General features: G+C 41.7%; 9 protein-coding genes across 19 annotated transcripts; 5 read left to right on the forward strand and 4 right to left on the reverse strand.

Moving 5' to 3' along the window:
* Positions 1-1,285: 1,285 nt before the first annotated feature.
* On the reverse strand, positions 1,286-3,033 carry LOC125283943 (ATPase inhibitor B, mitochondrial-like). 2 transcript variants are annotated; one of them, XM_048227530.1, is made up of 3 exons: positions 2,923-3,033; positions 1,875-1,984; positions 1,286-1,639 (listed from the first exon to the last, which is right to left on the reverse strand). In XM_048227530.1, exons 1-3 carry the CDS (start codon positions 2,968-2,970, stop codon positions 1,504-1,506), a joined length of 294 nt encoding a protein of 97 aa, XP_048083487.1. In that variant the 5' UTR covers positions 2,971-3,033; the 3' UTR covers positions 1,286-1,503. The 2 variants fall into 2 exon arrangements, with proteins under 2 accessions (XP_048083487.1, XP_048083486.1); XM_048227529.1 differs by lacking the exon at positions 2,923-3,033 and adding an exon at positions 2,457-2,807.
* A 908-nt stretch (positions 3,034-3,941) lies between these two features.
* On the reverse strand, positions 3,942-10,203 carry zmpste24 (zinc metallopeptidase, STE24 homolog). 2 transcript variants are annotated; one of them, XM_048227523.1, is made up of 10 exons: positions 10,109-10,203; positions 8,074-8,220; positions 7,816-7,902; positions 7,398-7,514; positions 7,034-7,186; positions 6,523-6,664; positions 6,143-6,318; positions 5,887-5,991; positions 5,654-5,797; positions 3,942-5,458 (listed from the first exon to the last, which is right to left on the reverse strand). In XM_048227523.1, exons 2-10 carry the CDS (start codon positions 8,212-8,214, stop codon positions 5,234-5,236), a joined length of 1,290 nt encoding a protein of 429 aa, XP_048083480.1. In that variant the 5' UTR covers positions 8,215-8,220; positions 10,109-10,203; the 3' UTR covers positions 3,942-5,233. The 2 variants fall into 2 exon arrangements, with proteins under 2 accessions (XP_048083480.1, XP_048083479.1); XM_048227522.1 differs by lacking the exon at positions 10,109-10,203 and adding an exon at positions 8,566-8,942.
* On the forward strand, positions 10,000-11,773 carry LOC125283944 (dynein light chain Tctex-type 1-like). The gene is made up of 5 exons (XM_048227531.1): positions 10,000-10,062; positions 10,170-10,211; positions 10,970-11,093; positions 11,313-11,390; positions 11,563-11,773. The coding sequence occupies exons 1-5, from the start codon at positions 10,036-10,038 to the stop codon at positions 11,631-11,633; spliced, it is 342 nt and encodes a 113-aa protein (XP_048083488.1). The 5' UTR covers positions 10,000-10,035; the 3' UTR covers positions 11,634-11,773.
* Positions 11,774-12,045: 272 nt separating this feature from the next.
* rlf (RLF zinc finger) lies at positions 12,046-30,699 on the reverse strand. The gene is made up of 8 exons (XM_048227521.1): positions 30,475-30,699; positions 19,435-19,589; positions 19,252-19,333; positions 18,625-18,760; positions 18,331-18,533; positions 18,072-18,208; positions 17,816-17,957; positions 12,046-17,726 (listed from the first exon to the last, which is right to left on the reverse strand). Exons 1-8 carry the CDS (start codon positions 30,652-30,654, stop codon positions 12,816-12,818), a joined length of 5,946 nt encoding a protein of 1,981 aa, XP_048083478.1. The 5' UTR covers positions 30,655-30,699; the 3' UTR covers positions 12,046-12,815.
* A 40-nt stretch (positions 30,700-30,739) lies between these two features.
* Positions 30,740-35,424, forward strand: znf593 (zinc finger protein 593). Of its 4 annotated transcripts, none has more exons than XM_048227528.1 (4): positions 30,740-30,760; positions 34,087-34,304; positions 34,917-34,979; positions 35,078-35,424. In XM_048227528.1, the coding sequence occupies exons 2-4, from the start codon at positions 34,105-34,107 to the stop codon at positions 35,202-35,204; spliced, it is 390 nt and encodes a 129-aa protein (XP_048083485.1). In that variant the 5' UTR covers positions 30,740-30,760; positions 34,087-34,104; the 3' UTR covers positions 35,205-35,424. The 4 variants fall into 4 exon arrangements, with proteins under 4 accessions (XP_048083485.1, XP_048083482.1, XP_048083483.1 ...); XM_048227525.1 differs by lacking the exon at positions 30,740-30,760 and adding an exon at positions 31,312-31,418; XM_048227526.1 differs by lacking the exon at positions 30,740-30,760 and adding an exon at positions 31,500-31,572.
* Positions 35,425-36,705: 1,281 nt separating this feature from the next.
* On the forward strand, positions 36,706-42,527 carry selenon (selenoprotein N). Its single transcript, XM_048227316.1, has 12 exons — positions 36,706-37,108; positions 37,734-37,851; positions 37,951-38,084; positions 38,174-38,386; positions 38,484-38,608; positions 38,978-39,115; positions 39,196-39,277; positions 39,701-39,889; positions 40,292-40,397; positions 40,632-40,744; positions 40,945-41,046; positions 41,234-42,527. The coding sequence occupies exons 1-12, from the start codon at positions 36,890-36,892 to the stop codon at positions 41,399-41,401; spliced, it is 1,707 nt and encodes a 568-aa protein (XP_048083273.1). The 5' UTR covers positions 36,706-36,889; the 3' UTR covers positions 41,402-42,527.
* Positions 42,528-42,600: 73 nt separating this feature from the next.
* Positions 42,601-60,281, reverse strand: si:ch211-15d5.11 (oxidation resistance protein 1). Of its 3 annotated transcripts, XM_048227312.1 has the most exons (16): positions 60,089-60,277; positions 59,260-59,456; positions 58,391-58,593; positions 56,848-56,918; positions 54,864-54,974; positions 53,912-54,088; positions 53,424-53,555; positions 52,445-52,629; positions 45,774-46,162; positions 45,416-45,563; positions 44,970-45,162; positions 44,616-44,732; positions 44,194-44,346; positions 43,833-43,928; positions 43,572-43,645; positions 42,601-43,450 (listed from the first exon to the last, which is right to left on the reverse strand). In XM_048227312.1, the coding sequence occupies exons 2-16, from the start codon at positions 59,322-59,324 to the stop codon at positions 43,315-43,317; spliced, it is 2,250 nt and encodes a 749-aa protein (XP_048083269.1). In that variant the 5' UTR covers positions 59,325-59,456; positions 60,089-60,277; the 3' UTR covers positions 42,601-43,314. The 3 variants fall into 3 exon arrangements, with proteins under 3 accessions (XP_048083269.1, XP_048083270.1, XP_048083272.1); XM_048227313.1 differs by lacking the exon at positions 56,848-56,918 and having other exon boundaries at positions 60,089-60,281; XM_048227315.1 differs by lacking the exons at positions 56,848-56,918; positions 58,391-58,593; positions 59,260-59,456; positions 60,089-60,277 and adding an exon at positions 56,558-56,788.
* Positions 60,282-60,905: 624 nt separating this feature from the next.
* mtfr1l (mitochondrial fission regulator 1-like) lies at positions 60,906-65,245 on the forward strand. Of its 3 annotated transcripts, none has more exons than XM_048227317.1 (8): positions 60,906-61,040; positions 61,784-61,922; positions 62,036-62,143; positions 62,235-62,344; positions 62,579-62,790; positions 63,090-63,453; positions 63,570-63,716; positions 64,040-65,245. In XM_048227317.1, exons 2-7 carry the CDS (start codon positions 61,908-61,910, stop codon positions 63,682-63,684), a joined length of 924 nt encoding a protein of 307 aa, XP_048083274.1. In that variant the 5' UTR covers positions 60,906-61,040; positions 61,784-61,907; the 3' UTR covers positions 63,685-63,716; positions 64,040-65,245. The 3 variants fall into 3 exon arrangements, with proteins under 3 accessions (XP_048083274.1, XP_048083276.1, XP_048083275.1); XM_048227319.1 differs by having other exon boundaries at positions 63,573-63,716; XM_048227318.1 differs by lacking the exon at positions 60,906-61,040 and adding an exon at positions 61,073-61,591.
* Positions 65,246-76,325: 11,080 nt separating this feature from the next.
* Positions 76,326-104,070, forward strand: stac (SH3 and cysteine rich domain). 2 transcript variants are annotated; one of them, XM_048228874.1, is made up of 12 exons: positions 76,664-76,768; positions 76,857-76,955; positions 80,322-80,646; positions 89,427-89,527; positions 92,387-92,468; positions 92,631-92,737; positions 94,452-94,536; positions 94,950-95,017; positions 99,634-99,728; positions 101,457-101,508; positions 101,769-101,906; positions 102,171-104,070. In XM_048228874.1, exons 2-12 carry the CDS (start codon positions 76,929-76,931, stop codon positions 102,267-102,269), a joined length of 1,179 nt encoding a protein of 392 aa, XP_048084831.1. In that variant the 5' UTR covers positions 76,664-76,768; positions 76,857-76,928; the 3' UTR covers positions 102,270-104,070. The 2 variants fall into 2 exon arrangements, with proteins under 2 accessions (XP_048084830.1, XP_048084831.1); XM_048228873.1 differs by lacking the exon at positions 76,857-76,955 and having other exon boundaries at positions 76,326-76,768.
* The last annotated feature ends 38,734 nt before the right edge of the window (positions 104,071-142,804 follow it).

A 142,804-nucleotide genomic window follows, 5' to 3' on the forward strand; every position in this document is an offset into this window, starting at 1 on the left:
TGAAGAGGAAATGCCTTTGAAATGGGTGTTTCAACAAGACAATGACCCAAAACACACCAGTAAGCGAGCAAAGTCTTGGTTCCAGACTAACAAGATTGACGTTATGGAGTGGCCAGCCTGATCCCCAGACCTCAATAGAAAACTTGTGGGGTGACATCAAAAATGCTGTTTCTGACGCAAAACCCAGAAATGCAGAGGAATTGTGGAATGTAGTTCAATCGTCCTGGGCTGGAATACCTGTTCGCAGGTGCCAGTAGTTGGTCGACTCCATGCAACACAGATGTGAAGCAATTCTCAGAAATAACGGTAATGCAACTAGATATTAGTGCAGTAATTCAAAGTAAAGCAAAATCTTGAGACATTTCAGTTTATACAGTGCATATGAGTTTGTAAAGAAAAATGCAAACACTGCTATTTTTTTGAACTGCCTAACATAACTTTTTCTTCACTTTAAAGGTATAACACAAATTTGATCAATTTTGATTTGAAATTGAATGTGCAGTGTTCCCAAATTTCTTCACATTCTACTGCTACTTACAGGGTGTTCCTATTTTAACTACATTAATTGTACTGAGTTGTTGTATCTATCACTTTACCATCTTGTGAAATCTCATTTTTACTTAATTCTAAATCTCTGGTGTTTTACTGCTTTTTATTGTTACAACTTTTTTTTCTTATTATTGTGTTAAATGCTCCAAGTAAAGCACTTTGAGTTGCATTCTGTGAAACATACAAATAAAGCTTAGTTAGATTTGTGTAATTTTAAAAATAATATACCAAGCTTTGAAATTGTGTATAAGCAATTGTAAATAACTGCAAACTTGTTTATTTGGAGTATAGATTTTTGCAGTTTTCTGTGTAGCCTTGGTTGAATGCAATGAAAAATAACAAGTAGGCCTAGAATCCAACAAAAGTCTGCATAGGCTACTTACCAGATGTTGTCCAAAAATGTCACTGTATGATACACGCCAAGCTTCAAATTGCATGAGGCCAAACTACTCCAAGCTTTATAAGCACACTTTTAAGCATTCTGTAAATTCATCATTACTGTTGTCAAGCTCTGAAACACATAGGCCTAAAGGCCCATCTCCACCTTTTTTTTTTGTGTTTAGGTCAATTTTGATTCTATTTCACCGCTTTGCTATGTTGCCCACCCAATATTTCTACCAGCCCACCAAGTAGCCTAGGCTAGAACTGGCCCCGCTGTGTTCTAAAGTGCATGTTTCAACTAGACTTGGCTGTTTCTGTGTCAGTGTTAGGGCAAGGATGAGTTTACAAAATTATGTATATGGGTAGCTTACCATTCTTTTTCATTTTTATTAAATTACAGAAAAGTAGTCCCTACATACAGACATTGACATTTAGGTAAACAGGTTTTGATAATCTCATAGCCTACTGAAGTAACAATCAGATAAGTAGAACTTAGGGCAAAGATCATGCAACACAAACGATCACCAAGTCTGAAACAGGCGCAAAGCTTTATGCACTTCTGTAAAGCCACATTCAGTCTTTAAGTTCTTTGATTTTCCCTTCGTGGCGTTTGATCTCTTGCTGCAGCCGCTCAATTTCCTTATTGTGGTGGTCTATCTCTTCCTGGTGGTGCTGCTTCAGAGCTCCCAACTGCTCCTTCTCTTTACGTCTGGTTGTATTATTAGATGTTTCCATAGAAAAGTCAGTTAGAAAAGATAGAAAATACCAATGAATGACCCAGTGAGGTCAAATGGTAGCATGACTTTTAAAAGTAGTCTAGGCTAATATTGTCTTTCAACAAGGCACAAAACTGCTACAAAACACCCAAATAACACTTCCCAAAACAGTTCCTATGGTGAACGATGGTTTTAACATGTCAAACAGCCGAAGTGCATAACACTCACTTGAAGTACATCTCCTCCTGCGTTGCTCTCTTCTTCCCAAAAGCACCTGCCTCTCGAGTAGACCCTCCGCCCGCACCACCTTTACCTACACCTTTTCCATGTTCACCCGACTATGACAGATTTAAACAGATACGCAGACACATCTCAAAGTTGGTTTGGTTATATTGCAGAGGAACACGTGTTATACCTTCGCTGTGGACATTATTAGGCTGTCTGAAAGAATGCCACAATCCTGTTGTTTAACATAAACAACTAGGCGAATTGTGCAGCATGCTTTTAAACATATAAAACCCCTTTTTGATGACCGTGTGATTAGATTAGATTAAACTTTGTCATTGTGCAGAGTACAAGTAGGCCTACAAAGACAACGAAATGCAGATATTGTGAATCGCTTAAGATCTGCATTGTGTTGTCCTTACCTAACACATCAATGTGTTATTTCCAACACATCATTTTTGATAGTACAGGCTGGGCTAGACTGACTAAAATAATCTTTCGGACTTTGTCAAATGACACCGATCGGGAAAAGAAAATAATTTACACTAGGCCTACATGATATAGCCGATTTGGAGCCCTGCATACCTTATCGGATGACAACCTTAACTGCGTAGCCAACACATTTCTAAAGTTTGCTTGTAAGAATCTCGCCATCGTACGGTTCCACTGACTGAATAACATGCACGCGTGTCCTTGCTAAAATAGACGTAGGCTACATGGCCCCCACCACAAACTCCATGGGGAGACCGAACTTATCTGAAATGCTTCGTGAAAATATAGACTAGCCTATTTTTTCACTCGTAGTTAATTATGCAGTCTAAGCTTTTCTATAGGCCCACGTTTACATTGCCAAACGATCCAGCAATTAATTAGGCTACCGAATACTTCAATAGCCTAATGGTACAGCCGGAAAATAGCCCGCTTACGTAGGGAGCAGTTCACGCAACTTGACATCGCGCTCTAGTAGTGACAACACTTGCTCCATGTTCTTCTGGCTTATATAAATGATAAATCTAGAAAATGGTAAGCCAATTAAAATGAAGGGTTCTACCTTTATTCTGGTAGAATTGTGTAGAGCGTGGTAGATCCCAAAACTCATTCATTTCAGTGGCTTGCGCTCGCAAGAACTGGTCTGTCTCTGCGCCAAGCCAACCATGTTGAACACGGCATGCTGTAAATCATATTTTGCGCCATGGCGGCAAGCACAACACAAATATTTGGGGTCATTAGCTCCAAGCGCAACCGGCGAGCGCAGCGCATGCCGCCTTCTATGTGTATGCGGTTTAAGAGATATAGCTACACATCTGATCTTGCACCACTCTAGGTATATTGACCAAGTCATATAGGTACAATCCACGATTTCGGGTTATTGATAAAGGTTATTGATATTTTGAGCCAGGGTTGGTTGGTACCATCTGGGAGGAGTAAGTCTCATAATGATTTTTGGCAATACCACGATGGTTAGAAAAAAGTAATCGCATTGCATTGGTAGTAGCTTTTTGTGTTATCACCCAGTTTATGGATATATTACAGAATAGGCTAAAGAACTGATGATCTCTACAAAACTTCCACAGCTGATTATTTACATCATGTAAAAAATAATTATATTGGAATCTTTCTGAAATATTATGTATAAATGTGTAAATGAGCCATTATCTATTGAAATAACCTATTCCCTATCCCTCCAGACATAGGCATAAAATGGACATAAAGAGGCTGATAAAAACAAAAAAACTATCCAAATGCAATGCGATCACATATTTTCTAATTCTAGGGTGGTATACCTTGTCAAAAATCACTATGAGACTTATTCCCCTTGAACGGACCAAAATTATGGGGTCTGGCTCAAAGACTATGTATGGCTGAAAGTCTCTAAAAATAATACGTTGAACTGTTGTGAGTTTAAGCTGCTTTATGCCTGACCTTCAACCTGGAGAAACCACTTTAAGTGGAACTGAAGTCAAATACATCAATTTAGACTTGAGTAAGACGTGCAATTTGACCAATTTCAAAAGTTCTTATGTACTGGGAAGTGCCTGAAATCTACACATAAATCACGGTGGAAACAGATTTCACATGGGTAGTTTATTCCCAATACAAGAAAACCATGTCAATATCACACTTAGCACAGCAAGCTACGGTGGGCAAGAGCCCATCTACCAAACCAATCCTGAAAGAGTGGTGCTTGCTTCTTTCTGTGGTGCTTGCTTCTTTCCGATACGGTGTCAGAAGAGAACATCTTCTGCATCAAACCGGATTTCTGATCAAGCATCTGTAATCTATAACCTTATCCTCGCTACTGTACATCTTACAGACCCAGGCACTCTTAATAACAAAGAAACTAAACAATCACAGTTTAAACAGAACTTTCAAATAGTTAAATAGTTCAGATTCTGCAGTCAGTCCTTCAAAGTAATGTTTCTAAATCACAAATGAAATATTTACAGCCACTTTTTGATCTCGTCAAATACATCTTCTTAAAAAATAATGCTTGAAATGACTGAAAACAAACCTTTTCTTTCGCCTTATCACTGGCTGTTGCCAAACTTAAAAGCTCATTGTGATCCCTTCACTGCTTGAGCCGTGTTAAACCATTAGGTGCACAAGAACAGGAAGTCTTAACTGTCTGCAAAGGGTTACAGTTCTGGTCTTGGGAGAGATGACCAGAGATGACCATGCCTCTCATTGACTTAGTAGACATAACCTATGAACGTCATCATACATACTGTCATGTCCTACAGATGATGCTTTTTGGTCTCATTTTGTCCCTTTAATTCTTGTAACTAGTTTCCAAATCACCACAGCTCAATTTCACATCTTCATCCACTCTTTTATAAGCTGATCAAGATGTGAACTTCAGGTTATTATACCATGAACAGAACTTGCAGCAAAGAAGAAAGAGGAATGTCTGGATGAACTGGAAATATTTTATATGAAAACATCATGAGTAAAATGAAAAAAAAAAAGTATGTAAAATAATTATACATGTCATCAAGAATACTTGCAAAGGGCAACCTGAGGTCTGTGAAGAACATCAGAAGCACCGTGACGCCAGCCTAAGCAGAGCGTATAGATGAGATCAGCTCTTTAATCAGCTCTCCAACCCCCTGTAGGCTGGTTAGTGCACTGGTCTGTGATGCAAATGCAGGGGGGCAAATGATAAAATGAACACAAAAACCACATGGGGGTAGAGGAATTGTGAAACTGAGGGATAACGAGTAAGGAAAGAGAGGGGGAGATAGAGAGAGAGAGAAAGAGAGAGCGAGAGAGAACAGGTGACAAAAACGTAGTCAGAGTGCCAACAGGGGCCGACGGAGGCCCTTGGGGGACTCTGACAGACGCCTCCCTCCCTTCAGGTGCCGTCAATCCTGCTTGGGGCCCCCTAAGGCTCGGAGGCGCTCCAGCAGGGGAGGATGAGAGTAGTGCCACATGGAGAAGAGCCAGTCAGCCACGGGGAAGCCCAGGTTGTCCTTGTTGAGCTTGATGAGAGCTGAGTAGAGCTCAGAGGCACGGTTCATCCCCTTGGCGAAGGCGTCCGCCTGGAACTCGAACCGGCGGCTCAACACCGTCAAGCAGAACGACAAGAGCTAACCGGATGACACGCACAAGGGAGGAATCACAAACACAACAGAAATAAGCTCCTAATCCCACAATAGCATCTTAGCTAGCAGTATTTGCATGTTAGTACACCCTCAATTTATATACCACAGTGAGCACATAACAATCTTGTGTCTTATTCTTTCAATTGTTGAAAGACCACATTTCACTGCATCACAGTTTACCTCATTATACGGGGAGAATATGAACTGGAAAATGATCATGAGACCAATTAGGGTGGGCTGGCTGTCATGGAAACCAAAGGCAAGGAAGAGCTCTTTCTGACCAATCAGAAGTGCAAACAGAGAAAAGCATAGGAAGGAATTCATCTGTAAAAAAAAAGATGAAGATAATAAACATCTTAAATTGTATAATTATTATGAACATGGTAACTATTGAACACATCATCAAAACCCACCTGGCTAATGAGTATATTCTTCACAGTGTGACCCAGCTTCCAGTGTCCAAGCTCATGTCCAAGAACTGCAAGAACTTCAGAGTTGCTACAACCTTGCTTCTTGTTCTGGATTAAGACAGACAGAAAAGACAGTTATCAACTGGTGTTCAACAATACCCACTGATATGACCAAAAGTTAATGTCCTTAATGAATCTTGAAAAAATAAAATCCATAGTAAGCCAGATTTGATAGAGGAGATAAGAATTGACCTCTAACCTTTGGTTTGGCATTGGTCTCTTCTGGCACAGAATTATCCTTTCCTTGATCAGTGTCTCCTTCACCACCTTGATTGAGGGGAGAGTAATCCTCTAGAAGTGTATCGAACAGCACAATGCGCTTATTTTTGAAGAAACCATAGAAATAAGCGTTGCTGTGGGAGGAACGCTTGGAGCCTGAAAGGGCAAAGAAAAAGTAGAGTTTAAATATAAAACCAGGAAATTTGTATTTGTCATAGATTTTTGTCATAGAAATTTGTAAGTCATAGATATATGTCTTTAAAGACTAAGAGAGGCCAAAGAAATACATGTTTTAATTAACATACACTTAGATATGCTGATATTCATCATAAAGGCTTTCACTGAAGTTTATAACTGTACCTTCTACAACATAAACTTTAGTCAGAGGGAAGCTGATGGACTTGGCCATGCTTTCAATCTCCTCTTTCAGTTCTCCCTCTGGGAGAGGAGTAAACTTATCAAACAGGGGGGCAATGTAGTCAGCATAGATGGTGACCAGCACCTGAATGCAGGATAGGTGGGGGAAACAATAAAGGAAGCATGAGGACAACAGTAAAAACAAAAGAAACAAAGATGAACAAAAAGAGGTAATTATATGAGATTCACTTATTTTAAATAGCAAACAGCTGAGCTAAACACATATGTAGCTCACAACTTTACTGAGATTCCAAAGAATGCAATTAGCTTCAATGCTAACATAACAATGCTGTAGCTCAGTATTGACTACTCATTCAAGTAAAAATGAACTATAAGTGAAAGTCATGATTCCAAAAAACAGAAGATAGATAATTTGACCAATCCAACTGAGGCAAGGCCTTCATTCTAACATTTTCTATACACCAAAATGTAAGACTTTTTAAAAAAAACTGACCAGAGACACAACCAAGGTGAAAAGCCAGGCATAGATGAAAAAGTAATCCCCTCCCATCTTAATGATGTGAAGTAATAGCGAGGTGACTGGAAGTAAGATACACTGGGTCACCAGAAACTTCTTTAGGGCATCCTTCAAGAAGAAACCAACGGTCTAGGGAAATGAGATGTGAATATTTTTAAGGACATAAATGTTGTCAAAATTAGTAAAATAGTTTATTATATTATAAGATTCAGGTATTGAAAAGAAACAGAAAAATAATTCACAGTGGGTTCACTTGAAACGTAATGGGACATTTAGAAACAGATATACTGTTAACATTATATCCTTTTAATGTAATAAATAGAATACAACACTTCCTAACCTGCTGGTTAAAGCCATGCTTCTCCTCAATAACAAAAGTATTGTAGAGACTCCAGGGAAGGCCTGTGAAGGCACTGAAAAGGGTTGCTAGCATTAAGAAGACCAAGGACTGGGAAATCTGAAGAGAATGTGACATAAGGTAATCAGACAAATAGTCTATAATATAATAAAAAAATCAACTGCAAAGTAATACATGGGTTTATAGAACAAACCAAACCACCACTCATTTACAGTATATTAAATATGACTACAGTCATTATTACCTACATGAGAGGCAATGATAACAGAAGAGAATTTGAAGGTTTTACACATTATTCCTGAAAATCATTTTGAGATATTATTGAGGCAGAAATTACTACCGGTATATGGCTTTCTGATTAAGGCAAGCATCAATGCTGAGAAGACAGGCAAAGGCTTACCTCATATTCTGCACCCAGGCCAAAGTGTGCAATCACAGATCCAGAAATATTCCAGAGGAAGGGAATTCCACCAAGCACAAGAATCATCTACACACACACACACACACACAAAGGTGTACTAGTGAGAAACAAACTGTGATGTTAATCATTCTTAATAATAATTTAAAAAAGTGATCCACAAACAGTCATCCTGACAACTTTTCCTGATGCATTCAAACTACCAGAAACACCAGGGAGTCCAGCTTTTGGTATACTCACCGTACCCTCAGCCTCTGAATAGAGCCCTGACCAGAAACCGAAATTGCTTTTATCCAGTTGATACAGACGGGACTTCTCAAAGGTTTCTGCATCCATGATCTTCCCCAACTCATGGGGTACGTGCGTTGTTGTCCGGTACATCCTCCGCTACAGCGAGCAGAGACAGGCACGATTAAAACGGATATAAGACCATACCTTATGCACTTTAATCGTCGTAACGTTAATCAATCACAATGTTAGGTGACATCTCCTGCAGGGTAGCAAACTATGCAGGAGGAAAGACAAAACACATGGACTGATCAGATGCCATGCCCTTCAGTTAGACAGACATGACACAAACGTGTGTGAGGGAAAAAAAATATGAAGGTTAAGTTACCCAAGAAGTTAACTTTAGCCATCAAAAGTGACGTTAGGTTGCAGAGTAACTTAGAGTAACAAAAACCTATCGGCTAACGTGCAGCTATTTTGACATCTCTCAGCAATTACACTTACTTGTCTGAAGGCAAGATAAGCCTCCCATAGATAGACTGCCCATGAGAACAACAATACGGCATAAAATATTTTACTCTCTACTGATAGCTCCATTATTGTTTGCAGCATTGTTGAGATCATAGCTAGCTAGCTGGGTGCTAGCTTGCTGTCTGATCAAGGTAATAGGTTTCGCTGAGCGTCCCGCTGCAAAAGTGACTCCTGCTCTTTATCAAACCGACAATATGTTTAGATTCATTAAGATAAAGTTTACGGTTGTGTTTTTAAGTTCACCAATATGCTCACGAGTTACGATATAAGGTAACAGACCCACAATGACAACTCATGCTCAGAAAGGGAACTTCCTGCTACCATAGACAGCTATCCACATTTGTGCAGCTGCAAAATGTCACCCCCTACAAAACACGTACGAGCTACCATCGTCTATCGACAGTTCCTAGTCCTTTTTGTAAACAAAATTATTCTGCAAAAATAAGTTAACATAAACTACGATTTAGTAGGCTATTTAGTACATTTAGTTCGTTTCTCTATCAAATGCAATTACTGTCCTACTGTAACAAGTCTGACAGCACTAGCATTTAAAGCAAAAACAGAGCAACATAAATTATTATTTTTATAATGTCATAAAAACATAACTGTAAAAGAAACGATGGAAATTACAGCAGACAAAAATTACAAAACAACAACAACAACAAAACAAAAAAACAGTGCAAGTGCAGGTTTATGTCTCATTTCTGCAGTATGTCCAAAAAGTCTACTGCATTCCTGCATATAACAGCAAGATTCTCCCAAAGCTTCAGTTTTTTTTTTTTTTTTTTTTGTAAGTGATTGAGCCATAACTTCACAGCATTTGACCATAAAGCCTGCCAACAAATAAAATTAAATAGGCCCACGTAAAATCACATTCCCCCTTACAAAAATAACAGTACTAGGCCTACAGCAAGTGTCAAAACTGCAGTTTTGGAGGAATTATTTGCAGTTCTTATAATGCGATATTTGGACATTGCACAGTAGGCTTACTGTCTTTGAATGCAATATTTTGGACATTAAATATTATTGTAGGCTCTAGGCTACTGCACTGTAGGCCTACTTAAAAAAAAACTGAAATATAACTGCAATGTAGGCCTGCTATAAAAAAAGAAGAAGTAGCCTAGGCTATAACTGCAATTCTATTTTGTAATGGACAGCCTATGTTTGTGCAATTGTGGTTTGTAGCCTAATATCATTAAGATGTATTAGGCTAATTCATGAAGGGTTCAGTCTAGGCTACATCATCATCATCATTTTTCTTATTATTATACTGTAGGCTATGCAACCATGGACCATGTTTGAGTCGCAAAACGTGAAGTTTCTCTCCTTACACGGTCAACTGCTACATGCTATCTCGACTCTCGACTGATGCTGACTGTTTTTGCGGTTATAATCACACTTGTGTGTGTGTCGTTTCTATAGTTACATACAACATTACAAACCATGGATGACGCTACAACCACCGAAGAGGTAGGCTATTTGCAGTCTTTGTTTTCTATTTTCTCCCATATCTTACCACTGCAGATCAATGTGGTATTGTGCTCATCAAACATGGTATTCTACATTTGTGTCCTCAGACCGGCTTTGTGGTGGATGACATCACTACAGTAGTTAAAGAAGTAGGTATCACCAGAGAGGGTTGACTGTTTGATGCTCAAGGTTCCATTTGTTGGGAAGGTCGGCCTTTTGTAGTGCCCCTACTTCCTGGAATAATCTTCAATGTAACAGGCTACTCTACTTTCCTATAATCAATTCAGATCTGTGTAATCACAAACCTTCCTATGTCAAATTGTAGTAAATGTTATTTTATTATTAATATTTGATGTATTTTTATTTCCCCCTTCCTCCTCTATAATGTTATGTATGTTATCTTATTAGTTATTTTATTTAGTTTTATTTACCATAACTATTATAGGGCCTAGCCTACTAATATCTCTTGTTATTTCATTGTTAGGCTACGCTATAATCTCGGTTTCACTGAAAATGACTAGGAATGAACCTCCGAGAATAAAGGTTGAATGAAAAAAAAAAAAAAAACAGAATCAAGGATCTTTGGTATCACATTTGTAGAATGTCAAAAAGATTCTATTCAGAATATGAAAATTGTATGGGCTGGATTAAATTCAGCCTGGCTTCCCATCTATAAAAACTACAGACCAAAAATTGATAGGCCTACTAGCTAATGGACAACATACAAGGATAAACATTTCTAAACCATTGGGCTAAATCCCAGCTGACTTTTGAGTGATTCTGTTGGATGCATCTTGCTACAGACTACAGTAACCAGATGTTTGTGCTAAGCATGCACCATTCCTTACAGGACCAAAATCACTGTGTGCACTGATGTCTTTGCTTATTTGACTTTTTTATTTGACAGGTTGTGGAGACTACCATGGGGAACAGTACCTACCAGCAAAGTCGCGTTAATCAGTGGACCTCCAGTGTGGTGGAGTCAAGTCTGAGTCAACTCACCAAACTAGGGAAATCTTTCAAATACATAGGTTTGTTACCATTTTGCTTTTAGCGGTCAGGAGACAAAGTGATCCATAAGATACACAACAAATTGCCTCTTTACTTAAAATAAATAAATGTTTGTTCTGAGTTAGTTCTGGCAAAAATGGTAGGCCTACACGCATGCATACTTGGAAATTGTTTTAGTTCTTATAGATTGTGTTAACAGATATATCCTACAAAACAACTCTATTGTCCCCTTTGCATAGTGACATGCATCATACTGCAGAAAAACGGGGCTGGTCTTCATACAGCAAGTTCTTGTTTCTGGGACAATTCCACTGATGGTGAGTAGGCCTGCTGCTGAAGTACCTAAAATGTTGTCCTTAGTCATGAATTAGTACAAAGCTTGCAACAATCACAGTGAAGGTTTAAATCTGTATTTTGTTAATAAGCAATGTAACAATGTGTTCATTTAGTAAACAACAACATAATTCTCTTTTCACGCGTGTTCCCTAGGAAGCTGTACTGTGAGATGGGAGAACAAAACCATGTACTGCATTGTTAGTGTCTATGGGCTGGCTGTTTAGATGGAAACAATCTGGGCTGTGAACATCCACAGTGATGACGTTACTGTTAAGTTAACACCTAATCCTTACTGACAAAATATATTGACCCAAGTCTATTTTAAAAATAAAACACTTTTGTAATCGAAACTTTGTACGTCTTGATAGATATAGAGAAGGCGACTGTTTTCTGGGAAAAGGTAAACAATGGCTGGCTGTCACTGACCTTTTGGAGCCCCAAAACATGGAAATTCTATCTGTATGAGACCATTTTCTAAAATGCACATCAAGATCATCTTATGTGTGTGTTCAGGAGAATTATCTCTTGCCCACAAATCACAATGTAACCATGGCTCAAGTTTGGTGCTCAATAACATGCAAATAATTTAACAACTCTAACACAGTTTGAGGGTAAATAAGCATAGGATGAGGACAATTTCACAGAATTGTTTATTTTGAATACTGAAATATACAAAAATCAACCACTTCCCCAGACATAATTTACAGAGATATGAGAAAGTCCTCATCTACACTTTGGACTACTAACATATATATGTATATTTTTATTTATATAAAAAAATCAGTAATGCATTACCTCCATGCATACTGTATTCTGAAATGAATACCTATCATCCACTCCAAGTGTGATAAAACCTCAAATATCCATTCAAGGGTGGATCAATATGCAGTAAACATCCAACATTATTTGACAAACAGCCATGTGTGAAAAACAGAGCGCAAGAACACCATATTGTACTACACACCAGCACTGTGTAGAGCTTTTTGGAGCCTTGGCTGTTGCTTGCATTTTGAAGCATAATGTAAGGATTGAAAACATTCATTGAAAACACAAGAGATGTTGAAACCATCTTTTAAAATTATTGTTTAAGAACTCGGTTGTGGTTATACCACTCAAGCTGGCATATACTGTAGGGTTTTTAAAATGCCAAGTTCGGTTATCCGGCAGTATAAGTCCAAGTCTAAATGCTGTATACATCACTCAGATTAGATATATGCTTTCCTTTTGGGCAGTCTTTATTATAATTCTTTTTTCCATACACACATCTCAAAGTAATTAAGGTACATCCAAGTGATAGTTTGGCAACTAACTTGAACCAAAATATTACATTTGCAAAGCAGAGTTTCAAAATGTTTTAAACTAACCAGAAAATTAATTTATTTATTATTAGATGACAAGAGGTCGACCTAGGACAATTTTGATCTTTCTAGAACCACAACAGGTCTGAGGTACTGCAGCTGCTTGATTGCCTGATCGTCACCACAACCTGTCAGAGCACGGTCCAAGATGTAGTGCAGGTTTTCCACAGAGTGAAATTCACTGGCTGAGAGTAAGGGCTTCAGTGGTGACGCCCTCCCCAGTCTGCTGCGGGTGATCCTAAATCCCATCTGACTGTTCTCTTTAACAGAGTAGTTCCGGCGACAACACTCACGCCGTTTAAATGGCTCAGGCAGGACTGGCTCAATGTCCTCTTTTTCCCTGCTTTCCTGAATGAACTTCAGGAAAGAGGATTCAAACCCCATTGGCTTGTATGTCGCCAAATCAAAAGTGTTCTGGGCAGGGCTTAGAGTTGAGAAATCTTTTGAGTTGAGGGAGGGAGACAGAGGTTGTGGAGACTCAGTGAGCTCATTTTTTCTTTTGAGAGGCTGTCGTGGTGGAGTTATAGGCACAGTTACAGTAGGTGCAGGTGTAGCAGGGAATCTCGTTGATTTGCCACTGTCATTGCCTGATGAGTCAAACCCTTCATCAACACTGATTCTGAGAGAAGGTGGTGGAGAAAGGTCTACCAGAGTGGCCTGGACTGGAGGAGGGTTCGGAGATTGTGGTTGGCTGATCTCTTGACTATGGCTGCTTTGAACCTCGGGCAGCGCCTCAGTGTGTCCCGGAGTTTCTCCATACAGCAAGTTATCTGCATCAAGTATACTACTGTCAGATGGTGGCTTTTCTGACAATACAACTATGTCCCGCTCCTCCATTTGAGCCGTTTTGATGGAGTGAAGGCTCATGGGAAGAGGTGGACCTCCTGGATTGTCAGGCTCCGCTTGATATTCCATTTTAAGAACTCCACTGGGTGACCTTACTATGTCAGGACAAACCAATGCCGATTTCTTTTGTATGATCTCCTCTAGTTGTTCAGAATTTAGGACGAGTTTATCCTTCTTCAGGTTGATCCGAAAATCTGACATTTTGTGGACTCTTCTGTAATGACGGCGCATGCTACCTAAAAGTGTGACAACTGTATTACAGTCCTGCACCATGCAGGGAAAGGCTACAGGCAAGCAGCGATCTTGGCACATTTGCAAAGCTTCCTCGTGACTGCGGAAGACTAGCGGTCGTCTACTTGGAGAGGATTGTGTTGGACTCTTCTCCTTTTTCACGTTTTCATTTATTGATTCTTCCACACTCTCCTCTGTACTTTCTTCAGACTGAATGACTTCTTGGGGCTTTGGGCAGAATCTCAAGGAATGCCGCAGAGGTAGCTTAGGGGAATGTGTTATCAATTTCTTTTGGCATCCACTGGTTGGCTTGTCTTTTTTGTTAGCATTCTGAAGTACTACAACAGACTCATAATATTCATAGTGCCTGTAGAACACATGTCTCCTGTAGTTTGAGTTTTGGGAGAAAACTCGAGTGCACCCCTCAAAATTACAACGCACTAATGGGGTTGGTGATTTCTGGGCAGTCTGGCTCAGAGAATTTTGGTCGCAATGTTCATTATTTGTGTGACGCAACAAGCTGCTATTTAGGTGATAACTAGCATTGCAGTTGGCATATGTGCACTTAAACCGTGGGATGGGCTCCTCTGACACAGGTTCTCTTCTTTGTAATGTGCTGAGAGGCCTTGACGTGTGCAAAACCCTTGAGGGTACCTTTCTGTGCACCCGTCGATTATGCCTATACAGACTTGCTGCGTGATGGAAATGCTTCCCACAGCCATTGTACTTGCAAAAGAAGAGATTTGGTCCAGCTGGCTCCTTTTTCACACAAGCATTTTGATTCACATTTTGTTCCCCTTCCAGACTCAGCTGTGACCGCTTATAATGGTGTACAATCTGCAGGTGCCGCACCAGGCCAGTCTGGTTGGTGAATGCAGAGTTGCAGTCTTTATGCACACAGTGAAAGGGCTTATGGTAGTTTGTCAGGATGTAGCAGAGGTTGTTTTTCGCTACTAGACGCCGGCTGCCTCTTCCCTCTTTTGTGACCCCATCCTCACAATGATTGTGTTGCAAAGCTGGCAGATCTTTACACTTACGGCTCTTCTGCTCTGGTGCCTGATCATTTTCACACTCAAGCTTTGTTAACGCTAACCCTTTTCGTCTTTGTGATCGAGATCGCCACACAGGCACATCAGTTGTCTTGTCTTCTTCTACCGAGTCTTTTTTAGAGTTCAGCTTGAGACTAACTTTGGATTTTGGCGAGTCTTGGACTTTGCTTTCATCTCTTTTCTTTACAGAGCAGCTCATTTGATCAACCACTGCCTCACTTATATTGTGCATCTGCATATAATGACTCCTTAACTCTTTCTTCTCTCTATAGCCCTTGGGGCAGAGGTGGCACTTGAATGGCTTGAACTTGAACTCGGCTTTAAATTTCTCCAACCCTTTCACCTCTTCGTCTGAGATGTTGTGCTTGGTCTGGTAATGACGCTTTAAAGCCTGGCTAGTAACACTTTGATAACTACAGCCTTTAATATCACATGTATAAGGCTTTGTTGTGGGTTGGATGAGGAAGCTGCTCATCTTGCATGTCTCAGGTTGAGTCTCGGCAGGAATGCCATCATTTGATTTGTTTTTCAGTTGCTGCTTCTTTGTTTCAACAGGCGGGCCTGGTTTTGATTCTGACTTTTCAGAGGTTAATTTGGAAGAGGAGTTGGCAGGTGGAGATGATGAGGGTGTGACCAGTGTATCTGATTCTGGATGAACTGGATCGCATAAACCTTTTCTGGAAAAAGGGCAATGTAGGCTAAGCTTGCTAAGGCTTAGCAAGATATCGGTCAAAGAGTCTTTTGGGGCAGAATTTGTTGAAGATGTAGTGATGGGATCAGTATGCATTTGAGTGCTTGGGATACCTGTTTCATGGCTAGGCAGTGGGCTTACTGATAATCTCACATCCTGACCACCTGTATCTGTCTTGATGTCGGTCTTTAAGCCCTTGTCCTTGTTCACTTTCTTGCATCCCTTTTTTTCTATCTTCACCTGTTCTGGGTGTGCACATTTAAGGTGCCTCTGAATGTCCTTAGTTTTAGAGAAAGTTTTGCGGCACTTCTCAAAACCGCAGGTGAATTTTTCCCCATCGAAACAAACAGCCACATTTGTCAGAGAGCCCTTAAAATCCTTGCAGTCCACATTCTGACATGGGGACGAGGAACAAGCTGTTGTTGTTGTTGTTGTGGTTGTTGTTGTGTCTTTCTGTAAAGCATTGATGACTTCTGCTGCATTTGAGTTGCAAGGCATTTTGGGGGTGGTGTCTTCCTCTAAAATAGCATCCACAAGTTTACGCTGTCGCTCTCTTTGAGCCTCAAAATCATCCTCAGTGAATGTGATACCATGTGTAACTAAGTGCTTCAAAAACTCTTTGCGTGAGTAGAAGAACTTCTTACATCCCGGACTGGTGCAGTGGTAAGCAGCATTACGGAAGTGCTGGGCTTCATGGTGGTAAAGCTGTCCAAGATCAGAAAAGGAGATGCTGCATCCTTTAAGCTCACACTGGTACCCAAGCCGGACAGCATGGCTGTGCTTGTGCTCAACAAGTTTATTGATGGCGTTGAATCGAGCTCCACATCCGGTGACTATACACATGTAAGGCTGATCACCAAAATGGACTCGTCTATGCTTACGGTGGTGGTAGGCAGTCATGAAGTGCTTGCGGCAGAAACTGCACTTTTCCCGTTTGTCTTTCATTTCTAAATAGTGTTTTATATTAGGGTCACGGTCGCCATCTTTGTGGTCTTTCAAGTGCATACTCAGGTACTTTACAAGCTTGAAGTTCTTTGAGCAGTTAGTTGCAGGGCAGGTATATACCTCACGGTCCTGGAATGCAAAGTGAGTGCTGATGTAGTCAAAAGTGATGTAATCCTGATCTGCCTGTTTTCTGGGCACAGCTGCAGCTTGCTCCAAAATGTGATCCAGCACATCAGGATCATGTGTAGACTCATAGTACATTCTTATAGATGGGTCTAATGCAATCTCACCAGGTTCTAAGTCATCAACTTCATCCTCATCCATTTCCTTTTCCAAGTCCACCTTCTTTTTCACTTTCTTCTTCTTCTGAGGATTACGCCCACGGGCTGGCATTTGTGAGTGTGTGCTGATATGGGGAGAAAACTCTTGCTTTCCTTGGAACTTTTGAAGACACACAGGGCAGGTGAAGACCCCATTCTCTTCATGTTTTTTGGAATGATGGAGGAATCTGGCCTCAATTACCTCTTTTTTGCATATCAAACAACAGAATTTATATTTCTGCCACCGCAGGCTCCTCTCGGACATGACTATCTTCTTTGAAGGTGATCTCAGACCCTCTTTTGATTTGAAGTCATCTTCATTTTGGTCATCATCTTCATGGCCAGTGCTGCTGATCCTTGACTCACAGTTCTTCACATTTTCTCTTTTCAATTTCTCTATTTCACTTTTATCTCCTTGATCTCTCTCCTCCTCCTTCTCTTTAAAGTCCTTTGCTGCAAGAAGAGGATCCACCTCTTGTGTTGTTTCCTCCTCCTCCTCTTTCTCCGGTTGAAGACCCAGTAGCCTGTTGCAGTGGTGTTTAAGAGTTTTCCAGTCCCAGAACTCCGGATCAAAAGGCCAAATTGCTTTGAGAGCAAGAAGCAGCTCACAGCGCAGTGAGTTTGGAATTATGCCATTCTCCTCGTCATACTTCTGATCAGGCTGTTGGTAGAGCTCCTCAAGTGTTGTAAAGGAGTCAAGAGTGGGCTTTAGTAAAAACTCTGTCAGCTGGCAAGCCCTGAGTACTTCCAGATCTTCTGACAGGAGACATGCCACAGTCTTGCACACAGCAGTCCTTGTGTCGTTGTCTTCCTGACTTGGGAGTTGAAGCGCTTTGACACAAAGTTCAACTGAAACTCGCAATCCAAGCTGTAAAGCCTGCAAAAAGAACACAAAAGACAACCATAAAGTTTTAGCAATACTTGAAATGTGAAAGTCTGTATAGGAAATGGGGTCCTTAAACACACCTCAGTCTGGACGACCTGAATAAGGAAGAGCAGATGGTAGGCTGTTTTGGCAATGGCACCAAATTGCAGGGAACGCTCCAGAAATGATTCCAATGAAGGATCTGTTCTTCTTTGTAGTTTACTCCACAAAAGCGTAAGTTCCCTGCATTTGAAAGATACAAGAACATTGATAGATGCCAAAAATGGAAACGTTTAAAAACTGCCTACTTCATAATGCCATGCAATCACAATATTTTTTTTCACTTTTGAGACTCACCAAGAACAGTAAAGGCTCTCTTCCTGCAGTTGCCACGTAAGGTAGGTGGTGCACAGAATGTGGGCAGAATTTTCATCACCCTCTGTCTCCATATTACAAATAATATCGAGTACATCTTTGCCATCAAGTCTAGAAATCTGTTGTGTTAAAATTCAAAGGGACTTTGATTAGAACAAAGAGAATTGCATGACTATTACATTACACACACACACACACACACACTTCACAATTTCAGGTGAAAACAAGAAACATACTGTACCTCTAAAACTGCCTCATCATTGGGAAGCATTTTGCAAAGCTGGGACACGAAGGTTTGCCGGAAACCGGTGTAATTAGGAAGAAGTATGCAATTTGCACAGGCTTTCATCAGGATCATGGCCTTATCCAATTCTCCAAGTTTCTCTAGATGTTTGATTCTCATTTCCATGAAGCCATCTCCTTCTAAGGCAATGAAGGCACAGACTGTAACAAAAAAAAGGAAAAGTAAATGACAAAATAATGGTCATGTATGTTTCATGTCTGCATAACTGACCTGTGTCAAATTAATACTTACGCTCTTCAGGATCTGTTGGTTGACCAGTAAGCAAGTCAATTAGGATTGGCAGGTTCCATGGGCCACCTGCTTGTGTGATCTGGAGAAGAGCCTGCAAGTCTGTGCTACCATATTGCAGCAAGGAATCATGAGCCACCTAAGTACACAAACAAAATCTGAACTTAAACAGAAGCTGGTTGTGATACCACTACTAGGACAATATATATATATTATATATTCTGCTGCCTTGGACAAGTTGGCATGTACATTAGTCATGGTTCCTATGTGCAAGGAAAAGACCCTATTCCTGAAAAGAAGCTCAATAGTTATAGGAACTGCGGTCAGAGGAACTCAATAATCCCCAGTTCCATCCTGTCCGAATGTGCAAAAAAAGTAGTTCTAGGAACTGCAAAAAGTCCGTACAGTGCAAAAGGTTCTTTTTTTGAGAAGCTGGGGGAAATATGTTCACACCACTGATGACAATTTTTAACATGGATTCGCATAATGTACTTTAGTCTGTTTGACTATCCTATGTGGAGATATGAATCTCTCCCCATTCATTTAGAGAGGCCCCTGATCTCAGAAGCTTTGCCAAGATGGTTGCAGAGTAGAGAATTTTGCCAATATGGACTTTAGTTTAGTACACACCTGAACAGAGTGGTGGAATTGCATCCATGTATGATAAGGGACATCACTTACAGGAACAGACAACAGCAGCTCAAAGCAACTCCTGTGAGCATAACATCAAACAAAAGGAAAATTTGATCATAAAGATGCTACCATTGCAGCTGCACAAGCTTTATGAGAAAAGAAGGTACTGAGTTAACTCACAATGCAAGTCGCTTCAACACAAGGGCCACACTGTCTGACTCGGAGGTCAGATGTGGTCTTGCAGCAGCAAAACAATTGATGGACAGACAGTAAACCTCCAACAGTGGCAATCCGTGCTCTACTGAGTTCCTGCTCCCAGCGTAATGCATCAGCACCTGAACACAAACAGAAAGTAAAAGGTTTAAAGATGCCCTCCATTGATGAAACCATTTAGTTCCTGAAAGATACATATTCACATAAGGGGTGTAAAGGTACACGTATTGGTACCGAACCGTTTAGGTTCATGACGTTAGGTTCAATACAGTGTACCGAATGTACCAAATCCAGTCTTTAACAGTAATTAGCAGTAGGATTTTTTGCCTGCGGACTATGTTTCAAATTTTAGTTCGCACACATACAGTATAAGTGGCGGACTATATGTCAGTTTAGTCAATTAACTAACACCTTTTCAAAATACTATTACCGTTATGCATCATTATGCATTAGTGAATTTTAGGTTAGCAGTGCCTACAGGCTTGCTGTAACGAAAATTGACTGAACTGAACCAACACTGAGGTATACACTGAACCAGGGTAGGAATTTCACGGCGGCCACGACGGCCATGGCCGTCGTTGCCCCTTGCGTTGGCCGTGATGCCCCTTTGAAAATCAGAGGTTTACAGGCCACTGTGGCCTTGGTGCCCCCTTCTTTCAATATTCTGGTTTGCGTCCGACTAAAAGCGTATTTTATTAGCATATGGCCTGTCAAAATAATCTTAGCATTCACAGCGCAAATTAATTTAGTCTTTTACGCAGTGGAGAAAGTGACAGCGCACGGCAATAAAGAAAGTGCGTCCAAATTCACCCATTCTTCTCAGTTGAACTACTCATGAAGTAGCCAACTCATCATAGACATCACAAGTATCACATCACATGAAAGAGCTTTTTCTCAGCTTTTGAAGAATGTTAGCCGTTTGGTAAACAGTTCGCGACACAAATAAATACTATGATTAAATTGAATCATCATATTCTAAATCAAATCAAATCAAATGTTTATTTGTCACATACATCATTATACAGGTAGCCTTTAAATGCAGTGAAATGCTTGTTCCACTGACTCCAAGGCTGTGCAAAGGATATATATATATATGTGTTGGACTGTGTTGGCGTAACGCTTCCCAGACCGTGAGGATAGAGAAGAGGCAGTTGTTGGGGTGACTGGGATCCCTGATAATATTTCTTGTTCTCAACTGACATTTCCTTATGTAAATTTCCTGTAGGTTGGGTAGGGCACTTCTGGTGGTACGTTCAGCTGATCTCACTAGTCATTCTATTCTAGGTTCTGCGCCAATCTCCCTACCCATTCATCTTGGTGGAATACTTCACAAACCCTTTGTTCAACACATGGCAAACCATATATCAAAATAAACAGCAGACCTTACCGAACACGGAGGTTTAAAGCAGTCCCCTGTACAGTTAGCCGTTCCAGAGTAATCCAGTTTTGAATTTGCAGCAAATTTCGACATGCATGTCTCCAAATTTGGGCTTTAAGTTTTACAATGTGTTTAATTTTTTCTATGTGATTTCATAACAGGCCAAATCTATCTATAAAGCAAGAAGCGTCTGTGTGTGTGTCTGTGTGTCCAGATGTCTGTGTGTCTGTGGCACGCATATCTCGCTGACCGTTTGTCAGACTGATTTCAAACTTGGCAGGTGTCTTGCTATGGGCATGAGTATGTGCAGTGCCAAAGACGTTGTTTGAATAAGAAATGCAAAAGATATCGTTAAATATATCGGTAAAAGAAGCACTTTTGCCGCTAGCCACTCCTCCTCTCACACACCACTGTACTTTAAGCTACCAGTGAGAATAGAAGCAGGGCTTTGGCAGAACTGGATCAGTGTAGGTTACACGGGTAAAAACTTAACATGTCTGACCTCAACAATAAAGAACTCTGCGGATTTTGCAACAACTCGCCAACACACACAGGTATGCAGTGGCTCTTCAAAATAACGTAAAAAATGCCCTGGCTACTTTGGACTGTCTTTAGACTTTGAATAAGCAAACGACAATTCCAACTGCAAGGTCTTCAATTGAAACGGTTTATAATGGTCCCGAATTAAAGAACGCCTCAGAATGCCACAAATGCAAAGCATAACCAGCGACAAGCAATTTGTAAAAATGTCACATTCACTTCACATTTATTACATTATTATATTATCTGTAGGCCTATTCATTATTGAATGCTTACCTGGAATTATGTTTTTCCCTATCCTATTTTTAAAGCAGGCCTACCTGCAGGCATGTAATTGGGCTGCAGGAATAGCATGTTTAAACGGGCACTGCACTAGTACAAAATAAATGTTAAATATAGCCTAGATATCTGTAAATATTAGATGATCAGATGATTTACAGTTCTATGTAATGTCATGTTTCATGTTTTTGTAATGTTTCATACAGTGATGCAGGTCTACTGCTGTGAATAGGCTAAATGCAACATTGATCATTTTTATAGCCTACTACTGTTAACTTTGGTCTTGGTGCCCCCCACCAAATATGCCCAACGGAAATGGTGAAATTCCAAGCCTAATTAATTTTTCCCATGAAAATAATCCCTGACGGCTTGTACACACCTGTACTCAGTCTGCCTTATCTCCGATGTGGGGAGCTAATCGCCCCTGCCAGAGGCGCCGCTAGGGTTGTATTCCATAGTACGCACCATACGACACGTCAGTGTCAGCATCACTGTTAAGAACAGTACGCCTACATCTTTTAACGTTACAGTTAAACGCCTGAAAAATATTAAGCTGCTGCTGTTGTTTTCTTTTCATGACTGAATGATTTAGGCTATTATCCTATGAATGAATGGAAAGTTGTGTTTTTATGCGCCAGAATGGACCTATCCAAAGCCACGCCCGAAAACCGCCACAGGTCAATCGTTATCATGTCATGACAATGCTACGTTTTCATATATATAGTCTATGGTTTCCATGCACACCATATTCCGGTTTTATTTGGAATAATGCCAATATTCAGATTGCACATGAGTCAATAAATATAGGCTAGTTGTCACACACGTTTTTTTTTTTATTGTTGTAGGCTAATATTGAATGATTTCACAAATAAAGCCGTGAAAAAATTGTACACAGTGCGTACAGGATTACGCCTGCCGGCGCCACTGGCCCCTGCCCATCTAAACTAGTGCACTGCCCACCTAAACCAGAAATACTTAGCCATGGTGTTTACTGCTTAATTCACTCGTAACACAAATACACCTTTTGGACATTAAAGGTTTTAAAAGGTTTAAAAGTGTATTTTTGTTGCACACACGGCGCTTCCAGTCATGTTTTTATTTTTGTTGTTCCACAGCACAAGCAGCATTTATGCAGCAGCAGAACTTACATATTTATCATATCAGTGTAACTAGAAGGGCACTCAAGAGATAAGCTGGCTGGGCAGAACAGATAGGGAGCAAAGGGAGAAACAGAAAGGATTTGCTATTGTAACTTTAAACCTGGAAGGAATAAAAACGGTATCTGTCAAAGGCTCCTCTTTGGGCCTACTGTAGACTACATACAGCATCCAACAAGGTAAATCCGAGAATCCAGAACGTCTGAAAAATCTGAGTATACGTATCGACAGAGTACAAAAACAAGCTAGACATGTCATCGACAGCAGACTTTTGGTAGCAGCTTGGGCATTTGTATAGGTCACGTTCACCATATGCTTTGTCAGATCTAGCAATGACTCACTTTAGTTACTTTACTTTAAGCATTTCTGGCTGTAACTTTGTTAACTGTATGGCTTACAGTTCAGTTAGACTCAGTTTAAATACATTTTCAATTAATATTTGTTCACTGTGGCTAGACCAAGGCCAGTCAATAACTCGAATCAGACAACAGCATAAATTGTCCTTAAATCCTACTAAAGTCTCCTACCTAGTACAAGTCAGTTTCAGTGTAAAGCTACTAACGATTAGGGGTGTGCCTTTTACACACCTGGAAAAGATGTTAGGGAAGACGCTCACATGAAGCTGAGTCTCCCCACAATTGTTCCAGCTTCTCCCCTCTGGAAGACACTGCCCCCACCATTTCTTTTCTCCTTTAATATTATTGAGCTCCCTTTTTATACCTTTTTTTAACAATTACAACCAACATTTTTGTGTGCCAATTTAAGTATGCACAGCTATTTATCTATCTAAATAAGACCAAAATTGTCAGGGCTTAAAATTCATTTTTCAAAATAGGGGGGAATTCCCCCCTTAGGTTATTCATGTAGGGGGGATTTACACAATTTGGGGGAGAAGGGGGGTTCGATTCTGATACCAAGTCAAGAATTGCAATTTCGATACTTCAATACACCTTTTTTAAAAATGTGTTTGATTTTGGGGCCCCCACCACCCTGACGTCATCAGTAATATATACTGTAGTGGGATCATTCACAACAGTGGACATCCTAGATTCTGCTTGACTCTCTCCACACAATGTTAAATTCATATAGAGTGTATTTAGTTAATAATGTATTTTAATGTATAGCATTTTACTAGTAATTACTAGTAGCTAAACATATTTAGTAATTTGAATGCTTCATATCGACGTTTAAACTATAACACTTAGGCATATCTTTAATGTAGTGTGTAGGTCTAATTGAGTGCACATTGGTGATGAGCATAGATATATATACTGTCACTATATATCTATGGGTGATGAGTAGGTGTAATTGAGTGCCTGTCACTTTAAGAAATATGTGAGAGTAATTAGCCTCCCTTCAGCCTGACGTTTTTTAGGCTAGTCGCTAGTGAATAAAAGTTGTGCATAGTGCATAAGGATATGTGGATGCAATTTGTTATGTTTTCTATGTCATTAGATAAAATAAATGTTCAAAAAACTAACAAGTCGAAGACAATCTTCCTGGGATCAAGTGTTGACGTGACCTAAGCTAGCAGGATAGTTACCAAGGAGCTCTTTCCAGATGTAAAAGTTTGCCATGGTTGCGTAGCCTATTTGCGTAAGCGCAAAGTGGTTCTCTCTCTCTCCGTGTGTGTGTGTGTGTGTGTGTGTGTGTGTGTGTCTGCGTCTGGTCAATAGCACCGCATTCACGCTACTTCATGATTATATTAACGTCATCAGACAGGCTGTAAAAGTGTATGCGGGAATTTCTCGCATTATGATGGCTAGAGTTGCGGGATTTGAACAAATTATGCGCAATACCCGCAATGAAATTTAAGCCCTGATTGTCTTTACAACAAATGCTTTGTCTCTTTGATGAATTCCATTACAAGTGTTCCTCAGAGTAATGTAAAGTTCCTTTGAGTAAATAACTATCCCAACATCATCAGAATGCCCTACAATAACAGTGATGAACAAGGACAACTTCACAATTGGATCATTAATTATTTGATGCTTCTGGCCCCAATAATATGACAATTCATTATACTCAACAAAATAAATAACTGCTCTACCATTCGCTCTCATCACACTTTCACTTGTGCTCCAATAGAAGTGAATTTGACATTTCAAAACAGAATATGGGTCAAGAAGGTTCTGTCAAATAAGCCCTTTAACTTGATTGTTTTTGGGAAAGCCCACTCCTATGTCAGCTTTCTCAGGGAATACCTCCTCCACAGCCTTACCTATGAGCCTCTCCATCTGTCTGTGTGCCCCTGATTGGACTCCTGAGACTCCTCACAAAGCACTCCCCAAGCTTCGCAGCACACCCAGTTGCTCTCCATTTGACTACCGCTGGCAAAATACATCCACATTTACAAACACCATGTCAGGTGTGATACCCTAGTGTGCGATCATTACAGGAAGGAAACAGAGGAGGAAAAGGGGAACTCTAAATTTATCCTGCTACAACCTGTCATGCCTAAATTATGATATAGCCTAGTGGGACAGGTATTAGCCCTTGGGATCATCCCTCACATTATTATTAATGTTCAATAATGCCCAGTGAAAGGCAAAATATGTCACTTTAGAGACTCAAACACAGCCTTTTAGTTGCTTCTGCAATGTTGAAATTGAGCAACTGATATTCTGTTTCACACCAATAGAAGCAGAGGAATAATTTTATTACATTTTATTCTGTAGAAAAGGAGATGCTAAAAGAGTTGCTAAAAAGTGATCTCTGTTTCAAACCCTGACTCCTTCCAGATGCATCTTTTCAATGTATGCAATGAGAATGCAGAGCACAATAAAGAAGAACGTTCCTTCTATTTATTGAAGAAACCGGCAACTCTCTGGAAGAATGAATGATATGAAGAATAGAATATGTTGCACGATTTATGAAAGTACGATGTATTGCGACATCAGATGCAAGTCAAATTTGTCGTTTTTTATGTCTCATTCCATCAAACTACAGACCCGCTACCCGATCTGGCAAACTTACATAGTGCGGTTATAGCCGATAGAGGGCCGCAAAGCGAATGCAGAAGTGCTGTTCACCCTGTTACAAGTTGATGAACCACTGCAATGATTTTGGAAACATTATCTTAAGGTACAAAAAACTCTTTGGTGTTGCTTTAATACAATTTTCACTTAATAAATTCTCAATCACAATTCTCTGCATTTTCTAGTTTTGAGTTGATGGCCAAAGCTTCTATAACAGCAACGTAACCCAAGTTGAGTGCTTGCTTGCCTTATCCAGATAATTACTGACAGTATGCTGTGGCCCTCAAACTCATTCATTTTCTAGGGACCAAAGAAACAATCAGATCAATGTTCACATGGTCAAAATATGGGAGTCCAATCCTTTCACCCCAGGTGGAGAGAGCACACAGAAAAATACTAGTCGTTTTTACACCGAGATAGCGCAAAATTCATGGGAAGAGGAGACGTCTTTATGCCGCATTGTGTGTCTAAAAACAAGGCGAAATATTGCCAGCCTGGTACTTCGTACCGCGAGTGTTTACATACTAAATAGCGAAATGAAGCGTGACATGCAACATTGGGCGGGACATACTGCATATGGGAACTAACTATGCATGATTTTCTGAACTGGGGATTTTACCATCACTAATTTTACCTTATAACTTTTGACAACTGAAAATAAAATGTGATACAATGAACAGAAAGCCTCTTCAATGTGCTTAATCGCCATGTAGGCTAGACTGTAAATCAAATTAATGTATGAAAATAAAGTTGTGCGTCATGTTATTGAAGGAGAATAACATTGCTATTCCCTGAAGATGAGTCAGATGTAGGCTACAGTTAAGTTATGTTGGCCATTCATCTACAAATGCTTTTCTTATGGACACCAGAAACTGCATATTACACTATGACTGTTTGTAAGGGTAAAGACTGTCGCAAGTTTTGGGCAAGGTCCATAAGCAATAGCCTCAGCTACAAGAAAGTGTTTCTGGAGAGAACGTTGAATTTAGTCAGACCTATGTGATAGTAGAATATGGCCAAGCGCTCTCTATCTATAACTAGCTCATATTGAGAAGAATGCATGATGGAAATAACAGTGGACTAACTATGGACAACTGTGGATAACTTGTAGACCATAAAGGTAGGAGTTCATTGTCCTTACATTTAGCTGTGTTTGCTTGTTTGGCTGCATAGCATGCTAGTTTGTTTGTTAAACAGTGAAATTAAATTAAGCTTGTTGTGTGGCTTACAGTAGTTATAATGTGATAATGAAAAAGCTTTCTAGGACAGATGCTCAATGAGTTCATGCTTTGTTTTATCGCTGGATTTTAGGATAGCCAATATGGCAACCCATTGCATTCCGACCTGCAGTCAACTCTAGCAGGCGTTAAATGACTGGAAGCTTTGTAGATTGAAAGATTGTTGTAATGTGCTGTCTCTGCTATTGCTGCTTTTGATCAGTCAGATTTTAAATCTCCTGTGGTGGGTTGGACATATGTGGTGTCATCAAAACGCCCGCCCAGATTCCCCCATTCCGCCTTAACGCATTTACACTGGTGCCGGAATGAATCGTTTCGTCAAAATGTCTACCCTGCCTGGTGGTAAAATTGGCGAGACACTTCGTCCCACCTCGGTGTGTGTAAAAAGGAAAGCGTTCACGGATACATTCACAGGAAATTTGTCAATGTAAACGGGGCTACTGACACATAGGCTGCTGAATTGCAATATGCCATGCACTTCCTGGAAGGCTTTTTAGCAAGCACAATCATTTTTGATTGACCATCACCTGCATTGTTTTAGCGTACCTGTTTACACAGACCGGGTTGGGTGATACACCTAGTGAATGAGCATGTTAAAATGCTGAAGGATTTATGTGTGCGTCTAAGTTGAACTTAGAGTTGCACTGTTGGGCATTAACAAGATGTTTAGTGTCGGAGTGAACACGAAAGGAGCAGAATATAACAGAAGGTTGCTGACACTCCACTGAAAATAAATGTGCTGGCTGAAACAGCCTTCCATGGTATATAGTCCATAGGCCTACCAGTGCACACAAGCAAATGATGAACCTTTGAAGCTCAGTCTGAACTCAGTTCATTTCTGTACAGCAGACAAAACAGACAGTAGAGTACACATCATTGTACCATACAAGTAATTAATTCATTACAACAGGTTGGTAATGTTTTGTAGGAACAAATCTCAGTGCAGTACTTTGGTCAAAGGATAAGTAGAAACATCTCTGCAGGCACAACTTATCAGGAAAGTGAAAGCGAAAGCACAGTCTTATCTTTCTCTTTCAGACAAAAAAATGTAACTTCAAGTTGCAATCTACTCCTTTACACCACCAACTCAACATTTCTGAACAGCAAATCTCTGACTACTATACCTCTTGCAAATCTATGAAGCCAGACAGGCCTACTCCATTTGGTCATTTAACTTATTTTGCATACATTTTGCTTCATGTTTCACTCGCATGGTGAAGGCATTTGAATCAAGGCTTCTCCCAACATCTCAAGTTGCCTTTGGTTGTATTCTGAGAGGTTCAAATAGTAATCCAAGGCAGAGGCGGACAGAGTACACAGCTTCATTACTTAAGTAAAAGTACAGATACCCTTTGCTAAATTTTACTCAAGTACAAGTAAAAGTACAACAGTCAGATGTCTACTTAAGTAAAAGTACTGAAGTACTTGTTTTTAAAAGTACTTGAGTATCAAGAGTACAAGAGTAGCCTACATTTTCGAAATATTGCATTACTACTGCCACAGTGCTTACATTTATGTACAGAAACGTCCTACGAGTTATGAAAAATGTTATGTTAATACCTTGGAGAATGTAAAATGAATTGGAACTAAAATCAAGTCATTTTCATCTTTTAACCATGTTGCCAGGGATGGGCAGTATTTCTAATACATGTATTTAAAATACGTATTTCAAATACAACATACTATTTTGTAATTGAAACACTTGAAGCGAAAACTATCATTAACTTGTTCAGAAATATGAAATAGTCTGGCGAGGTGGGGACACAGGTTGGCACATTCCTGGGATGGACCTGCTGCGTCTTCATCCATTGTTTCGTCTCTTATCTAAATCTGACCATGAAATTGACTTTGGCGGAAAGCTGAAGGGGATTGCTGATAGGCTGTCCCAATCAGTGGCGCCTGCACAATCCAATCATGTTTGAGAGGGAAACAACAAAATGAGGGTTTCGGAGATTTTTCTTTTCCCCTTTTTTTTCGAAGTAGTAACGGGTACTCACAGTTATGGATAGAAATGTAGTGGAGTAAAGAGTACAGTATTTGCCTCTCAAATGTACTCATGAGTCATGAGTACGCCCCAAAAATGATACTCGAGTAAAGTACAGATCCCTCAAAATTGTACTCAAGTACTGTACTCAAGTAAATGTACTCCGTTACTGTCCGGCTCTGGTCCAAGGTGATGAATTTAGATTCTCGGAGATTGTTTTAAGTGGGAGTTTACAGTTGGCGTCACTTCTAAGTCGTCTGATCTCTGCTTTTAAGTATTCAGGGTAGCATTGGCCTATTACATTTGAACAAACTTTAGCCTATGATAAGCATGACTCCAGTACTGACAAAATAGGCCTACATCTTCTCAGTACAGTAAGGCAGGTGCCTGTTGTGAAACCACCATAACCACAACCATAATTACAGCCTGCTCCATGTGATATAGTTTGCTGGCAGTGACAATAAAACCCTAATCCAAGCAAGTCCCCTTTATTTTCCAAATACTACGGATTTATGTCTCTAAAATACTCAAAATGTCACCACTCACTAAGTTACAATAAAGGAAGTGTGATTCTTCGTTACACGTACTGAAACACTTTCACCAGCGGTGAAGGGACAAAATGCATATGCAATCCTATCCATACCAAGATTTAATACAATAAAAGCTTAATTTCAGTACTTTTAATAGTTGAACTAAATTTCATGACTATGGCTAACTTGGACATCACAAGTCTAATGTAGGGACAGAATCCACATTTAAGTTCAGGGACTCATGCTTAAGTGTCTTTATAGCGCTGTTATTATTTTGTCTATGTCGCTAGGCATGGAATTAGTTACATTCTCACGTTTGCATTTAAGCAAGATCACAGCTTGTGCATCGCCCCACCCCGAACCAAGCAGTTAGCCAGCCACTGAGTTAAGTTCTTAGCTAGATGTTACTTTGCTCTATCCATCCATGGCAAATAGGCTATGATCAACTGTCTGGTAAGCTTAACAATAACAACCATGTCAGGGGGGATATGAAATTGAAACTGCTGCAACACTAACTTCACTAGCTAAATGGCTAACAGTAGACTGATCGGGCAAAACTGGAGTCCCTTCTTCCATGGCCAACAACACTAGCAAACTAGCTTGTAAGCTAGCAGAGTAAAAAAAAAAAAACAGAAGTCTATTTCTCTAACTGCCCGCACCGTGAAACTCTTCGAACATTTTGACACAATACATAACCCATAAATGGAATATCCACTTGTCATTGGAGTAGTACTGCCAAAAGCAGTCAAATCTTGGTATGTTAGGCTGTGTTAGGTAACATTCCCCCACTTCATGCTATTACGGCCCAAATGGGGGTACCCACCCCCAGAGCTAGCACCAGCCTCAACGTTACCCCAACTAGCTAGCATCTCCGCGAAAACATAGCTGGGGTCACATTCTGCTACAGTTTACAAAGCAGGTACCTGACAGAAGTTATTGCAGTACTCGGTGGACGAGTTTTCCGAAATATCTTTCTGACGAAGATCAAATTCGAGTCGCTGTAGAGTAGCTTGCAAACTATCCATAACTAGAAATGAGTCTTCGACCGTATGCAATAGCTGGTCGGCCCAGTCGGGCTCAGCTTCAACTGCACCGTCCGCCATCTTCACAGAAAGCTACAGCGCGTAGGCATTTACGGCGTCATGTGGCTGCAAAGAGTACTCCAGGTATGGAACTGAGGACACGACTACCACCAATCCTCTCAATGTGGTAATGACAGATTTGATATTTTCATTTTTGACTGGATGATGGGGAGAACATGTGGCTTGGCACTAGGAGGGTTCTAGGCGTGTGCACATTAGAAGCACAAAGCCGTGCATTATGTTAAAGCGAATTGAACAGGTTGATGAGCCGTCTCTGGTTTAAAGCAGAAAACAACAAAGAAAGATGAGTGCGGAAACAGAAAATAAAATGCCCCGCAAATAATGACAAATAATTAAGTAACCTGTGCCTACTAATTATTTTATGTGTTGTGGAAAACACATGCGGATGTGTTTTGAGGTGTTAATAAAAGACTCGAAGGTCATTATTTGGCACTTCTCTAATTTCGTGTTGTTTATTAACATTTTACAGATACATTATAGGCTTAACAGACCTGAGGAAAACAAGATCCAAATAAGCTAGTGTAAATTAATAGGCTATCGGTACATTTGTATTGCTAAATTTCATTGCCATTACAAGTTTCGCAGAGAAGTATAATTTTTGACGACAACAAACCAATTTGCACAAAAGCGCGTGCGTTTCACTCATAGACACTGGCGCTCCGCTTTGGCACTCTCTACTGGATATTTTTGTGATTTGCAATTTGACCCGGAACTGATTATATGGAGTAGTAAACACGTGTGATCAGAAAAGGCAGTTAGGGTTGGTGAGTACTTAGACTTTAGACCTTTTAAAATGATATAGAAAAATAAGACATTGTAAACAATCAATTTACATGTATGTTTGCTGTGGATCTTTTAGTTGTCTGTGCTGCAGGCCATGTTACGGGGAATGTCACAAAAATGTACGCTAAATACAAGGTGCGAACGCTATGCTAAATGTTGCACATGAAAACGGATAACAACGTTGGGGTGGTAGCTTTGGAAATGGTTTTGTCATCTAACTTTAACCTGTGAACGCCAAAGTGATGATGGTCCGTGTAACGTTACCTTCTGTTCAATTGATTTTCAAATTCGAAACGAAAATTGAAAATCGAAAAACGACTTTATATCTGTATTTTTAAAAAACAAAATAGGAAATCCCCTCGTGTTTTTGTTTTGGATATTAAACGTTGTATCCCCACGACCGAAATTCAAAATCCACACAACAATAATGTGAAATCGCCACTTTCCTCAATTTTTCATTTGGCCTATCCCCGCTAGGCTGTCCTACATTGAAACCTATGACGTTTTAATTAGAGACATGTTTGTAAACAAGCTAACTTACGCAGAAATGTCAACTAGGCCTACGTTGTATCAACTAGGAGCAAGGGGAGTGGAAGCCGTAGAAAGCAGAGCTGGAAAAAATCTGACAACAATTCACTGGCCTAGCATGAGGCACGAAAATATGCTCCTCTGTTGTTCTGTATGCGCGACTAGCCTATCGTTGCCTGTATTATGTTGGTAAAGGAGAATAGTAACGGAGAAAGAATCGAGAATGAGCCGAGAATGAGCTGTCCTTGCATTGGGGGGTGCGCACGTGATAAGGCCTAAGGAAGCATAGTAGCCAGCTGACCAAGGACGTAGGCTATTTATATATTTATATTCATATTGTAACAACTGAGGCAACAAGGTTCAAATCAGTGCATTTATTGGGTCAGGAGCGGTGTACTACGAATCTCGATTAGTGGGTTAGCGAGGTATGTTGTGCTCAAAGCCAGGCTATGCTGTGACACGAAAGTGGATCTGTTTTAGTGTCGCTATATCACCATGGTATCTTATGCTGTCAACCAAACCTGGTCGGGAGGAGGTTATGTGTTAAGTTATAGCTCAAATCGTGTAATCTACTGCACACTGACCAATCAATTGTCTTAAAAACGTCTCACGTGTAGGATTCTGTCATATGTCTTACAGGTGGAGCTCCGCCTCTACTAACATTTTGGATCTCGAATGCGCTTTAATAGTAGCCTAGAAATCTAGACGCACCCTAGCGGCAGCAAATTAATTTGCTCAGCCTGTACATTTCAATGATATAGGATGGCCCGCCAGGCTACTTTAATAGTGCTGTGCGTGCAAATATCCCACTATGGACGTGAATACCATACAACAACTAATGACAATTGATTTATTTGATGTTACAGGTTAGACACAAAAAATCCGCAGTGTAGATTAAGCTATCGCTCATGAATGCGGAAGTAATTGTTTTAAATAGAGGCGGTCTTGGCGCCTCCACGCTACACACGATTGGCCAAAGTCATCCCAACACCAGAACGCTGACAGATCTGAGCTGAAAGCCTAGTTTGACAAATATATCACATAACTGCAATCGTAGTATCACTTAACGTATACCCCTGAGTCAAGGCTTTGTCAAGCCTCAATATATCTACATAGCCTAGATATGTCTAACGTGCTTCGTAGTATACTCCACGGGGAACACAGACAGGTCAAAACATCATTATAGAACACACAAGGTGACTTAACACATGCACAACGGGTAGTCACACACAACACACATGAATAAACACGAGGTACAACCATAGACTGTATATATATACAGTCTATGGGTACAACCAAGGGAAGACTACACATGCTAACACACCACAAGGTAAATGCAAATACAATAGGCCTACTAAAACCGATATATCACATTCCAACATGCACATATGGCATTATGGGAGTCCGATACAACGAGTCAAACGCACCGACGTTAGTTTTTTTTTTTTTTTTTGCAGTTTAAACTGTTAAGCTAAGCCTATACCTACAAAACATATGCAAATAAATGCATGATGTCGATTGTCTTTTCAGTGACATTTCCCCTCTTTCTTCCAAGGGTGCACGCAACCTTAATCCCACTCCCTAGCACACCTGGACATAAATTAGGCCTACATATCGATCAAAATGAGAAGCTTGGAATGTTCTGGCTATTTTTTTTCTATGTGCAGATCACTGTCCTTCAACATCACCATCTTGCTCCCTTTGATGAACATATAGGGTGGGAATTATCCATTCGGGCAGTGGCAAAAAAATGCCACATGCAGTAGCTTGTTGAGTGTTTGGTGGCCTCGTGTGCCTGGGTTTTCATTTTTAACTTGAATAATGACTAATTGAAATTCAAACCCTCATTGTATATTTGTAGTACCGTTTTAGGTAAAGGTCTTCAAATCCGTTTTTTGATCACTGTTTCAACCTTGAAAATCAAATGAACAGAAGGTACACGGACCGATGATCATTTTCAATAAACCATTCAACCGTTTAACCATTCACTAATTGTTCTCAAGAAAACGTCGGCTGTTCTGTGTTGCCATTTGTCCTGTAAAGTTATTTTAAAACGATAGTGCCACATAGCCCGAACACAGCAAAACCAATTTGTTTGTTTCTGTTTCCCTCTCTTAACAGCCCTAACGCTGGCTGACCATGGGCAAGTCCAAACAATGTGGAAACCATAAGGGTGATAAGAAGAAAAACATCTCCAAAACATGGAAGACCAAACGCAGAACAAAAGACCTTGATCAGATTCACACTGATATGAGACCTGACCAAGCAGCTAAGCTGCTGAAACAAGATGTAGATTATGATGTCACAGGCAGTGCACAACATTACTGTCTACATTGTGCGTAAGTGCAGAATCCTCTTCCCTGATTAAACCTTCAAGGAAACGTGCTGCACAAGTGCACATAATCTACTCTGACCTGGTACAAGATCTGTACCAGTGGAATGTTATAGTGGTTGGTTTCTCTCTGTCTGCAGTGGTCAGTTTTATCTTGGGAGTAATTGACTGTGACTTTAAAACTAGAATTACTCACACAAATTCATTATTCATGTCAGTGTACTGGATTTAATGTTAATTTCAATGGGAATGAAAACTAATAAGTAAGTATGGAAGTTCCAGCCCCATTCATATGGCCCATTATTGGCATCAACTTGGATGCTAACCTTCCAAATCCAAAATATAGAGATTATTAAAAATAATGTTATATTATAATGAGTAGACTTAGCAGTACATGAACAATGGAGGTATAAGTCCAAAAATACCAGGAATATTTTTCACACTTTGAAATGACACACAAATAACATGTCGGATGAGCATTGTTGTTACTCCAAGGTTTACCATATACCTACAAGAAGTTACTTGAGTTCAATGTCTTCCCCAAAGCAGACATGTATTTTTTATATAGTAATTTACCTGGTCAGCAGTACTTGATATTGACCTTGTCTTTTGTCCACAGGCGATACTTCGTTGATTTAAAAGCAATGAAGGAACACTTTAAAACCAAAATCCACAAGAAAAGGTAAGTTCTCACAGGGCCTCACTCAGTCCATCCATAGTTAACCGATCTTAACAAATATTTGTGAGGTAACAGATGTGTCTCCTTTTGCCTTTTTACAGGCTGAAACAATTGAGAGAAGAACCGTACACACAGGAGGAGGCTGAGAGGGCTGCTGGAATGGGCTCATACATACCACACAAAAAGGTGGAGGTACACACCCAGGCAGTAGAAGAGGACATGGACTAAGGAAAGTTTAAAGGAACCCATATCACCTACCAGTGTCTAGTGCTGCATGGACATAATGATCCTGGTTTACAGAGTCTGTACAAAATGTCCTTTAGCCTTTGACATGTTCAGTGGACTGTTTCTAATGGTGTGGATGATATGCACATGTAAATATGGAGATGCTTCAAACGTGTATGGAGATGTGTTGGTAATAGCTAATAAAGTAAGCTATTTGGTTGTATTTGCCTGTTTTGTTTTTTGGTTATATTAGTAAGAATGTGTAATTAGAGGTGAAGTAGTGCTCCTTCAATACAATACCAAGTGTTGGAATATTAAATACAAATGTTTTTAAACATTCCTAAATGAATAAAAGAAGATTTCTGCCTGCATTACCATGACATGACCAGAAACTGACCAGGGCTCTGAGACTAAAGTCTGTATCTTGCTACATGTAGGCTACTGTATCTTGGAATTGTATTAGATTATCTTTCTTTTAAGCCTCAGATTCTAAAAGTAGGAATTGGAGTTAGGGTTTTATTTTAGAAACAAATCGTGCTTTTCTTCTGAGGCTAATAGGGGACTATTAACTACCTTAATGCCTGTGCTTGAGGAGATGATGTTATTGATATGCCCACGTCCTAACAGTGTCTCATGTTGTTCCATTGTCTACCACTGAGATTCATTACATATCTTAGTCATAATAACTCACCATTGATTACTTTGTTAGGTTTGGATGGCCTGCCCTGTCCACCCATAGACTTAACTACTGGCATACTCTTATAAATCTATACTTCGACTACTCCCTTACCTTCAGGCTAACATCCTACAAACTGTCTCCCATCTTAAATAGGATACATGCATATAGTTACTGGAAGTAAGAAATGCAGTAAAATTATATCTGGTGTGGGGGGGGGGGGGGGTAAAAAGTGCAGTAGAAGTGGGGTTTAGTAGATTAAGTGGCAAGGGCTGCATAAGAAAGGTGGGGGAGGATTGTGATTGGGGGGGCACCAACAAGGAGCACCCAAGAGCAACAGGGCCAAGGAAAAACTCCCTTACCAAGGAAGAAACCTTGGGCTGATCCACGGCTCAAGGGGCTAACCCAACTACCAGGGTTCTTGGTGTAAAATGTAATGTTTGTCTGCAACTGTGTTGCATTGCTACCTGTTTTGGCCAGGTCACTCTTGTAAAAGAGATTTTATGTCTCATTGAGTTTTATTCTTTGTTAAATAAAGGTTATGAACATAATAATAAGCTAATGATAAAGGCAAATCAATCATTGTAGGGGTTAACATTCCTCCTACAAGTAAGGCAACCACAGTAAAACTGGCTAAACGATTTCCCCTCCATTTAATTCTGGGAACATGGTCCAAAACAACCCCTCACTTGCTTTCAATAAAAATAGAAGCAAACCCTGCTTACATGTCTAGAGTAACCAACGATAGGAGAATGTGCTGGCCCTTTAAGAGTTGTAGCCTACCATTGACCACAGGCGCTCCTCTACTTCCAATGGGAAAGGAGAAAATTGGGAGGCTGCGTAAATGCAGTTCCAGTTGCGAGAAACAGCAACATCAGCCACACGTTTGGTCTTATAACACAGTTAGGCTACACATTTGATACTATGTACTTATGTGAGTTGTGAGCAGCTCTTTCGAGTAGAAGTGGAGAGAGACCCAGAGTGCAATGGAGAGATAGTCAGAAGAACAAGGATGTCCGCGGAAGTGGATGAAAGAATACCCGAGAAGAATGCCATGGCCCCGGAGGATGTGGTTGAAGACCAGCCGTCTTCAGGCGTGGAATGTGGGATTAACAGACCCACCCCACAACGATTTCGTGGAGCTCTTTCCACTCTTCTTGTTATAATCGCCGTACCTCTTCTTGCTGTTGGTTATAAATATTATCAGGATCAGCAGCTCCGGCAGCGTCATGTAAGTTGTACATCACCAGCCTGCGTTTAGCCTACATGTAAGCCCTCGTGGTAGTTACTTGTGTACAGTTACATTTGTAACATTAATTACAGTAGGAATTTTAAAGCAAACCAGTAATGTTGGTAGTACATCGCCCTGTCTCAGTGGGGAAATGTTACATTGTTCCTTTTATAGGTGACATTCGTGTAGTAGGCTATGCCAGCAGCCCACCACTACTTCAAAGAGAGTAACATTAAACATGCCACGTACTTGCTACAAATTGTACCCAGCCCCCGCAATTGTTCTCAGTTCCCAAGTGGTTTATTGGGTGGCGGTGGATTTGCAACCACTGACACAGGCTTGCAGGAGAAGGCAAATGCACTGGGGTCTGTGGATGAGTGGTTTGCCAGAAGCCCTCCATTGTGTAGGGTCGCCTCTGCACGCAGTTCTTTAGCTACTTAGCCTAACCAATTTCACCGCCCTTTTGGAGTAGGCTAATACTAATTCGATAAATTGGAAAACATGGTGTGCTTTGACATTTGTGTCCCACTTTTGAAAAGGGCGCGTGTCCTATTGAAAGTTGCTGGACCGTGATAAACGTGCAGCAAATGGACACAGTGCTTCTGTTTTTACAATATTCCTTCAGGAACTGGGGTTGAAAGTACTAGGAGCCGACGGCCTCTTTATCTTCAATTCTTTGGACACCGACCATGATTTGTATCTCAGTCCAGAGGAGTTCAAGCCCATAGCCGAAAAGCTCACAGGTAGTGTAGTGGATCACTCAACTCTTTTTAACACATATCCTTTTTCCCCTCTGTAACCCCATATGATTCAGAAGTCATTCATATTTTGGTTAATTGCAGGAATTGCTCCGCCTTCTGATTATGAGGAAGATGATGTGCCCAGTGATCCTGATGCAGAGACCATTACACTGGAAGCTAAAATGCAGCCCTTGGTGATGGACTCTATGACCAAGAGCAAAGATGGTTTCTTAGGGGTAGGTTAATGAGTTCAATAGTCATTTAAATCTGGCCTATAATACATTGCTATAAATTGTGTTTCCTAAAACAAGTTGTTGTGTGTCAGGTGACTCACAGATCACTGAGCGGGCTCCGCTCATGGCTGGTCCCTGCAGTCCCTTCCAGCACATTCTCAGCCAACCAGTTCAGAGTTTTCTTGCCACCCAAAAACAAGGAGGCTGTGGGTGACACTTGGTGGATCATTCCAAGTGACCTGAACATCTTCACTGGATATCTGCCAAACAACCGTTACATGCCTCCTCCACCTCGTGGCAAAGAGGTAGGCCTACTTTGTGAGAACATGTGGTCAACTAATCTTCTTTCTTGGCTTTTTTTAGGTTCAGCATTAATGCTTTTGTTGATCATTTCTTTTGCAGGTGTTCATTCACTCTCTTTTGAGTATGTTCCATCCGCGGCCTTTTGTGAAATCCCGCTTTGCTCCACAGGGTGTTGTGGCCTGCGTTAGGGCCGTAAGCGACTTCTACTATGACATTACATTCAGGTGAGGAGGAAAAATGAGGCTTTGTAAGAGCTTTAATATAATAACAATACATTTTATTTATAATGCACTTTTCATCAAAGATCTCAAAGTGCTACAGGTTAGAAACAAAAACAACAAAAAATACTCATAGAACTCACTGAAATACAATGGTTCATTTATACATTGGCCCCAATCCTGCATTCATTGGGTCTGAAATCTGTTGAGTCTGGATCATGTCTTCACTGGCCGACCCTTTTTACCACTGAATAAGAAAAAGTATCACCAAAGACGGCAGTGGTGGCCATGATTATATATTTTTTCTGAAAAGTAATTTTGTTCATCTAACCACCCCTCTAAACCCAAACCACGCTTTTTTTGTTTATACCACAGAATTCATGCAGAGTTCCAGCTGAATGAAGTCCCAGACTTCCCTTTCTGGTTCACACCAGGACAGTTCACTGGCAACATTATTCTTGCCCGAGATTCTTCCCATGTCCGTGAATTCCATCTTCATGTTCCGAATGACCGGTAAGTCACAGACTTAACCAGTAGAAGCGCATAGATTTTGTACATTATGTGTGAGTTCTGACAGGTGTGCTAATTCACAGGTCCCTTAATGTTGACATGGAGTGGTTATATGGAGCCAGTGAGAGCAGTAACATGGAAGTGGATATCGGATACCTACCACAGGTTAGGGGCCTGGCAAACATGACCTGTGTTTTTATTTATCTTTAAGATGTGAAATGTATCAACATGCTGTTGATTTAAAGTATAGATGTATAAGTCTGTAAATTTGTGTGTAACTAAATTGCATTAATTTCAGAAATGCGACTAGTCTGGCACACACTCAAGCACACACATACAGAACAAACTTTGAGATATACAAAACTAAGTGGGGTTGTAACATCCATCTGCTGGGATTGTAAACAGTGAAGCTTTAAAAACTCAGTAAGCCTGAAGGAATTTCAACATATCACTGTAATAACATATAAATGTCAGTAAACTATTGATATATAAATAATTTAACCATCAACACTTTTAGATGGAGCACTTTAATACTCCAGTAATTGTTCAGAGAGGTATTGCAAAAGAGACTTTAAACTGTGTCCTCAGATGGAACTCCAAGCAACAGGGCCATCAATTCCCACTGTCATTCAAGATGAGAATGGCAATGTGATTGACAGTCGCCAAGAGGGAAGTGAGCCTATTCAGTTTGTCTTTGAGGAGATTCACTGGACATCAGAAATCAGACAGGATGAGGCTGCACAAAACATCGAGGTCACCTTCTACCCTTTCAAGAAGGTATGTTGAAGTTAAATCTACTGCATATTAGAAATGTACTGAAAATAAAAATATATTATTTTCTTTGGTTACACTTTACTTGACAGTATCGACATAAGAGTGACATGACACTGTCATGAACGTGTCATAAACAAGTCATAAACGTGTATGACACAAAGCTTCTGTTATTAAGTGCAATTTGGTTTTTGTCATAACAAGTTACGGTTAGGTTTAGGGTTAGGGATAGAGTTATAGGTTAGGATTCATGTGTCATGACAGTGTCATGTCACTCTTATGTCAATACTGTCAAGTAAAGTGTTACCTTTTCTTTAATCAACATTTAATTTACATTTTAAGACTGGTTTGGCTTTGCATTGCAGTATTGTGCGCTTCATCAGATGTTATGCTTTTATCCTGCGTCAGATTTCATACTTGCCTTTCACTGAGGCCTTCAGCAGAGCCCAGGCAGAGAAGAAACTGGTCCACTCTATTCTTCTCTGGGGGGCTTTGGATGATCAATCCTGCTGAGGTATATAATGGGGCCTTTCTACATATACATCCTTAAGATATTTACATCACTTTCCAAGTCAGCCATTGGTTACACTACAGATGTACAATGATACTGATTGTTATACACATGTACTGAGTTGATATTACTGTTTTGGAATTACCCATTGTAGATTTACATCAGATTCTGTGCACCAAACATTTAAACCTATTGAACCCATATACTGTATCTTCCTCTTTCTTGTTCTTATCACAGGTTCGGGGCGAACTCTCCGGGAGACAGTCCTGGAAAGTTCGCCCGTTTTGGCCCTGCTCAACCAGAGCTTTGTCAGCAGCTGGTCGCTAGTCAAGGAGCTGGAGGACCTGCAAGTATGTACAATCTTATGACAGGCCCTTGAAGATATGCAACTGTAGCTGAAGACAATTTAGCTGCATAATTTATTGCTGGTATTGTTTTTTACTACCAGTGGAATATAAAATAGTTTAAATCAATTAGTACTAACTTGCCGTGCCAACAGATTTGTCTGGTGTTCATTAATTTTGCTCTGTAATTTGTCTTCCCCTCTCAGGCTGATGAGAATAATCCGGTTTTAAGTCAGCAGGCCCAATTACACTTGGAAAAGTATAACTTCCCAGTGGAGATGATGGTGGCATTGCCTAATGGTACAGTGGTGAGTAATTAAACTGCCCATTTACTCACAGTGGTGTTTTTTGCATGTTCAAGTTTTGTAATATATATCCATAAGTAAAATGTAAAATTTCCAAAATGTGTAATACATCACCAAATGCAGTATTAGATTCTGTGGTATACGATTGAGCTTTGGCAGATAGAAACACCTCTTTCGTGTCATGTTCTAGGTCCATCATATAAATGCCAATACCTTTCTGGATCAGACATCTATGAAGCCAGAAGAAGATGAAGCTCCATTCAGCTTCTCTGCTGGTTTTGAAGATCCTTCAACCTCTACGTACATTCGCTTCCTTCAAGAAGGACTGGAGAAAGCAAAGCAGTATCTGGAATCTTAAAACCGTGTCATACATACCATGTCTATGGGGGTGGGGAAGGAGAGGAACATGAAATCACAAGTGACTTAATTACAGGAAGACTGGCCTCCATCTGAAGGCACGGAAGTACTAAATCAAAGATAAGGCTCAAAGAATGCTCCAAACCTTCAGAGTTAAGGCATGTCACACTTCTGCCTGAGAAAACCTTTTGCCTGTGAACAGTTCAGAGGCACTCCCAATGGGTTAGAGAGGGGCTATTTTTATATCCAGCCATTAAATAGACGGCCAAGTTAACCTTTAGGAATCTCACATTTTATAGACCAGTCAAACGACTATGCAGTACTTCAATCTAATCCCTGGACATGGACAATTATCTCTTGCTCAAAATAATTTAAGCTTTCTGCTATTTATGATTTTTTTTTACCTCTAAAAGGCAACTAATGCAAGCAACCAGTACTATTATTTGTAGGCTTAATAGTTGTGCAGTATTTGAAGGTACATTTTGTGGCATGTGTACATGGTAGTGAGTCTCGACAAAACTGGTGCAGGGGAGAGTGACTGCTTTCTGAGCTTGAACTGTTTGTGACGGCTTGGCCCGAAAGCCCCAAATGGGTGGGGCCCAGCCTGATGTCTTTGTTGAAGCTGAGGAAGGCGGCAATCTCCCTTGGTCCCGAGAGAGTCATCCGTCAGTACAGGAGAGCAATGCAAATTCTTGTTGTCCCAACACACTCCATAGGGGGCAGCTTAATGATTAACCATGCCAATCCATATGACATTTTCTACAATAAAAGGACAAGCTTAAGGCTATACTTAAACCAAAGATGAATAATACAGTGTAGAGTGAAATACTTAAAAAAGGTTGTAACAACTGTTTTTTAAAGTTATACATGTGTACATCTTATGCCAAGTCTTCTTTTGGAAAGGAATGTACATTTATGTTACCTTTTTATGACATCTGGTTTCACAATTGCCAGAAAAATCTTTGGACAAACATTTGCTGCCAAGTGTTTCTTGGATGTGTTTTCTGTCTGAATTATGTTGTGTGGACACGAGAACAAAACTGTGGTGTTTCTCCCACACAAAGAGAGGCCCACGAACAGACATGAGAAAATGTGCCCTGAATAAATGTTGATGTTTTCAAGCGTAACCTTAAGAGTGTGCTTCAGACTGCTGTAAGCCAGAGAGGGTGAGGGGCTTAACAGAGTAGAGTGATTTTAGAGTGAATTTATAACCACTGTCCAGTTTATTTAGTCTGTACCAAGTGAGCAGGAATCAGAGGGTGACTAATGCAAGCCAACTGTCGTACATTAAGAATGGGAGATTATAAGGCTCTTGTTAGTGGCGGAGGTCCCAAAGAATGAAATAATTTTTTTCCCATGGTTTCCTTAGGATTTAACATGTACGCTAGTGTATGTGCAAAATGGAAAATGAGGCTAGTTGTTGTATCACTGAAGTTCAAGTGTGGCACAAATAGAGCAGGAGCATGCAATCGTCTGTTAATGTTCACACAGAAACCAACATCTTCCTTATTATATACAATATTATCCAGTGCTGATATTGTCTTGAGTCAAAGTTGTTTACTAAGGCTGTGTTGTCAGTTCAGAATCAAAAACCAGACCTGCTTCTTAGTCAAGAGAAGCAACCTCACCTATACCAGACCATCTCCAGGGCAATCTGGCCATTCACACCTTTGCAATGTTCCTTTTGAGTAGGAGGCATAATATAGTTAATTCTCATAAATATTGGAATCTATTCACCTTGACAACAGCAAGCAAAAGTGTGAATTTTGCATGAGATGACTATGGAGCAGAGGAGGAAAGCATCCATGAAGGATGCCCTCAGCCTTCATGTCAAGTGTCTTTTTCTTGTGAGAGCATCAGTCAAAGGACGTTGTGTCCTCATCCAGGCGATCAAAAGGATGAAGTAGAATGCCCTCAGCAGAAGGTCCACACTTCTAGCTCTATGACGTGGAAGTCCCCGGTCTCCGACAGGCAGCAGTTATTAAACGTATAACAGGGGCTACTTCTGCCCAGGTAGAGGGTCTCGTCCAGCCAAAGACCAAAATGTCCGCTGGGGGATTGAAAAATATCACATATTGATGCAAAAACAAAAAAAAACAACCCAACTAAACTTTAAAACGTTTTACATTTTAACCCAATTAAAATTTAAAACGTTCAAAAAAGTTATATACCTCCCTCCACCAATGGCAAAGGAATCCAGGTCACCTTTGATGAAGAATGAGTTTTCCCCAGTCCACTTGAAACACTACATGGGATTGAAAGCACAGCAGGAGATACATAACATTACCAAATTGTGAACTTGCATTTCAAGTGAGATAATCATAATCATACATTAACACTGAGGATATTAAGTTAGCTAAGTTTTTGGCTTTTACTTCAGAATGAGGGAATTACATAATCACAGTCAATGTCTATATAATGAGTAAACGCACTTTAAACCTAGGGTGTAACAAGAAAAGAAACGTCTCGCCGGTGCCATAAAATTTGTCACTCGGTCTCAGGGGATGAGAGAGGAAACTGCCAAACATCTGCAACACAAAAACAAAACATGACGTGAGCCAACAAAACGATTTTAAACTGAAAACCCCTCAGGGGAAACTCCTAACTGAACACAAACAGAAACACAAATCAAGCACAGCTGATTTTCACAACCCTTTATTTATAAACTAATACAAAAACACACACACAACTGAACCTGAGGTCCTGAAACCAGGTCATTATTTTCTGTTCCTCATACATGACAGCTGGTCCAAACATCACAAGGTCCACTATGGAGACAGAGAGAAGGATCACCTGATCATTGGAGTCCTTGATGACGATGAGGACTGGTGAGTCTGTGCCACTTAGTTTCCTGTAGAGGGACTTGAGACTGGCACCATGGCGCGATGTGCTGTAGGCTAGGTGCCACGTGTGCCCCACGGTCCGAGGGGGCAGTTCACTGGCAAGCTGCAAGAGGAAAAGATACATTCATCCTCCAGAGGGTTAACGACAGCCCTGGACTACAAGTACATATGTTCTGGGTTACATCAAGAGGTCTGATAGTTAACCAGGAGTGAAGTGTGTTAAGGACAAGCTCTGTGAATAGGGTTTACAGATTAAGGCGTACATAAATCATTGCCACTAGGTTTAAACTGAAAGTTTGTTTTTCCAGTCTTCCAATCTTACTGCGCAAAGGCGAACCACTCGTTGTCTTTCTCTTGCCACCGTGCACCAACCTCTCTGACATGTGAAGCCTGCAGAATGCGGCTCTGTTCCACAATCTCACGCAGTCCCTCAGGCTCCTTGTCCAGAACTACTGGACCTCGAACTCCTCCATCCTCTACAGAGACCATCTGTGAAAAGAACAGAGCATATCAAATCCAACCCCACCACACACACACACACACACCCAAACACTCACGCACACATGAAAACCAGCCACATGGCCAGAATTCCATTCTGTTTGCACAACACTGCACCACGCCAGACCTCACCACCCCACTATGTCACTTGTTTTTCTCCATGACCACTAATTACATTAAAACACTGCATTTCTGCCATCATCTGACACCCAAAACGGAGTGACTCACCTCCCAGTCTTCCCCAGTGCGGCTGTCTGTGCGTAAGCCCTCCTCCTCATCTTCCTCCTCCTCTCTCTCTGCGTCAGCTCTGTCGTCCACCAGGACAAAGTCCTCTTCGTCCCGCTCCTCCTCGTCTTCCCCACCCTCCAGTAAACACAGGTCCGGCCTGCACTGGCTCAGGTATGCATAGAGCTCATCAGAGCTACAGTGAAAAGCACAGAGGGAAAGGCTCAGTCTTCTCACAGTTGCTCATACATCAGACACCAGACACTGATACTTGTTTGAAGAAATCAAACTTGAAATTGAAAAACATGGCTGAAGATATGGAAAATGGCAATACTTTCAAATGTAGCGAGAAACACACAGTAGTGTTGTGTGTGCATATGTCGTGAAATGTGGCCATGTGCATATTTTGCGCAAAAGAGGTAATGGATGATAGCAGTTGGGTTAGTCACCTCTCCTGGGAGAGAGTAAACCATGAATCCCTCTGCGGTGGAGTTTGGGACTTTCTGATCTCCAGGTCTTTCTTCCTCCGCAAGGGCTGTTGGTGTCTGAACCGCACAAACATCAGCTTTCCCATGTTATGTGATAAGGGTCTAGAGCCTTAGCAAAGATAGAACAGGAATGATAGTGAGTACCTTTATTCTTAAAGCCACACCATCGACAACCCAAAAATGTAACCAGTCAAAAAAAGAGTATTACTTGGCTTGTTAGGAGTAATATCTTTATAGCATAGGTTTAAGAACAGTTTCCTAACTAAGATTAAATTAGGAGTCCTTGAAAGTTACTAGCAGAGATCTTGTACAAAATCACCTGCTCTTTGGTTCTTCAGACACTGCTGTTCTGGCTTGTCTCTGAGGGAAACCTCTTTGCTGGCCGTCTCCTTCCCACCGCAGCAGAAGGTGGCGGCAGCACCACTCAGCACGGCCGCTCCCAGTGGCTCGGTCGCCTGCAGGGTTAGCTCCTCCAGTGGACTCCCCTCCAGCTGCCGCTCTGCCTCGGCCATGTCCAGGCTCTCGCTGGTCCCCTCCTCCTTGCTCTCCCGACCAATCCCCAGGGCCAGCCTAAAGTCAGCAGTCAGCGAAGACACCAGGGTAGGGATGGCCTCTCCCTTTGGCTGAGGGGCAGTGCTCTGCACCTCCCCATGATGAGTCTTGACAGCAATCTTATCACATTTACTCTTCTTTCTCTTCCCTTTCCATCTATGATAGTAAATTAAAATATGGTATAAAATAATAATAATAATAATAATAATAATAATAATATTTTTTTAAAGGTGACATAGAATGGATGTATTTACCTTATTCCCTGATGTTTACATAAAAGATATGCAATTTTGGCCTGTCAAAAACCTCCTTTTGCTATTTCCTCATGCTATTTTACAACCCTGCAATTAGAATGGGATAAAAAATGGCCCATTTTTGTGTCATGAGCTCTCTCTCTGCCTGGTAACACGCGCTGATTGAAGCCTAACTAGCTCCACCTGTCCCTGCTCTGCTCTGCTCTAATTACTCTGCCAGCTGCGCTGCATTACCCACTAACCTCTCCCAGTATTTAAAGCCCTGTCTTTCAGCTCTCCTTTGTCAGATCGTCTGCAAACCCGCACCAGTTACCTGCCTGTCTTGGAAAACGACTCTGACTCTTTGCCTGTGAACCCAGACCCATTTCGACTACTTCTTTGATCTCCAGCCCGGTAATCTTGACCTGCCTTCCGTCTCTCTTCTACTGAATACAGCCTAGCCCTTGACTGTACTGCTGCTTCGTTTCAATTGCTGTTGTGTGTGTGTTTCCCCAGGACTTCCCGGATCATCCAGCTCCTGCCATTGCTGCTTTCGGCTATTGGGGAACACACACACGCAGACTCTTGGAACTCCGGAACCCTGAAACCCTGTAACCCCCAACCCTTAAATAAACTTTTCTAGCGTGGCGGCTTTTGTGGTCCTCGTCCTGTTTGGTGTCTGACAGTACGATCTGACCAAACATGGACCCAGCGCCACGGTCGAACCAGCATGGAAACCGGCGAACCAGAACCACCCACCGCCATGCAACGCCTGGAAGAGACTGAGAGAGAGGCAAACCGCCCAACACTGCTGACACTGCCTCCTTACTTCAAGCTGCCTACCAACAGCTTCAGCAGTTCCAGCAGCAACAGCAACAACTTGCAATGATCATTCAACTTCTCACCAACCTTTCTCCTCTGCCTGCTCCCACCGCCCAGCCCCCAGCCAGCCTGCTCACCGCCCAGCACCCGAGTCTCCTGCCCAGTCCACTGCTGCCGTGGCTGCGGAGCCCCAGAACCCAGGATCGGCAACCCAGAGCGGTTCAGCGGCGACCCAACCCAGATGCAGGCGTTCCTGGACGAGCTGCCGTGTCCAGTTTACCCTGCAACCCAGGACTTTTGCCACTGAAGGGGGCGAGGGTCGGTTACGTGATCACTCACCTGGGCGGGCGGGCTTTCGACTCTGGGGAACGGCGGAGTTCGGCGCCAGACCCCAGCATGTGCAACCTTCAACCTATTAGCAGAGGAGATGCTCAAGGTATTGATTTGGAATCCACCACAGCCGAGGCATCTCGGATCCTGATGAGTATTCGCCAAGGCAGAAGGACTGTTGCGGATTACTCCATTGACTTCGAACTGTGGCAAGTCGTAGCTCCTGGAACATGGAAGCATTGGTGGATGCCTTCCTCCACAGCCTGGCGGACTACATAAAGGCGAGCTGGTTTCCCATGATCAACCCCCACTCTTGATGAAGCCATTGCTCTGGCTGTCGCATCGACCGCGGGATCCAGGTCCGTTGCCGAGAGAGAGGGGGCCAGAGTCCATCCACCAGCACACGGAGTGTCCCAACTGCCCTTCTGTCGCACCTGCCACACCGTCTAGCCAGCGGACCAGTCTGAACCGATGGAGATCGGCCCGCGCCTCCCCTAACCCCTGCAGGCGCCAGCGACGCATCACCTCCAACTTATGCCTGTACTGTGGTGGTGATGGTCATCGAAGTCGCTACCTGTCCAGCAAAGGCGGAGCTCACCAGATGTAGGAGGAATCGGATGAGCTCAATGAACATTCCGCCCTCCATCAGCCGTAAACCCCTCATCCAAGTCTGTCTTCACCTGTCTGATTCCACCCACACCCTGGCAGCCCTGGTGGACTCTGGCGCAGAAGCAAACATTATTGACACAGGACTTGCTTTCGTCAGCTGGGCTTGGAAAGCCATCGCTTGTCCACTCCTGTTCCAGCCCGGCCCTGGACGGTCCGCGCAGTGGCACAGTTACCAACATCACAGCCCCCATCTCAATGATGGTGTCAGGAAACCACCGAGAGACCATCCGCTTCCACCTGCTCAGCTCCCCAGGCCAACCCCTAATCCTGGGCTACCCTTGGCTCCGTCTCCTCCCAATCCTCACCTCAATTGGGCCTCCGGAACTGTGAAAGAGTGGGGAAATGCCTGCCACCTGACCTTTTGCGTGCTGCCTCGCTGCCCTCCGGCTCAGTACCCCCCAGCACTGCCCCCGACATTTCTAATGTCCCTGAATGTTACCATGGCCTCCGAGAGGTGTTCAACAAGACCAAAGCCACATCTCTGCCCCCACACCGTCCGTACGACTGTGCCATTGATCTCCTCCCTGGGACTGCTCCACCCAAAGGTCACCTCTACTCACTATCCCTCCTGAAAGAAAAAACTATGGAGGATTACATCAGGGACTCCCTGGCAGCTGGACTCATCCGCCCGTCTTCCTCGCCAGCTGGTGCCGGGTTCTTCTTTGTGGGAAAGAAAGATGGTTCTCTTCGCCCCTGCATTGATTATCGAGGTCTGAATGATGTCACAGTGAAGAACCGGGTACCCTCTGCCTTTACTCACCTCTGCTTTTGAGTTGCTCCAGGGATCCACTATTTTCACCAAACTGGACCTTAGAAATGCTTACCACCTAGTCCGAGTAAGGGAGGGTGACTAGTGGAAGACTGCATTCAACACCCACACCGGCCATTATGAGTACCTGGTAATGCCATTTGGCCTCACCAACGCCCCCAGCGGTATTCCAGGCGCTGGTGAATGATGTGCTGCGGGGACATGCTGAATAAATTAGTCTTCGTGTACCTGGGCGACATCTTAATTTTCTCCAGAACTCTGTCGAACACACTTCGTCATGTCCAGCTGGTTCTTCAGCGGCTCCTGGAGAACTCCCTCTATGTCAAAGCGAGAAATCAGTTCCACGCTCAGACTGTGTCGTTCCTGGGATACATAGTCGCTGAAGGCAATATCCAGATGGACCCCCAAAGGTCTCGGCAGTTACCTCCTGGCCAGTTCGGGAATAGGAAGAAGTTGCAGCAATTCCTCGGGTTTGCCAATTTCTACCGGAGATTCATCCGGAACTACAGCTCCGTCGCCGCTCCCCTCACAGCTCTGACCAGCATCAAACACCCCTTTTCCTGGACCCCAGAGGCCAACACAGCCTTTCATACCCTCAAGGCCGGTTCACCACTGCCCCATCCTCCAGATGCGGTTCAGACCGGCAGTTCGTTGTCGAGGTGGATGCCTCAGACATGGGAGTCGGGGCCATACTCTCTCAACGGGCAGAGGAGGACAACAAGTTGCACCCCTGTGCATTTTTCTCTCGCCGGCTTTCACCTGCAGAGCGCAATTATGATGTTGGAGACCGAGCTGTTGGCAGTCAAGCTTGCCCTGGAGGAGTGGCGTCACTGGCTGGAGGGGTCCACAGTTCCGTTCCTGGTCTGGACCGATCACAAAAAACCTCGAATACATCCATAGCGCCAAGCGTCTTAACCCCAGACAGTCCCGCTGGGCCTTGTTTTCACCAGATTCAACTTCACCCTGTCATACCGCCCAGGTTCTCGGAACACCAAGCCGGACGCTCTCTCCCGTCAGTTTCATAAGGATGGCGCCCCTTCCCAGGAACCTGCATCAATTCTGCCCGATCCCTGCGTCAGTAGCTGCCCTGACCTGGGATATCGAGGGGAGGAAATTCAGGAGGCCCTCCGTGACCATCCCAGTCCCAGTGCATGCCCAGGCGGTCGTCTCTTTGTCCCAGAGAATTTGAGGTCCCGGGTCATACAGTGGGGACACAACTCCCGCCTTGCCTGCCACCGGGCTCCGCAAGCACCTGCCATCTCCTTGCCCAGCTTCTGGTGGTCTGCTTTGAGAAGGGATGTCCGAGGGCCGTCCGTGCCTGCCCCACCTGCAATCAGAACAAGTCCTCCACTGCGGCCCCGCTGGTTTACTCCAGCCCTTGCCTGTGCCCACCCCGACCCTGGTCCCACGTCTCCTTGGACTTTGTAACTGGCCTCCCACCATCAGGTGGGATGGCGGTCATTCTCACTGTGGTTGACCGGTTCAGCAAGATGGCACACTTCATTCCCCTCCCTAAACTGCCATCTGCCAGAGAGACTGCCCAGGCTGTTCTTGATCATGTCTTCCGTCTACACGGGCTCCCCAGGGATGTTGTCTCTGACCGAGGTCCGCAATTCACCTCCACATTCTGGAAGGAGTTCTGCTGTCTTCTAGGGGCCACAGTGAGTCTCACCTCTGGGTTCCACCCCAGTCCAATGGTCAATCGGCCCGGGCAAACCAGGAGCTGGAGAAGGCGCTGCGGTGCATGGTTTCGCAAAACCCCAGGCTTGGGCACAACAACTGGCGTGGATAGAGTATGCTCACAACTCCCTCACCTGCTCTGCCACTGGTATGTCACCTTTCCAGTGTGTGTATGGCTACCAGCCCCCCCTGTTCCCCAGCCAGGAGGGAGATGTGTCCTGCCCGTCTGCCCTCGCCTATGCCCGCCGTTGCCGTCGTACCTGGTCACAAGCTCGTGCCACGCTACTCAAGTCAGCTGTCAGCTATGCCACTGGGGCTAACCGCCGAAGATCGCCGGCACCCGCCTACCGTGTTGGCCAGAAGGTGTGGCTGTCAGCCAAGGATCTCCCACTGCGGGTGGAATCGCGTAAACTGGCACCTCGATTCCTCGGCCCGTTCCCTATCCAGAGGGTCATCAGCCCAACCGCAGTCCGGCTCCAGTTGCCAACCTCCATGAGGGTGCACCCTACTTTCCATGTTTGAGAAAGTCAAGCCGGCGATGAAAGCCCGCTGGTCCCCGTGCCGCTCCTCCTCCTCCTCCTCCTGCGCCTTCGTTGGCCCGGTGGGCTGGTGTACACCGTTCGGCCGCCTGCGGTCCAGGCGGCGAGGTAGGGGCCTCCAGTATCTCGTCGACTGGGAGGGCTATGGGCCTGAGGAGAGAACCTGGGTGCCAGCCAGTCGGATTGTGGACCCGGACACTCATCGCCCGACTTCCACCGTCTGCATCCTGATCAACCTGCAATCCGTAGGGGCCGCCCCAGAGGGGTCCCTAACCGTCCCTGCCCCCGGCTTCCTGTCCTGTGCCTGACCCTGACCCTGTCACCGGTACCTGTCCCGTCTTCTGTCCCACGACCCTCCAGCTCCCTCCGAGGGATGAGGATGTTCACTTTCGGACCGCTCGGAGGAATTCTAGCCCTCCACCGGCTCCCCTCCGCCCTCCCGGCGTGGTGTCACTCTTGGGGACTTCTGGGGCCGTCCCTTAGGGGGGGGGTTCTGTCATGAGCTCTCTCTCTGCCTGGTAACACGCGCTGATTGAAGCCTAACTAGCTCCACCTGTCCCTGCTCTGCTCTGCTCTAATTACTCTGCCAGCTGCGCTGCATTACCCACTAACCTCTCCCAGTATTTAAAGCCCTGTCTTTCAGCTCTCCTTTGTCAGATCGTCTGCAAACCCGCACCAGTTACCTGCCTGTCTTGGAAAACGACTCTGACTCTTTGCCTGTGAACCCAGACCCGCTCGACTACTTCTTTGATCTCCAGCCCCGGTAATCTTGACCTGCCTTCCGTCTCTCTTCTCCGAATACAGCCTAGCCCTTGACTGTACTGCTGCTTCGTTTCAATTGCTGTTGTGTGTGTGTTTCCCCCAGGACTTCCCGGATCATCCAGCTCCTGCCATTGCTGCTCGGCTATTGGGGGAACACACACACGCAGACTCTTGGAACTCCCGGAACCCCTGAAACCCCTGTAACCCCCAACCCTTAAATAAACTTTCTAACGTGACGCTTTTGTGGTCCTCGTCCTGTTTGGTGTCTGACATTTTTGCATATATCTAGTACACCCTTATGGTTATTTGGCACCCATATGAAAAATTAAGTGAGCTTTACGCTGGTTGATGGGCTTGCAGTCAAAGACCGTCCACAATAGGCTCAAACAACTTTTTTCTGAGCCAAGGTAAAAACAGTTTTCCATTCTATGTCATGTTTAAAATATTTATCATGTGATTATTTATCCTTTCATTTCAGTTCAGGTCAGTTTAGATTCCCAACAGCCACAGAAACAGTCACAGAAATTCATATTCACACTATAGTCATTATGGAGGTACATGACGCATACATAAATCTCAAAAAGCTTCCCAAGACTGGCTGTGATTCGGATCTCTGTGGGCTGTCGGTACGAACCTCTGTGTGAAGTCGTTAAAGTGCACGTGTGAGATGTCAGAGTAGAAGGAGACTGAGGCCAGACTGTCCACAGCACAGGAGAGCACATACTCTTCACACCCATGCTCGATCACCAGTGGGTGAGTCTTGCAAGGGTCAAAGAAGATCTTATTGGTTGTCACCAGCAGGATTCCCGACACAACACCCTGTGAGAAGAAAGGATGTCAGAGGCTCAGATTTGTATACAGCACCAAATAATCAAGAGCATCCATTAAGAGGTGCATTTCCAAAAGTAGCTTTGTACTACGAGCACTGCAACTGAGAGCTTTTAGAATTACATTTAAAGGTGCTGTCCAAGCTCTATAAATGGAAAAACAAAGTGGCTCTGAACAAGCCTTAAGTTACTTCAGTCAATCTTCAGGAGCATGGAAGGGAGGGATGCAATTTGATTGACTGTTGAACTCAACCGTCATCAACTTTTCACCAGATTGTAGGACCTAACTGTCAGCAATACACCTAGCACCACAAGCCTTTGGACAGTTCTTCAAATGTTCTTGATTCACGTTATGACATCGTTTCCCTACCTTGGGGTCGGGACCCCATGTGGGGTTGCCTGAAACTCAAATGGGGTCGGTTAAGATATTGGGTATCTTACAATTGACCAGTACATTACATAAAAATATATGATATCCAAGTTAAGTAACTAATTGGATTACAATCTAGCTATGTAAACATAAACTTAGACATCCATGAGATCATCATGGGTAATAAAGCTTGTTCAACGTTCCAAACAAAGTAGCAAAACAAGCAGGCGAGTTAGTGAAACAAATGAATTAGGACATTTAGGGAAATATACCGCTCTCAACTGGATGTAAAAGATGGGATGTGATGTTGTGAATGATTGGGGTCGCCAACGTTGTGTGACATCAAAATAGGGTCACCTGCCAAAAAAGGTTGGGAACCCCTGCTTTATGAAATTGTAAAAGTGTGGCACACTTACTTTGCGATCAGTGATGTAGCGAGTGCACAGCTTAAGGTACTGCATGGAGGTGGGCCCCTCTCCTTGGGAGCACTCTAGGGGGAGAGCCAGCAGACAAAGCTCCCCATCGGGCATTGGCACGGCCTCTACATCCTGGAAAAAAAATCGACCACTCTATTCTCTAATGCGGGGATAAACTGACTAGACACATTTCCATAAAGCTGGGTGGCTATGCATGCATATATTTTGGATAAAATCAGTGCTGCCCATTTGCAGAGTACATTAATCGATCAAGACTCTCCAAAACAAGACTGCTGAGACAGGCTGTGCTGACAGGCTTTTTTCCATTTTGTACTGTGTCTGACACAGGCTTTGTTTAAAGTCCATTTCCTTCCTCTTTTTTCTATGAGTGCGGTGAATGAAAAGCCAGACAGAAGCTAATCTTCTGGGAAATAATCGGAGTCTTTTTTCACCTGAACCACCGCTAGCGGATTTCCGAAAATTCTTACCAGGAGCTTGTCGTACTCCGCGTCCGTGGACGGAGAGACGGGGGTCACGCAGGAGGAGGCAGTGCCCGAGGGTGGAGGGTCCACTGCCAGATCCAGGTCCCGGTGAGAGTGGCGCTCAGGCTGCGCTGCCTGGAAGGCTGAGCCGCGGGCAGACGGCCTGTTCACAGGAAGACAGAGCTGCCGGAGGAGAGTAGAGCGAAGAGACGTCATGACCCGCAACAACTCCTGGACAGGCTGTCTGACATACAGTATTCTACCTCCCACCACTATTCCCAGCCACACCTACATCCTCTTTTCTCTCTCTCTCTCTCTCTCTCTCTCTCTGAAGTCTTTCTCTGGCGTATTTACAAGGTTGACTGATTTACAAGCTAATGCAAATGTGCATGAGGGCTGGTGGTAGCCATTGGTAGAGCAGAGTTTATGGAGTTTCACTTCAACAGTTTTAATCATTACCACTAGCAAAGAAGAAGAAAAAAAGAGAAAAAAATCCATGATAAAAATAAACAAGAAATTGTTCCGCATAAAGTGGTAGTGTGTGAGTGACAATGACATGGATTCATATGACACAAAGGGCTTGCCACCTTTCACCATGTTAACAGAAACTTGACATAGTGACCAAACAAAAGATGGATTAGGTTAAACATTGTTTTACGCCTATTGACAAATGTTGCCAGTCCTTTTGCTACGCTTTATCATTTCCACAAGCTTCAAAATAAACTTAAATAAACACTCAGGCCAGAGGAGGCGGTGTAACCGATTATGAGTCATGATCAAATGCTCAGACCAAACAATCACTCTTTCACAATATAGTTGTATAGCAATATAGTGTACTGGCTACATGTGCTGATAAAACATACTCCTGTACTACTGAAGGTCAGGTTGTCTGATAGAAGAAGTTAGAGTAAATATATGCACGTGGTAATGAAGTTGGAGGGTCCAGATTTGTTCTTACTTGTGAGGGGGTAAAAGTGGAGGTCGGAGGCTCGCTCTCTTCTGTCATCACGCTCAGGATATTAGAACTACACTGAGAGGCAACGCTGAACACGGTATCCTCAAGCTGGACCTGCTCACAAGCATAGGATTGGGGTCAACAGTAGTATCCTCACATAAACATAATGTAAGTGCATCAACGTTTGCTGTTGTTGTTAGAAATAACTTTTGCTAATATGTATAACTATGTAATGAAAGTTCAAACCATGATTCTGATGTTACCCTAGAACAGTGTTTTTCAACCACTAGTGTGCCGTGAGAGATCATCAGGTGTGCCGCAGAAAATTACCCAAATGTCACATACTGGTCCAGAAAAGCAACTGTTGTATCAAAGAATTTATAACCACATGCTCTCATTGATTGTATGATTGCTATTTGTGGTATGCAGGCATTGTACAACGGGGGCCCCATATCCAGTATTCACAGAATCATCACATATCCAGTTCATAACAACAATTAAATTAGATATAGTCACCTACAAATGAAACAGAGGGCGCTTGTTTTATTGAGCAGGTCTTGCATAGAAGCCATAATATGACCATATCTTGAAATTTTAGGCTATGGTATGTTTATTTTTTCTTCACACAGGATGTTAGTGTGCCGTGGGACATTTTAAGTGTCAAAAGTGTGCCGTGGCACAAAAAAGGTTGAAAAACACTGCCCTAGAATATCCTATCTTATGTCTTAATTCAATGTACCACTCATACAATGGACACCTGGCCTCAAATATCTGAATATGATACTGAATAAGAATAATACAGATCATGAAGATGTAACATTTTGAATAATGGCATAATGTAACATACTAATTCTTGAGTAATTACAGTATGCAAGATTCCATCTGGGACTGTTATTGACAGATGGAACAATTGCCCTAAATAATGCCCAAGCCCAAATTAGGTCAATTTGAAGAGGAACAAATTCCTTCATTATCACTCACAAATGGATGATTGTTTGTGACCATATCTAAACTAATAATTTGGCTAGTGTATGTGGCTTTTACCAAAGTAGGTAAGTTATTTTATAGGTAAGTAGGTAAGTATATAGGTAAGTTATTTTCACCAACACATTTACTCCAGTTTGGTGAATATCCCACTTAACTGTTCGCCTGGAAATCCAGAACCAAATCTAGAAAGATTTAGGGTCAGGCTATAAGTAATAAAAATGGCCCGGCTCGATGGGCGGCACCAAGCATGCATTTGCAAATTGTGCTCTTGGGAGAACTCTGGATTTCCAGGGTACTTAACTGTTGAGATAAAAAGGTTTCATATTTTTAACTCACTGCTGAAGTTTTTCAGGGGTTTACCTGTTGGAACTTACTCAAGTCCACTATAACCCCCTGATGCGCACAATGCTACAAATGTTTTGTAAAACAAAACCCATAATTTACAACATATAAATGATAACAGATGGCTTCTCTGTGTTCAACTCTATCCAAACAACACAGTTCCAAATCAGCACACGCTCTATATTACACTGATGGTGGTAGAAGGAAATATTTCTCCACAAAGAACATTACTAAGTTAGATTAACTATGTATTAATCCAACAGCTCACCTGCATTTTAGTACTAATTCATGATGAATCTATCAGTCAGTATACAGTATATACAATACAAAACTGAACATGATATGGTAAAGGATAAGGTCTCTTTTACCAGTGCCTTCTTGTGTAATGCTCTCCTGTCAAAGGCATTGTGAATTTTTAGAAATAGATGGTGTATGTCCATGATTGGAAATCAATGTCTTCCTTTTTAAGTCCTTAAAGAACATACTGCGTGTCTCTGACCCTTGATCAAGTTCCCTGTTAGAACCTTTTGATCCCTGCATGATGTAACAAGTACAACTGCCAGTAATATTTCTGGTGTTTGCTATTTCTTATCTTAAGGGTGGGAAATCCTAGCAAGTGGGAGTGGACAGTACAAGCTCGACAAAGCACACAACTGACCATGTCGGTGTCCTTGCTGTCAGCTCCCTCTGCTGTCTTGGTTCCCACTTTTTCTGGCATCAGGGCAGCCTCTGGGACAGCAAAGTGCAGAAGCATTGTAGTACATGAGCAAGGTCTGTTTATTCCCACTATGCTACTGCTGTGCTACTTTTCTCTACCCAGATCCTCTGTTGTGATCCCTATGGGCTGAATGCTTTTGGCTGAATGACTACATGTCTCACTAGGCTTGCCTTTCTTCTATTTGGCCTGCTCTTGATTTTAACCAGGTAAACTGACATGGACTGCTGCCCAGGCACATGAAAGACATTATGAATGTTTGAATGTTATACTGTAAAGGTATTGAAACTCCCACAGGAGCCAATAACTTTCAACAAGGCCGTACTTGTCTTCAAGAAGCTCTGTGCAACAATTTTAGCAAAAATGACCTTAATTATGTTGAGAGTAGTTCTGATGGTTCTCCAAAACGTTTTGGGTCGTTTGGTGGGTGCTTCGTCTCCCCCTAGTGCTTCTCCGCGCAGAAAAACCGAATATGCAACTTTCTGGTCGCGGTCCGAACAAATCCGGATGTGACTCAGCGGAAGTATCCAATCGCGCCTCGAAAATGTAGTCAGATTGTAGTTTCTAAGAAGACTGCAAAACGGACTCTGACTTGGCTTTGTTGCTGTTGAAATTGTAAGTAGCCTACCCTTGGGTGAACTTTGTTTTTGTAATGTGGTTTGGTAGTCTCTTGAACAATGTGTTTGCTCGACCGTTTTATTGTGAGCCCTGTATGTGTTTAGCTTGGTTTCTTGATGGCTAGCTCGCTAGCTAGTGGGGGGTTAGCGTAGCAGTCACTTGCTACCGAAGCTGCAGGGGGAGTTATGTCGTGAAAAATGCGAGCCCAAATCAGGCGAAAACCCAGAAACAGCGAAGGAATAACCAGACCTGCATAGGGCTTCTTTAAGAGGTACACTGACACAGAATTAAGTCCTTCTTCCTAGAGATGTTTCATCAGTATCAAAACTTTAAAACAAACAGTATTTTCTATCCAGTATATTAATGAACTGTGCTCTTTTTCTTTTACTATCATTCTTTTCCATAATATTCAATTCCGTAATTATTTCTGGGATCCATGTTATTACATATTTATGTCATAATAAGCAAGAGTCACATGTTTCTGCTGATTGTGTAAAAGTGTGTGTGTTTGTGTGTGTGTGTGTGTGTGGGTGTGTCTGTGGATGTGTGTGTGTGCCTGCGTGCCCGCATGCATGCTTGCAGATATTAAAGAGCAGATTTTCCAGTCTGTGTTATCTCCAGCATCAGCCCCACAACAATGCATTCAGTCCTCTCGTGTTTTCATGATTAATAACACAGATTATTACACACAACCTCAACTCATGTTCTCACTCATGGTCTTCTACAAATGCAGTGTACACTAAAAATGCACATCATTAGTAGGGAGATAAGTGCTTTGAGAAAATCAATAGATACTATGCTCACATCTGCAACTTTGCCCACTCTCAAAAGGAGCTCCCCTTTTTCCCAGTCACTCATCCCCACCTACCATTGAGATAGTACTGCCGCAGACAGGGGTTTCGGATGAAGGGAACGTGGTGGGACGGCGCTCCAGTATCTTTGTGTGCAGCTGTGTGCCTGGTCTGTCTGGGTGGCCTTGTCTGGGCCTGTGCTCCACTGGATGCTGATTCCCAGGGTCCTGCGATGAACCCAGGAGGCTGGCTGACACCGGCAGGAAGCTTGGACCCCAACCTGAGACCAAACGGCAACAAATTAAGTCAACACTCTTAAGTTCATCAGCCTATAAACCTCACAGATGCCTCACTGCCTGCGGAGACTCTGCTCCCCCGTGAATGAGCATCAACACCCCTTATGCTGTATAGGTCAATGTCCTCATTTGAATGCTGCCTCGTATAACACAACTTCCTCCATGCAAATGAGCTAAAGCATCAGTGGACTGAAAGAGAAAGTCCAGAGGTCAAAACTGACTCTGGCACTTTTCTTTTGGGCCTAATCCAGAGTTACTGCACAGTTAATGGGAAATCAATCCTGCTAATGCTTCAGGCTCCTGAACACAGAGGTCTGTGTGTCTGGCACTGAGAAGTGAGGCAAACACAGAACCATTTTTAATTCTTCAATAGGGACTACATGTGTGAAAACATTTCATGGTGCATGCATACACACACAGAAAGAGAGAGAGGGTGAGAGAGAGAAGAAAGGACTAGTGTTCTCTCTATGGCCACTAAGAAACTGCACTGAGCAGCTCTGCTCTGACACTCTCAACCTAAAAGGGAACATAAAAATATACAGACCCCCTTGAAACACTACTGCAGTTGCTACCTACACACATTTAGCAAGAATATATTGCTTATTGCTTATTTACTAGTCATACATGCTGTTTAATTAAGCAGTCATCACCTGCTCTTGACATTCCCAAAGTAGCCGGCCCTAGTTTTATCCTTTGGCTGTCGTCGATCCATCATCCATGGAAAAGGTCTAGGCCAGGGCTGGTATGGGCTGCTTATATGTCCAGCACAGGTGAGTTAAAAGCTCTCAGCAGGCATCCCTCTTCTTCTTCATCTCTACCCATCTTTCCTTTGTTATGTGTAGTGTAGCTGAAAACAAGAGACAGGATATATGGGATATCTCACAGAGTAAACTGCTGTCTACTAAACCTATCCTTGACCAATCCAGCTTGCATTTCCACCGTGAAATCATTGAGTGCACTTTACGTAACTGACTCAATCCTAACTCAGTGCTACCGTTACTCTAGCCACTGTTGTTTCAGTCATGACAGAATTATGTGACTAAGTCGTGTTCTGTAACTGTTATTCATCTCCCCAGTGTAATTGACTGTAGTATTTATCATTATAGTAACTATAATATAGTCCAATAATTTGGAAACGTTAACGTTATAAAACGTTACAGCACCACGAAATTCAAAGTTAGCCAGCTATGTCGTCTACTGCGACGACGTAGCTAGCATGTCCAAGCAGAAATTCCCACGGTCAGACCTGGTGCATTAGAGTAGCCTCAAATCACGTAGACATTTCAATCATGGGCCTTTCAATCAATATTGTCATCTCTCTTTACAACGTCATATTTTCTTTAACATGCAAACAGACCTGTTTATTCAATGTCCCAAATGTTGGTATGTACACCGTTCTCCAGAGTCAGAGATTTGCATCACATCGCACTACTGAAATTGACAGTGTTGGGGATAAAACTGAGAATTACGTTCACTGACCTTATGCTTTATTCAAAGTGTTCTTCTGTCAGAGATGCCAGTATACGCCCCATGTTGTGATGTTTTGAGATTTTTAATAGCCTAGCCGTCTGCACTGCAGACTAAGTTCAGTAGACAGACAGACTCCGCCCTAACCCTATGATCATCATCGTCTGTGGTTAAAGACACCGCACAAACATTTTGCAAGCCTGTGCTTCTCCAGCGCTGCACGCTTGAAGTTACTATAACTGTAGAGATTAAAACCCTGGTGTACCACACCTAGGTTCTAACACTAATTAGACCAAATGAAAATCACCAGACATTGTTTGTGTTGATAAAACTATTTACTTAATACCATGGGCATTGTGTGGGGGATTGTTGGTGCCATTGTTTGCTCAGGGGAAGAAACGATAAACCATGTTTACAAAAGCAGTTACAACTAGCTTTATTTCAGTGGTTCATCAAAGACCTCTCGTGTGGGTCTTACAGACCTCGTAGGCCATAATTTCAATATAGTCTATGATTCAGAACGTTTGAGACATGTCAACTCATCTTGCTTCAGCAGAAACTTTGATTACAATTCTCTAAAACGGCAGAGTTAATGTTGTTAAGTTCAGAGAGGTTGACTGAACTGTATAATGTGATACCATGATACGTGGCCGTGCAGGGGACCCACAGTTCCACAGTATGTGGATACTGTATGTTCTGTTAAAAATTACTATCATTGTTTTTACCATAGAACTAGACAGTAAAAGAAAGGGTTTTCCCATAAAAGAGGGCACCGCTTTGTGACGAAACTTCCACAGCCGTAGTACCTCACATTCTATTGGTAGTTCAAATGTTGTGAGGAAGCCGGTAACCAATGAAAATATAGAATGATCGTAGATAACGGCGGTGTACGGGGAGAAATTCGCATTTTTCTTCCAACCGAGAATCCATCCAATTTGGGAGAAATCAAACGTCTTCTGGACACGTATGTAAAAGCTTGCCGAACGCCATCTATGTAGTTTCTGCATGTAAATACAGTTGCAGTCCAACAAGTATCGTAACGTCAACGTTATGCAGTCTGTTTGTGTTGTGACCTGCTAGCAGCTAGTCGTTAGTGATAGCTATCACAGATAGTGGGTTACTAGCTTAGCTAAGGTTACATTTATTTGCAAGGCCGTTTATTCGTTACAACATAGTGTGTCAACTGGTAAAGATGCTGGGTAATATTGTGCTGTTGTAGTGGTTCATTTTGGCCAGTTGATCTAGAATAACTTAGTTATGCATGTATGTTGCATGTGAATGTTTTCACCGTAGGTTTAACGCTAGAAGTGCTAGCTGTCCTACTACTATCTACTTGATTAGCAAGCTAACGTTAGCATTTGTGTAGCAAGGTAACGCTAGCAGAGAAGAGATTGATGAGGCTGAAGGTCTGACGCCTTTGACAGTGTTATAAATCATGGGCATATGATTGCACTGGCCGAGATTCCAGCTTCTACGCATTAGCCTTACCCAGTAAATGATTGCGACTTCGTGAAGGTAACAGTTTCTAGCTCTCATAAGTAGCCTAATACTCGCATGGGCAAAAAAATAGGCAACTATTGACTTGCATATGTTATGTTATGTTATGATAATTATTATTAAAGCTGTATGTCGGATTAATCCTGTGTGCTTTCATTGCACGGTTAACTGTGTTTCACTCGCAAACTATCCTAATACTATTGTCCTCAGATGTTGATTGATCCAGCTGACTGAAGAACGTTCTGTCCTCTCCGACATGACCAGCAGCTGTTAGAGGGGGAAAAACACCAGTTAAGAGACATCTTTAGCTGTATTCTTCATACAGCCGTACGACATGGATTCAGGAGGGGTAAGAGGAGTGATTGATCATGCATTTAATACAGATTACAGGCGTGCGAACGCAGTTGTTACAATTAGCATCAAGAGTCATCGAATAGTAATGTCAGAGCTGTCTTTTTTCAGGAGGTGATTCCCATTTGGCAGAATAAGCCACATGGATCAACTCGAAGTGTGGTGAGAATGATTGGCTCCACTCTACCACTCAAACCATGCCCTCGTGCATGTTTCCAGGTACATTTTAATAGTGTCATGCAGACTGATCATATATTTGAGTCTTCTAAATTACTTGTTGAGTGTTTAGCCTTGTGTTTGCCCCTGATAGGAACTGCCAGGGCTTCCCCCCTTGAGACCCACGGATGGTCCTATGGTGCCCACCCTGGCCGACATTGCATGGCTTGCAGCTGATGAAGAGGAGACCTATGCAAGAGTTCGGTAGGTGACACTCGACAGCATTTGCAAAATCCTCACTGGATGGCTGATTGCTTACTGAATGCTTTGATTGTACTTGGAATTACCCTCTTGTATTGTTTCATTACTGGTTTTGTTATTCATTTATGAATCAAGAGTTTATGTTGTGCATGTCTTGCAGAGAACATATAAAGTCACAGTTCCTTTGCAGATGCCTAATGCATATTGTGTGTCTGTTTTTGTTTTCCTGTCAATCAGGAGCGACACTCGTCCTCTGAGGCATGAGTGGAGGCCCACGCCTCTCCTGGTGCTGCATAGGAACTCTTCGGTGCCCAACTTTCGTCCGACGGGCAAGCGCATGGAGGGTCTCAGGAAGCCTGGAGTGACAGCCCTCAATCGTACCACTGCACTGCAAGATGAGCTCAGCAAGTTGCGGGCACAGATTGCCAAGATTGTGGCTAATGAATCAGGTTGGACACTTGGTCTTCATCTTTTGCTCAGGGAGCTTGCAGACTTGTCTAAGGAACTTTGGTAGAAATTATTCAGATAACATTGATTGGTAGTGTTTGTTTATGTCTAGGTCATATATGCTAGGGTCATACTGAAGTTTCCCTGGAAACAAAATATAGGTCCGTCACGAGCAACTTCACAAAAACATCTTTGAGAGTGTGACCATTATGGAAAGGATTTAGCTAACAGGTTGTTGTACTAATTTCTTAAGATTTTCAGGATTATGAAAAAGAAAGTAGAAAATATGTTTGTCTTTCAGGTTCCAACCCACTGACACCAGATCTCCTGTCCCCTGATGACACGAGTGTGGGCTTTTCCATGGCTCCGTTCGAGACGGCTGCCTTCCAGCCCAACCCCACGGCATCCTTCGTCATCAGCGACGTCACCGAGGAGGAGGAAGATGAAGAGGAGGACCAAGATGAGGAGGAAGAGGTGTCCGAGCTAGTGCCCGACCCCATGCCTCCTGTCTCCATGACCGCTTCAGCCACCTTTGACCTTGACAGGCCTAGCATGGACTTTAGGGAGGCAGAGGAGGACACAGTGTCGCTGTCCAAGTCAACAAGTTTTGCCGACGTCAGGGACATCTTGAAGGACATGAACCGTATGAAGATGAGCAAGGACAGGTCAGTCAGACTACAACAGAATCCTCTTTAATTTGTATCTAGTAATGCTTGTCAGTGTTGACAATTTCCATAAGTTATGTTGCCAATGTGTAGCAACTCTGTTTTCTGGTTCCCAGTAGATACAATCGGGGATGTACCTCTCTGAGAGAGGAAGATTCTGCCTCCCTCATCTCCGAGATCTTGAGGAAGAAATTCATACTGAAGGATGAAGACACCGCTCCGATGAAGTAGTCTGTGTTCTCTGCCCTAGATCACCCCTCTACGTAAGTCGTGCAGTAAGCCTTCCCATGTTTAGTTGGGTCTTCATAATACATCCTCATAGTGGGAGATGAAGGATTTCAGTTAAGTTTAAATTTATCTGAGATTAAATAAAATGTAGGATAGTGTGTGTGTATGTATGTATGTAAGTAAGTAAGAGATCTATTCATTTGTATTAGTGCATGAGGGAGGATGACTCAAAGTAGTGTTTAGAATTTAAGAACAAAGCAAAAGTATGTGTGGTGTGGGTGTTCTGTGGCTATGGAGCACAGTATGTTCTCATCAGTAAAGATCAACCGGTCCATAATTATTTCTTCTTTATTTGTAGGCCCGTGTCTGTTAATTGTGTTCCCATAGAAACCCGATAACTCAACTGACAGTGTCTCCGGCTGGGTTGACCGTGGCCCTCTCCTCCTACCCAAGCTCTAGGATACTGCAGATGAACAGAGCTAGGACTGCGCTCTCCTTCCCTGATCAACACTCCCTGTCTCCCCTTGCATACCCTCGGACTGCCGATTATCCTTTGAGAGGGGAAGTCTCACAGAGCCAGTCTTTCATTGCATTTGCTGCCCAGCCATTTGGACTGGATCCAGTCTTTCCAGCCTCTGATACCCCATCCCCCATCATCCCCTGCAGACATCTGTCCTGCGTAGCAGTTTTAATCGCTGCTTCCCAATGCAGATGCTCTCCTTAGCACTGGCAAGGTGGTCTGGACAGAAGAGACCCATCTGAGGTTGAGGATGACCTACAGAATCAGTGACTGATGCCTGGATGAACCCCCTTCTTTTTGTTTTTCCTTAAGAATGGGAAGACTTCCTTCTTGCCCTATTTTGCCTCTAGTATGTTATTTTATTTGTGAAGTTCCTTTTTTTTTTTACAAACAATTCAAAACGTACACACACCTGTACTTGAAACTGTATATAGAAACAGACTGTATAGAGTGTAGTCACAAATGATGAGTGATGATGCTATACCCTTTGACTTTGTTCAGCCCCGGTGAGTTTGTCTGCAAAGCGATGCATATACATTTTAATACAATCTCCATTTCTCTATCCCTCATTTGGGACATTTTCTACATTATTATTCTTTATATGCAGTCTGTCTGGACCCTCAAGGCTTACAGTTAAACCTTTGACATTTTAAGCATTTGCTGCCTACAAGAACTCAAACCTTGACAGTGAAACATAGTACAGGCCGTCAATGAAATGTGACCCATATCGTTTGCTGTGGCGTTTGCAAAGAAAATATGGTTTTGTTGTATTTTTTTTTAGCTTGAGTTTTGCAGATATATGTATACACATATATGCACACCTACTGTAAAGAGAGAATGAAGTGTCATTTGTTTTTAAAAAGTGCTGCTGTCATGCTGCCTAAGTCAGCCCAAGGGATATATTTGTGGAAACTGGGGGGTGGGGTCTTTTTTTTGTGTGTGTGTGTGTGTGTGTGTGTGTGGTTGATTTTGAAGGCAAAACTGCATGTGTGACATGATTTCAAGAGAATGTTGAGACTGAATATAAAAACCCTGTGTAGTTTGTGTGTGTGTCTGTTCTGTTCTGTTGTTGCCTTACTTCAGGAGCTGTTGCCTATTTTCCATATGACTGCTGTGTGATTTAGTGGTAACCTTTTGAGATATGACATTTATGACTTGAGCCCTCTGCCCTCTTTTCAACTCTCATTAGAGAACACAAGTTCTCACGCTAACAACATGGTTTAGTTTGATTTCTATATGGCAACGAGAAACAACAGCACCCACAGAATAAAGCTAGCTGCTGCAACATGTTGAGGGTGTGCAGCTAGAACAATAGTGTTGTCCCGTACTTGCACATGAAATATGCTCATTACACACCTCCATCCCTCCATCTGCCCATCTTAACTCTTCATCAAACTAGATGGGTGTTATTGAGTTGTTGCTTAACACAAGTTTGATGGATTCCAGTAGAGAGTTGCATAATTCTGAATTAGCTGAATAACATTTATCAAACAGGTTTATCAAGAAAATTAATGGACCCAAAACTGTTCTGTGCAAGTTCTCAGGGGTGCACATGAAAGCAGTGAGTGAAGTGTAAAGTGACTTGAGATTCCCCTGACATGTTCTGAATGAGAGGAATGGAGGACATGGCCTGGGGTCTTCCGTCATTGGTTGTCATAGGAAGAGGTTTTATGCAAACACACGTTACATAAACTTTATGAGAAGTCTTCAGTTATTTCTGGAGGTCTAAGAGAACAAAATCTATCATTTCACTGTAAGAGGCAGGTGTGAGAATGCTGGATTATGCCTGTCCTTTTTTGATTTCATCATGCAAATGTTGGTTTAATAGCATGGTTCATTCAGGATAAAAGGAACTTGAAAACAAATCTATTTTGTTGTCTAATTGTAAGGATGTTTTCAGGGCAGGAAGCAAAGCAATATCAAGGTGTTTCATAGTTTTACCAAGACTGCTCATGAATTGATTTTTTCCTAATGTTTTTTGATTTGTAATCATGATTAAACTGTTCTACATGATTTTGTTACAGGGAATAAAGCAGAGAATTGTTGAAAACATATGTTGCTGTGAATATTGCATTTGTGGGTAAATAAAATAGTTTGTTTTAATTCATCAGACCTGTTATCTTGCCTGTGTGAACCCACTAAATGAAGACTAGCACGTTGTGATGAAGGACAATCAAGAGTGGGTCCATGTATTTTTAGCCTGCAGTGATGTCCTGTCCCCACAAGATGGTGTCATTTTTGTTCTAATAAAGCCTTTCTTCAATCTGAGTAAAATGTACGGGGCACTCTACATAGTTTAACTAATATACATACTTCTCCAGGTAACAGAATATGCAATCCCAATACCCAGATAGAAAGAGTGTTTCCTATGGTGCTGTGTGTATAACTCCAAGTCAACTCAAAACTCCAAGGTTTGAGCAGCCTAACATTGACGGTAGCTGCTGAAGGATGATATTTTTCCTGAGATGAAGATGAGCAGACCCATCGTTGCTATCAGACATGCGAATACCTTTCCCTGTCGGGTTTGGTTCTCTGTGTTTTAGTGACTTCGAAGATTAGCTACCCTCATTTTCTCTCGAAGGCCTGAGTTGATTCAGGCCATGTGCAACTCGGAGTCTATTTTCTGTGCGAGTCCTTGGCCTACTTTGTCACTCCTCACCTCTAGGAAGTGGATCCTGTCTATTTTAGCTGCTTGCGAGATGTCTATGGAGAGTTTGTTTAATGGAGCCACGTGTCACAATGTCAAGTTCATATATAAATAGCGACCTCTGGGACAACTCTGATGTGATTTTCTTAATCTCAGATTATTCTGTGGGTATTTAAGAGATGACTGAGAGGTGGCAGCTATGAATTGTTCAGACCATAAGATCTGATCATGTAGTCTACCACTGTGTGTGTGGTGTTGAGTGGGAAGGTGTCTTCACACATCTGAACATTCACCCAACGGTATTTGAACCAGAAGCTAGAGCCAGCATCAAGATGAAGTGACTGTTAAAAACATTATTTGATTGTGCAGGATGAATAATAATAACACTAAAGGATACTATTGTTCCATCTCTGTCCACCAGCGAGACATTTATGTCTGTTTGACATTACTGCTCCTTGTATCACTTTTCTCTAAGTTCTCAAAATAGACTTACATGAGGCTCACTAAAGACCATAAATTCTTATTCATAAATGTGTTAAGAATTTATGAAACATCTACACGGTTTTCTAGAAATAGGTTGAAAGAGTCACTCAATTAGTGTCTGAACCTGTGACAACCAGCATGAACGTCACAGAAATGATAGCTTAGGCGAAAGTTTTACATCTATTCATTCTAACCATTATTACTAACCAGTAGGTGGCTCATGCTTGTCTACAAAGTATTGTATCTCATTCACTTCTCTGCTGATTCCAATACATGGATTCTAATGCCCATCCATCATCAGGACCAGTGGACTCATCATCCCTGCCTTCTCCCGTCGCCAAGATCTGAGACCTTCTTGACATTTGCCAGATTCTGGATGGGGACCTATGCCAAATACTGCTTACTGTACTCTAGAGACTGCCAACTATATCTCTGATTGTTATCCTCATTGCTGTACATCCATTCCAGGAGCAAATCATTATCTATCTCTGTCTACTCAGTCTTACTGAGTCTTTCCGGTAGAATTCCGGTTGCCATAGATTCTTTCACAGACAACTAACAAAGCCTTATTAATGCATAATTGCTGGGCCAATTTAAAAATACCTGGCATAGAAAAGGTCTGGTCAGTACATTCTTTGTTTCCAGGACTGGAGCTCAGTGAAAGTCACACTACTATTTGTAGACAAAAAAAAATGATAATGATGGATCTATCATTTTGATATAAACATGTACAGATTGGACAAAATGCTGGATCATTTAAATGAATGTAATTTCCTTGGGATTTCTCTTGCCTTCTGACATCATCAAGTCCAAAGAAAATAACATAGCAACTACAACCAAAAGAATACCGCTAAACAAAGATGCTCAGATGTGTTTCAGTGGAGACTGAAACATGTCTGAGCACAATAGCACACACACACAATATGTGACATGTGACTTACTTGAATACAATGAAAACAAAAATCAAGGCTTTCTCCAGAGGAAATCTTATTGTCTGCGTTGCTCTCTACCAAGTGTGCTTTTGTCTCACACTACACCAGTGCAAAGTGTAAATGTGCAAAATAATTCTACACAACATAATCTGCCCTTTCTTAATTTATACTCTTAAAGGAACCGTATGTAGGATTTTGGCCAAAACTGGTACTACAATCACTTTCAAAATACTGTAGAGCGGTGTACACCGCATATGTGGTAACTAGAGCAGAGCTGGCAACCCAGATGCCGAAACACTACTGACTTTGTGATTACTAGATAGGTGGAGGGTGGCGGATCAGGCTAAAACACAAAAATATAAACATCAACATCAGTTGAGGGCTGCAACTTCACTTTTTTAAATGACGATATCCTGGCCGGACTACTGTTGTCAGTCATATAAGTATTTGAAATTAGCATGATTTCCTAATGTCTAGTGACAAATCAGGGCCATTTTATGATTAATTGAATTACATTTCTTACATACGGTTCCTTTAAATATTCAGTATAACACATTGAAATGTACACAGTTCAAATGATCAAACTACTATTGCTCAGATGTGTTTCACTGAGTTAAGAAAGGTACATATCCAAAAGCAGCACTGTAATTAGACAGCCCTAGTTAGTCAATTGTGCGGGGGAATGATTCCAGTCCTTCCTCTCTGATCTCTCCATGTTTGCACCGCTCAGTGAGACTGCTGTTCATTTCAGCCCAGCGGCCCTCGTCCTGGTCTCATCAGGCTCGGCTGATTTGTATGTTCAGATGTCCAGGCAGCCCCCAGGCCAGCTTTGCGTGGTCACTTTCAGGGCTTAGGGCTAGCCGTGGGTGGAAAGCCAGTCATTGATTCATGGTCAATGCGATGAAAGTGTGTGTGTGTGTGTTTGAGTGTCTGTTTGCCCATGTGGCTTTTCATGTTTGACGTGATGAAGGGAGTGCGTGGAATCCTTGACTTTGTGAGTCTGAGTGTGTGGGAGGAGCAGATCTCCTTGTCTCTCTGTGTTCTCCCACGTCAGGCGAGTGAGAAACAGAGAGGGAGAAGATAAGACGCAAATGCTCCTCTATGACTCTGGCTTGACTATCTTTTTGGCACACTTAAAAGAAAACATTACGTTTTACACATTTGCATGCCGCAAGCTGAAATCGTAATCTAGTGTCCATCAGCCCATCAGTCCATCGATCTATCTATCCATCCATCCATCTATTCATCAGTCCATCCGTTGTTCTAATAAAATGTCAGTGGATGGTATGATGCCATTGATCCACTGCTCATTTAGGCTCAGCTGGAACTGAGGCACAAATTCACCATGTCAGAAACAGAGACAGGCGCTGATCTGACAGCAGCAGCATTGCCATAGAGGACGTAGATATGGACAGATTGATGACCAAAGACCTCACCTTTGAACAGCATGTGGTACTCTTATTTATAAGTTTGAACAAGTGTAGTATGGACTACTTTGGGCTGTGTACAAAGACCATGAAAGACTTTTGGAAATGAAACACAATATTGTTTGTGTGTGCACTGGACTCTGGGGGTGGGTGAGGGTCAGACATAACATACACACATCACAACATAAAAACACACACACACACACACACACACACACACACCACTTTTTTTAGTGCCCAACACTGCATTTCATGTTTCATGTATTACATATGTGTCTCCTGTTTAGCTTTCCTGTTAGATTTCTCCCACCCTGATGATTAATTTGAAGCCTCAGTACAAGCTTAAGGTGAACCATTTTGGGTGATGTCTCCCGCTTCTCCCGGTCCTCTTGAATGCTTTAGCATTAGCATCACACCTTTATGGCTGGCAGTGTGATTTGGGCCCACTGCTTTCATTCTGGGGCTGGCTGGGCCCCAGGTCTCTTCCCAGAGCCAGCTGCCTCCACTCTGCCATCAAAGGGGAGAGGAAGGGGAGCAGGCCGGAGGAACTCACAGTGCGTTCCAGGCTTCCACTCCCAGACCCAAGCACTGAGGGGTCACATCATGATCAGTTATCAGCTGAAAGCAGACCTCCCCAGAAAAGACAGATGGTTTTGTTTCATTGTGGCTCTTTCCAAGCACACCTCCTGAAATGGCTCGGTGTGCCATATATTGGGATTAATGCCAGATCTGATTTTTTTCAACGTAGGCTATTTTAAAACATCCAAATGTGGTTGAGCACTGATTGTACTGTTCTTTTCAAAATAACACATAACCTTAACATTAAGCTTAACACCAACATTGCTGAGACCGGCAGGCACACAAACAACAGTGTTAACCCGCTGAGTTGACTCACACATCCTCTTCATGACAGATGCACCCGACGAGCAAATTTAGCCCTAATACAATATGAATGATAGGAAATGGTGAGCAATTTATTACATCAAAACAAATAAGAGATGAGTCATGTCTTTGTGACAGATGAATATTTATAGGATATTGGACCACGTGTTTGTGTCAATTTCCGTGCAAATCAAGTGGAGCAGGGCAAGACATTCTGTCATAACTGGAATCAGAGTGGATGAAGTGGACTTAAATAGGAAATTTTTTTACAGCAACAAGCAGCTATAAAATTAGACTCCTGGAGTCCTTTTTATTTTGGTGAAATCTATCAATATATATTCGCTATGCAAGTAAAATATTCCCTCTCATAAATTTGATTAGACTGTAAGAACACTAACAACTGATCCTGTTTTTAAATTCTGAAAATGTATAGTCCAGAGTTATTTCACAAGAATCCTCTGCATGTAAGCTGTGTATGACCATGCTTCTGCTCATATTATGGGTGATGATCAGCAGTAGTTTAGATAAGGGCTATTAGAGCATGTCTCTGGGTGCACTGGACGCTCAACTCCACAGGGGTTTCACCAACAAGCAGAGAAACAGCTTTTATTACAGCTATATTTACAGATCTATTTCACTAGATCCTCTCCACCTCGGGCTGAGCTTTTCCATCCATGTTGGGAAGGTATGTCTGTGCTACAGCCTAAGTGATCACCCCATTGACAGAACTATGGTCTCAACATGTATTTCCACGTGAGACCCTTAACGAAATACTGTAAAATGGCCACAGATCTTGCTGAAACATTTCCATCAGTGGGTCCTCAAAGCCGCCAGAAGTCCTCGTGTGCGTGTGCACGAGCTCTGGGATGGAAAAGCTCCCAGCTTGGCCTTCGTTTTGGTTGGAAATGCTTTTAGCGAGGTGGGGGAGCTGGAGCCGCTGCGTGCTGTTTTTAGCCCTCGTCTGCAGCCTCATTAACGCTGCCTGGTGCACAGAGAGGGTGACCGCCAGCTGGGGAACCGACCGCGCGGTCATAGGAGAGCCGGCCATGCGTCATGGAGGTAGACACGCGAGCGCGCGTCATGCTCATCGCTGACATTTCACACTGAATGTACCGCGATGGACTGATAGCACTTGTAGCATGTTGTATTTATCCATGTTTCTGATTTCTTTGCTTGCCATTTACCTCTATTGGCCACTTATACCCTACTAAATCATTTGCGTTTCCTCGCTATCAGCGCCTTATAACATGGCACGATGTGTATGAACAATCAACATTTGTTCCAGGTTTGGTAAGTAGCCTAGAACATAAAAGGAGATAGCTACAGGTGCTGTTTCTGCAGTCTGGCAATTTCAAACGTAAACAGCGCTCAACATCTGCCTCTATTTTAGCCTATGCACCTGTGCCTTGTCTAATTTTCATTTTAAAAAAGGTAATAGTTCTGTTGAATTGTTGATTAGGAAATAATACATTGCCATTTTAAATTCCTGGAATAGGCCGTAACATGTACTGTAAGTATTTTGGGTATATTTTTGTGAACTACATGTAGCCTAGTCATGAGTAACCTGACCTGCTGGGACTTGAAGTTTGAGACATCTCATTAGGGCCTGATGTAATTGAGCACAAAGTCGCAGCACAACTCAACCTCGCAGGTTCAGCGAGCACATTTCTCCATCTTCCCGCTGCGTTTCCACGGCAGAAAGTCTGCGTGGGGTGGCACAACATGTCCCATACACCAGGGTTCACATTGGGTCGATGTCGTTTCAGTTGATGCTTGACTTTCATGCTTTCTACAGCTGTTCTGCAATGCACTCTTGAGTCTTTGTCAGTATTGTTGAGACGTTATTACTGTTTGATTATACCATGTTAACACAAGTACAAATACATGTTAATATCAAGTTCATTGTGGACTCTTAAAACACTCATAAAACACACGAAAATGTAAATGATACTGTTACAGTCATAATATTAGAAGCAGTAGATGTGCTATAGACCCTTTCAACAATAAAAACAAAAACAATGCTTGAAGGTTCTATTTGGGCCCCAATCTACTTCCTCTGCATTAAGATAACATATGGAATGTTAAAAAGGAAGCCTTGTGGGGCCAACTATGATGCTGATAATGGAACTCTCTTGAAAGGGTCCATACTATAACCAGAGAGGGTTAAAGCGGAGTAATCAAGGATCTTTGCTATAACCTACCCATCGCAGCTGGATTGATATTAGCTTATGGTATTTTGCAGTGTAGTTTAATATGGGAACTATACACTTAACTACTACTATTGTACTATACGTGAGTGTAGGACATGGAGCTTTGCTTTGTGAGCTTTGCTGCACACTTATTATGCAGGAACCATCACATCTGTCGATGGAAAACACATTTTAAAAATAACTCACTGGCATGCTCAGTCTTTGAAAGGTGGTGATAACCTGCGAGGAGTGAAGTGTGACTTCTAGTAAAGACATGTGCCTGACAGATCCTCCAGTACGCCGGCAAGATCTCTAAACATCCTCAAACATTTCCTTCGTAAGGATGTCACTTTCTTGACCTGCAAATGTGGTGAGGGCTATTTGATCTAGTTCCAATGGCAGATTTTTTTTTAATGAATTTTACGTTGCAGGCAGTAGGCTTTGTTATATTGTCCAGATTATTTGGAAGCCAGTTTCTATACCCAGAATAGTGTATCTGTTACATAATAAGGTATGACAGAACATTAATCTTAAGGGGAGTAATAATTGGCCTTTTATGGGCTTGCAATCACACTTCCTTCACTGTGAAATAATTACCAATTCAGAATTGCTCTGGAAGAGTGCATATACTATTCACACGTCAACTCTGCTTTCCTAGATACAGTGAACAATAATTACTGGATGTCATTCACACAAACTGAACTTAGCAAACCATAAAATAAGTCCCAACCATCCCTTGAGTTAGCTGGGAGTTAATAGTCTCTGCTCCACCTGATGGTAATCAATAATGGCCTTTTATACCCATTTTAAAATGAGACATTCAGTTAGAGCTGTGCAGTATTTGACTAATTACAGTCTCTTATAAGAATTATGGCCATGTTGTCATGTGGCTGTTGGAGAAATAATAGTTCTGCAGGGTAGAACGATTGGGTCAATTCACACAATGTGCCACGTACCCATTGTGGTTAAAACAATCCCTTAAACTCAGAAAAATATGGCATGAACACTGGCAGCCTTATCCAAGGGGAAAAGCCTCTGGTCCTGGGGTTTGGGAGAGATAGAGATTGAGATGGGTTTGCTCTGAGTATAATCCAGCTCAAACACTCCATGGGGATTCTATTGGGCTAGATGTGTTCCGACAGATGGTTTCATGAGATGCGAGGCTTGTGCTGTTTGCAGCTGGAACTTGGCAGATTTGATTTCCAGAGATTTGACACATGATATAAACATAATATATAATAACATATAATAAAGCAAATAATTGCTTTACTGTTTAGAAAGAGAAAGAGAGTGAGAGAGAAAGAGAGTCTATTCCATGGTAAATATGCTATCCACAATATATTGCATTGAGACCTTTTTATTCAATGTGTGTGTGTTTGTGTGTTTGTGGTCCTGTGTCTCTGTGTGTGAGAGAGAAATATCAGAAGGGATACTGATGGTATTAATGACCTTGTTAGTATACATATGTTAGTATACAAACATGCATTATAGCAGCTCCTGATGAAATTAATAACTAAATGTCTCACCTTCAACGTATGTGTACTTGACACTTTCACACGCCTATCTTTTTTTTTGATTTGTTCAAAATCAGGACTGACCTGATCAACTCTTATGGAATTTGGCAAAACGTAATAAACTCTGGTCTATTTAATAATTATAGAAACGACACCTGTGACACACCGATTGCATAGGCTCCAACAGGTGACATCTGTGAGGTCAGACTGGCTTTAAAAGTCACAGATGAGAGTCCATATTCATACTGTATGTCATTCACAAAAGATGGTTGGAACCAGGTGGATAAACAGGCATTATTAACCCTTTGGTCAGTGTACAGATATGTTGTGTGTGTGTGTAGTGCCCCAGTAGGGCACTGATCACAACTTCTTGCTATTAGAGATTTTTATTGATAGGACAGTTTCCAGAAGTGTTTGTGTCTGTGTGTGCTTCACTGTGACACCAATATATGTAATTTGTTCAACTGTTGGGACACTCTCATGAGGCCAATCTCATATTTGTATCACTCTCTCTCCAGTGTCATTACTTAGAGTAGCCTACACAAAGGACAGCCAGATTTAAACTACAGACACAACACCAATTTCATCATGCTATTGATTTAGCCTATTTTTTTTTTTTTTTTAAAGAAAACTAGCACAATCACAAATAACCATTAATATTTCTTTCAGAAATGAGGGAACCCATTCGAGTCATTACATAAACTGAATAAGCGCCGAGTCCATTAACAGCACATCCCTGTGCTGTGCTGCAAACCAGTCATTTCATACAATTAACTCCCCATCTCCTATACTCCCTCAGCCACAAGCAGTAGCAGAGCATGGAAATGAGTCCTTCTCCTTTTTGCACACTTGTTTTTCTCCCTCCCCCTCTGTCCCTAAGAGCTTGTGCTCACTATAGATTGATTTCTCAAGCTACTGGCTGAATAAAACCACTATTTGTTGTCACAGACTTGTACGCTGAGGTAGTGAACCTTGCAAGTTGCAGGTTGTTTTTTCCAGGGAGCCATGGCATCACGAGTTATTGAAAGGTGTAAGTGTGTGTAGGGGTGTGTGTGCCAAACATCTCACACTCACACCCCAGCATGAGAGAAACACGCTGTTAAGAAAAGGAAGCAAGCATTTGGCTTTTCATCAGTCAGCTGAATATATGGGCAACAAGATAGAGCATGAGTAGAGTTGAATGGCCGATTTCCACAAATACTGTACATGCAAAGCAAACATAAAAAAGAATGACAAAAGCTTAATTGTTTTTCATGCACTTGTATCTGTTGTCTTCATTAGTGACCTCTCTGTTCTAAGAGAAAGCTGTATCTGAATTACCCTGTGGCCTTTTATTAAATATCACTTTTTTTGTTTGCACCTTTTTGCATTCCAGTCACAGTGTGCCTGCAGTAAGGTTTTCAAGGACACCCAGAGCAGGGAATCAAGACAGAAAGAAAGACGGACAGACAGAAAGAAAGAAAAAAAGAAAGAAAGAAAGAAAATAGTGCTATTGTTACATAGTGGATACTCAAAGTATTCACCCTTATACCTATGCAAATAAAACTATTTTGAGTCTGGTTGTCTTCAAGGTTATGGACATGGTTTATAATATTGGTTGTGTGTAAATGCAAAACAAAGATGAATTTACCAAAAATAAACACATTATTATGCAGCTCTATGTTATTCCTCGCCATGTCAGTGTCCGATAATTTGCAATTAATTAATTGATAATTAATTAATTACACTGGTCCTATTTTTGCCATGTCATTCCTTTACAGGCTACAGCACATGTTGTCCACTCCTCATATTCTCACATCTGAAAGTAGCCGTTGGAGAGAGCAGAAGAGAACCATACCTTCCTCTAGTGAGTGGAACAGAGAGAAATTGAATTGGCTATCATCATTGCAGGCTATCACAATTTATCATCACCATCTTGAACCTAGAGTGACAGTACTGTCAGTGAGATTGCTGTACAGTAAACTCTGCTAGACTCCTCCCTCAAGAACTCCTATTCGTCTGTTCACAGCGTAACAGTCGCATCCTCAAGCTCGCTGGAACAGTAGCCTACCACCTAGATCGCTGAACATTTTCGCGCAGCACCCTCTTCGACAGCGAACCAACCGGACCCTCATACCACAAGTAATGCAAAGTTATGACAAAGTGTTTCATAACTTGTGTTGCTCATTTTGATAGACAACAGTTATAGGCTACTTCACCTTTGGAGTTTTTTTTTCTCGTTGCCTTGCCACTCGAAGACCGTGGGACTTCGTTCACATCTGACTTCTGCTTCTTTGTAAATCTCTGGGAAAATATGTAAAGACAACTGGCACTTCCACAGGTGGACACACGTGTCCAGAGTTCATCAACTCGCATTGTTTGTTTTGTCAGTTTTATAAGGAAATGATTCCACCGACGAATATGATGCAGGACGACAGTAGTGGCAAGGAAAACAAACGCGAAATGAACGACCTGCCACAATCTCCTACATCCAACAATAATCAAGAGTCAAAGGTAGGCTACCTTTCCTTTGGGTTTTTCTGAATTGACTTTCCTGTAACCAACTTATTTTGGCAGTGAAACCTGAAAAATATTTCCATAGGCTGCTCTCTATGCCTACTTGCCTCACCAGCTGTCAAATCAACACGTGTAGACTATCTGTACAACTGCATATATGGACAAAAACATAAGCATACATCAGGTAAATGTAAAATCCTGTCACTGTCTAAATGAGATGTGAGATTTGTTTATGTCGTTTTATTTTGTTGGCTATGTTTTAAAGCAACACCAAAGAGTTTTTTGTACCTTAAAATAATGTTTCCAAAATCGTTTCAGTGGTTCATCAACTCGTAACAGGGTGAACGGCAATTATGCATTCGCTTCGCGGCCCTCTATCGGCTATAACCGCACTATGTAAGTTTGCCAGGTCGGGTAGCGGATCTGTAGTTCAATGGAATGAGACATAAGAAACTACAAATTTGACTTGCATCTGATGTCGCAATACATCGTACTTTTATAAGTCATGCAAAATATTCGACATCGTTATTTGCAAAGCCGGTGCTGGATAAACAAATAGCGTGCGTGCGACAGAGGGAAGGTTCTTTGGTGTTGCTTTAATGCCTTCTTGCATTGCTGTAGGCCTATATCAAGCCTGTCATTCTATGAAGTTCACCAAGATCATGTTTCACATACATGTATGTAAATTCTGTAGGCTAGTCTCACAAGAGGGGGTGTCGTCATTGCCACTGACATTTTATCTACGTTTCTAGATCTAATCTGGGTCATCTATGGCCCAGAGTAGTACTGCAACAATTAACCTTGAAATATTGTACAGGGCCCTGGTTGTAGATGTTTTTGGTTAGTCAGTTCACCTCCTTTCTAACCATTTACGAAATCAAGAAGGTTTAAGTGATCACCAATCAATTGTTTTCTGTAAAGTATGGTGTGAATTAACTGAAGACAAACTTATTATACTCACCATTTTTTATGTAAGTTAGGATAGCCTACTCTTGTTACTCACTTGAGTGTTCCTCTGGCATCCTAATAGCAAATACTGAATTGTCCTTCAATGTCTGACAGAGTTTAGACTGTGATGAAGCTGGGGTTGAAAACATTTTCCAAACATCTCCTTTTTTCTAGATATGATCCCATTACAGTGTGAGATGACACAGCTCATTTGGATTTGGATTTGTTTAAATATAAACATTTAAAATATGTTATGATATATGGCTTTGGATAAGTGTGTAGGCTTTTCCTCATATGTATCTTACATTTTATGTAGTGTTAATAACAGCATATTTAAACTCCAGCATTCATTTCATAATTCATAATGTTCCCCAAGGAGACTTTGGAAGATTATCTCTTAGGGTGAGAAAGGGGGGTGGAGTAAACAGCCAAGCTCATTAGGTTCCTCCAGAGTTGATTGAATGCTTCTGTTTAAGACACTTCAGGAAGTTATTGCTCTTGTGACAAATCTGATGTCAACAGAGTAGCTTTTTTTTTTTTGTCAGGTGGTACCTCCAGATGCGACGCTGTTTTCCTCCTTCTAGTCAAGGCCTATTTGTTATCATTTCTCGTTTTCTCATTTAGGCCGGCAAATTGGAGCCGAGATGCAATCTGGGGGAAAAAAATGATGTTGCTTTAGAGCTGTGTGTAATGCATCAGGAGGAGAGCTCTGGATTCCTGCGGTTATTCGTGACGTGGTCTTGTGCCGTCATATCAGTTTTTCCCTCCATCAGCCAGCGCTTAAGCCCTGGAAAAATCTGGTTCCAAATGGCTAACCTCTGTCATCGACATGGCTTTTATAATGTCAAGTCCACTAAAGTTGCAAAACAAGCAATCACATAACACTTTCTGTGCTCTTGTGAGTTTAAATTAAGGCTAGATATGTAAGACCAGGAGGGCAAGGTCCTGATTAGTGAGGAGTGCACTGCCTATTCTGGTCAAGTTGGACAGAATGTTTAAGTGGTTTCGCAAACCCTCTGTGTGTTGGTGTGGTGTCCAATTTCTGCCTCAGTCAAACTTTTCTAATTCAATTTTAATACATGTGCTCAGCACATACCATATTCACCTCACCATATGCAATTATAACAAAATGACGCTCTAGTTATTGAAAAATCTTGAGTGGGGAAGAGAGTGACAGAGTAATCATGAGGAATGATGAATTTGGCTCCTCAGCCATCATTTCAGCTGTCATCACTCAGAGATCCAGGAAGACTCTCTGTGGCCTGACAGTGGTGGGGACCGCCAGCCCCTGGACTGGAGTGTTGTCACTGCTCTTTGAATCCCACAAACAGGGCATGGCAGTGGGCGGGCTCATCGATCATGTTCTGATTGGCTGCAGCGATCAATAGGTCATCATTGTACGCTAGCATGTGGTAGTGCCTCAGCAGGGCCTGTTGATGTGCTCTGTCCATTTGCTGGACTTTGCATAGTTGCAATGCTGTTATTGCATAGTCCAAACAGTGAAAGGCATGACTACAAATAGAAGGTGTCCAGCTAGAGAACAGAGAGTTTTCCCCTCATTACTCAGTACAGAAACTTAGATCATTGTGATCACTCATGCACTCATCAATGGCTTTATTTGATCCATTTCTGAATGGCAGTAACCAAGAGGGCTCTTATACAGTGACCTCTGATATGTTTATTGTTGAAGTACCACTTAAATCTTTGAACCCTGATCAAAGGGCTATTTTTGACATGTTATGCTTGTTTAAGTCTGACTGTAGAGTGACCTGAACACCTGGACATGTTTGAAGGTGTGGCTTTGTCTCAGGAGCAAAACAAAACAAAAAGAAACAAAATATATTCATTCAACTCTACAAAGACTGGAAAATAAACTTTAAGCTGAAAGCCTATCAAAAGCAGACCTTAAAGAAGAGGAAGAATAAAAAAACATACTAAATATACTATATATAGGCTTATAGAACATAAGAAAAGTATCTATACACACACAGACAGAGCTAAATATATACACAGATATACACACACATTGCAATTTGGCCACTCTCCCAGTGTAGTAGCAATTACAGTTTATATACTCTCTTCACTGATAATGTGAATTAGATGAACCCCAGTGCCTATTTATGCTCATTCAAGGGACACATTACTGAACTCACTTTTGAGATGGAATACAAGCCCATCTTCCTGCCAGCTTGGGCTCCTGATGTCGGCTAAATGACACTGAAATAAATTGGAACAGTACAGGAAACATCTCTCAGGTCGCTGTGAGGGAATATGAAATCGCACCCTGGTGAGACAGAGATTTCCCAGGCCTTGTCTATCACGGAGAAAATTAAATTAGTCCTCTTGGCAGGATACCAATGAAATTTTGTTCTTGACAGTCACAGTGAGTTGATTTAAGCAACTGACATCAGGTGACCTATTTGTAGATTTATATGAATTAATCTGTTGACTCGTGGTCCATCTCTTGAAAGTCAGTTGTGCCAGTAATGATTTATGTTGCAAAGCCTGTGGTGGTTTGTTACACTGTATTGCTTTTTTATTGCTCTATTGCCATCTCTTCTTTCTCTTCTCTTCTTTTTCTCCGGCTGATTGTTTTCTAAAGCTGCAGAAACTGAAGCGATCACTCTCCTTCAAGACCAAGAGTCTTCGCAGCAAGAGCGCCGACAACTTCTTCCAGCGACCCAGCGGCGACATGACGTTCCAGTCTGACGTCAGCAGCAGCACCTGCCAGCTGAGCGCCTGTGGAGTCGCCCCAGCCACCCCCTGTCCGATCTTGCCCCCCTTCATGCCATGCCCGGCCCCCATGGCCATCTGCCCACCCATTTTCACCGCTCAGCAACCATTGGTGGACCCCTCAGGACATTGCTTCATTGAGTACATCTTCAAGAAGCCCACCTTCTGTGACGTTTGTAATCACATGATTGTAGGTAAGAGTCTTTCTTCACTCAAGTTTGAAATGATTGTTGCAGTGTGCATTTACTGAGTATGTTAATTTGACAAAACCCACCTACAGCATACAAATGCCATATGTTCTCTCCAGGTATTTTAGGTAGGTAAAACTGGTCCACTAGTGACGTATGTATGATAGTGTATGTATTTGTTGCAAGTGCTTATGGTTATATTTTCAGCCCACTTGTTGACAAATCGTCTGTAGCTCACAAGAGTTGAAGGGCTGTGACCAGCCATCTCTAGCATTACAGTAACCTGGCCGGTACCAGAACAGGAATCGCACGCATAGGCATGAGCAGATTGAACTCATGTTGCGTCAGAACTCGTCAGATCTGCATCGATGAGCCAGACGTGTCTGAAAAATCATGTCTCACCTGAGCGAGTGGGTCAGCTGGTCTGAGCTGGACCCCACTGTCCAACTGATGGGCCATCAGAGCCGGTCCCCAAGCAGATGCTCCAGATTCCTGCCCTCTTGTTAGGCACCCGTCCAGGGGTGAGCGTGGCAGGGGAGGAAAGGGGGTTGGTTGGTTATGTAAGATGGGCCTATTGGGAGAATAATGAGGGTCTTGGTCACCATCTGTTCAGCTAGAGTGCATGAGCTAAATTGTGGACCATGAGAGGAAATATATGACACCGTATGGTATCTGTGAGGTGATGGCTTCTTTTGAGAAGATGTCCTGTTTTGATTGTTCCCAAGCAATACGGGAGTATGAGTCTGTTTGCAAAAATGTATGAGTTTCCATGGTGGTGGATTGTTGTGGCTGTTATCTCAGTCAATCATACGATGAATTTGTTTCATTACTGTGTGTGTGTGTGTTTGTGTGTGTGTGTGTGTGTGTGTGTGTGTGTGTGTGTGTGTGTGTGTGTGTGTGTGTGTGAGTGTGTTTGTGTGTGAGTGTGCTTGTGTGTGTGTCTGCGTGTGTGTGTGTGTGTGTGTGTGTGTGTGTGTGTGTGTGTGTGTGTGTGTGTGTGTGTGTGTGTGTGTGTGTGTGTGAGTGTGTTTGTGTGTGAGTGTGCTTGTGTGTGTGTCTGCGTGTGTCTGTGTGTGTGTGTGTGTGTGTGTGTGTGTGTGTGTGAGGCAGCTGATGAGGTGGGCTGTCGCAGGCTCGTTAATTAGCCCAGCTGGAGCCCTGGCCCTGCTCCATTCCACATGCCCACCTGCCAGAGCCCCGGGGTCAGCCTGCGTCTGCCACCTCAGCGCTGACAGCCCGATTTATGGACGGGAGAGCCAGAGAATCCCCACAACCCCCCAGCTACCTGGCACACGCTGCCCCACGGTCTTACAGTAGGGTCTGTCACGGCAAAACTTTTAACAGGCTCAGGTGTATATAGTTTAATAGGTATTTATGGCATAGTTATCATCGTTTAATGGGCAATTATGCTGGAGATGGCAGTTCCATAATCATATGTTGTTCACAACCTCTTGCTCTCTTGTGAATGATCACACCCCCAGGATGCTCTCTCAGTATGAGGGAAAATAAAAGTCAGATGTCTTCTCAAAGTAGTAAAGACTTGTGAGTGTGAGAGAGAGAGAGAAAGAAAGAGAGAGAGAGATAGAGAGAGAGAGAGAGAGAGAGAGAGAGAGAGAGCAGAGGGAAGCACACAGGATGTCTCACAGACAAACCTTATGAGTCAGACCAGACAACCAAAATCCATGACAATTTGAAGCGAAAAGCACACCAAGAAATAGGAAAGTAGCATACATGCATTCACACAGGAGAGGGGATTCATTTCATAAGATTTCATTGATTCACCACAATTCTGGTAAAAGCTGAATCTGCTACTAGTGACATACTCATTGAATGTTCACCAGGGTCATTTTCTAGTTATTATGTTCCACACTTCCAGACAGACACCACGATCCTTTTCTCCTGTCCTCTCTCTGCGCTGCACCTTGTTCACCATCACCTCACTTCTCTTGCAGTGAGCTAAGCCTGCAGGGCAAGGTCTGTGGTGACTGAGCGTGTCATCAGTGTGCACCCTTGTACCAAACACACCACTCATGTTTAACAGGTCAGAAGGCAGGGGAAAAGGAGGAATAGCCAGTCAGGAATTGACCAGTCTAAAATGTACCATGAGCAATAGAAGTGAGCATAGAACAGTGAAGGCATCCATTATTTTGAATTAAATGCTGAAGCACTGTTGTTGAATTGCTGTTTTATGGCCAGGTTGAATGGTTAAGTTCTCCAAATCATTCCTCTCAACTCACTATTCCTCTGGAGAGGAAACGCTCGGCAGTGCCATTGTTAATAACGTCCCTGCATCTGAACATATTTCTCCGACAAGCCCCATCAGCCATCCCCCCGAATCCCCCACCGGGGCAGACCGGAGAGCCGCCTCGCCTCGCTATGCCTCTGCAAACATGGCCGGGCTGAGGTCATGTGAGGACGATGGAAGCTGTCTGTCTTTGAGCTAATGCCTTTATACAATGGATTTTGCACAATGAATGTGTTGATTCCTATGGGGAAGGTGAACAGAATCTTGGTAAATGACCTATGTCTAATGAATCAGTTGAATTTAGTCCTTGTGTGTTGGTGTGATTGTTCGTGACGAGAAGAAAGTGTTGCGGTTGGGTGTACTAATATGATTTATTGCGTATTCCATTTTAGAAAACCCTTGCACACTACTCTTAAAATAGTCATCCATCAGGATCAGGTCCCTGACACAAAATAGCCATTATTCACCAAAGTGCTACAAAACGAAACATTTCCCAAAACACCAGAGACAGACTGTTTCAGTCTCTATCTTGCTGTCTGTGGAAGTTTGTTATCCCAAAGTGGCGTCCACCTTCCAAACTGTCCTTGTGCGATTGCTCTGCAAGCAGCTCTCACTCGCTGCGTGCATGACTGCCCCCGTGCCATAAAGGAGGGAACGCCGCCGCTCAGAATGGCCCTCCACCACAGATTGTGAGGGAAATAAGCCGCAGTTGAAAAAAAAAAGCCCTTTAGAGGCGTTTGTAATAACCAGCACAATAGTGAGGCATTGGGGCTATAGCCTTGGCCATGAATGATGAAACCCCACATTTTGATTGAAAACAGGGCAAAGCGCGCCACAGATTAGGTTCAGGAGGACATAAAAACACATTTCTGATAGAGTGCTGAGCGTCTGCCAGTTATTGATTATGGCTGCTGCCTGCAAACGACTCATTACACAAATGTCTACCTCTTACCTGTGAGAGAACAGGGGCACTGTGGGCGTCTAACATCGAGGGAGGGTAATTTATGAGGCCGAAAACAGGTTATAAATCCTCGTCCACCCTCAAATTTGTTATTGTAACGTTGAGTAATACTCTGGATGTGGTGATTTGATTGTGGACAAACACCTTGATTTATCAGTGTATTAGGAAGTGTCTGAAAAGGCTTAAGGGAAAGAAGAGTGTGTGTGTGTGTGTGTGTGTGTATGTGTATGTGTGTGGTGTTTCTCCTTAGAATACTTAGGACTATTCCTCAGAGGCAGAGATGTGAAAGACAAAACCAGTCCTAGGAAGTAGTTTAACGTCAACAACTCTTAAGCAATCAGTGAAAGATAATCAAAGATAGGTCACATGCAGCATCTCATTTCAGGCTCAAACCTGCAGGCACCTCGTTCCATTCTTGTTTAATTACTAACCAGCGAAGCTCCTATTAGCGCAGACCTCCGACAAGATGAAGGTAGCTGCCAACAACTGGCAGGAGCCTGCTCCTTTGAAGTCTTTGGATGCTGGGGGGGGGGGGGGTTGTAAGTTAGCAGATGGGGCGAAAGTCATCCTAACGGGAAATGAAAGACCCGAAGTCAGGGAAGAGGGCACCACTGAATCGACGCTCGCCATAGTGAGAAAGAGAAAGACAGCTAGAAGAGAGAGAGAGAGAGAGGGAGATAGGAAGTAAAGGGAGAAGAGAGACTGAAGGGAGGTTGTTGCTTGGCGCTGGTCCAGGCCATTACTGTGGCGCAAATGAAAAATGGGCAGTTGGGGCAATGCGGCCGGGGTAGTAGCCTAAACGGCCCTGAGAGTGACCGGCCGCAGCCATCCTTCCTCTTCAAGCCTGTACGGCTTCGCTCCTCCACCAAGCAGCACCCCCAGAAGTCTGTTTCAAGCCAGAATGTTCTCTAACTTCATTTGAAGAAAAATACTAATATAGATGGCCTTATCTTGGTTGTATCTGATGTGACTTTGCCCAGATACCCAAAAGCTCTGGTTTGTTTACAGACATTTCTATTTTGGGACGCATAAGTCTTCCTAAGTTCCCTATTATAAAGGGACTCTCATAGATTTCCTTCAGGCTGCTTGTGAGCAGACTTAGTACACAAAGGAGAAAGTTTTATACTACATGACAAGTAAACCAAACTGCCAATAGATACAACTGACTGTGCAGTTTGCCAGTTTTGTTTGGGAATGCTTAAAGAAGATGACATTCTTAAATCTTGGCCAAGAAATTGTTTTTTTCTTCTCACCTCACTATCAAATTACCTTCTGCTTTGAAATATATTCTGTTTAAACAGCAATGGCACAAACTGTGGGTTGCAGGTCCATGGCTTGTTCAGCTTCAGCCCACACGTGTTCTGAGCCTAAATCTCCACCACTAACTGAAGCGGTAAATGGTGACTAAACATCACCTGACCCAAATCTCAACAGGTAGATTCATTTACCTTTTGTCGTGTGCAAGACAGGCTGTTGGTTGGAGTTGGGTTATTGCTGTGGTGCCTTCCAGTCTCCAGGTACATAATTACCTTTCTTGGGTTTCCAAGTTCATTTCCTGATTACTTGAGCTTGGGCAGGAGAGGCTCCAAGTTGACTTATGTAACTCATGACACAGTGCATGGTGCAGAACTTTGCTTTCAGGTCAGTGTCCCCAGAAACTGAAGAGCTGTGAAATTCAGCATATTCTGCTTGAAAGACCAGGTTTGAAAAGCACCTCTGTCTCATGTTAGGGTTAGGGTTTGTGTATATTCAAATATTGCTGACTATTACCCCCAAAGTGATTACCATGGTTAATGACATGTGCATTACATGTTAGTGAAATTGTGACATAGTATAGTTATGCATTTACATCTAAAAACCTTACATACAGGAACTTAAGTCAAATTTGTAATAATATGTGCATAATAATAAATGATTGAAAGTGGATACAGTGGGTGTAGAACTGCTATCATCTGAATATATTATATTGTATATTTATTTCATGATATATGATCCTAAATTTTTTCTGAATGGTACAAACATGAAAATGGGGCTGCCACAAATTTGTCCAAGACTATGCTGTTAAAGTTTAAGAGCAAAGGATCACATCTCTGTTTAGCGAGAGGGCTAGCCCTAGTCTGTCATTCAGTGGTGAATTCCTCTCCTGTAAAGTGATATTTGTTTGTTTAGTGTAGTGTGTGTTTCGTCCTACCTGAAGGATTGCGAATGAACCAAATCCACACCTGGACTATGGTGTTGCTTAGACATGTGCAGCGGTGTGTGTGTGTGTGTGTGTGTGTGTGTGTGTGTATGTGTGTGTATGTGTGAGTGTGATTTTGTGTGTGTGTGTGTGGACTATGGTGCTTCTTAGACATGTGCAGTGGTGTGTGTGTGTGTGTTTGAAATGTGCTTTACGTAAATGGGGTTTCACTGCTTTCTATTCAGGTACCTCGTTTTATTTTTTTTGCAAACAGACTCATACGGGAGTGTTTCCATGGTGGTGGATTGTTGTGGCTGTTATCTCAGTCAATCATACGAAGAATTTGTTTCATTACTGTGTGTGTGTGTGTTTGTTGTGTGTGTGTGTGTGTGTGTGTGTGTGTGTGTGTGTGTGTGTGTGTGTGTGTGTGTGTGTGTGTGTGTGTGTTTGTGTGTGCTACTAAGACATGTGCAGCGGTGTGTGTGTGTGTGTGTGTGTGTTTGTGTGTGCTGCTAAGACATGTGCAGCGGTGTGTGCTGCTCCAGTCTGTTTACTGGACTCAGATTGGACTCATGTTGCTGTGACTCACTATCCTATTTTTCAGTACTACTTCACCACATTATAGGCCCTACATTGACAGTCCAGCTCGCTCAGATATTAAATGCACTCTTTTCTTGGTTAGAAAATCTCTGAAGATGCATAAAAGATCAATAAAGTCATTTTTCGGACCTGCTCGCTGGTGAGATGTAGAGCACGAGCATAGCACGTGAGCATTGATTAATTCATTAGGTGCTCGGGGCAAACAGTTCCAACGGATGAGGACAAATGAGAACGGGGCTGAAGTCTGGGGAGTGGGTCGTCCCCCCCCCCCCATACTCACTGCAGCCAGACACACGCTATGAGCTGGAAGGCACCGATGTGTGACCCAATCACGCAGTCGAGCGTGGTGGAGCACGACATAAAGTTGCCGGCCAAAGAGAATGGAACAGCGAGCAACCCTGCCCTTTACCTGCAAATGTTATTACTCAGATTTACAGCCATATAATGTCCTAATGTCGTGAGAGGGAAGCCCTCATTCTACTTTATAGACTGTTGTGTCAGGGCCAGTCGATAAATTAACCCCTTCAACCCCCATTAATTTTCCACAGAGAGTCGTAAAGAGGGCACAGTTCAGAGTTAATGCCATAATTAGCATAAGCTCATGCCCCCCTTGACACACACACACACACACACACACACACACACACACACACACACATTGAGTCACGCACACACAACCTCAGTGTGAGTGGCAAGCAAACAAGAAGGAGACTCTCCCCTCCCTCTTGCTCAGCTCTGTCATTTCTGAAACTAATTAATGTCAATTCATCTTCATTTACTCAAATGTCTCTGATGCATGCAAGGGACAGCAAGATTGAAGGAGACTGAGTGTGTCTGTGTGTGTGTGTGTGTGTGTGTGTGTGGGTGTGTGTGTGTGTGTGTGTGTGGATGGTTAAAGAGGTAGAGAGGGAAAAAAGTAGAGCGCTTTTGGAGAGAAAGTCCATTAAAGCTTCTCAGGGCAGATGCAGATTGGATGAAGTGGCGCTGCTGCTAATTCGGTTTAAGAGGACAGAAGTTGGAAGTTGGAAGTGGAGGGAAAGGGAAGAGGACGGCCGCTCTTTATCAGTACTCATTCTGCTTTACTTATCGGCTGCCTTTGACACGGTTAATCACTGCATCCTTCTCTCTATACTCTCTAACATGTGAATCTCCGGCTCTGCTCTCTCCTGGTTTGAATCCTACCTCACAGGACGCTTGTTTAACGTATCATGGCTTGTATCCCCCAGGGCTCAGTGCTGGGCCCCCTTCTCTTTGCTATCTACACCACCTCCTTGGGACAGATTATCCGTTCACATGGCTTCTCATACCACTGCTATGCAGACGACACACAGCTCTATCTGTCCTTTCCACCTGATGACCCCTTGGTCTCAGCACAGATCTCGGATTGCCTCTCAGACATAGCTACATGGATGAAAGCACATCACCTCCAGATGAACCTCTCAAAAACGGAACTGCTGGTCCTCCCAGCTAAACCTACCATACACCATGACAACATCAAATTTGACTCCCTGTCTGTTTCACCTACCAGGGCTGCAAGAAATCTAGGAGTTGTTCTCGACAACCATCTAACCTTTTCAGATCATGTTGCCTCAAATGCCCGGTCGTGCCGTTTCGCACTCTACAACATACGGAAAATCAGGACTTACTTGACTCTGCTACCCAACTCCTGGTTTAGGCAATGGTCATCTCACGACTTGACTACTGCGACGCCCTCCTGACAGGTCTCCCAGCCTGCACAGTGAAACCCCTTTAGATAATCCAGAACGCGGCGGCGCGCCTGGTCTACAACCAACCTAAAAGGGCACATGTTACCCCGCTGCTCATCCAGCTGCACTGGCTACCTATGGCACTGGCATCAAATTCAAGGCTCTAACGCTTGCCTACAAAGTAGTCTCCGGTTGTGCTCCCACCTACTTGAATGCCCTCATACAGACATACGCTACCTCCAGACCGTTGCGCTCCTCAGACGAACGACATCTAGCTCTGCCACCGGTACGCTCAATCCAAACTTTTATCATCTGTTGTTCCTCGTTGGTGGAATGCACTGCCAGTTCCTACAAGGGCAGGGACATCCCTCTCCATTTTTAAAAAACTCCTGAAGACCCCGCTCTTCAGAGAACATCTCCTCTCATAGCACTACTTACAACTAGTCTTGCTGATCCTAGTACTTACCAGCTGTCTTGAACTGACACTAAACTGTTTAAAAACAGCACTCACTGATGCACTTAGTCTTACTATACTCTACCTTTTTTAAAATTGTCCTAAAATTGTTGAGAGAATTGCCTTAAAACTTAAACTGTTTACCATGTTATTAGTCGCTTTGGTTAAAAATGTGTCAGCCACATGTAATGTAATGCAATGTAATGTAAAGAGGAAGGGAACTCTCCTGCCCTTTTCTCCTGCCATATTTGATGTAATTACCTGAGGCTTGATGTCCTGATGTCCTTCCCTATCTCAAGGTGAATGTCCCTCTGTTCTCGAAGACTAATATCAAACAACACACACAACATGTCTGCAGCCATCTCAGTTTCCACTTGACAGTGATCTGTGCCAGGCAGTTTTATTTGTGTGTACAACCCCCCCACACACACACACACACACACACACATGCACATACACACACACCTTTAATCTCCCTTGCAGGTAGTAAAGTGTGTTGGTGCATCCCACACATTACAGAGCACAGCGCGACAGACTCAGATAGGTGCCAGGAACAAACGGGAGAATCCCTAGACTGAGACTGACTGACTGACAGCTGATGTGCCTCATCAAGTCTCCTCTGCGTGTTGTGTCATTCACAGGGACCACTGCCAAGTATGGCCTACGCTGCAAAGCCTGCAAGATGAGCATCCACCACAAATGTGTGCACGGGGTTGGACTGCAGAGATGCATGGGGAAACTGGTAAGGCTGGTGTGAATATGTCAGTTGTGTGTCTGAATTGAAACGATGAAATTTTTTTATGCTATGACAGTTTTGTCTGGAATTACATCCCTAGGTTTTGTAGGAGGAATCAATTTATGCAATTTATATTATAATTTCTGTTATATGATTCATACAGTTTTATGTAATGATTTTATCTTATAAATCATGAACACTGAAATGATCATTATTGTGTAAGTCTAAATGTCATCCCTATGACACACTCTCAGAAATAGAAAGTGGTGTCTAAAATGATCAACCGTCAGTAACATGTATGGTAAGCCAGCATGGTGGAGCAGGTTCAATTTGATACCCATACAAGGTGGGTCTCCATCCAGATCATTTTTAAGGGGAATCCCTCTCACTCTTTCTCCTTCTCTCTCTGTCTCTCTCTCTGTCTTTCTCTCTCCTCTCACTCTATCACTCCCTACCTCTCTTGCTCATCTGATTGGTAGTGGCCCTGAGTCAGTTTTTCCAACTGGTTATTTTTGAGGCATTCGCCGAGGCATCGCATGCGCGCGTCCCTTGGTGTGATTCATCACTCTTTCCCCTCCGTCTGTGCGCGGGGAGTGTGAGTGTGAGAGTGAGCACGCATTTTAATCAGGAGGCACGGTGGGCAGGGGAATGATGTCAAAACGCTGCCGAGATACAGGCGTCACTTCTCCGTCTTCCACCACTGCCACCTGGGGGTGAGCAAGGGGTGGGTGGGTGGCTTTGGAAGAGGGGGGAGAGGGGGACTGGCAGTCACGACAGCACCGGGGTCTTCACACAACCCACACAAGGAGGGGCAGGTGTAGGGGTGGCAGTGGATAGGCTGGGTGGAGGTTTGGGGGGTGAGGAGGGGGAACAAATTGAGTCCCTCTTGTCATGTGCACACAGTCAAGTGTTCCCACCACAGCTCCTCCCTTCACAGATGTGTGTTTGTGTGTGTGTGTGTGTGTGTGTGTGTGTGTGTGTGTGTGTGTGTGTGCGAGTGTGTGTGTGTGAGAGAGTCTGTCTTGGGAATGGCAGAGTATTGCCCAATGGGCCAAATGCTCCATCTGCAGAGGAGGTTCAGATTGCGTGCGCTTCTTCCGTTTTGTGAGTGTTTGTGTGTATGTGTGGGCAAAACAGGATGTTTAAAGAAAGTCTCTTCCTGTCTCCCTCCGATTTTTCCATGACTGGAGTCGGCACCCGAAGATGAGCCTTTCAGGGACACTCTCGTCTTTCAGGAGTGGAAAATGGGGTCGCAGGGTCGAGCTTTAAAAGAGAAGTATTCCCCTTGGACCCCTGTGATAATTTAGACTTTCTCTTAGCTCGCTAGCCGTTTATTTTTGAGTCTGCTTTTTCCCTTTGGCATGGATCACTATGTTACAAAACTTTCCAACATTTCCCTAAGTTTTGTGTAAACCAGACATCCATATTATTAGTGGCTCTGAAAGCATTTGCCGTTCAATCCATCTAGTAGTCTATAGATGGATTGAACTATTAGTCTGAATGGGCTTGAAAAGCAATATTAGGGAAGGTCAGCTGACATTAAAACGTGGCGCATATTTCTATAGTAATAAATTCTACTCGGACGGAGTCACAACAAACAAGCTGTGCGGTATGTTCTTTCTCAGTAGACCTTTATTTCAGTGGGCCTCCACAGGGCCTTGTATGGTTTCCCAGTCCCAGAAAGTTCTGCTTGGCAGCGGGCCGTGGGCAGAACCAGCCCCCCTTTCCGAGTGGGACAGTACAACTCTGCACACTAAGAGGGAGTGGTGTCAGACAAACAATGTCAAAAAGTTTCCTACCCTGTCTCATAGTACTGGACGTCAGCTGTTGTAACCCTAATGTCCTGCAGTTTACAGTGGCCGTGAGATGTTTATAATGGCCTAGAGTGGACACAAAGGAACAAGATCGAATCCATGCTCGGAGGGGTCTGTGTATTCCAAGCAACCAGATGCACCCATGAATAAATATGCCTTGTTTAACCTTTTCCCTGAATGAACTTGCATGTAAAATGTGACATTGTGCAAGACTCAAGAGGTACTTCTCCACCTGGAGTGTGGCTTATTTTGGCCCTCTTCATTTGGAGGCCGCCAATGAAATATTAATCAAAACAGATTAGTGATGCTGATTGCTCAGCTCTCTCCATTAACTAAGCCAAACATAAACAAAACCGTAATGCTAATTATTGCAATACTGCGACTTTGAGAGAAGACCCTATATTTAGCTTAGCCTGTTGAGCAGTTTTATTATTTATTTTACAGCTGCTTTTCATTTGATTAATTAAGATGCATAATGAACAGCATTTGCAACCAACTGAGATCCCCAGAAGAGTGTCTCTTAATTTTAGTCATACATTCACCATGTGAAAGTAATATTGAAAATGTGGGAGACCTTACGCCTTAATGGATGACTCTACCTTTAATGTCTATTAAAAGTTGCCTGTGTATTAGTGCTCTTTGTCTGAATGCGAACCCTTGTGTGCTCGTAGTAAACATTACTAGAAACTCATTTAATGTGATGCTCTTTCTGGGACACCATATTGAAATGTACAATATGTCAACAATACAATACAGAGGTAGAGTATAAGTTAGAAGAATCAGATTATAGAGATATGCCGGGAAAAGTGAGCATTCCTGAAGTTAGTGGGGTTAAAACCCTGCACTGGAAGGAGCATAAGTGAGTTCGACAGTGTCCTTGTGATTTTAAATAGACTCATCAACATAAAGGAGCTCATGCTGCTTATTCCCTTTAACACGCAGATGAAGAGGGCATCTCCCATTGTGTTATTGATCCTCTGTCACTTTTCCTCTCATCCACTCTCTCTCTCTCTCTCTCTCTCTCTCTCTCTCTCTCTCTCTCTCTCTCCAGCCAAAGGGCTTCCGGCGCTACTACAGCTCCCCTCTTCTCATTCAGGGCCAGTTTGGCTGCATCAAAGAGGTCATGCCTATTGGTGAGTAAGTGGGTATTCAGCCATCACGACACCATTGGACCAGGGGGCGTGCCTACTCTCACAGCTCTCTCTCTCTCTCTCTGTCTCTCTTGCACTGAACTAACTGCTAACCGGACTGTTTTGTTCTGCTCTCTCTCTCTCTCTCTCTCTCTTTCATGGCAGCCTGTGGCAGTAAAGTGGACCCGGTGTATGAGGCCCTGCGCTTTGGGACATCTCTGGCCCAGAGAGCCAAGCGGACCAGTGGTTCCGAGTCCCCACACAGACACTCAGTAAGCGAGCAGCCATCGATTTGAAACTGTGATGGTCACAGGCAGGCCTCGGGAGTTTTCAAATTGTGACAGGCTTGTTTTCGAATGTCACGGCCGTACTGAGGGGCATTGAGAGTTCCCATTTACAGTAAATAGCTCTGGTGTCACAAAGGAGGGCTCTTTCCTCTCATCAGCTGACAGATTTGTGGTGTTTGTGAGTGTGCATGTGTTTGTGCGTTTATAGAAACAGGTGAGTGTGTATGTGTAAGAGAGAGAGAGAGAGAAAGAAAGAGAGAGAGAGAAAGGGAGAAAGAGAAAGAGAGAGAGGGACATAGAGAGAGAGAAAGAAGTAGAGATAGGGAATGGTCTTGGCATGGAGCCTTGGGAGGCCGAGGATTGATGAATGGATAGAGAAAATATCCGTCAGAGAAAGTGGAGATTTGCAGGGCATAATTAATCACGTGTCCATAAGTCACTGGAAAGGCAGGCCCGTGGCAGAATTGAATGTGGATGCTGCTGACAGCCAAGAGCAGCCTCTTTGCTTGAGGGAAGATTGATTTCTCTGTGCCAAAGACACACAGCTCTTAAAATGTGAAACCCTACCCATGTGCCGTGACACATTTGAAAAATACGAAATATGAAGAGCATAATTGGAAATAAATACACAGAGAGCACCTATTGATCAGCTGACTGATGCAGTTCTAACTAGTCATTGACCATTTTAAAGACCAGCACGGCTGACAAAGAAGGCAAACTCAGTGAAGGAAGTAGAAGATTTGACTTGTGTGGTGAGGATGCTTTTCATCAACTTGAGTAAACAAACCAGCGCAAATGAGCTGTTTACAATGACAGATGAAAATGCTATACAAACACCACGCACAGTAGTACTGACCCACTTGGGGACTGTCGTGCTCAGAGACAAGAATTAGAATGTGCTCATTTTCTTTTCTCTGTCCAAGTCTTTTAAACTTGCTTATCTTGTGTATGAAATAGTGCCATCTTGAACGGTCTGCTCTCCCAGCAATTAAAATCAGGTCCAGACATGGCAGATGGCATACAGCAGATATCACTGTTCACCACAGCACAAATGTGACCAATAAAGGACAGAAACCAGAGGGAGCAATGAAGACAGTGCACATGGAGGTCTGTGGGCACATGAAACATAAAAATGCTGCAGGTCTGAAGCTTCACAGGAAGCAGATAACACCAATAAACAGTACGAGAGACATAAACAAGCTGCTCGTATGCTTCTTTTGATATCCAGTGCCTGTTGCCTTCAGTTGATCGGGAAGAGAAGCCATTTGTGGTTTATCAAGTGTCATTGTTTGGCTCGCTCAGGAAACTTGGTGGCTCTAAATCATTCATGGTGCTCAGTGTGGTGTCCAGAAGTCCTGCTAAGAAGATCTGTGTGGAGGTTTTCTGTCTCTCTCTCTCTCTCTCTCTCTCTCTCTCTCTCTCTCTCTCTCTCTCTCTCTCTCTGTGGCCCCCTCTCACTTTTTGCTCTCTGAAAGAAAGAAAGAAAGAAAGAAAGAAAGAAAGAAAGTTAAAATCAAAGTACCGGTAAAATCAATGTATTGTGGAAGAAAGGACCTATCAGATATTTTGACAACATAAAGTATATTTAATGTTTATGACATAATGCATGTGTTTAATGTTGACTACATAATTTACAGTATAAATTAAATGGTGTCTGCAGAGAGTCTGTATTGAATGTTGATGTATTGAACATTCCCAGAGCAGTGGAGACCTGGCTCAGGTACCGGAGGAGGTGGCATCCCGCAGCAGCAGAGCAGAGCTCACCAGGAAACACAGTGACAACGGTGCATACACCATTTAATTCACCTCAGGAGAGTGACAGGACAGTGACAGGAGATATTTATTTATAGATATTCTGTGATATGAGAATATTCTATTCTAATTAATTCTAGAAAGCATGTAGAAAACATATGAACATTTTGAGTAAGCAAATTATATTGATGACATCAATCATTAAAAGACGGGATGTGCACATATATTTTAGTAAGCTAATCTGGTTCAAGGTCAATTCTGTTGCAAACTTGCCTTTTGACTATAAACCTCTATCACACCTCATGCAAGCTTTTCTGTCTTTGAAGTACATCCTGTTGTCCAGTTTACCTCAGGATATTATTGTTAGGAGAGAAATCAGAAACAGCCGTACCACTCACCGGTCTGCAGTTTAAAGACATGATGCAATTTTTATTGCCGTTTGCAGTGTTCTTGGCCCTGGAGAATGGAACAGAGTCTTTCCACGCAGCCGACCGGAAGGCAGACAGCTCACCGGTAAGGATCCTTAGAACATTCCCATGGCTGGAATCACCAGAAAACCTCTTGGGAAAAAAGATCTGATGTGTTCAACAGGCTCTTTCCAAATGAAAGAGGAACACTAGATGGGGACCTCTTGGGAGGGGTGTGAGACTAAGGACAGAGCCAGCCATATGTGTACAGAGGCCACTTACATCTAAACAAGTTTGAGTGAGTTCATGGAGGAGACAAAAAAACATCGGATAATCAGAGGAGAAGCCATAAGGAGAATGTATTAGTTCTGGGATCTGGGTTGAAATCCATCCATTACATTTCCAGTTTTCAAGTCATAGAGAAATAGAAAGGTCAATGAGATGATAGGAAGCGAGAGCCACACTAAAGAGGACAAGTGGAAATTAAGATTTGTCCATGTGATTTTTAAGTTATATTTCAGGCACACTTTATTGTCTCTAACATCAGTTTACCGGAACACTCCAATTATGTTTGTCTGTCATTACGATTCCACACTGATATTTTGCCATTGTGTACCATTCCAGTGTGTTTAAATCCCACTGGATTAGATATGAAAAACAGATGTGGTCATTTCCTACGATGTTCAGCAAAATCCCACTGACACCACATGAATGTACCCTCATTTGGCACATTGAGCAAGCCTAAGAACGAGTAAACCCCAAAACACGTGGAAAACATAAGGAGTGAAGTATAGCTTAAGAGAAGAGCTGGGATGGCTTGCCTTGTGGCTTGTGGTGTGGAGCGGAGGAGTGGACACCGAGGCATAAATACCAGCACTGGGCTTTCAGTGTGAGCTTTACAAGGTCGCAAGCAACAGCTCCCCCGTGACGCCCTGTCTCTGAAATGGTCCCCTTGTGCACTTCTGGACATCACTCTCAAGACCACACACATGTACGGCCTTGGCCAAACTGTGGACTAGTCCAGCAGACAACTCCTGAAAGTACAAATTATAAAAACCAATAATAATAATAACTTGAATATGGGCTAAAGTAATCTTAGACAGAAAGAGAGTGCTAATGTGTGTTGTCTCCATTAAATTAAATGTTCATTTGAGCTTCAGTAGAGCTGTCAGCATATTTCCCATCGTCCATCTGGCATAGCCATTTGAAAGAGTCGTCTAATGTTCTTTAATTTGCGGTGTAGATGCAAAATTGTTTGGCAGGCAGGAATGGCTGTCTGAATATTTGCCGATTTGACAAAATAGCTTGAATGTTGACATTGTAGTCGCTGAAAACAGAGCCTTGGAGAACGACAGGAATATTTGCACAGAGCATAAAGTCATGATTGCTCATAAAATAATTTGGAGGATTCTACAAAGTATAGCGCATAAGTTGTGCAACTGTAGACTACTCAGGCATGAGTTCATAACCGGGAAAGATATATCTATCATAAGGATTTCCTTCATAAGTTGACCTCCATTTGGCATGTCACGTTCTTGGGTCATTTCTATTTGGGATGGTCCTGTGGGGACTTTTACTCTACTCCACTCTACTCCTGGGTCAGAGCTTTTTAGGATGGTCCGGTGGGTACTAGTGCAGTCCTCTCCTCCACTCTGTTCTGTCTCTCTTGGAAGTCTGAGAACTGATCTTGTGCCAGGTTGTTTGGTGTGTTCATAGAAGGCCTGAACTTGGCGAGACTCCACAGGCCCTGAATTTCCCAGCATTTGAGAACTCGATCATCCCCCAAAAAAGCCCACATACCTCTGGCTATGCTTGTGGTACATGAAAATATGTATTGCCTCTCAAGATGAATCTGTTGTTTCCCTTGTTCTCCTCTGACTCCTCTGCAATGGTCTCCTCTGCATTTGGGTGCACTGCAGACTTCATGGATAGATCACAGACAATTACAGTTTTCACAACTCCAGGCCAAGCATTTGTTTGATTTTTTTGTATTGTTCGTTCTTCCGTTAGTTGTGCTTTTTTCTACAATGAAAATTCCCTCAAAAGGTGTTTTCCCTCTTGAAATATTTAATCAGGTTAGGTTTTGGGCTCAGGGGTAGAGTAGCCTAACCATACAATTTGTATTGTCTTAAAGGGATACCAGGCAAGCCTGATGCTTTTTCTCTATGAAGCTCCCCCTACCGTCTGTACGTGTCGATACGTGTGCAAGCCCTCGCTCGGTCTGAAGCTCTTTTCCTTTTCACAAAAGAGTGGATCCACCGCGCTTCTGCAGCATTACATCTGGTGCATCAGACGAAGAGCGGACCGTGTAGATACACTAAAAGTAAAAATTCGGAGCAGCACAGATGTAGTAGCTATAAACTTTAATTAAGGTGCACAAAAGGGACTAACGTTTCGATGCTTCATGCATCTTCCTCAGAGTCCTTCCCAGAATCTCTTTTCCTTTTCTTTGCATCTTCCGTCAAGGGTTTTCGCTGCTTATTCGCCGGCTCTGCCATTATACACACATTTGCAACAATCGCTAGCATTTCATTAGCCTGCCTCTGTGCTGGGGATGCAGGATGTAAACTGATCCTGCTTCTCGCGATGTCTGAGATTTTGTGAGACTGAAGGTCGTCGGGTAGAATATACCGAACTTGCAAGTGGGATATTCTTCCTACAGGCAGTAGGGACGGGCAAGAGAGCCTTCATTCGCCCCGTAATGAGTCATTTAACCATATACCGACTTACGAAGATGATTAATTAACACGAAAACGTTGCCTAGTGTCCCTTTAATAAGGCTCACTTCAGTTACACTGAGATTGGCATGATGTATTTGAATAGGTCAAAGTCAAGACTCTTATGTTCTGTGATTCCTCATTGGAATGACATACTTTATGCTCTTTGTTTAGTTATAGATTTGAGATCTTTAAAAATGGTCTGAAGACTTCTATTCACCTTCTTTCTAACTAATTCATTTTTCTTTAGAGTCACAGTTTGTATGTGTTTGGTTATTGTTATTATTGTGGTAAATTCTATTTAGTGTATTAATAATATTGGTTGGCCTACTTTTTGTTTTTGAGTTTTTGGGCTTTTATCCCTTTACAGGACAGTTACAAGAGAGCATCAGGAAACGAGTGGGAGAGAGAAATGGGGTGGGGATTGGGAAATGACCCGAGACGGACACGAAACTGAGTCCCATTGGACCCAAAAGTGGATGCTGTAACCACATCACCCCACTTTTCCAATAATTTTATTGTTAATGTAATGTTTATCGATGTCATCGTACATCGTGCATAAACATAAAAATGTTTTAAGGAATGCTGCAGGTTTGCAATTCAAACCACACCACACTGCAACATACCCATTTGCAAAAATAAAGACTCTACCACTTGCGCTTACTCTCTCTGTCTCTGCCCGTCATCTCGCTGTGACAAGCATTTCCCCCAATTCCCCTTATCTGGTGGCGCATAGCATCGTCTGCGAGGAGCCCATTTGTCTAAGCTGACGGCCGGCTCCATAAAACAAGCCCGACGGACGGTAGCAGGACAGGGTAATGAGCAGAGGAATAAAACATGGGCCTGGGAAGAGATCACCTGCCGCAGCCGCCTGTGTCTGGAATCAGATGAACAAACAGAAAGAAAAAAGGCCCAGTCATTCAGATCCAATCTAAGCTTCCTTATCGCACTAGGACGTCTGGTTCCGGGCTCTCGTATTGGCCTATTGAAACATTTTATTGCGACTTTCTCATATGTTAGGGTGTTTCTGTTGTTGGAGGTTTTTGTGTGTACTCAAGGCCCCACAGACAAATGTGCTTGAGTTCCCTGGATGAGGTATAGCAAGCATTGTTTTGTCATTGTGAACTGGAGCCTTAACACATGATCCATGGCTTGGCACCTTGCATGCAGCCATTGTGATTGGTTGACTTGTATAATCCTCTAAAATAGACAAATCACAAGTCGTTTTCTGTTTGGGATTTGTAAGGGGCGAGTCTCCTTTGTGAATACATAGTGGCCACTTGTCACAGCCTGGTTTTCACTGCCCTAGTAGCCCCAAAACCCAAAGTGCCTGAGTGCAGAGTGCCCCCTCTTAAAAAAATAGACACAAAAATGGACAAGGACACAGAATGTAGCAAATTCACATGAAGGAAAGAATCACTTTCAGTCAGTCACCACACTCTTTTTTATCACATAATATGAAGGGGAAAAGTCTGTCTGTACGTTCTATGTCTTTGTAGCATGAATCCCCAGATATAACAGGAGCTGCCTTGGCTTTGATTTCCCAGAAAAAAGCAGCAGAAAGAAACAAAGGATATTTTCTCCCACACATGCAGATCAGTCTAATCTCATGACAAATAAAACAACAAAAACTGAACCATTTCGGTTATTTCTCAGAAGGCAGCAAACCAACCATTGTGAACCAAGACACATACAGTATCACAAATATATTGAGATTCTCCCAAAAAGGAATCTTCCACATCAGGTCTAATGTCTTTGGTTTTCCCATCCCTTTTACCCATCAAGAGTACAATGCTCACAGAATTAGTACACACTACTACTCTCTTACTATTCCACAGGCCATTTTGCATTAAATAATCTGCTGAATAACCAAAACTCAGAATGCTACGTTTGTAGAAATGCTTTGCATTATGCTTCACAGATGCTAGATAACAAATCCTACTGTAACTTTATGTACCCTGTTGTCTTTGTGGCTCAGTATGATAATGCAGTTTGTGCATTGCAGGTGAGGACACAACAGTGCAAGGACCTCCTGCAGCTTAACACCTATGTGGCCATGCACAGATTCACTCCACAGGATGGGGACGACTTAGACATGAGGTGAGCATTATCTGTGCATCCCATTCAGTAAGTACATTAATTGCTTGCTCCAGATTTGCTGTCTGCATGCATATGTATAGACCCTTTCAACAATAAAAACAAAAACAATGCTTGAACGTTCTATTTGGGCCCCAATCTACTTCCTCTGCATTAAGATAACATATGGAATGTTAAAAAGGAAGTCTTGTGGGGCCAACTATGATGCTGATAATGGAACTCTCTTGAAAGGGTCCATAAGTAAGTATATATACTCTTTTGATCCCGCGAGGGAAATTTGGTCTCTGCATTTATCCCAATCCGTGAATTAGTGAAACCCAGCACAAAGTGAACACACAGTGAGGTGAAGCACACACTAAACCCGGCGCAGTGCTGCCTGCAAGAACACGGGGAGCAGTGAGGGGTTAGGTGCCTTGCTCAAGGGCACTTCAGCCGTGCTTGCTTACTGGTCGGGGTTCGAACCGGCAACCCTCCGGTTACAAGTCCGAAGTGCTAACCAGCAGGCCACGGCTGCCCCAATGTCATAAATGCAAAAGGAAAACGAGAGTAACCACCAGGGGGTGCAGACCTTGCAAAGTGACCAACTTACAGCATTCATGGGAGTTTCATTTTCTGCCCTTTTCCTTTCTTGATAATGGTTTTACAAGAGGAGTGATGGCCTATTTAATATATATTTTGTATATATTCCCAAGTGGATAGCACACATTTCTCACCCTAAGGATTTGTAGGTTATTGTTCATAGCTCAGTTCAACTGATGAAAACATTTGCAGCAAATCCAAACATTTGCTGCAACATTTGCATTTAAATTCTCGCTTTTCTAGTTTGACATCTCTTGACACTAGCTGGCACTATTGTTTTTGAACAATTTGTAGCTCACCACTGTGCGTTAGTATTGCCTCATCATCACACACACACACATACAGTGTGCAACAGAACCCTCAACAACCCCTCAGGCATTATATAGAGTATGCAGTGGCTGTTATATCAGCTCTGGACGTGCAGGAATAGGAGTAATCCTGAGCCCCAAGAGCCCTTTGTCATTTGCCAGACACTTCAGTCATCTCCTGTGGCACTCCCAAAATACAATCCAATCTTCGGCGCTTCATTTAAAATTCATTGACTTCTCAACGCGAGGCTCAGTTCAAGGAGAGCATCTGCAATCAACTTGCCCCTACAAGTTTTGTCATAAACACACTGTATGCAACGGTAGGCTTCAAGGTTCCTTTTGAAAAAGAGAAAGAAAACAGCAGGGGAATCACGCCATTTGTCATTTTTAATCATTCCCTCATTTGTTTTTTTTTTTTGCCGTGAAACATGACAGCTTGCGCCCACGAGTGCTGCTCATTTCAGAGGAACTTCCATGTGAGCCAAGTGCACTTTTTTTGATTTTGACGAGCTGAAAACTAAACACAATTCTGGTTCTTTGAAAATACAGCATCTTTATTACAGTGTGAGAAGTCAACACACACAATATGTCTTTAGAGCCTCAAATAATAATACCACAAAACCACAAATAATAATAGTATGGTAACAGGTCTTCATAAAACTTTGAAAGCTCTTCATAGAGCTTTTACACATTTGTTTAGAGAGTACTTTGCGTTTGAGTGCATTGGAAAGTGAAAGGAATTGGAATTGGAAAGGAAGCTGAAAGAAGTTGACTGTTGAAACCAGCCAGCTCTGGGGAGGGTGAGCCCACATTAATCATGACTCCCCCCCCCCCCTCTCTGCAGACCTGGGGACAGGATCGTGCTGGCAGATGACTCCAACGATGATTGGTGGAAGGTAACAGGCTTCTCCGTTTTAACAAACCCCTGAATATTTAAGAGCTCTGTTGACTTGTGTCTAAAAACTGTCAGTGCCCATTTAAAGTTTCATTTTTAAAAAGAACCCCTAGGTAACGGAATTGTTTGTGAAAATGAAATGAATCATGTCTTTTTTTATTTTATTGGGAGGCTTTGAGGCTTTACTGCCATCCATCATCAAGTCAAAGATGGTGATTGTTAGACCAGATCAGAGGATTAAACTTTTATGTATTACTGCAGGGAGTGATTGAAGACAGGATAGGATTCTTCCCAGCGTCCTTTGCTCAGCAAGTGAGGGCGGGAGACCAAGTGTTCAGGTGTATCCGCACGTTTATCGGCTGCAAAGAACAAGGCCAGATCACTCTGAAGGAGGGACAGGTGTGTGAAACCACACACACACACACACACACACTCACTATCTCTCTCTCTCTCTCTCTCTCTCTCATTCTTTTCAAAATTGGGAGATAATATGCATATTTTTGGAACTAGTTCCCAATGATCATATGAATGAGTTTGACTGTAGATATTAGAAAAATGATGTGTCAAGAACTCGTCCTTTGAACATGCACATTGAAAGTGGTCTTACTTTGGATCTATGTGTGACTTTAACCTTTTCTGTTTTGTTTCTGTGGAATCTTCTAGATATGTGTGAGCAGTGAGGAGGAGCGCAGCGGCTTCATCCGAGTGACCAGTGGGAAAAAGAGAGGCTTTGTGCCCTGTGACGTCCTCGAGAACATCTGAAGGACAGAGAGACAGAGATAAGGGGAGAGGGAGTGCCCAAATGTGTGTAGGAAAGAGTGATGAACAGGGATAGAGGTAAAGAGAGAGTGAGAGGAGAGAGATCTACTGAACAAATCATGGAACAGTTCTTGAGAGGCTTATCTGTAAATCCACAGTGAGTCTCTGCTTGCTCATTATAGGTCATGAGGGGAGGTCCTGGAACTGAGAGGACTGGCTAACTGGTGGAGCAACTGGAGTGGAAATGGACAGATCGTCCCTTTTGCTGCTACATTTTAGCACTAGCGTAGTTTTTTTTTTTGGTAATTTCATTGTTTATTTATTTGGTTGGAGGAAATAAATCTACCATGTTGTGTTTTTGTATGTAGTGTGTGTTCCTAAACAAAGTCCACGGAGGGAAAATGACTATTGATCCTCATTGTGTGTCAGGAACGGTCTCTGTCTGGCTCCCTGGGCCTCCATTGTTTGAAGCAGATAGGAGGGAACAGTGGATGCTTGTTTACAGAACCACTTGTGTCACTCCCTGAAAATAGCATATGCCCCACCACCACAACAAAGAATACTCAGTCCCCTGGCTCTCTCTAACCTAGTACGGGATACCTTAACTTCTTGCGAAGGTTAAAGGCAGCATTGCTCCAAAGTGCAGAGGTTTAATATCAGATGCAGCACGTGTGTGGAGAGTAGTAGTCTGTATGTCTTGTTTCTGTTAGTGTCCTCAGAGTTCACCTCCTGGGACCCTGTTGTGCTGCACGTTTCAGGCCTCTCTTTGCTCTCGATTAGTTGAATGCACCTGGGCCAGCTTTATCAAGGGTGGCATAATTATCTCCCAAGTTCAATCAGTCTGGCTGAAGCAGGAGGGAGATCGGAAACGTGGGATTTCCAATCGGGAGTTTCTCAGCCGTAGGAGTGAGAGTCGGTGAACGCAGAAGGAGGCGTTCACTGCAACATTTCATCCCAGCAGACGATGTTGTTCTCAAGTGGACGTTCCACGTGACGGAGTAGAAAGCCAAGATGTGAAAAGACTGCACGCATATCATGGAAACAAATGTTCTGAGGGAGTATTTTCAAAGGAACTAACCAGGGGGATTTGTTTCAAATAAGACAAAATGGGGGGAAAAAAATAATAATCTGACAGTCGAGGTCACTTACAGACAAGCACGCAAGATAAATGAGAAATGTTTAAAAACACTTAAGCGATATGAGGCAACACTGGGAAATTTGGTGCATTTTTGGCACTCCGGTATCCAACTGTGCAGACATGTGTAGGTACCCTCTAATTACTTCTGATGTTTTGTCTTATACTGTCAGAGGGGTGTGAGGTTTTACCCCGTGACGGAAGGCACTGAACAAACCCTCAGACTTTTGCCTCAAGTGAATGTATTTAATGTGAAATTCAACACACAACTCGTCACATGACAAACAAGTCTGACTCTCTTCTGATGCAACAGCCATGTAGTATGTGTAACCCAAATATATGGACTTATTCGATGATGTTTCATGCCTGATTGATGTTTCATGCCTGAAGTAGCCTGATTGCTTTTGTATAGGCCTGTGTATACTAATATACTCACCTATTGGCAGTGAGATCATTGCTATAAGAGTCTGTCTTTTTTAAGCAACCTTTTTTTTCTAAATACACAGTATTTATTTGCATTGTGCTGTTTGATTTCTTTGTCATTCCAGTTCACAGTCTGTCTTTGTACATTACTTGAAATGAAAGCTAGGGTAGTTTTGTGGATAGTGCAGTGGATTGCAGCAACAGAGTATGAAGAGGCCTGTGTTGCATTGAGATTGTAAATAATGTATGCACAAAATTAAAGTCCTATTTATTGAACTGTGAGTCAACATACTATGGTGGTGGGCGAGTCACAACACTCTGGCTGTGGTTTTGTGTATGTGCAAAATTAATGTGCTCACATGTCATGTGGTGGAATTTTAGCACTTGGTAAGCAACTCTACTCAGCAACACTTTAAAGTGCTGTTTTTTGTATAGACCCAACTGTAGTTTAAACAGAGATGAGTATTTACATTTATATGGAAGCGTATCAAACACAGAACACACAGACCAAATACAGCAGCCTCATCCTGGCATTCACCTTTTTCACTGCACTCCTTTAATAATACACAGTCATTTGTATTTGATTTGAATTTCTTAGACTCAATACTATTACTCTAATATGCATGTTCAGTCAAAAAATGGAGCATAATGAAGTAACATCATTAATATTAATGTGACAATATAACTGTTTATATTTAGGTCCATAAATAAGTAAGGTATATGGTTAATTCATGTCACAAACAGGTGATAGACAGCTCTGATTGCAGAGTGATACCTGTTGGACAAAATAAACATTGCCCTGTGTATAAGCTGGGTCTGTTGGACAAAAGAAACATTGCCCTGTGTCCGAGCTTGTCCTGTTGGACAAAGGAAACATTGCCCTGTGTCTTAGCTGAGCCTGGCAGTGCCCTGAGAGACAGGTGCGGTGTAGCGTAGCGTGCCCATCCATCTCTCTCTGGGAGGGTAATGACGGTCGCCGGTTGCCCGCTGGTCATAACTCCAGACCCAAAATAAGCCGCAACAGTGCTGGGGTTCCTCTGTCCCCGGCCGACTCACGGGGTAATAAGGGTGATGCTTCCATTGTGTCAGTGGTGGCCGCTTACCGCCAGAAGGTCCTGCCATGGCAGTGTGTGTGTGTGTGTGTGTGTGTGTGTGTGTGTATGTGTGAGCGCACACACCCGAGCGTGTATATAAGCTTGCAGCGGTATCAGACGGGCCACTCACGGTGATAGAGTGGGTGTGCATTCCAAGCCCAAATGGAAGAGACAGGAAAGAACACAGGGACCACTCATTGTGTGCCTTACACATACACTGATGCATGATAATCAGTTTTATGTATTAGTGTGTGTCTGTATGTGTGTGTGTAAATCAGGGTTGAGAATATTGTTCGGCATTTCTTCCACCAAACAGAATATTGTGAATACCACAATGTCTTTTATTGGGAGGGAATGTCTCTCATTTTCAGAAACAAAAGTATTACTCTTTAGTTTCTGTTAGTGCGTCAGAAACTTTACAATGAGAAGACACAGCACTCAAAGAATCCTCCATAGCAATATGGCAGTTGTCTACACATGTCCCGCCCCTTCCTGTACTAATGTAACCAACCGCATTTTTATCCATTGTAGCCTTATTGTAGCAGTTTGGGGGTGATATTTATATCTTTTAATTCAGATTTAAACACAGATTCACCTGATATACTTTTTATGACCTATGACCTCCCTTACGTACGTCTCCCCATTCACTTGAATAGGAAAATAGCTGCCCGATAACTGCCCAAAGTGCGTTACCAAAATGCAGTGCGTTACCAAGATGCAGATGCAGCCCTAAAAAAAGGCCCTGGACTTTCTTCCACTACCATTCGCGCGCACACACACACATTAGCTATCATAATACAGTCTCATTATTATGCCAGTGAAAGTATCACATTCAAAATAGTCAGATAGATTTTACAAAAATGATCATTATTGAATCATTATTATTTTGCCTCGTCCCTTCATTCATATAAGTAGCCTTAACCAACAGGGACGTCATATACCATTATGATAAATGGGGGTCTATCAGTAAATGGGCTTCAGTGTCTATTTATCTTTTTAAGACAAACATATATTGCACATACATACAAAGCTTACAATGTGGTCAGGTTGGTGCACATGTAGCTATATCATTAAGATGGACCTAAGGTTTAGAGGTGTTCCTTGCAAATACGTGATAGTTGTGGTAGCAAACGTCTAGTAGACAACGCAAGACATTTTCCATCATTCAATAATGATGAAACAACCTGTCTGTTTTGCGCAAGGACAAAAAACTGAAGTGCCAGCCATTACCATCAAACATGCAAATGTGTGGTCTGTGAGAGGCAGGGACGTTAGAACCAATTTCTGTTAGTGCGTTGAAACGGATGATGTGTGCATGGCATCTATCGCGCACATGAGTGCAGTTCTGGCCCCTTATCATCTGGTTGGACTTTCATCTGCCCCTTTATCCCCTGAGAAAATGTTTCTGAATTCTGGTTGCTAAACACATCATATTACTGTAACATAGTTTGAGACGGACAGAAATACTAAAGCCTGGCTGTCTTCTGTCTGACTCACATCAACATTGTTCCATGTATTATATTTCACTGCTTGACTCAATGAAAAACATATAGGCTACCAAACATGGACATCGCCATAGGTAACATTGACAATGGAGAAAACACTTATACTTGGTTTCTGACAGAAATGACTTGTTGTAGTCATGTTTGTAGACATGTTTGTAGCACATCTGTCAGTTGCGAGAGTTGGCAACATTGGTGACTCTGTATAGCCTTTCCATTGTCCCTTGCGCCTATCCTGCTATTGAAAACGTGATGGCACAAATGTTGATAGTTTTTTTTTTTAATGACAATGACAACTGAGAGTGTAGACATAGGCATAAGTGAAGTATATTTATTTGGAGAGCTAGACACTGACTAGGCTTGGCTAATGAAGCAGCCAGGCAGACAGCCATTGGATGGACGGCCGTTCTGGACTTTTCCATAACGTCCAGATTGCCAGTCTGCCTCTGGACTTGCCTAAAAGAACTGACTCAGGCTGGACTAGTTAGGCTATACTGTAGGTTTACATAGCAACATATCTCTGAAACCTTCAGTGGCATATGAGGCCTAAGTTCTTTGTCAGGGAAACATCACACAATATACTGTACATGGACACATGCCTACATGTCCATCACCCACATTATCTGTTGGTAATTATGAGATAACAATCAGAAAGCGGACACAAGTGTGGCCTCGGCCTTTCATTTGAGTTTCATTTTCTTCACTAGATGCCTCCTGACTCTCAAAACCCCTAGAGAGCCATAATGTCAGGGTGTAACTGCCACATGAACCAAGTCTTATTAAAAATGTAATTTTCTGTATTTATTTGCAATTGATCAACCATAGAAGCTAAAAGCACAGGCTCTGATGGTGAGAGGTGCAGACAAGGACACTTGCTCTCTGGTCTTTTCAAATTCATCAAAAGCGCCTCTTTCTCTTTCTGCCCCTACAAGGCCAAGAAATACCAATTTCCAAGCGCTACCACATTTTTAACGTCAGCCACAAGTGTTGTCAACAACACAACACACAGTTAAACAGCTTGTATAAGATGCTGACTTGGTATTCACACTTGTGAACAGACCCATGGTGTTGCAAGTCAATGCATTTTGTGTTTTGAGAATTGCCTCTCCATCTGTAAAATACAATGTATCAGTACATCACTGTAGTTCAGATATAGTTGGACATGAATAAGAACTGCACCAAAGTAGGAAGATACTATCATGTCATCCTTGCAATGGATGCATATTCACAATAGCAGGCAGGCACAATGCATGAGAATCTACGTAGAGGGCATGACACAATACGAAATGTAACCAAGTGTTCCTTTTGTTGTGTTGTGTATTTATTACAGAAGCTATTCAGAATTGTGAACTAACAAGGCCCATGTCTGTGTTTTACCAAACTCATCCCAAAATGTTAGAATTATACTACACAGCTGTGCTACCAGTGGCCTCTACATTGACTTTATTGACTGGGGACACAGAGAAGCTTTACTGAGTGGGTTTCCAGCCAAGAACTGCTGGATATTTCTTTTCTAATATTCCTGTTTGACCTTGACTTTTTGACAAGGAAACCAACACAGAAATAAGGTCTTACAGACATGAAGTTCTGTACATGGTCTCCATTTAAAAACACAATCTTACATGGTGGCCCCACTACAAGCCAGACTTGTGCAAAATTCAGCATTTTAGAAATAGTCTCCATTCAATTTATGAAATTGGAATTTTAATTGATTTGGCTCCGCCCCCCAGGAAGATGGTCCGTGTACTTTTGCGTTCATTCTATTTCGGAAGTTAAATGGAAAATTAAATGAAATGAGTGGTATATGTGTCATTTCAATTGAGTAATCCATTTCTCTAATTGAATTAAGTAAGGTAAGTGCATAGTGGGGAAAAAAGGAAAAGAAGGTTGGTCACATTTACTAAACCACAAAACATGAAATTAAACAAACTCATGTTTTTCTTTCAAACACAATGTTATTACATTGAACTGACATATTTTGCCACAGCAATGAATTTATCCAACAGAGTCATGAGATCAATCTGAAGCACATAAGTACTGAACCAGTGTGGTTGATGTGCAATGCCTTGGTGTCACCTTTTTATTGTGCTCCCATGAGCCTTTGCAAGAACACTGATATAATCAAGCAGCTAACAGTGTTCGCAAAAGTTTTCACAGGGGTTTTCTTGAAGATGATTGTGCTTAGAGGCCAGTAGAATATGGAGCGGTGTTGTATGTTATGTTTTGAGATGAACCATGCTTTGTTCCCACCATGATTGCGTTAGGTATTGAACATGCACAAAGAATCAGTGGTTACATGGTACATGTTGTCATCCTCAATGAATGTGTCTGCATTCTGTGGCACAACATATTCAGCATGTTTCATTTTAAGACCTCATCTTGAAGTCTTAAATAATATCTAAGTTATGTTCCTTTGACATTGATGTTGCAATACTAAGTAGCCTACATAATGCCTACTAAGCAGTACTAAGTACATCTTAATGCCTACTTTCCGTGCCACCTGTATAGCACAATGATGTTGAAATTACATAAATACTTCATGTAAACTGAATTCAATTTCATTGGAATTCCTTGATCAAAGCATAAATCAATTTTGATAACCTAGACATTTAATTTATGTGCAACCGATGTACATGATAAAATCAAGTAAATCCAGCGATTCTTTTTTTTTTCAGTGTACTTTCAGTGTTGGGAAGGTTACTTTGGAAATGTTTGGAAATAATTGGTTACTGTTATAAGTTAGTTGTTTGCTGCAATCATATCTGACATATACTATGAAGCTTCATTGTTAAACACTACCCTTAAATTATGTAAATGAATTCTACTTCCCTTAATTAATTCAAATTTGAATTGTAATTCTAGATCTTGTTTTTGACCTCAACTCAAATTCAATTCAAATTCAAGAATTTAATTGGAATTTAGGAGTCATTCTCAATTCAACTCTGAATTTTGCACAAGCTTGTTACAAGCATCCCATAGTCAGTTGATATGTGCACATGTATACATTCTTCTCAAACAACTTGTGGGTTTTAGTTTCCTAAAAGAAAACAAATAATAAAAAAAACTTTTAAGTTAAAGACAATCTCATACTTATTCACCGCAACTGTCTGTGAACAACGCTGGTCTGGATCCCACCCATTTCTACAGTTGATCAAGTTGGTTTAGTGGTTTAGTTTCACAGTATTTAATGGCTACTATTTCGCAGCTATTAACCATTGATAAAGAGACATGGGTCGCATTATTACTCTTTGGCTGGCATGTACAGGTGAGACTGTAAATATATGTTTGGACATAATTTAGTGTCTAGCAGTTACATTTGAAATATATTGTGATGGCATACTTATACATTCTGAATGAATTATTAACATTTTGAAAGACTATATTTGTCTAATTTGGTTCATATATGAACATATTTTTAGTACCTTATTTCTATTGTAATAAAAGCATCTTGTGATCAATTCAGGACAACACAAAAATCCATTCAGGACAACACATAGATATTAAGTTAAGCAGAAGTTGTTGAGCAGAAAAGTGAGATTACTGCTAAAGGCTTTGTAACCGGGGTATTGGACAACAGTGTCTACCAAATATAAATATTTTGTGCTTTTCAGTTCTAGCTGTGAGTTGTGCTGAGGAGGTGGACCAGCCAGACCCACAGGGGGAGAGGACTGAACAAGAAAGAGCTCAACATGGGCTTTTTCTTGCTGCCAACTTATATGAAGTATGATATGACTCAATATGACAACGTTTATATAAACTTTATAAACTTTTACATACCATACAATTGTATACACTGTTCTGCACATGTGACGTGATAATTATAACCTGAGTGATGATCTGTCCATAGCATTTTTTTTAATTATCCATGGCTTTATTATCTTTGAGTGGTTTTAAAATGCATGAATTTACGTGCATCATTTTTCTTATGAGACTGAAGGCATGAAATCTGGACTAAGCAACTCATGGTCTCAATCAAGTTGGGCCTTATCTAAGCTGAAAGTAAGACGTAAATATAAGCACACCAGCAAGTCTGGATCAAATGATTGTGCAGACTGTAAAAAAATTCTAAAGAAGGTAAAAAACTCAGCGGGTACAGGCAAGGTACAGTAAGCTTTAAATTTTCATTTGTACATATCAAAAGTATGAAAAATAATTATTTTTGACACTGATTCATTTTTACCCTACTCTTTATACTAGGTTTATTAATTCCTTAACATATTTTTCCTTAGATGTCACAGTTATTTATATTTGTGCTAGAACATAATGTTTGGCCAATTCTATTCTATTCGACCAATTTGGCCAATTCTATTGTATGTGGTGGCTCAGGAGGTAGAGGAGTTGTCCAACAGTCGGTTCGACCCCGACTCCTACTGACCCTGTCGAGGTGTCCTTAAGCAAAACACTTAACCACAGTGATCCCAATGAGCAGGGTTGGTGCCTTGCATGGCAGCCTCTGCCATTGGTGTGTGAATGCGAGGCATGACATTGTAAAGCATGTTGGGCTAGGAGGGGTGGAAAAACTCTATATAAATGCAGTCCATTTACCATTCATTTGTTGAATAAACCTAATTGCAAAAGTATTTTTCCAGTATTTTTGTCATGGTACAGATTATAACCAACAACTGGTGCAATGATTTGATGACTTCACTCCTTCCACAGAAACCAATTACAATTGCATCTATGTGTAAAGATGGGAAGATCAAGTGCTGTAAGAAGCTTCTGAATGAAAAAAAGAAAATAGCTGCTTCCATCATTGATGGCAAAGAGCCACTGGTAATATGTAAAGATCTGAAGTTGTGCTAGACAGGGCTACACTGACAACATGACACACAGTGCATATAGCCAAAGCTTACCAATTGTCTTACACTTCCTGATTTCTGACTCTCATTTGTTTTACTTTGTTCGATCCATTCTAAGAAAAATGGCATTTTCTAAATTACATCTAGATGATGATGATGAGGTTTATAAGATGTATTCAAAGATGCATTGTTCATTGTTGTCCTTTTTTCTTTCCTATGCTTTTTTCTGATTACATAATTGTTTTACATCATTTTCATCTGGTGTTTAATTCTGATTTACCCATTGCCTCAATTTTCCACTGAAGTTATGATGTTGTTTAGGGGAAATTACACAAAATAAACACTTGGCTTCCTTTCAAATATTTAAAGACATTGTTTTGTATACTTTTAATATTTTTTTTCAGATGATTCATTCAGTACAAAGAATAGTGTTTGAGGATATAGTCTTCTGTTTTTTTTCTTCTTCAGAAGTAGCTATATTATGTATTTTATATCATTCGCATAATGAAGCCCCTTGCAGAAGATGGCAAGTTATGTTGAAAGAAATGTATGAAATCAGTTGCATTTTGCTGAACATAACTTAAACTCTGAAATGAACATTGAGGAGAACTGTAATTTCCCATTGCAATTTAAAATAAAGTAGACAAGTGTTTACAAACACCAATATGTGACTAACATAAGGCCATGTCTTTATTAGACATTGGACTGAAACCAGACACTCACTGCGACATAAAAGGCAGTGGATTGACCACTACTACAGTTTTCACCCAATGTACACTAGCATATTAATTTACTTCAGGGGAACAGGATTAGCAGGGTTAACTTCAGCCAGTTAGCATCCACCATCTTTTACAATGGCACACAGGGGTGTCGGACTGGGGGTAAAACCCCTACTGATTATAGGGGCCCAAGGGGAGAGAGGGCCCTTGCAAAGTCTGGAATATATTTTATGTTACCTGGATATTATAATTTCCTAATTAAATTTCATAACATGGGGGCCCATCAGGACTGCCTAGGCAGGGGCCCAGGATCTTGTGCTACAGTACGCCCCTGATGGCACATCAAGGACTCACTTTCGTTCTCATTTACCTAAATTAACCAATGGGGAATTTTTCTGTAGGGAGGATCACTTAATCCATCAGTACAAATTAATTTGTGGCCACCAGTGATGTGACATGTACTGTATTAGGCTTGTGTGTGAAAAAGTGAACACTTGAGAGACGCACATGGACACCATTTTTAAAGATGGCAGCAACCCACCGAGCACATATTCGGCTGAATTAGCTGACCTATAGCATCAGCCATTGAAATGAATAGGACCAGAGCTTCCTCCCTCTCTCCAGTTACATACAGCGCTCTCCACAGTTATTGCCGCCCCTAAAGATAAAGTGTAAAGAGAATATTCATCTTAGTTACTCTCTTCATTTTGTGCCACTGACTGTGAATAACACTAGTCCACACCCCACCCATTTCTACTGCTGATCAAGTTGGTTTGGCGGTTTTTAAGAGGTTTCGTTTCACGAGAAAAGAGGTATTTACTTGCTCCTATTTCACAGCTCTTATCCACTGAGAGAAAGAACATGGCCCACATTATTACTCTTTGTCTGGCATGCACAGGTGAGATTATATAGTTACTGTATATAATTATAAAGATTATATAGAGAATTATATATTTGGACATAATTTAGTGTTATTTTTTAATGTAATGTGATTCCATATTTATACTTACAGAATGAATTATTAGCATATTGTAAAAAAATATATTTGTCTAATTTGGTTCATATACAGTATGAACATCACAACAATTATAACTTGCTTCCTCTCTCTACTGGCAGTTGAAATAGGCTACATAGCCTTTTGACTTCTCTGATCACTTTAGGAAAGTACTTAGTTTCTATTGTAATAAATGCAATAACAAACATGGGTCTTGCTTAAAATTCAATTCAAGAGGACAACACATAGAACACATGAATGAAGTTAAAGAGATGCAAATGTTCAGCATAAAAGTGAGATTGACTTGAGAAGACTTTTGGTAACTAAACAGATCTGTTAGTGATTCTCTGTGTTTTCAGTTCTAGCTGTAAGTTGTGCTGAGGAGGTGGACCAGTCAGACCCACAGGGAGAGATTTCACTGCTCGACCCTGAGAGGACTGGACAAGAAAGAGGGCACAGGCTTTTTATAGCTGTCAACTTAAATGAAGTATGATATTATACATGTCAATATGACATGTATAAACTTTTACATACCATGCAATTGCATGCACTTTACACGTCACATGAGAATAATAACCTGAGTGATGATCTGTCACATAGGCCTAGAGTTTTTCTCATTATCCTTGGCTTTATTGTTTTTGAACAGTTTAGGGCATGGACTGACCTGCATTGTTTTTCTCTTCACATTTCTTATCAGACTGATGGCAGGAAACCTGGATTGAGGGACTCATGGTCTCAATCAAGTTGGGCCTTATCATCTAAGCCAAGACCAAGACAGTTAGAATTAGAGTCAAAAGTGAGACGTAAACATAAAAGAAAGCCTAAACCAAAACCAAATCCTAATCCTAGGCCTAAACCAAATCCTAAACCTAAACCAAATCCTAAACCTAAGCCAAATCCTAAACCTAAACCCAAACCTGAACCTAAACCAAATCCTAAACCCAAACCTAAGCCAAATCCTAAACCAAACCCTAAACCAAATCCAAAACCTAAGCCAAAACCTAAGCCAAACTGTAATCCTAAACCTAAACCTGGACTTTGGCCGACAAGAGATTGCGATGAAAGCTGTGAAGCAATTCTGAAGAAGGTTAAAAAATCAGCTGGTAAAACCAAGGTAAGCATACCTTCTTATACTAAAGACTTGATATTTGTCGTGTAGGTGATAATGACCAGCAAGTCCTTAAATAGTGTTAAGGTTATTTATCTTTGTGAAACATAACATATTAGCTCATTTGGCCTGATTGACCCAAAGTACAAAAGTATTTTCAAGTATTTCTTTTCATGGTACATCAGTGGTGCAGTGATTTTGATGGCTTCTTTCCACAGGACCAAATTAAAGCCAAAATAGAGAAAATGAAGTGTGATGAACTGGAGGAAACCAAGTGCTGTAAGAAACTTTTGAACAACTACAAAAAACAAATGATTGATGCCCTCCTCGCTTGCGATGACCCAAAGGCAGCATGTCAAATGCTGATGTTGTAAAAGCCAGTGCTACTCTGACCATATTATGACAAACATTGTAAAGAGGTCACAACTTGTACAATTTGACCTGCAACTGATATCTTATACCCATTCATTCCATTACATTTGTTATGTGTAACAATTACAGTATCCTACATAATAATTGTTTATCATTATAAAAATGGTGATGATCATTTACATATCTGTTGTTCATTGTATTGCTGTGTCCCATTATATCCATACATTTCTCACTTAAGTAGACCTAATGATACTCTTGATTCCGTTCCAGTGTAATATAAACTGTACAACAATTACATCCAAAGTATGAAAGACAAAGTTCTCTAGAAATATATTATTTCCATTCCATCCAAATATATTACTTCCATCTTCACTGTTTACCTCTTTGACAACATTGCACACCACTGCAAAAAATGAATTCTAACCAAGTGTTATTGATCTTATATTAAGATTAAAAAATCTATTTGGTATTGTTTTTAGTATGAAAAGACTTACCTTGCGCCCTCTCAAAAGTTCATTTTGACTTAATTTAAGAAGACTTTAACTTATTTTAAGGAGTCTTATCAAGACAAATTTGCTCAACGCACTGGCAGACAAATTTGCTTGTTTTCAAGATGAGATGTCTTAAAATAAGTCTTTTTTTTTTTTATTAAGTCAAGTGATTTCACAAGAAAGCGCTAGGTAAGTCTCTTTATACTGAAAACAATACCAACTAGTTTTTTTTTTATCTTGATATAAGATTAATAACACTTGGTTAGATTTTGTTAGATAAGCAGTTTTTGCAGTGCAGTTGACATTATTAAAGCCAACTTCATAAATCAATGAAAGACAAATCAGCCAACAAGTCCACAAAATGTATGGGAAATCCATATGGGAAATACTAAGTGTGTTGGAAATCCATTTCAGCTGACTATGTAAAGTTGGTTGAGAGACTGAGCAAAAGCTCTGTACTTTGAGTCATTTCAAATATAAAAAATGTATGTACACTCTTTTTTGCTTACAACATAAATCCATGTGGGCCATTTCAAAATGTTATCTACCTACTCTGCAAAAAATAAAGATTATGAAAACAATGAATGGGTGTATCCAAACTTTATATGGTACTTGTACTTTATATAGAATGTTTTTTGCCTTTTTCAAATTATTTTTGATAGGATAGTGAGAGACTGCGTAGGAAATGTGTTGGAGAGAGAGAGATGGGCACTTGGACCGGTATATGGTATGGACGCTGTAGCCAGCTGCACAGCGCCCCCGTATAGTATGTTTTGAATACATTTTTCAAACAATGTATGCATTCAGTAGAATGATGTACAGTAATACAGATGTATTGATACCCCTGTATTAGTCGTAAAGCCTCTCTTTACCAATAAAGGAGCCATAGCATCTCATAAAGTTGGAGAAAAGAAAACAAGGAATCTGAGAGCATTTCTCTTCACAGAATATCCAGAATATCTCCGGATCATCAAAGATTCCTAGGTCCTCTTGCACATTCTCTTCTTAAGCTCACCCCACGTAACTAAGTTGGCAGCCATGCTGTCACTGGCAAAATGTCCTCTTTGATGAACACAAATCAGCACAAAACCTGAATTCAAAGTGATCAAAAAGTTATTAAATAGTGTGGTTTGCAGTCATGATAGATGATAGTGTTAAAATGAGAATGCAAAATCATATTGCTACCCTAGTTTACAAGAAACTGTAGCCTATTCGTACTAATTTGTTAACCCAGTGGGATTGTTTTTTTTCTTCAGATCTTCAAGATGTCTGCACGTAACCATAAAGCTCACCAGAAATGCAACTGTCAGCAGTGAGCGGAGTGCCTCTTCACACAAAAGCCACATCCAAATTCATTTTGGGGACAGTAAAAGACTTGCACTACCATTCAAACTTGGACATAACATAGTGACTTAATCTGGATTATTCAAAGTGTTACCATGGTGTTCATTTTCATCTGGATGCTGCTGCTGCTGTACTCAGGTGAGTCCAGGAAAGTCAACCTTGAGTGAGACCAAAGCCAGCTCTGAGTGAGACCATCACAAATCTAACATTAAAACCTGATGACAATGTCAACATAGTAAACTTCTCCACAGGGAATCATGTATATGGCCATGCAGATGGAACACACATGAATGGTGTGAGATCTGCCGGGGATTGGTATGGAGAAAACATGGCGAGGAGCAATCATCCAGCCAAGGTAACGTGTCTGTCTTTTCTGGGCTTTTGAGCAGACTATTGGATTAATTGATTCACTGACTGGCTATGCATTTATATCTTCACTTAATCATTGGCTACACAACCATTACAGGAAACATATTAGTCTTTGAGCCAGACGCCATAATATTGGTCTATTGGTACCATTCGAAGGGAATAAAGTCACATAATGATTTTTGACAAGGTATACCACCCTAGAAATAGAAAATGTGATTTTGTGTTTTTAACAAGCTGTTTATGTCGATTATATGTGTCTAAAAATACTGCCAATAAAAAAATCTATTTTCACCATTTTCACGGCTCTCAACGAGAAATCTCCACTTCAGTTGTACTTTACATGCACCATACATACACAGTTTCCCATTGTACTCCTGTATGCTTGTTATGTATATGATTTGTAACCTATAGTATGGAAAGTAAGTAAAACTTCTGGAGCAAAAAACATTTCAGCAAAATTAATGTAAATAATCAGATTTAGTTTTGTAGGGATATTTATAAGTTACGATTTTTAGCCTAGTCACCTGTAATCCTGCATACTGTAGAGCTGTAATAAGCATAAACAAGGTGTTTTTTGTCAAAACTTATTGTGAGACTTATTGTGGTACCGACTGACCAAAATTAGTGGGTCTGGCTCAAGGACTATGTAATATGTTTGCTTTTTCTTTCTGTCCTGCTGTCTTTCAATAGACTAAAAGCATGCCTTCAGTGGGGTGCAGGATTTGTCGTTGGGCTCTGGATAAATTGAAGAAATCAATTGGTCACACCAATATTACAAAGGTACATGTAAAGTTTAGACTTCTATTTATATCACTCTATAACTGTGCACTGTCAGGCAGCCTCAATGTTTAAACTATACATGGGTAGGCTTTTCAATAGAATGTTGAATAGATGTATTTGTTTACTTAACAGGAGAGAATTGAAGGAAAATTGAAAGGAATCTGTAAGTATGCGATTATCTTCAAGAGTCGCTGTCAGAGATTTGTTGACAAAAACAAAGAAAAATTGACTAACATCTTTTTAAAACTAAGGGATCCTAAACAAGCCTGCATTGCCTTGAAGTTTTGCAAGTAAGTACTATATCACTGTATGGAACATGTTTTCTAATCTTCTGAAATGCCACAGTATCACAGTTAGACATAACTTTAAGATTGCTTTTTCTATGGAATATCTCAGTGAATTTCAATTGTCATCATTTTTTAAGTAGTATTATATCTTTATGTCTTCACAGAAACCAACACCGTTAGAAGAAGGTCTTTGGATGTGCCTTAATGTTGGTCATGTGTTTAAATACTAGTCCCTTTTAAGAACCCTCAGTGTTACCTACTTTTGTCTTTAGCTTATTAAAGACATTTTAGAGCTAATATGCATAAGGATGTATTTTATGAATGTGTTGAATTGACAAACATTTTGCCACCTTGGTCTCATAGTTCAGAGGGAATACTATAATTAACAAGGGGCAAGGTTACAAATCTAAATAAAATCAAATTAAATCTGTTTAATTAGGAGTCCACGGGAGTTAATGTTTTGCTGATCTTGTGTTATGGCAGTTAGTAAACAACAACTGCATTACCACCACCTTCTGAAATGTAGTGTGTGTCTGAACCACAGTGGATGTAACAGTGAAATAAATCATTCAGACCCATTGTTTCCCAACCGTCATAAAACAAGACAGCTTTCTCTTTGCACGATGGTGGCGACCGGAAGAAGAATTAGGCAATGCACTGACTGCGCCTTTCTTCACACTTTCAAATACTTTGTTTTGTTGGCATGGCCCCTCTCTAGTAGTGTATAATTTAGATTTTGCCTAGTGAGTGGTTTAAAATAGAGATTTACTTTGATGTCAGAAGATTGCCTGCTATCCTATTTTGTTGTAAATCCAATCCGATTTTACTAGTCTGGACTACTCCGATTAATGTCGTTTTTCTCCCAAACAAAAATGTACACTCATCATCATCCCAAAATAGAGGCTTTTTTAAACCAGATTTTCCCTTTAAGATTGCCCCTTTTTAATCCAGTTTAACTTGTGGCGTTTCAACAGCCTGTAGTGATCCATTTACATTTCTCACTGGTCTAACTATGACTACTAACTAGAACTATGAAGTTCTACAACCTTTCAGAATACTATGCCGCATTACCTATGTTACCCCAGTAGAGGGAGACATTAATCACACCAGAGAGGTTTGTAGTGTGTGTTGTATGCTATGGTAGTCGAAACACCACCTCTTTCATTTCATAATGCATACTGTAACAAGAGGGAAAATCTTACCACAAACACTATTCAGTTAGTGGGTCATCGTTCACTAATGTCACTAATGTGAAACCAAATACTTACATGGCAATACTTTCAGCCAATGGCATACTGCAAGACAAATCATATGTGCAGCCGGAACCAGTGGTGCGGCTGTATCTGCATCATCAGTCCATAATCCAGTGGTTCAACTTTTTCTGTCATTCCCCACTTTGGAGGTGGGAAATTTTCAAGCCCCACCTGATTTCGTATTTTGGTTCCACGTTACATTTCCCATCTCAGTCAGCTGGTTCAAGATGTTATTTTAATTCATGTCGGTCTGTTTATGACACTTATGTTTGCGTGTGGCTGTTTTGTTTTGAATTTATGATCTTCCGTGTCAAAAAAAGGCATTATTAAATAGACACAAAAAACAGATTCCCTCCTGTTCCTCATGCCCCACCTGTCATGTCCCTATTCCCTACTAGTGGGGCCCACCCCACACTTTGAGAACCACTGCCCTAATCCCACTAACATATTAACACAGATGATTAGTCTGAGTCAACTCATTGTTTGATACACGACTAAATAAAGACCTTGAAAGTGATTTCACCTTTGACGTGGACCAAGAACACTAATTCACTGGTGAAGAAGGCACATCAGTGTATTCATCATCTTGCTACCCATACAGTACATCAGAAAACTTTAACAAGATTTGGGAAAGATTCTTGAAAGATTGGAGTCTTTTAATTAACTAATGCTTTTCAATTCAAGCTTTACTCGAAAGACTACCGTACAATCTTTCAAGAATCTTTCCCAAATCTTGTCAAAGTGTTCTAGTGTAAGGATGGCTTTAGATGCCTCAAGAACTTTAGACTACCTCAACAGCCACTAAATAACTTTTACAGGTCAACTAGAAAGTGCTCTTTCAGGGAGTATAATGGCCTGGTATGGAAACAGTACACATCAAATCTGTAAAGCCCTGCAGAGAGTGGTGAGGTCAGTAGAATGTACCAGTACAGTACCTAATATTCAGGACATTTACACCAGGAGATTGTAGTCCAGAGCCAAGAGAATCATCAGAGGCCCCAGTTATCTCAACAATAGCCTCTTGTCTGTGCTACAGTCTAGGAAGCGTTAAACGTCCCACATACCGACCTGTAGCTGGCGACAATGTGACATCACAAAAGCGCCCGTAACCTGTGGTAGCGACACTAGTTGCAATATTCTCCTGAACAGAGGTGTCGCTGTTGTGAAAATATTAACGCTAACTACGTTACACAGCAGAAGAAGCTGCAGTAAGAAACACTAGTAGCTAGCCTCTGTGATGGTACTTCAGACTTTGGTTGCTACTATTCACAACTACCATCATCATTATCATCTAGTTTCCAAGGTGTGTGCACAGGTAGATAGATAGATAGATGGATATATAGATATCGTAACACCCCCAATTATCACCACTTTTGTTCAGAAATTCTAAAACAACGATGTTTTTTAACACTTCAAAATAACATTTACTAAATTAACCTGACATTTTTAAGTAGCCATAGTTGTGTAGATTTGGACAAAATCTGGTTTGGTTCCTAACGGGAGCATTTACTGCCTGAAATATCCAATTTTGTTTACCACGCTCGGAGTTATAGTGCTGGCCTGATGGGTCGCCTATTTACACCATTTCAACGGCACATGGACGGTTAGACCGAGAATTCTCGTCGTGAAATTAAAATTCCACTGGAGCTCCAAGCGGTTGTGTACACGCAGCCTTACAACACTGTTTACAGCTCCTCGAGTCACGGTAAAATGTCATTTTTGGTACATAGCTAATTTAGATACACCTATGTTGTGCGTGGTTGCGTTTCTATAGGAGTCCGCTGTCTTGGTTTGTATAGAAATGGATATTAAGTGACACATACACGCAAGACGGTGGAAATACGGGACCGGTGGAAATAAGGGGAGTTACGATAGATACTTTAGTCATTCCGAGGGAAATTTTAATAATTTAAACAGTTTAGTTTGCTGGCTAGCTAGTTAGCAGCTGGCTGAGTTTGTGTTATTTCCTGAAGTGGAAAGAGATTTTGTTCAGGCCTTAATAGATATCCTTTTTTTAAAAATAAATAATTTCTATTCTTTCCTCTTAATTCCATGTGTTGCAACTCTCGCTGGTAACTTTGTTAACTTATCCAGCAAACTATAGAGTGGCGAAGTCCCTTTCCGTTTGCCTCCATGGGATCTTTCAAAAAAATTTGAACGGCAGTCTATGGCGAAAAAGAAATTATTTTCTGGTCCCGGTTGACTAGTGCCTTGAATTGATGGCCCATATGATGTTTGTCAATTTTAAAGACAATTTTTCATGTAAAGACATTTGCAGTTTGTTTCGTAACTATTGAATTACAACATTGTGAAAGATTGTAATTCCAACGACTACAAACCCATCAGTCGCGTTAGTGACGTTAGCTCATTCACAGCCACACTAGATTGTACAAGCAACAGGTCTTTTTTGGGCTTTCCTTGCTGAAGAAAATACCATGAGTAAGAGGATTAAACACATCAGGTAAGTTGTATTTGTCCATAGACTGTACATTACATACTGTTAAGTGACATAGCAGGCAGCAAGATGCAACCGTTAACTAGCATAACAGCTATTATCGTTTCATTACGTTGGTGACGTACATCGTTCGAGACGAGAGATGTAGTCCACTGAGCGGATTCGCACAAAACCAACATAACTTTTGAAGTCTATCGAACAACAGTACTTTCTTGACGTGAAAAATTATCTTTTAAATTCACACACATCATATGTGAAATTCGTGGCACAATTCAAACTGGACCAAAAAATAATTATCTCTCCATTAACTCCCGTTCATATTTTTTTGAAAGATAGGTCCTATGGACCGGAAGTAGAAGGGCGTGACTTCGCCACTCTATTAAAAATTCACGACTGTAACAAAACAATGCAACTCTCGCTTGCCCTCGAACTAGTCCATCTTCCTGTTTCCGCTTTGTCGCGTTTGTCTGAAAAAAAATGAGTGGTGCGCTACCTCGCGCTACCTGGGTTAAATCCTGGCGCGCCCGCAAGATCTACGTCATTTTGACGTCACGTTGTCGCGCTACCGGTCGGGTGCGTCGAGTATGTAGAAGCCCTTACTGTTGCCTGAAAGCCAGAACTGAGAAAAAAGCTTCTTTCTACAGTCTATCTGCATCATGATTGCAAAACCTCAATGCACTTAGTCATGCACATCAGCTTGAATCACATGCATACTTCTTTGACATTTATACATATCCACATACTTATCACTGTAACACTTATCTTGTCTTTATTTCCGTTTGTTTATTCATCTCTACATTATAAAGACTGCACAGTCATTTCAGTCAAAGGACTAAGCATTTCACTACCTATTGTACTTTGTATAAATGTGACAAATAACATTGATTTCAGCTGTGTGCTATCTTAACAATACATTTATTCTCCAAACATAAACTTATCAAACTTTTGTTTTTGTTCACTTTGTTGAACATTGTAAGATTTGGGCTGCTCTTCTTTTGTCATTGTTACATGTATGTGTTATTGACAAGACTTATGGAAGAAATATTACTTTTATTGAGACTGATCACTGATTGACACTGGTTATTAACATATTAAAAGCAACCAGGCAGTATTAAAAACCAAAGAACAACTGTCAGACCACATATCACATGCCTCATCGAGTCGTTCTTCCATTCAAGATATTTTGCCCTTTTTTCAGGATCTGCGTCTCGACAAGCACGATAGTGCCTTTTCTTTTCCACTGCATTTAATGGCATATACTACTATCTGTAAAAGTGTAGTGCAAATATAAAATCAACTCTGTAAAACTATGCAAATGAAACAACAAGCTCACTAGCACCACTGTAATACATTTAATACCAGATGCATGTACCAGCAATACTAACTGAAAATATGATGCCATGCCACCCACACCGAATAATATGAGCATTAGCTTAGCTTAATACTAGGGCTGTGCAATTAATCAAACGAATCGATGAATATATGATCATGATAATATAATCGAAATGAAATTATTATTTTGCTACATTCAGTTTCATAACAATGCTCTCCTTTTGTCTTGAGTTGTCTTGTGTGCATTATTTTTTTACATGTAGTTTTTCCTGTTGAATTATATTTTAAATTTAATTAAAAAATAAATTTTGAAAATTGATGATAATTCCAAAATCACTGAGTAATCATGTTGAAGAATCATGATCTCAATGTTGAATTTTTGCCATAATCGAGCAGCCCTACTTAATAAATACAGAGTGATCTTTAAAAATGTTTGCATTTTAAACAGATAAACTAAAATGGTGACACCTAATCTATGTCATGGCTTTTACTCTGGAAAAGTAACAGGCCTGACATTAACAGGCTTGATGATTTCAAGCTAATTTGCTCATTGTTAGCCAATAGGTCAAGGTCACAAAATCACATGTTTGTGACATGCGTCACATGTACATTTGAAAGTATATTATCTGTAGATATTTATCATATTAAGGGTAGATTAAAATTTTTTAGATTTATACGTTAGAAACATGGTAACAGTTTGGACATTGAATGATGGCCCCTACCCAGTTAAATGTCATAAAACATAAAAATAGTACATAATAGAAGAGAGAGAGAGCAACTTGCTTGTAAGAAATATCAGTAGATTTTACTGTGAAATTTTTTTGAAATTGAAATAGTACAAAACCGTAAACTTAGAAACGGTAGGAAACATTTTTTTAAAAATAATTCTGTGGAAATGCATGGATTCCAGTTGCTGCTACTGGAAGAAACTGGAATCCATGCATTTCCACTGAATTATTTTTGGAATCTGATATTTTTGGAATCTGATCCCTTATCATGCTACTGGAAGAAACTGGAATCCATGCATTTCCACTGAATTATTTTTGGAATCTGATCCCTTATCATACCTGTTCATTCTTTTCATTAAATTTCGACTTATCGTGACTAAATTCAAGATGGCTGCAAACGCTTAAACTTCATTGAAGATACTGTCTGCATAAATCGTCTTGTAAGTAAACTACCAGTGCTTTTTCAAAGTTCTCAATGTCTCGTTTTAAATGTCAGGGCCCTCAGAAGTCTACCAATGAAGTGTGGAGATACATTGAGCCTCGTAAATGGTGTAAAACAGTGATTTATTTGCATGGCTAGCCCGATGCCGAAGCACCACCATTGAAAAAGCTGTTAGTAGCATTGGCTAACTAGTGCCAGATTTTGGAGTGCAGGGGACAAGCCGAGATGGGCTATGAGACATACGTTCACACTCGGTATCATGTTTCAACACACTTTAGGTCAATATCACACCGGAATTCTTCTTTAAGAAAACAGAAACATGCCATAATAAAACAGGGAGCACACAATTTTTTTCCGCTTTTACCCTCAATCTAATGTGGTTTAAATTTGTAGGGTAACACCTCACTGGTCATTTAGATAGGCTGTTTCTCAATACCAACGGTCTCCCATAGCCTTGTGGGTTCAAACTTGAAGTTGCGTCCTACTTGTCAGTTCAGCACAAGAATTTGTTTGTCCAGTTTTTTCATCACCACTTTGATTTCTCAAGTGCTTCTAACCCCTCAGACTGGGAGACAAGCTCTTCCAGATGGGTGTGGACGCTCACCTGGTAACCTGGATTACAGATTACCTGACCGAGCGACCACAGTTCGTCAGACTGAAGAACTGTCTCTCTGACACTGTGATCAGCAGCACCGAGCCACAGGGAACTGTGCTCTCTCAGTCCTGTTCACCCTGTACACATCTGACTTCTGCTACAACACTGAGTCATGCCACATGCAGAAGTTTTCTAACGATACTGCAATTGTGGGGTGTATCAGGAACGGGCAGGAGGAGGAGTACAGGAGCCTGGTGGAAGACTTTGTGCAATGGTGCAAACTCAATCATCTTCAACTCAACACTTCAAAGACCAAGGAGATGGTGGTAGATTTCCGCAGGTCTAAGCCCACTCTGCTACCAGTCTCCATTGATGGGGTCAATGTGGAGGTGGTAAGCACCTACAAGTATCTGGGTCTCCACCTGGACAATAAACTGGACTGGTCAGCCAACACTGACACACTCTACAAGAAAGGGCAGAGCAGGCTGTACTTCCTGAGGAGGCTGCGGTCCTTCAATGTGTGCAAGCTCCTCAGGATGTTCTACCAGTCTGTTGTTGCCAGCGTCCTCTTCTATGCAGTGGTATGTTGGGGAGGAAGCACAAGGAAGAAGGATGTGGGGCGACTTGACAGGCTGGTAAGGAAAGCTGGCTCTGTAGTGGGAGCTGAACTGGAGTGCATCACTTCAATATCTGACAAAAGGACCCTGAACAAATTGATCAACATCTTGGACAATGAGTGTCATCCACTCCACAGCACTATTGTTAGCAGAAGAGCCTGATCAGCTGGAGACTTCGCTCACTGCCTTGCACAACAGACAGACTGAGGAAGTAATTTGTCCCCAGGGCCATTGAACTGTTCAATGCTTCACTTAAGGGAAGAGGAAAAATAGACTTCTCCACATAGTTTGTCTGCCTCTTCACCCCCTTCCATGTTTTGAACTGTCTGTCCACTAGCCACTTTTTACCACTGTCTTCTGCCTCACTGTTTGCGTGCTATATTAGCACATATGCATAACCCCTCTCTCCATGCCACAGCCAAACTGTGGCCACACTTATACCTTTTCTTAAAGGTATCTGACAACCAACATAACTTTTGTGGTTAAAAGTGAGCAAAATTCTCCTTTGTTTCGTTACAGAGTTCGTCACACCAACTTTGACCCCTGCCTCAGTGTGTGCATCTTCACCATCAAGCCGTTTCTTGACACATATAGTGTCTTCTTCACCATCATCCCCTTCCTCTGTGTCTTCATTGTCTTTTGTGTCCACCTGTCCATCAACTGGATCGACAAGTTTGAAATTCCCTGGGCTAAACTCCCTGAAGAGCTCATGCAATGTCTGGCAAGAGAGAAAAGGCCTTCTCCGAAACTTAAGCCCTCCTTACACTGACAGACTTTGTAAAGATTTGGAAAAGATTTTTGAAAGACTACAGTCTCAGACCCTCTCACATCTAAAGACAAGTAATAGAGTTTTAAGTCACAGACTATGATTTTGCAATGACTAGGGATCTTGCAGGGTCACTATTTAGAAGACTGCAACTAGATTCCTTTAAATTATTACCCATCGTACAATAGATATGAACAGGAACTGAAATGCTTGCCTACTAAACTCAAAGTCAGATTTTCGTGTTTCTACAGCGTTGTTTCATGCGTGACATCCCTAACCGATATAGAGTTGTTCTGTCATGTGGAAGAGCCGACTAATGATGTATAAGAAACCAACGAAATAACAAATTATCATATTCATGGGTTTCATCACGTCCCTTGCAACAGCTGTTACTTACTTTGCCCCTTGCTGTTTGGTGTTGGAGAGAGGTCACTAGGGTTGGGTATTGTTTGGGTTTTATCCGATACCGGTGCTAAATCGATACTTTTAAAACGGTGCCGGTGCCGAAATGGTGCCTGAACTGGTACTTTGTTTTTAAAACGTTTTAAATTAAAATGGTCTAAAGCATGAATTATTATTTTTTTTATTATTTATAAGACACATTTGAACATGAAATTGAACTGTTATATTCAATTTACTATCAATATCTCATTGCTCCTACGAATAATACATTCAAATGTTAAAACAGCTTGCCATGCATGCACACACAATGGTAGGCTAAAGCTCTGCTTTCTAGTTTATCCAGTGTAGGCGGTTTGCCATAAGGTATGTTAAAACCGCTTTCCATAAAACTGCCAGGTCATGGACAACGGCATTTGCAAGCAAGCTAATCTAACAGGGACTCTACTTTCCAGTTAATTCAGTGTGTTCCCAAATACTTAAAGAAATGTCATGTCTTAACCCATAACTATGGAGTCAAAATAGGGTCTTTTAATATTGAGAGCTTGTGTAAAGATGTTCACATGTGTAATAAAGTTTTGCAGCTGTGCACAAGAAGTTCTGTATGTGCAAAGACATTTCGTACCTGTAGAAATATTTTGTACATGTGTGAAAGAAATGTGTATTTGTAGAAATGTTTTGTACATATGTGGGGGAAATGCGGATACAAACATGTTTGATATTGTCGTAATGGCGAAACTAGAAAAAAACTGACTCCGACTGACTTAAAACTGCTAAGATTAGCACCTTACACTTAACAATCTAGTTGACGGGAGCGCATCACGATTCCAGTAGGCTACAACTCCCATGATTTCTGTCCGACTTTGGAAATTTAGTCGCCGACTGTGAAAATAGACCAAAATCGTACAATGTAAGGCTGCCATTAGACGTGAAATGGTCAGGATTGTTGTATCAGCAATGATGAAAATTTGCAACAATCCTACCAAGCAAAATGCCACCGAGATTGCTAAAAAGATGGTGACTAGGTACCCCAAGTCTATACAAGACGTGATAGAGGGTGATGTCGTTGGTTCGGGGTATGATTCGTTTGCCAAGCAGCTACAAGTCTGTGTGGAGAACACAAAACGACAGAACACACCGAAGATAAAAAGACGTAAGCATGGCTCAGATCAGGATGACACAGATGTACGACGGAGTATTAGGGCCACACATGAAGGAAAAAATATTTTTGCCATGTCAACATTAAACTCGACATTTCGAGAATAAAGTCGAAATGTAATATCGACTTTAATCTCGACGTATCGACTTTAATGCCGCCATGTCGACATTAAACTCAACATTTCGAGAATAAAGTTGAAATATCATGTCGACTTTAATCTCGACGTGTCGACATTAAACTCAACATTTTGAGAATAAAGTTAGTTTGGAGAGAGAACGACCGCTCGGGACGATTGAAAGGGAGGACGAGTGAAACAATGCAACAACAATGATTCAGAGTGTTCGAGTGCAACAATGATTAGACATAGGCCTATATCATGTGGACAAACATAGAACATATTAACCTACGTTGCTCAGCCAAATACTTTGCTGTTAGGTCCTTATCACAGAGTTACAGGCGATAAATGCGATGGTCAAAAGTAGCCTAAACGTCATTAGCGGTTTATTTAGCCTATGTAATGGAAGCAAAACAGCCTATTGCTGAATGTCTATGGAGGGACGAATGAAGCTGTCCTCCCGACCACCCCATGGCTAGTAGCCTACATGCACACATACATACATAGTAGTGCATAAATAAAGTGCATGCACACATATTCTCTCACGGGATTATAATAGTATATATGCTTAGGCTATACCTGTGTTTCTAGCCTCCTATACATATTGCAGGTGAGACATGGAAAAGCAGTTTTAGAAAAATGAGTTTTGCCATGTTATCCTATGGAGGGTGACGGCCTGTCGGTCATGAAGGGCAGTTATTTGGATGTGCAGTGGCCTTACCCACGTAAAACAGAGTGAAATAACATTTTGTACGGAAACATTATATCATTGGATACATATATTTTTCTAGCTATTTAGCCTAAACGGCATAGTGCATGGTATTTCCATACCCGAGACAGCACTTCACGATGACGGCAATGAGTAGTTAACAGACAAGACGCAATCTATCTGAATATCTGCAATCTATCTGAAATAACACCTGTTTGAAGCCCATTTTTCATGTAACATATTGTGTATTAGTGTAGGTTACATAGCTTAAACTGTGTAGGCTATGTTTAAACAGTAGGGCCTATTGCGAGTTTAATGTCGAGATTAAAGTAGATATGATATTTCAACTTTATTCTCGAAATGTCGAGTTTAATGTCGACATGGCGATTTTAAAGTCGACACGTCGAGATTAAAGTCGACATTACATTTCAACTTTATTCTCGAAATGTCGAGTTTAATCTCGCCATGGCAAAAATATATTTTTTCTTTATGTGTGGCTCTAATACTCCGTCGTACAGATGAGATTACAGCAGCCTAGCGAGCAACCATCCAGGACACCTACGGGTCAAGTGGGAGTAAGTTGATTCTGGCAACTTACTTCTCCCAGCGAGGAGAGATCAACAAGGGAGTGCTCATAAAGAACCTTTGCCAAGAGTGGCCCTTTTTGTTTAAAGAGGTTGGCATAGCCGCACATTTTGAAGAATTGACTGGTCTTAGTCTCATCTGCACCTTTATGGGAAATGTTGAAAGAAAGGGCAAACGTCTGTTGGAATTCCTCAAACGTGTTGCTGCACCAAACAACAAAAAAGTCCAGGATGCCCTGATCAAATGCCAGGCAGAGAAAGAACCATCAGGCAGTTCCACAGATATCATTGAGATGGTCATACTTCTGATGACTAATTTTGGTGAGAAGGATCAGAACCTTGTTCATTTTTAGTGAGGATATGGATCTGGCCCAAGAGATTCAGCTGGAGAAGTAGCCACCAAATCCCTGTATCGTTGTTTGTGTTAAGTATGCACTGAAAGAATGCTCAAATCTCAAGCTGAATGCTGGTGTATTGAAATGCCATTCTGCTATGGAATAACTTGGTTGTAGTTGAAAGGTTTGAGATACTGTATTGATGATTGCTTAACTCTGGGAGAATAATAACTTGCCCAGTTTGCTGTGTTGTGCCCAGCTTTTGCAATTGTTGTTAACACAATTCTTTTTCACACACATTTTCTTGTTTTTTTTTTGTCTGAATGTGAACCATTGTATTTTAGTTAAGCCCTTTCAAAAGTTCAGTAACAATATAAAACAATATATAAAACAATACATGATCATTTAGTTCATCCCTCTAAAGTAAAGTGAAGTAAATTAAAACACATATTTGTTTTGATGAAGGTGTTTCTTCTCAATAAATCCTGAAAGAGGCACAAAAGTTGAGTGGAAGAAAAACAAGAAAGTGCTCCCAGTGAATCCCAGAGTCCTGACATTATTGCAGACCATGAATGGAGATAGACCACTGACATTGACCCTCAAAGGAAATAGAGCATTTCAACCCATAACAGTGTGGTGTAGTATACTGCATGTTTGCAGTGTTGTCTTGGTTTTTTTTTTTCTCATTAGAGGTGGACAAACTAAATGTGTATTCCTTGTACCTTACAGTTATCTTCAAAATGTGTCACATTTTACACAATTTTTGTAAGGTTTTCACGATTTTGATTTTGTAATGAAAATACCTTTAAAACTTAGTTCAGTAAGGAAGTAAATGTATTTCATTATGGTCCACCCACGGCTGAATCTACCAAATGGAATTTTATGTTGATTGAGTGAAAGTTCTTCAAAAGGTACAACACATGTTCAGCTTTACTGAGTTTACTGAGACATGTAAAGTTTAATGTATTAGTTACAGCAGTCCAGGTCATGTTATTTCATTGTCAATTCTGATCATCTATGAAAAGCATTCTTTAACAAATGTATCAAAAAGTCAAAAAATTCATCAGCCTTTGGTTTTATTTTATTGGTTTTATTGGTAAAACTATTTAAGAGGACTTTATGGTTCTAGGAATTTCTGGATAAGTTTATTACCATCCTCACCCTTAATTGGTACATCCCTGGAATTATCAAGGGAATTGTCAGCAATGTTTAGACAACTTGGTTGGTGCAGTTTTCTCATATAGGTTTGATCTTTCAAAATGAAGGACCAAACCTTTGCTTAACAGAAATGAAAATAAAAGCCTTTATTTCCAGATATAAGATGATTGATTGGTTTGTCTCAACAAGGTACAGTGATTAATTGCCACAGAAATGTTTCATGGTATATATTGAACTCTTCAGTAAAATTGTTCAACAGAAATTCAGATAGAGCAGTAATTTCAATTGTAAAAAAAAAAAATCGGTTCTGTATTTCCAATATGAAAAGCAAGCATGAATTCGGTAAGTCTTTTTTAAACTGTAGATGGTTCATTCTCATTACTACTTGGTTAGAACAACTATGGAACCAATGGTGAGTATGTAAAAGGTATGCATTGTCTCTCTGTCTCTGTCTGATCTTTCATTTATATTGTAATGTTGTCCACCAACATTACATCTTGCTCCTACTGCATCAGCCCTAATGTCTCATCAATCCCCTGTTAACCCCCTCTTCCAGATAAGACCATCTAGAACAGGACACAACACCCTGCATCTGAAGGATGGGACACACAGGAGGCTTGTAGGCCCACTATGCTGGTACTGTAAGTCAATAGAATGCATTTTACATTTCTTAGTTGAGACAATACTGCTGTGTCAAGTCAACTACAGATTGCTATTCAAAGCTAAACTAGACATACTTAAGAACTGTCAGGTAGCAAATGAACATTTTTGGAAATGCTTGGTTGTATAAGTAAAGGAATATAATGTAATGTAATATAATATGTAATACGTTTGCTAATGTAGTTTTTTTTATCTAGTTTGTGTGCCATTCACCCCTAAATTTTCTTTTGACCTGCCAAACAGCAGCACAAGTGAAGACGACTTAGGATTGAGTCCCCTCTCTGCCAGAAATTATCACTGTGTTCAAGGAAGACCCAGGCCCAAATAAAGCTGCTATGTCTAAGGTGTGCTGGAAAACTTTCGGTTTTGACTTTTCATTCATTCACATTGTATACAATTTAGCAGCCACATGTGGCAACATGTCAAAGATGATGCAAATCTAGTTCTTTTGTAAGTTATAACAATGTGATATATTGGTGAAAGTTAACATTGTCTCATCCTTGCAGGTCAGCCCCTTTTCCTCAGCTATTCAAGTTGGCAGTCATCTAATATTAAAGGTAAGATGTTGCTAATTTTGTTTGTGGTTAGTGCTCAAACTATGTTTTCTATGCTCGAGTTCATATGTAGACTACGGAGCCCTAGGGGTCATTGCAAGGTATATATCCAGAAAGCGTGGGCTCATTTGACTAAATCGCGCTCACGATTTAGTAAAACGTGCACACGATTTAGTAAATTGTGCGCTCATTTTACTAAATTGTGCTCTCATTTTAATTGTTGTAAATTGAGAGCATAATTTAGTAAAACGTGTGCACGATTTAGTAAAATGAGCGCATGTTCTCTCGATACACAAAAATATCTTGCAATGACACCTCCTGGGCTCCGTAGTAGACAGTGTTCATTAAAACGTTTTTTTCTGAAGATTGCACATTTGCTTACCTGAGCCACTCCCTCTCGCCACCATCTTAGATTGTTAGGATAAGCAAATGTGCAGTCTTCAGAAACAAACGTGTTTATAAACTGTGTGCTCAAACAATGTTCTCCATTCTCAAGTTCATATGTTGAGACCCTGATAATACTTTGAACGAAATTTCATGCAATGTTGAACCTTCTATAAACCAATCTATAATCACTTAGAAACCTTGAATTTCTAAGTGTTTATAGATTGACATTTTGCGAGTCTGTCTCACTTACCCACAGTTCACCCATAGAAAGCAATACAGCTGAAAGTGAGTAGAATGCTACTACTGGAAGATGCAGGTTCGGACGTAATCGCCTCGTTGACCGAATGTTTGACTTGTGCCCATGCACACATAGGGCCTACCAGAGAATGTCTAATAAGGGGAGAACCGCCACTCTCAGGAAACTTCCGGTTTCTGAACTGGTTGTAGTTCCCTTTCTGGTTCCATGTGAGGGCGCTCACAAATGAGTGCAGAATAAAGGGTGCAGAGAAAATACAAACTGCCGAGTATTATATTTTTTGAGTCACTTATTTGTTCTAAAAAGCCTTTCAAATGTCTCAATGACGTCATTCATTAGCAGAAAGCTAGTGTGTTGTGGGCAACAACGACCCAACCTGTAAGAAATCGAAAGGATGTGACTACTCGTTCATTCAACTTTTGACCTATAATCCATATTGAGCTTGCAGAAACCACAATCAAATCTTCGATTTCTCAACAACAACCAGGTGAAAGAGACACATTTAGTAGGGGTGTGACTTTCGAAACCGACGTCTCGAATCAGTGTCGAGGCTTCGAAGCACAAGTGTTTCGAAACACTGCTTCGAAACGTGGTTCAAAATAGCCATGTCATGTGACTACTGCTTCGAAACATTGTTCAAAATCCCCATGTCATGTGACTGTTGGACCAAAGTTAGTGAACCTTCGGTGCATTTCACCGGTGTTGGCAGGCATGCCCGCGCATTCAATTAACAGTAGACTTTCCTTAAGCAATAACCATGATGGTGTAGTGGTTAGTGAAGGCGTTTTTTGCACGTTTGATTTGTAAGGTATTGTTTCAGATCTGTTTATGTTTTCTTACTTCATCATTAACCACACAGTTTCAACTAAACTCTCAGAACTCTCAGAGTTTTTATAAGAAGAAAGTGATTTAGAGAACACTAGCGGCAGCAATAAGAATCTCTTTATTGTCACTTCATGTGGTCTACCAAGGGCATGACTGCTTAGCTTTTGACAAAGACTGAACACAGGTAACACAGCGAGCCACGAACTTTAAAGACTAGGTCTCCGATACAAAGCATTTGACAGATTTGTTTCACCCTAAACAGCTCTGAGGTGTCGGAATTGTTTCGAAGCTTCGGAACAATTGAGTACAATTGCTTCGAACGTTTCAGTGTTTCATAAAGCCTCGCTTTGCCCATCCCTAACATTTAGCCGTCTAGCTCCATAGACCCCCATTGTTTTTGCACTTATTCGTGATCGCCCCTAGCGGAACTGCAACAGATTGCAGGTACAATGGAGTTAATAGGGAGTGATCCGGCTCTCCGTAAACGGGCTCTGGGGCCTACAATCGAAGTTCGCCGGGGTTACACTTTAAGTTGCCTTTCATGCATAAATTCTATCGAGGGGTGGATAAACTCAAATTTGAGAGGGGGTAAACTGTGTTTACTTGTGTAACCCTCGTTAGTTTCACCCACTTGATGCGAGTGGTCCCTCGCTTTGGCTGTACTAGTATTGGTGGTGGGGTGTTATCGGACACTCTCTAAGTCCCTCCCCCTTGTAGAGAAACGATACTTAATTTTCCTCCCTTTCATTTTCCCACACTCACTCCATCCACCAGATACAGAGATTTCACATAAGATTTATGACAAATAGCTCATTATCGCTTACAGTACATACAACACAGAACACATAGAATAGACGAAGAGTTGTAATTGACACCTTGAAGATTTCCGAGAAGAACTGTTGATTTATTTTGAACTTATCCTGGTGAGTTGGAAGTGTTCAGCTATAACTTACTGTTAAAACGTGGACACTTAGCTAAATTGTTCACGACAGACACGTCAAATGAAAAGAATTGCATTGTAAACTGTCATGATGTGTAACTGTCATGAAGTTTGCAAATCCTTAATGTTTCATCAATTCACTCCTGCCAGACCAAGCCAATGTCTCTGAAGAAGGGAAAGATACACATGAAGCCTGTTGGTTGGCTTGGCAGTAGCAGTCCATGGTGAGACTAATCAGCTTTGTGTTACGGGGTCCTTTTTTGTTACTATCTGTTATATTCTGCAGGTTCCACCCTAACAATGTGTCACTTTTAACTGATAAACTATGTACCTACTGAGCTGGTGGCAATTGCATGTGACGGTAAATTTATGAATTGCTTTATTCTACCAGTACTCATTGTACTCATGACTTAAAAGTGCCTTTGTTTTTTCTTCCTATGCCGATGTTCCTGATCCATGCAATGGCACCAGAAAGGGCTGAAGCAGCTGACCTTTCTCCTTCGGCACTCCTACAAGCCAGGGTAGATTCTTGATGTCCAGTAGCCTACTGAGTTTTTGAATGTAGCAGGGCGAGGTTTTTGAGGACGGCACTAAGAGCCAATCACTGTAGTCAGACTACGCCACCCTGGGACTAGCACCCAGAGAAAGAGTTTAGAGAACACACAATTGCACACAGGTTCGTATACACTAGACCAGGGGTTCCCAAACTTTTCCACGACAAGGCCCCCCAAATACCACTAGGTTCTGGCCAAGGACCCCCGTGATGTGTTATTAAACCCATCGAGAATACTACAGCAAATGTAAAATACTTAATCTAATCCTAATAATTATTTTAGCCACTTCGCGATGGAGCATACAGTGTGTAAAAATTGTATTTGGGGCTTTCTGCTATATGAGAGCTATCACTCTACTATTATTCCCAGTCATTATCATGGAAAATATAATGTTCAGATATGCGACACATTATTATAATGGCATTGTATAACAACCCTAATAATAATAAGTAAATGTATTTATTTTTTGCTTTTATTTTTCCTTCCAACTTGCTGAGGCCCCCCTGGCACCCCGGCCCCCACTTTGAAAACCACTGCACTAGACAGAGACGTGAATTCCAGGGAAAACATGTCCAAGTGAATTGAACTGAAGCCGGGGAAAAGGAAGGGGGGATAGCTGCAAAAAGACAAGACTAATCCGAGTTAGGAAAGTACAAAAATATTTATTATGTTGTCTTGTTGCTCTTTTATTTTAAAATGGATCACAACTAACAGGTTCCATAGGGGAGGCACGATGGAGTGGAATGAGCAAGGCAGGGGCTTACCTGGGGGAGCAGGATGAGCAAGGCAGGGGCTTACCTGGGGGAGGCAGACTACTGATAATGTGCCCTAGAGCCCACGCACAGCAAGAAAGATCAAATCATAACACCGCAGACCACAGCAAACATTCTGATGATTCACACCAAAATGTGCATCTTTACTGCACCACCACTAGGTGACTGACTAGCCTCCTGCCAGCGCGAACCCTGCCTGCCAAATTAACAAAACAGTTAAAGTTGTTGCCCCCCAGACTATGCAATAGACAGACACGGTATAACTAAGATAATAAAGTAAAGTAAAACAAAAGGGTACAATGCAGGCAGTTGCCAAGTGCAAGCAAAGCTAAACAGAAACAAAACAAAACCAAGACAAGACAGCAGCACGACCTACACTGAGGGCAACGCGGATGGAAAAGCCGTGCTACCTGGAAGACAAACAATACATCAAACCTGATGCCATTTCCCGAAACATCCATTTATTTTAAAGCTATACATACCCATATTCTTCTCTATGCCAATTTTCCCAATGACAGCAGATGAGGGTAGCATATCCATCCATCTACAGAGAAATGGAGTTTAGCTACCTGACAAACACGGGACGTCCCCCGGACCTCATGCCGACATTCACCATGTCCCCGATTGGTCCCGAACGTCATGTTCTCTAGCGGACGTTATCGTTTGGTTATTGCGTGACGTCGGTGCAGGACTTTCTGGGGACGTCACCGTCAGGTCCCTCGGATGACATTTGCATTTGGTAATTTCAAATACCTCCTAAGGACCCTACAATAACGTTATACCGGGGACATGGGCGGAAACGTTTGTTTATTCACACATGGCAGCGGAGTTGAGAGCGCTCTGGCTACCGCCTGCAGGACAGAGACATCACATCCATGCACGACTTCACGTTACACGTCTGAGGATGACTAAAGTATCTATCTATCTAGTCTCTAGCAGTAGCTGCATTAGCCTACCGTAGTCTAAGGCAACATATCATACAGTTTATGAAGTTGTGCGTCTATGAGCAAAGTAGAACCATATGTCTACTTTGCTCATATACATGCTGAATTATGTAGCACATACATTTTGAGTTTAACGTTAATGTATAACTTTACAAACTAGGGAAGGGATTTTATCAAAATGTTAGCTGATGTGATGCTTGGTGTAACGTTAGCAAAGTCGCTGTTCTTAGCTTCTAGCTTAGCCTACAATGCGCTTTTCTTCAGATAACTGTCATTACGTGATGCATGTAACATGCTCTAAATAGGCAGTGGTTTATTTAACGTAGTCACATACTTATTATCTGTTTTATTTTCAGAAACACACACACGGCCGAATTGGGACTGAACCGGCTTTTGGAGCTGAATAGCCTACAATGCAATAAAACTAGAGAAATGTTAAAAACAGACCACGTAGCATTTGTTTAGGGTTGTCTAGCAAGACTACTTAGACTGAGACTACTTAATTTGTAAAGCAAAACGATCTAGCTCTACATTGCAGAAGAATTAAGGACACTGCTTCTTCATGACTTGTTTAAATGTATTGTATTGTAATTTATTTGACGCATGCTCGCGTTTGAAACTGTCACGCATAGGCCTAGCTGTCCCCGATGTTACAGCAGCTCCTTGTGGAAACAGCAAAGAGTGCACATATCCGATGAGATTTCTAACGAGGAGCAGAAGCTCTCTGCCTCACCAGAGCCTTACTGTTTATTAATAAAACAATGATATAGAATAGAAACATCAGAATCTATTTACTTCATCTTAAAGTTGGCTATAAAGAGCATTCATAGCCTAGAGAAAACGATACATTTTTCTTTATCTGCAATGTTCCAGGAAGAAAGGCTTACATTTATGTCCCTGTTTGATCACAGCAGATCCAAGAAAACGAGTGGATATAACGTCAATGCATTCTAGTTATGTTTCATGTACTTTATTTCATGTTGAGTTTTGCTTCCCAGCATGCATTGCGATTCATTTAGTATTTTTGGCTATTATTAGTTTTTAATATTTTGAAACAATATGGTTTGAACAATTTATCTTAGGCTAGCCTAGGCCTACTCTGATGATGTTTTGAACAATATGTACGGGATATGCCCATTAAAACGTCGTATTCGTTTATTAAGAAAATGACAACGTAGATGTGAAAGCAGCACATCCTAGCCCGGTATAAATGTCCATGTCTACTCACCATTAGTCTAATGTATTCGGAGGATGTGATTTCATACATGCATGAACATATGAGGTGAGTGAAGTTGATTGGGTAGTTGTAGAACAAGTCATGTGTAAGGATTTAATACCATACCAAATCACGCTTCATGTTCTTTTTTTTTTTTTACCATCGCGGAAATATAAACGTTGCGCGCATAACGTTGCTGTGACCATTACAGTACGTCCTCTCAAAGTCTAGTGGACGTCTTTTAGACCTCCCGAACAGAGGTCCGTGGGATGTAAAGGGAACCCTACACAGAGTTGGTGACGTTCGCCAGGGGACCTTTAGGGGACGTCGCCAGGACTTTATTTTGTTTACTGGGTAAACCAAGCAGATTTTGGTCTACAACATTAAGGCAGCAACATACCTGCTGGTCGGTAGACCCCAGTGCTCTGACTAGGGACAACTAGTGGTGGGCCTAATTGAATGATTGGCCCCACCCACTCATTAGCAGAGGGGCAGGGAGAGATCAGGAGGAAAAAGCAAGCAAGCAGAAAAGTAGGGATGGGAAGTCTGACACCGAGGCACCGAAGCTCGTATCACTTCCGCAAAGCAATCTGCTTCGGCACAATGTCTCGGAGCGCGTATCAAAGTTGTACAGTCACATGACTGATGACATACGAAGCTTTGGACGTCACTGAAAAGTTTAAATGGGACATTTGACACAGGGGCACCGGTGCTTGTATCAAACCCCTAAAGCGTTACGGGTTCGATAAATCTTTAAAGTGTCAACACTTTGAGCAATTGCGGAGTCAAATTGTCTCATTGATTTAACACGTCTCAATGGATAGCAGGAAACGTTCACGAGTTTGGGAGAAATTTGACTTAATCTCGCCTAACAAGGTAAGTTGTCAAGCTTATAGGCTTATTGTTTACATGAGCTAAAGGAATTATTAATGGCATGGTTTCATAATTTTCACGTTCGGTGTTTACTGTGCCCGCAAGTGTTGTCTTACAACAGCAACACATCTTCTATGCTGAGGCATCTCCGGGCAAAACATGAACATGATGATGCTTCTGCATCCACGGCTCCACCCAACCATGCTAATACCACTTCATCATATGGTAGCCTAGTGGGCCAGGCCTATTGTTTTATTTACATTATTCAGTATTCTACACAATATATACCAATCTTCTTTCACCCCGCCAGGAGCAAGCACTGGGCGAACGGATGGGCACTCTTATGGAATCTTGATATATCCTTTATCACTTCATATTCTTAAATAGCTAGGCGTAAATTATGTACTTCACCTGTGTCAGATATTGTTCACTCACCTCTTCAAACTAGCTAGCTGCTTTTATAGTGATAGTGATACTTTCATAATATAATTTTGTATAGTCTAATTGTATTGTACATTTCTGAACCCCTGTCTTTGTTTATTTAGCGTAAGTGTATTTAATATAGTGGACCCCAGGGAGACTAGCAACCACTCTGTGCAAGCTAATGGGGATCCGAATAAAGAATAAATAATCATGCATTTTCTACATAACACACATGTTTATTTACAATATGTTTTGTTTATGTTAGCATACAGGAAACAACAGCTGGATGACGCACTGGTGAATATGGTGGTGATGGATACCCAGCCATTGAGCATAGTGGAGAACGAAGGATTCAGAGCCTTTGTTCATCTCCTTGATCCCACTTACATCATCCCTGGGAGAAAGGCCTTGAAACAAATGATTACAACAAAATTCGAGGCCACCAAGGAGAAGGCAATGGCTGAGCTCCAGAACGCATCTGCAGTGAGCATCACTGCTGATATGTGGACCTCTAGCCACATGGATGCCTATCTGGCATCTGACATGCCATCACATCACTCCCAACTTAAACCTTTCCAGCACTCTGTTGGGAGTGATGAAATTCCCAGCCCGTCACACTGCTGTAAACATAGCAGAGGCAAAACACAAGCTGATGGAGGAGTGGGGTATTAGGAGCAACTTTTTAAAAGCAGTACTGTGGCAAAAGAGAAGCTGTCCGAGATTCAGCTGCAAATGGGAAGACCTCAGCTGAGACCCCGTTCACACGAGCATGTGTATTTTTATAAACGAAGACATTTCCCTACGTTTGAGCCTTTCATTTAGACGCAAACAGAGAATTCGCCCCGTAAAACGGTTATCCAAAAAAACTCCGGCCAAAGTGATTTTTTTGGAAAACTTTGTTTATGCGTTTGGTTGTAAACTGTGGTAAACGGAGTTTTGGGCAGCCAACGTCACAGTATGCGACAGAAGTACACCAAATGTGCGACCAATGTTTACATTTACATGTTCTCACGTGCGACTTTTCAGGGTTCTGATTGGTTAATGTGAGCTTGAGCTTATCGTTAGACTGCCACTGTGGTTTGGCGTGCTCATGACAGCATGTATGTACACGGGTTCGTGTAAACACATTTTAGAAAAAAATGGTCTTGTGTAAATGCAGTTTTATTTGCAAACGTAGATGGCCAGATATTCGTTTAGGAAAATACCCTGCTTCGTGTAAACATAGTCTGAAACTTATCCAGGAGGTTGAGACTCACTGGAACAGCAGCTATGACATGCTGCAGAGACTTTTCGAGCAGCGAGAGCCTGTTGGAGCAGCTTTGGCTAACCTACGGACAGACATCTCACCACTCTCCTCAGAGGAATATGATGCGATCCGACACTCTCTTCTGGTCCTCCGGCCTTTCCATCTAGCCACTGTTGAGCTGTCTGAGGAGAAGAGAGTGTCAATCGAAGATTATTCCTCTGGTGAAAATGTTAACTCACCACATCACCACAAATTCTTCAAATATCACAAACAACATTGCTGTTAAACTGGCCAAAAATGCTTTGAGCACCTTGACAGACAAGTTTGCGCCAATAGAAACAATGACTTCTCTCACTGTGGCAACACTTGTAGATCCAAGATACAAAGAGATGGGTTTCATCAAATCTGGGCATGCGGATGCTGCAGTGGAGAGACTTGTCAGGGAGTGTGCCAGCATCATTCCTCCACCACCACCACCACCAGCAGCAGCAGCAGAACCACAATCGCAGTCTCCATCTCTGCAGGAGGACAACCTCTGGGGCTTGCTAGACAGCCACGTGGGCACAGAGACACCTGATAATCCAACAACCAGTGCAGTCACAGAGGTCCAGAGGTACTTAGTCATATAAATAATCTGTGTTATATATCTCTTCTGGAAAAAACATGTCATGAAATAATTTTAATTCTCTTCTCAGGTGGCCATGCAATATCTCTGCACACCAGCATCCTCTGTGCCTTGCAAGAGGATTTTCTCAAAAGCTGGAAAAATGGTCAGTGCTAGGAGAAACCGACTGAAACCAAGTTTAGTGGAGCAAATCTTGTTTTTAAATAAAAACTTGGATAGTAGCTCTGTTCCCAAGCACCTTCCCCAACACACAGGGGCGGACTGGGACCAAAAATCGGCCCTGGCATACTTGGCCCTCAAATCGGTCGGGCACACCTAATTAAATACAAAATCTTTACCCTTAAATATGCATATATTTTCAACTGTCATGGAGCACTGAAAGTGATGGGCCTCATTGGCTATCACTCTGTCTGATCAGAGGTAGCCATGGAGTACATGATCTCCATATTCAAGTAGCCTAGGCTATACAAGAAATTATTAAAGAAGAGTTTCTGCTTGAATTCAAAGTATAATTTCAAATTATTCAATAGGCTACATTTAAACTATACAATGCTCAACTGACAGCAGCACCAAACAGTCACTGAATTTGCCTATGTGTAAAGAGCTAAATTACCTAGATTGTAGTAGACATTAAAGAGGTGGTTCAGGATTTTGGACATAAGACCTTATTTCCAAGTAAGCAAGTGTGATATTTATCAGTGGAGACCGTTTTCAGCACGTTTCATCCAGTCCTTCTAATTGCAGAGTTCGCAGGTGCTAGTCTAGCACAAGTCAACGGTATGTGCTAGCCTGCCACTAAAGACAGTCTTACCCACTCCAAAGTACACCTGAGGCAAATTCCAGACAATCGATGTAAATGTCTGTGTTGATAGAATAGTGTAAGAAATACAACTACCCTTGAATCGCGTTGCAATAGTTATACTTTGGTCCCTAAAGTTGTTAGTAGTCATTTTGCTACTCAGCTGCGGACTGATATTACCAAGGCTACTACTAGGTATCCCCATTGGAGGCGCTTTACTGTTTACTTTTCGGGCAGCAGTACTACTAACCGAGCAAGTATAATTCGCCGCTGCTAAGAAACTAGTCCCTCAAAATGTAATGCGATCATTGAAATGCACTTTTGCAGGATAGAATAACGTTAGAAATAACACTGTCAATACAGACATTTACATCGATAGTCTGGCGTTGTAATTTATTTGCCTCGGGTGTACTTTGGAGTGGGTAAGACTGTCTTTAGTGGCAGGCTAGCACATACCGTTGACTTGGCGCTTAGCCTAGCACCTGCAAACTCTGCAATTAGAAGGACTGGATGAAACGTGTTGAAAACGGTCTCCACTGATAAATATTACACTTGCTTACTTGGAAATGAGGTCCTATGTCCAAAATCCTGAACCACCCCTTTAATCACTGTAGGACAACTGAAACAACACAAAATAAATAGGGCTGTTGCTGGAAATATTTTATTCCCGTAGGCTATACTACATTGCTGGTACATTTTGGAACATTATAGCTACATTAACTAATTATCTTTAATGTCTTCCAGTAGCCTATCGTATAGGTTACTGTATATTAGATGGCTTGTGCATGAATATGACGATGTTTTGTAGCCTACATTTCCGTCAGTCTACAGTCTTTTAGTCCATCTTTACCCTTCCAAGAACCCTTTCGACGCTCTACTTTGAGAGACCAACCACCACTCATGCCATCGATGTTGAATTTTGGGCGTCTGACGGAAACTGATCAATCTGACCAACAATTAACATCGATTTGACACTTTTGCTGTCCGGGGTTGCAAATCATTCATTTAGAACATTTAAGGTACGCTGTTTGTTATTATAATCACAGCACGGCCTTACGTTATCATAACCACATCATTACATTATCGCAATTGATAAGTCATCATAATCATCATCGTCAGCATGGCATGCTGATGGCATGTCACACATAGCCTACCTGCTCCACCACTGAGTTCTTATCACGTAGCCGCAAGGCTCCACCACCTGCTCACTGTCCTTCGTATTGCTTGCTTACATTCTCGTTCAAACTCAACGAACTTCAACATGTTGCTGACATATGCTAGCCTACTTGCAATATTGTATTTTTGAAGCTTCTACATTGGTGTTACTTTTGCACTACTGTCACGACCGGCATCCGCCGCAATTTCGTGTAGGCAACTTCGATTAACTTCTGATGTCTCA

The sequence above is a fragment of the Alosa alosa genome, chromosome 19 (assembly GCF_017589495.1).
Source record: "Alosa alosa isolate M-15738 ecotype Scorff River chromosome 19, AALO_Geno_1.1, whole genome shotgun sequence".
NCBI classification, from domain to species: domain Eukaryota; kingdom Metazoa; phylum Chordata; class Actinopteri; order Clupeiformes; family Clupeidae; genus Alosa; species Alosa alosa.

Bases quoted from the DNA above. Each gene is read 5' to 3' on its own strand.
- LOC125283943 (XM_048227529.1), bottom strand. From the start codon at position 2,552: ATGTTATTCAGTCAGTGGAACCGTACGATGGCGAGATTCTTACAAGCA. The intron at 1,985-2,456 runs GTATGCAGGGCT...AATCTGTCATAG, and splicing joins TAAGGTTGTCATCCGATAAG to TCGGGTGAACATGGAAAAGG. The intron at 1,640-1,874 runs GTGAGTGTTATG...TAATACAACCAG, and splicing joins CAGGAGGAGATGTACTTCAA to ACGTAAAGAGAAGGAGCAGT.
- zmpste24 (XM_048227522.1), bottom strand. From the start codon at position 8,685: ATGATCTCAACAATGCTGCAAACAATAATGGAGCTATCAGTAGAGAGT. The intron at 7,903-8,073 runs GTGAGTATACCA...GTGTGTGTGTAG, and splicing joins ATTCAGAGGCTGAGGGTACG to ATGATTCTTGTGCTTGGTGG. The intron at 5,798-5,886 runs GTGGGTTTTGAT...TTTTTTTTACAG, and splicing joins AGAATATACTCATTAGCCAG to ATGAATTCCTTCCTATGCTT.
- LOC125283944 (XM_048227531.1), top strand. From the start codon at position 10,036: ATGGATGACGCTACAACCACCGAAGAG. The intron at 10,063-10,169 runs GTAGGCTATTTG...TTGTGTCCTCAG, and splicing joins ACGCTACAACCACCGAAGAG to ACCGGCTTTGTGGTGGATGA. The intron at 11,391-11,562 runs GTGAGTAGGCCT...CGTGTTCCCTAG, and splicing joins CTGGGACAATTCCACTGATG to GAAGCTGTACTGTGAGATGG.
- rlf (XM_048227521.1), bottom strand. From the start codon at position 30,654: ATGGCGGACGGTGCAGTTGAAGCTGAGCCCGACTGGGCCGACCAGCTA. The intron at 18,761-19,251 runs GTGTGTACTAAA...TTGTGTACTTAG, and splicing joins AATTCCACCACTCTGTTCAG to GTGGCTCATGATTCCTTGCT. The intron at 17,727-17,815 runs GTGTGTTTAAGG...TTCTTTTTGCAG, and splicing joins TTCAGGTCGTCCAGACTGAG to GCTTTACAGCTTGGATTGCG.
- znf593 (XM_048227528.1), top strand. From the start codon at position 34,105: ATGGGCAAGTCCAAACAATGTGGAAACCATAAGGGTGATAAGAAGAAA. The intron at 34,305-34,916 runs GTAAGTGCAGAA...TTTTGTCCACAG, and splicing joins CATTACTGTCTACATTGTGC to GCGATACTTCGTTGATTTAA. The intron at 34,980-35,077 runs GTAAGTTCTCAC...GCCTTTTTACAG, and splicing joins ACCAAAATCCACAAGAAAAG to GCTGAAACAATTGAGAGAAG.
- si:ch211-15d5.11 (XM_048227312.1), bottom strand. From the start codon at position 59,324: ATGATGGATCGACGACAGCCAAAGGATAAAACTAGGGCCGGCTACTTT. The intron at 52,630-53,423 runs GTAAGTGTGCCA...TTCTTCTCACAG, and splicing joins GCTACATCACTGATCGCAAA to GGTGTTGTGTCGGGAATCCT. The intron at 44,347-44,615 runs GTTGGTGCACGG...TTCCTCTTGCAG, and splicing joins AGGCTTCACATGTCAGAGAG to CTTGCCAGTGAACTGCCCCC.
- mtfr1l (XM_048227317.1), top strand. The intron at 62,144-62,234 runs GTACATTTTAAT...TGCCCCTGATAG, and splicing joins GCCCTCGTGCATGTTTCCAG to GAACTGCCAGGGCTTCCCCC. The intron at 62,791-63,089 runs GTTGGACACTTG...TTTGTCTTTCAG, and splicing joins GATTGTGGCTAATGAATCAG to GTTCCAACCCACTGACACCA.
- stac (XM_048228873.1), top strand. From the start codon at position 76,658: ATGATTCCACCGACGAATATGATGCAGGACGACAGTAGTGGCAAGGAA. The intron at 95,018-99,633 runs GTAAGGATCCTT...TGTGCATTGCAG, and splicing joins GGAAGGCAGACAGCTCACCG to GTGAGGACACAACAGTGCAA. The intron at 101,509-101,768 runs GTAACAGGCTTC...GTATTACTGCAG, and splicing joins CCAACGATGATTGGTGGAAG to GGAGTGATTGAAGACAGGAT.